This window comes from Spermophilus citellus, assembly GCF_964194105.1.
Source record: "Spermophilus citellus genome assembly, chromosome: 9".
Classification (NCBI taxonomy): domain Eukaryota; kingdom Metazoa; phylum Chordata; class Mammalia; order Rodentia; family Sciuridae; genus Spermophilus; species Spermophilus citellus.
This window is the reverse complement of record NC_138191.1, coordinates 6,917,436-7,042,848: the sequence shown is the minus strand read 5'-3', so window position 1 is coordinate 7,042,848 and position 125,413 is coordinate 6,917,436. Positions and strand designations below refer to the sequence as shown.

Below are 125,413 nucleotides of genomic sequence, written 5' to 3'. Positions count from 1 at the left end.
GGGCGGGGGCAGCAGCCAGGGCAGCAAAGCAGAAACTAGGTTCTGTGAAAGCACCCCTTTCCCTTGGCTCCTAGAGGAAGCCCTCTTTGTTTTTAAGGCAGATACAGAGTTTCCTGGAAGCAGGGAAAGGATGGAGGAGAAATTAGGATTGAGATAGAGGCATTTTTTTTTTTTTGCTTGTTTTTCCTTCAGTATAAAACCACTGTAGAAAATAACTTCTCTTAGAAAAACAAAACAACAAAATACAGAAGAAAAAATACCAAAGGGGGTATTTTTCTTTGGCTTCAAGCCTGCTCCCATGAGGTGCAGGGCAGGGGGTGGGCATAAGGTGAGGAGGAAGCAGGTGGCCTCGGCCCCCACCCCTGCCTGGTGGGTCCCAGATTACATGATGCTGCAGTTCTGGGCGTTCTAAGAGGAAAGAGAGTAGACAGGTGTGAGCGCGGCTGCTGGACACGCCCTTCCCAGGTGTGGCCTCCCCCAAACCTCACACTCTAGCCCTGCCCCTGCCCTCGCGTCTGGGGCTCAGACAGGAGGGGCAGGATGCAGGAAGGGGGCGTCTAGGACTTGGGCTACAGGGCGGAGGCTCCCGCTCCCCCGGGCTGCGGGAGAGAAGGCTGTCCACCCCCCAGAGATTCCGCTCGTCCTAACCCTCAGTGGCCAGGGTCCTGCCTATGGGGAAATGGAGGCGAAGGGATGACTCACCTGGGTCCGGGGGCTGGAGTTGCCCAGGAGGTAGGAGCGGGTGACCAGGCTGTCCCCGAAGCTGCCACCCCCACTGCCCCCCACACTGCGGTAGCTGCGAGTGACTGTGACACTGGAGGCGGAAGAGCCAGAGGAGATGGATCCGCCCACCTGGGCTCCCGAGCCGCTGGCAGATGCCTTGTCGGCCGGCTGCCCGCACGTCCCGCACAGCACAGTACGGGAGCGCAGGTTGTACTCGGCGGGGTCCCCCGAGCTGCTGCAGTGGGAGCCCTGAGGAGGGAGACAAGGCTCAGGCGGGACGGCGAGTCTGGGACTGGCTGCTCGGGCCCAGCACCCAGGCTCCGGGCTCCTACAAGGTCCCAGTCACCAGGCAGGAAGGTGGGTTCTGTGCCCAGGGAGCCGAAGGCCACAGGGACTTGGGAGGTCAGGGACTGGGAAGAGGGATGTGAAAGGGCAGGAGGGTCAGAAAGACCTGGGGACAGAGAGAGAGATGGTTTGGACTCCTCTAAATCTCCTAAAATCAAAAGGAAAAGGGTGAGGGGAAAGCAAGCTCGGAGGGCGGCAGACATGCAGAATCTAGTAGGGAGGGACAAGAATAGGAGGAAACATTTCTGCAGAGAATTGAGGGGAATGAGAGGACATGCATGCAGCAGGGCTGGGAAGGGAGGAGAGGAGAGGCATGCAGCAGGAGTGGGGGAGAGAGGCGGGGCTGGGTGCCCCACCGCTGTCCTCCTGTCCCCTTCCCAGCAGACACATCCAGACCCCTGTCCACTGCTCCCGTGGGAAGACTCCATGGCATCAGAAAGTTCCCGCTCCCTTCCTTACCAGAGTAGGGCGCCCAGACACCTGGGCTCCCTGTTCAAGTAGAGGGAGGAGAGAGAAGAAAAGCCAGGGCAGCAAGTGAAGTTCCAAAAACATTCTTTAATGAAAAGACTTTGGCAAGGGAGGCAGGGAGAGGCTGCCCCAGGCCTGGCTGGGTGGCCCAGTGTGGGTGGGGCCTCAGCGGCGGCTGCCACTCACGTGGTGGTGATGGAGCAGGTCATCTCCATCCTCATCCTCATCGTCCTCAACCATGGTCACTGAGCGCACCAGCTTGCGCATAGCCACCTCCTACAGGGACACAGGACCAGAACCAAGCATCAGGGGTGAGGGCCAGGGAGGGAGCATATCAACCCACGGTGACCTCGGGGAACCTTTCTGTGGCCTGGACTTCATCCATTCCGCTGCTCACTCTGTCCTCTGTGATGCTGGAGCTAAGGAACCAGCTTCTGTCCCAGATGGACACTGCTGAGCCCTCTGGGGAGGGATGTGGCTCTGCCCTTAACAACGCTTGCTGGTAACTTCTACCCAATGTGCTGGGCATGCCCAGTGAGGCAGGCCCAGGGCAGGTCTCAGTGAACACAGGCGAGCTCCAGCCTGGCTCCAGGACTTGGGCAACGGAGACCTGGGAGAGGCTAGATGACTTGGATTCCCTGGCAGCTCAAGAGCCCAGGAAGGCAGCTCCCTCTCCTCGGGCTCTTGCCTCTGGAATCACAGATGAGCCTCAGTGTCCTCATCTGTTTGCCTACTGGGTTCTACAGCAGAGAGAGCTCTGGGATGTGGCCGGAATAGGTCCCCTTGGGGTGGGAACAGCTGGCTCCCATTCTGACCACCTGGGGGGCCGCCTAGGGGCCTATCCAGGGAAGCCGCCTCCAGCAAGGGGCCAGCCGCAGCTACTCACTTCCCCAGTGGAGTTGATGAGAGCCGTGCGCAGGCTGTTCCCACAGCCCCAGGTGTTCTGCGCTTTCCACACCAGGTCGGCAGGGGGGCTATGGGTGGCTCCCGCTCCTGAAGCCCAGATCTGAGGAAAGAGAATTCACTCTAGCACTCCTGTCCCCAGGCCAACCCGTCCCCACCTAAGGCCACACCAGAGTCCCAAGTACCCTACTACTCACCGTCACCACCTGCCCAGCCTTCAGAGTGAACTTTGGTGGGAAGCGGTAAGTCAGCAAGGGATCGTCTCCATTCTGGCGCTTGATCTGCCAGTTGCCCATGGACTGGTCCTGCCGGGAGGGGAGGGGAGGGGAGAGGAAGGAAGGAGAGGCTCAGCTGGGCTCTTGAGTTTATCGTGCTCAAGGGCCCAGGCAGGTGAGTCGTGGTGGTGGTGCCTGAAATCCTGCTACGGGAGGCTGAGGCAGGAGGATGGCTAGAGCCCAGGACTTCAAAACCAGCACGGGCAACATAGTGAGTACCCCGTCTCGAAAATAAGATGAAATAAAACAAAAAAGAGTCCAGGCAGAACTGCTACCACCCACATTCACAGGCTGTTCCCTCCATCCTCTGCCCCTGCCGGTCACTGCCCTTCTCCCCAAGGATAACAGCTGTGCCCTGTGGAAACTTGAGCTGTACCAGGCACACTGGTATTTTTTCTTTCATCTTCCCAACAGCTCAAAGACTTAGTGGTAACTATTTCCCCTATTTTATTTTTTAATGGTATTAGAGATTGAGCCCAGGGGTGTTCTAACATCCCGACCCTTTTCTGTTTGTTTGTTTGGTTGGTTTTTGGTACCAGGAATTGAACCCAGGGGCACTTAGTCGCTGAGCCATATCCCTGGCCCTTTTTATATTTTATTTTGAGACAGGGACTCACTAAGTTGCTTAGGGCCTTGCTAAATTGCTGAGACTGGCTTTGAACTTGTGATCCTCTGGTCTCAGCCTCCAGAGCCACTAGGATTACAGAGGGGCACCACTGCACCTGGCCCTTTTTATTTTTTTTAGATTGGGTCTTGCTAAATTGCTGAGACTGGCCTCAAACTTGTGATCCTCCTGTCTCAGCCTCCTGAGTCTCTGGGATTACAGGTGTGCATCACCATAACCAGCTTCATCCCAATTTTACTGATAAGGAGACTGATTCTCTTCACGGTTAAATAAAGTTCCCAAGGTCTCAGAGCCACCAAGTCCAGGAGCCAAGAGTGGGACCCAGCTGTTACCAAATCCAGGGAGCCTACCTCATTGGATTTGTTGCGCAGCCGCACAAACTTGCCCTCCTCGTCCACCTCCTCCACAGCCACCCGTCCGCTGGTGCGAGCGTGCTGGGAGAAGCTGCTGCGGCTCTCAGCAGTGGACTCCAGCTTGCGCTTTTTGGTGGCGCTCCCAACACCCTGCGTCTGGGATGAGTGGGAGGAGGCACGGCCACGGGACCGCTGCGAGGTGGGGCTGGGGGACAGGCGTAGCCTAGTGAAAGGAGACAAGGAAGAGGACTAGAGGTCAGGGCGAGCGGAAAGCCTTCCAGAAGGTACTTGCTGGCACCGCCTGACTCGACTCAACCCACCTCTCCTCCTCGCCCTCCAGGAGCTTGCGGTAGGCGTGGATCTCCATGTCCAGGGCCAGCTTGATGTCCAGCAGCTCCTGATACTCGTCCAGCTGCTGCTGCATCCTCGCCCGCATTTCAGCCATCTCCCGTTCCTTCTCTGCCAGCAGCCGCCGGCTCGTGTCCCGCTCCCGGGCCAGCGAGTCCTCCAGGTCCCGGAGCTTCGCCTCCTTGGCTGCCAGCTGGGGTGGAGGAAGCAGGGATCTGGTGACCCTCCAAGGGCTTCAAGTATGGAGAGGGAGGGACGTGAGGTACCAAGGGCCCTGTTCAGAACTCATTGCAGGTTCTAATGTGGTGACCAGGAAGTCCTTCCCAACATCTAACTTCGATCTCTTGCTCTGAGGCCAGAGCCCATTTCCTCCCGTCACAAATGGCACAGCCATTGTTATTCTACCAAATAATACAGATGATTTTCATGGCTGATCTGTGAGTCAGGGAGGACAAGAAGGGGCTCCATTTTCAAATGGGAAATGAATTTTCTAAGAAGTGGAGGCAAGGGAAGAGAAAGAACCAGAACAGCAGACAGGCCGTGGGACTCCAAATCCCAGACCCTGCCTCCCAGTCTGTGGTCCTGGGGGCCTGTTCTGTCACCATACCCAGCTTCACCCCGATTTCACAGATGAGGAAACTGATGTTCTTCAGGGATTCTCCCTACATCTGCGCAGCCCAGTGGTCCCTGGCAGAAGGAATGAGCGGGGCATCACCTGCTTCTGCAACTGGCTGAGCTGGGCTGAGAGGCTGTCGATGCGGATGCGCGACTGCTGCAGCTCCTCGTGGGCGGCCCCCACCAGGTTGCTGTTCCTCTCAGCAGACTGCCTGGCGTTGTCCAGCTGCAGGGAGCACACGGAGTCAGGATTGCAGGGATGGGAAGGACGGAAGGAGGGGCCCAAGGACAGCATCACTGCTGAAGCCCCAGGTCCTGGGCCACCCTGAGCTCCCTGCCACCATCTGCCTGTCCTCCCAGGCATCTCCCAGGGCGGGCAAGGGTGGGCTGTGGGGGCAGAGCAGTGAGGGCACCAGGGAGAGAGGCACCTTGGCAGAATAGGTCTTCTCCAGCTCCTTCTTGTACTGTTCCACCTGGTCCTCATGCTGGGCGCGCAGCTCCTGCAGAGCATCTGCCAGCCGGCTCTCAAATTCACGCTGTTTCCCATTATCAATCTCCACCAACCGGGTCTCATGGCGGCGCTTGGTCTCACGAAGCTCCTAGAAAGGTTGGATCAAGGACACAGAGACTGAAATCAGAACTGGTCCCTTAGAAGTTTAGACCCAGAAGCCCGAGCTCCGCACACAGCCCTAACCCACAAGCCACTGTCAGACCCACTTTAACTCGGGAGCTGGTGTTGGCCATCCCTGACCCCTGTACACTATACAGGGGACTCAGGCAGCTGAGCTCTGCATACAGCTTACCCTCTAGTCCCAGGACGGTGTCTGCCACCACCCAGCCCAGCCCCCTGGCCTACGAAGCACAGTCCCCACCTCACTGTAGATGTTCTTCTGGAAGTCCAGTTCCTCCTTGAGGGTCTGCAGCCTGTTCTCAGCATCCACCCGCCGCAGCATCTCATCCTGAAGTTGCTTTTTGGCCTCACCAAGGGCTGCCTCCAGCTAAGAGGAAGTGGGGAGAGTTCAGAGAGACTGGTCTCAGAGCACAAGAACTGGAAAGAAGCTGAACAGTGGCTCTTCACAGGCCTCCTTTATACATGAGAAAGGGCCTGGGGAAAGTGAGGGTCTTGGATGTCCCTGGAGGTGTCATGCTAAGATCCACAAGGTGTGGTGGTACACACCTGTGATACCAGCAATTTGGGAGGCTGAGGCAGGAGGATCACAAGTTCGAAGTCAACCTCATCAACTTAGTGAGGCCCTCAGAAATTTAGTAAGAAAGACCCCTGTCTCAAGATAAAAAAATAAAGAGGCTGGAGTTGTAGCTCAGTGGTAGAGTGCTTGCCTCACATGTGTGAGGAATTGCGTTCCATCCTCAGTGCCACATAAAAATAAAAAAATAGGGGCTGGGGCTGTAGCTCAGTGGTGGAGCGCTTGCCTTGCAAGTGTGAGGCACTGGGTTCAATCCTCAGCACCACATAAAAATAAATAAGACATTGTGTCCATCTACAACTAAAAAATATTTTTAAATTAATTAATTAATTAATTAAAAGGGCTGGGAATGTGGCTCAGTGGTTAAGCATACCTGGGTCCTAGAGTGGAAAGGGAAAAAAAAGGAGTGGCTCTCATCTGCCACAAAAAGAGCCTCTGAAGAGGTCTGAGCAGGTGACCACCTGGCTGGACACTCGTTTTGGAAAGCTCAGGTTGGCATGGCGGGGGAAGACTGAGGGAGGCTGGGACTGGAGGAGGATCCCATGGAGAAGAGGGTCTAGCCCTGGTTTTGAGTTGACCTGCCGGCTTCTTGCAGTCTCTACAGTCTCTTGTGGCGTACTGTGGAGGGACCTGGGAGGGAGAGTGTCCAGATGGCCCTGCTCTGAGCAGGTGAGACTCTGAACTAGGAATAAGCCACTTCTGCAATTCCGTCCCTAGTTTGTAACATGAAAAATTGGAGAAGAGGTTGGATAGCAGTGTTTTGAAAGTGAAGGCCACCATACATATGAAGAGCATTTTAAACATGTCCCATAGTCAAGAGCTGGCCACAGGAAGGCCAGACTGGGAGGGATCCAGGGCCAGTTCATTGCAAAGCTACATGGAAATGTTTTGTGGATTACTTACTTTTTTTTTTTTTTTTCACCAGGGATCAAACCCAGGGCCACTGAGCCACATCCCCAGCCCTTTTTATTTTTTATTTTGAAATAAGGTCTTGCTAAGTAAATTTCTTAGGGCCTCACTAAATTGCTGAGGCTGGTTTTGAACTTGGGATCCTCCTGCCTCAGCCTCCCGAGCTGCTGGGATTACAGGCGAGCTCCACTGCAATTGGCTTGAGGATTACTTTCAATTCACTGACCCCACTAGCAGCCAAAGGAGGACCAGATATGGTCTGGCCAGGCAAAGTGACACTAGTACAAGTGAACAGCTCTGGGACTGTGTGACAGACCAGGCACCTCCTAGGACCAGGGTAGAAGAATGAGTGTGCATGTGTCAGATGGGGGTCAAAGGAGGTCCCTGGAGCGTGTCCTACCTTGGCCACCTGCCCGCGGAGGTCGTGCAGCTCGCCCTCTAACGTGCGTTTCTCACTGAGAGCAGTGCTCAGCGCAGCCTCCTTGGAGTTCAGCAGAGCTTCCAGGTCCTTGAGCCGGGCCTGGGCGGCCATCAAGTCGCCCTCTTTCTTGGTATTGCTAAAGAAAAGAGGGAAGAGTGGGTTTCAGAGGAATCCAGGTCCGTGGAAAGGGCCGGGTTCCCAAGAGGTCAGCCCATGGGGCTGGCTCTGCAGTCCTCCTAACTGCCAGGAGAGGGCGCCCTTACTTTAGGTTTGTTTACATTGCCAGACTCTGGGGCTGGGCTTCCACCTCCCACAAGGTTCCCCAAAACCCCTTTCCTTCCTCTCCACCCTTCCCATGACTCAGGGCTCAGGAACGTGCCTGGGGCTAAGGGCAAAGCTAGATCCCATGATATGAATGCTTTTCCCTCTCCTTCCATTCCTTCCATAAGAGACAGGGCATCTTTGTCTCCTGCCCCTTCCCACACAGGGCCTTAACTTTCCCCTCCCTGAATAACACCCACTCTCCATTCTGCCTGAGCTTCCCTCCCTAGGAAGAACCGACAACTAGGCTCCTGGCCCTGGGCCTTGTGTACCTAATCCTCAGTTTGAGCCCCAACCTTGTCAGTCCCTTCTCCTAACCCTTTTATACACATGGGACTATGGGAAAGGAAAGTCCAGTTAGAGCTCAGGAGACCTGGGATGAGGACCATGAGGGGAAATTTGGGCCTTTCCTCTCTCAAGACTGATCTGCGCAGAATAGGGGAGGTCCCAGTCTCTACCGGAGCCCCGAGAGAAGGCTGAACCCTACTCATCTACCCACAAGCCTTGGCATCTGGCCCCAGATGCGGCTCCCAGGCCTTCAGTTCCATCTGCACTCCAGCCTTGAGCATCCTGTTCCTCAAACGGGGCAAAGCTCTGGGTAGAACCAACAACCCTGCTCCTGCACCTCCTGGGCCCCTCATTACTTCTGCTAAAGAACTGTAGAAGTACAGAGGTCCTAGGTTCTTTGGAGGCTCTGGGGAACCCAAGAACTTTCCAGATGTGCCGATCCAAGAGCCTGGTCAGCTGCCATATGTAATGCATCTGCTTTCATTTCTAGGATTTCTTTATTTTTTATTTTTCCCTCAAGCACAGGCCCACCAGGGCAGACGGGAGAAAAGAAAACCAGACATGGGCAGTCAGGAAAAACCTACCCAGCAAGGAGAAGTACAGCCCTGCTAACAGACTTTTTCCTGCCACAAAAGCCCTAAACTCCACACAACCCAGCAATTCACTCTGAAGCAGGAGAGAGGGGACTTGCAGAAGCTGTGAAGGGAGGAGACACTTGGGAGATATCAAATAAGGAGTCGCTCCCCTCTAACTGGGCTCCACTGGGTGGGATGGAGATAGAGGGACACCCAGAGGGGCAGGGGAGTTGCCCATGTGCTTGTTCCATCCACCCCTCAGAACAAACTGTTCAATGCAACAGTGTCTGACTCCTGCAAAAAGAGGCCCTTCTAGACCAGAGGATGTCTCCTCTCCTCCCTCTCAGCCTGAAAAGCTAAAAATAAAGTCAAAACCCAGCTCAGGTTTTGGCTGCCATCCGGCCCAGCCCCTGGCTGGGAGCACAGCCCCAACTTTCCATGACTTCAGAACTTTTCCGAAGCTGAGGCAGCTGCAGGGGGAGGAGGGAGGATGAAGAAAAACTCCTGGTAAGTGAAGCAACACAGCAGACCTAGACTCAGCTCCTGGGGCTGCTCCCAGGCTGGCAGGGGCCTCCCAGAAGAGGCCTTTCTACCCCGAAGGCCAGGGCTGCAGCTGGCTCTAGACTCCCAGAATTTAGAGAACCAGCTGGTGGATAGTACACTCCTGTAATAGCAGTGACTCGGGAGGCTGAGGCAGGTGGACTGCAAGTTCAAGGCAACTTAGCAAGACTGTGTCTCAGAAAATAAAAGGGCTGGGGATGCAGCTCAGTGCTAGAGGGCCCCTGGGTTCAATCCCCAGTACCAAAAAAAAAAAAAAAAAAAAAGAATTTAGAGAACCAGCTTAGACTCAGCTCAACTCAGCATTCTGCTTTACAGATAAGGGACAGAAGAAGAAGGTGGATGACCCAGTGTCAAACACTGCAAGCTACTTCAGGGATACTGTTCCAGTCTATCTTGGCCACTGGTTTGGGACTCCTCCTCCTCCATCTCACTGCTTTCCCAAGTCACAAGGCTAGAGAGAATGGAGAAGACTGCCCTCCCCACCACAAAATGCCCCTCGGACAGGGCCAACCTGAACAGGGAGAGGCAAGACACTTTCACACCGAGTCTCAAAGACATCTCTCCCTAGTCCTGGCTCCAAGACCTCCTCAGATGCCAGAGGGGGAGCTCCTGGGGTTCTCCTTGGAAATACCCTTTCCTTGGAAGTACCTGGCAAATACTGGCTGAGGAAAATAGAGGTGCATGGTTCCTGGTTCCTGCCCTCTGGCCTCACAGTCTAACAGACACAGGGTTGCTTTGTTCTTTTTCATATATATATATATATATATATATACACACACACACACACACACACACACACACATACATGTTGTAGATGGACACAATACCTTTATTTATTTTTAAGTGGTGCTGAGGATGGAACCCAGTGCCTCACACATGCTAGGCAAACACTCTACCACTGAGCTACAATCCCAGCCCTCTTTTTCATTTTCTGTGTTCTAAATCTAACCTTTTTACTTCCTTCTGTTGTTCCCAAAGGTGGTGGTGGTGGTAATAATGTACAGTCACAGTCAGGTGTGGTTGGCACATGCCTATAATTCCAGCTACTTGAGAGGCTCAGGCAGGAGGATTGCAACTTTGAGGCCAGCCTGGGCAACTTAGTGAGACTTTGTCTCAAAAATATTGAATAAAAACAACTTTGGATGTAGCTCAGTGGTAGAGCAATCCTAGTACAGCAAAAATAATAATATAGACTCATGTCACACATCACTTAATGATGGGATTATGTTCTGAAAGATGTATCATTAGGCAATTTTGTCATTGTGTGAACATCATAGAATTTACTTACGCAAACTAAGCTACAATGTCACTCGATTATCAATATAATCTTATAGGACAGTGGTAGAACCACCCTTGTTCACGTATGTGGCCAGTGTTTGATAAACACATTATTATGTGTTGCATTATTGTAATAGCAAACACTTATGTAGAGCTTATTATGTACTAAGCACTTCTCTAAATATTACAGTATCACCTCATTTAATCTTCACAGCTACCCTGTGAGACAGACACTCTAGCTATGCAGTTACAGAAACTGAGGCAGACAGATGGGTCCAGGGTCCTGCAGCCTGTACACAGCAATTGCCAAATGGCTGCTGTGCTGATTCGGCAAGTGCTCTAATATATTGGTTTCCAACTAATTTAAGGGAGCCATTTCTCCTTTCCCTCCCGGAGGTTTTGACTAGCACCAGAGAGAGGCGATTAGAACTAAGACACGCCCAGCAGATGGAGGGAAACCACGAGCAAAGAGAGGGAAGCGAGAAAGGGCCTCTGTGGTTTCTTAGTCAGGCTTGGGGAGATCCCATCTGTGGGGAAGAAGCCAGTATCGCCCAAGAGCTCATGACTCAGACCTCAGGAGCTCTGCAGCCAGGGAGCCACATGCACACACCCGAGAGCTGGCTGGGGGGTGGGACCCAACCTCCAACCCAGCCCCCCCCCCCTCCCTAGGCCTGCCTGTCCACCACCAAATACCATTTTCTTCCTAGAAAAGGGCTTTGGATCTAGCAGGGAAAAGGCACATATTCAGTCCCCGGGTGGTGGTGCTGCCAGGCCCCAGTCCATTGGGGGTGGCAGAAAGCAAGCTGGGTGCAGGCTGAGTGCCATCTTCCCTGGGCTGGAGAGGCAAGGAGGAAAGGGTGGAGCAGGTCAGGGGAGCTGGGGGTGGGTGGGAGCCTGGGCTCCTCAGGTGACTCATGCCCAGGCAGACAATACCAGGGCCGGGGTCGGGAAATCCTCTAGTGCTCACAGGGGGCCTGGTGGCAGGCCAGGTAGCAGGCACGGAGGGCCAGCTCTTCCCTCTCACGCCGCCTTGCAGCTTCCCCGAGCCCAGCAGCCTCTGGGGGCAAGGCGGGCTGGGCATCCTGTCCAACTCATCCCACGGTTGGCAGAGACGGGGCAGGGCCGCGAGGGCGGGCGGCGGGGAGGGGACAGCAGGCCGGGGGCTGAGGCCAGGCGGTCCGCGAGGCCCAGGCTGCGGGGCGGCTGCAGGCCGGGCTCTCAGGGCTCTCAGTCGTTGAGGGGAGAGAGCCGCTGCGGCACGGCACCGGGCCAGGCGCTGAGCCGCCCACGGAGTCGGAGTCGCTCTCCTCGGCCAGATATGGCAGGCGGCCGGCAGCGGCCCGTTGGGCCCGGTTGCTGGGGGCGACGCGCTGGGCCGAGGGAGAGGCCAGCTTCCTCCCGGCCAGACGCGGCCGCCCTCACGGGGGCTAAAAATAGTCAGTGGGCGGGAAGGCCCGCAGCGAGGCGGCGGGACAGGCCCGGCGGCTCCTGGGCCCAGGAGCCCACCGTTCGGGGCCTCACCTGCCCTCCGAGTTCCCCATGGCCGGGCTGCGCGGCTTCTGTCTGGGGGTGGGGGTGGGGGTGGGGGGGCGAGAGCCAGGGCTCCGAGCCCCTGGGCCTTTCCTGCCTCCCAGGCCAGGGCGACCCCTGCGGCTGGGCAGGCCGTGAGGGCCCTGGGCTGCCAGGTCTCCCTAATGTTGCCCTCTCCCAGCCTGCATGCCTGTCTCTGTCACCCCTCTCGTCTGCCCTTCTCATTAACAAAACAGTAAATTCTTTTTTTCTTTTTTTTTTTTTTGGGGGGGGTTGCTCTACTACTGAGCTACATCCTCAGCCCTTTTTGTTTTCTTTTTTCTTCCTTTTTATTTTTTTGAGACAGGGTTTCCCTAAGTTGCTGAGGCTGACCTCGAACTTGCAATCTTCCTGCTTCAGCCTCCCAAGTAACTGGGATCCCAGGCCTGGGCTGTACAGCGCCTGGCAATTCCTTTTAATTTTTTTTTTTTTTTTTTTTTAGAGAGAGTGAGAGAGGAGAGAGAGAGAGAGAGAGAGAGAGAGAGAGAGAGAGAGAGAATTTTTAATATTTATTTTTTAGTTTTCGGCAGACACAACATCTTTGTATGTGGTGCTGAGGATCGAACCCGGGCCGCACGGATGCCAGGCGAGCGTGCTACTGCTTGAGCCACATCCCCAGCCCATTTTTAAAATTTTTTACATAGACATATTATAATGTACATTCAATATAGAAAAGTTTATATGTTTGACCCACCCAAATTGGAGTTTGCTCCAGGAACTCTTCTCAGTGTAGTTTGCCCTCTCTCCCAGCCCCCTTCTTCCACACCCATTCCCCGCCACACACACCTCAGCCGAGCTCTGCCTAGCAGAGCCCAGCCCTGCTGATTTCACATGCTGTTTTACCTATGGGGTCTGGGGATTTTTCTGACCTCCCCTGAATGCCCTGAGACTAAATGTTTCATGTGCTCAGGGCTTTTAGAGGGACCTTCTGGAACAATTCCTGTACTTTTACAGATAAGGAAACTAAGGCCTGGAGAGGGTAGGGTCAGATACTAATTATCTGTCCACTGAGTCACCTGAGGAGACTCACAGCAGACAGGGACAGAGCCCAGAAAATGGCATGATGGGTCTGGGGGTGTAGCTCAGCTGTAGAGTACCTGCTTAGCGTGCCCAAGGCCCTGGGCTCCACCCCTAGCACCAAAAAAGAAAAAGAAAGAAAAGAGCAGGCTATGCAGACAGGAACACAGCCTGGGAGGCATGTCAACTTTTGACTCCATTGCTGGGAGACACCCCAGTCAGGGTGACAGAGGCCTAGTGAGTCTGTCACTCCCAACCACCCTCAAACATTACACAAACCCTCAGCCATGTGCAGCCACCAGAGGTAACCAAGGGAACCGCTGCTGTTTTCTTGGTTGGTCTGTGGGTCAGTGACCACTCTCAAGTAAGGGCAGAATGTGGGCAGTCAGCTTCCCCATCTTGGCATTAGATATGCCAGTCCTCTCAGGAAAGGAGATCTTAAAAAGAGGAACTGAGAGGGGGCAGGTGTTCCAGGGACTTAGAGGCTTCTTGAGCCTCTCCCGGACTTTACCTGTGAAATTCTGGATGTCTTTCTTTTCATTCATTCATATATATATGGTAGATGGACACAACACCTTTATTTTATTTAATTCTGTGGTGCTGAGGATCGAACCAGTGCCTCACACATGTTAGGTAAGTGCTCTACCACTGAGCTACAACCCAGCCCTGGATGTGTTCCTTTTCTTTTCTTTCTTTCTTTCTTTTTTTTTAAGTTCTGGATGTCTTAAACCTGGAAAACACATGCATGGCAGGGCCCATGTATGGACCACCCCTGATCTCCCCACACGGCACGTGTGAGCCACAGCTGGTAAGGCTCAGTTTCCACATGCCTCTCTTGGGTGTGACACCAGCCAAATATGCTCAGATCCCCTTCCCGAGCAGCCAGGCTCCCAGTTGTCCTCTCCCAAGACAAAGTTGGTCTTAATTCCAGGCAGAGGGAGGAGCTGGGTCTGGGGGGGCGCTAGTGCTAAGAGCAGGGATAGGAGGCCTGTTGACATGTTCAGACACAACTCCAGCAGAGGCGCTGGGCCTGGCAGGGGGCCAGACCTGAGTCACAGCTGCTGGGTGTATCAACGTGGCATTGTACAGAGGGGGAGAAGCCTGGGGCCAGAGGCCAGAGCTCTGGGGTCCTGGGTAACAGGCAGGGCTGGCTTCCTCAGCAACCAACACTGCAAAGTTCTGTGTCAAACTCCACTTTCCATCTTCCTGGACCAATGCTCCAAAAGCCATTCCTATGTTGTCATAAAAATGCAAGGGTGGGGCCTGGGGATAGACCAAAAGAAATAGACGCAGGGAGGAGGGGAAGGATGGCCTAAGAAAGTCAGAATGTCCCTGTTGTGTCTCCGTTTCCCCTGTGGGGAAGAAGGGAAGCTACTGGTCCTAGGGTGGGGCACTTAGGGGATCCTCACAAAAAATCAACTCAGCAGTTCCTTCTTGGGACTTATTAGCCCCTCTGTCTGGTGGTGCTTGGTTATTAACCCTGAAAGCCCTGGCTGGGTGTAGGAGCCCCACCCAACGTCAGGAGAGGAAGTCTGGGAGGACCTAGATGGTCTGGTCCCGCCACATTCCTACTAAGCCTGGGAAGATGCAGTGCTCTCTCCCAGCCAGCAGGGGGCGGCAGCACCAGAGAAGAAGGGAAGAAGGGCGAGCTTTCCCATCCCCAGAGAGCCTTCTCTCCAATGCCGAGAGGCCAGACCAACCACATTCCCAGCTCTTTACATAAAATTTAAAAAAAAATTTTTTAGTTGTAGTTGGACATGATACTTTTATTTCATTTATTTTTATGTGGTGGTGAGGATCGAACCCAGGGCCTCACATGTGCTAGTTGAGCGCTCTACCACTGAGCAAAAACCCCAGCACTTCCTTTTTATATTTTATTTGGAGACAGACTCCTCTCATTAAGTTGCTTAAGTCCTCACTAAGTTTCTGAGGCTGGCTTTGAACTCAAGATCCTCCTGCCTCAGCCTCCAGAGCTGCTGGGATTACAGGTATGCACCACCACACCCAGGTACAATTACCCTTCTTGCTGAAATTTGAACTTAGTTCAAGGACAAGGCCATCTCTCAGACTTTTCTTGCCTGACTGGATAAGCCTTGGGTCTCCTGTCCACTCTACACTCTGCCCTCTACAGTGACTCAGCTCCCCTGCTGGGCCTGGGATCACAGCCAGAATTATTCCTGGCAGGCGGGATTCCGGCTTCCTCTCCCACAACTAGACAGCAGGGTGGGAAGAGCCCCCTTTCCAAACTCGGTCCCTTTTCTAAAGGCATTAGGAAGGGCCAAAACCTCCTCACAGCCCAGCCTCAGGATGGGGGAGCCAGTTGGGTGAAAGAAGGGAGGAAGGTAGGCAGGTCAAGGTCACCATGCACCTCCCTGGGCTCCAGGCCTGTGCTGTGTAATCCTGGCCAGCTCTGGGTAGCAGTCCTGCCTTCCTAGGGCCTCTTTTCTAGCCTCTACACAAGTCAATCAAAGGGAGTCATTCCAGTGCCGACTGTCCCTGTCTTGCTACATGATACAGCCCTTTCCACTGTCATGATGGAGAGGCACTGAAAACAAATTGTACTTTCCTACTAGTAATAAAAACAAAGAACACGCCAAGAGGGTAATGTCACAATAGTTAACCATTTCTAACACACTCTCTTTGGGACATAGAGAAGAATACTAGTCTTTTTAATTCCACTGCTTATGGGAAAATTTCTACTGAGAATAGCACTGACTATTAATTATATTCACATTGATTATATTTGATTTTTCTATGAGTAACTTGTGTTTTTTTGTTTTTGTTTTTTTTGGTACTGGGGATTGAATTCAGGAGCACTTGACCCCTGAGCCACATCCTCAGGCTGTTTTTATATTTTATTTAGAGCCAGGGTCTTGCTGAGTTGCTTAGCACTTCACCATTACTGAGGCTGGTTTTGAACTTGCAATTCTCCTGCCTCAACCTCCCGAGCCTCTGGGATTACAGACATGAGCCACTGTGCCCAGCTGAAAAGCTTGGTGTTTTAGAGGACTATTTTCTCACTTTGTGGGTCACTGTACTACTTCGGGACCTAAGGGATCTCTGGAGACCTTTTGCTATAATCCCCTCTTTTATAGCTAGGGAAATCCAGAGAGAAGGGATTAGTTCAAGGTCACATGCCAATTTATAGGTAGGGCCAATCCTAGAACTAGGGACACTGAGGGCCAGGGCTGTTTCTACAGCTTTATATTATGTGCCGTTTTGTTGGTGGACCACCTAGCTTCTTACTAAGGGATAGGAGATCCTGAGGTCTCTAAGATATTACAGCTTGGCTTGTGTCACCCCTCTACTGGAGGCCAAGGAGATGATAGGAGGAACTGTCCCTAGACTTGGTTTTGTCTGCCACAGCTGCTAGAACTGGTGAGGGGCTGGGGAGGAAGGAGGCAAGGGGGAAAAGAGCAGAGAGCACAGTTGGTAGGTGAAGACATCTCCTACCAGTTGTCACCCCAGCTGTCCCTGATCCTGAGCTCTGAATCACTGGAGGGATTATGAATGGGGGCAATGGGCACATCCCATGTAGTCTCAAACTCCCAGAGAGGCAGGCATTAGGAGGCCCTATTAAGAAATGATTCTCAGCTGGCGGGCGCGGTAACGCACGCCTGTAACCCTGGTGATTTAGGAGGCTGAGACAGGAGGCTTGCGGGTTCATAGCCACCCTCAGCAAAAGTGAGGTGCTAAGCAACTGTCTCTAAATAAAATACAAAATAGGGCTGAGGATGTGGCTCAGTGGTTGAGTGAGTTCAATCCCCAGTACCAAAAAAAAAAAAAAAAAAGCAATGATTCTCAGCCAGGTGCAGTGGCATACACCTGTAATCCCAGTGGCTCAGGAGGCTGAGGCAGGAGGATTGAGAGTTCAAAGCCAGCCTCAGCAACTTATTGAGGCTCTAAGCAACTCAGTGAGACTCTGTCTCTAAATAAAATTCAATAAAGGGCTGGGGATGTGGCTCAGTGGTTAAATGTCTCTGAGTTCAATTCCCCATACAAAAGAAAAAAGATTTTCCTGTTTCCCTTGGGCTCTTTAAGTACTTTTTAGCCCTTGAACTGTACCTTCTTGCCCTTTCAATCAGAATGTGGGCAAGGCTGAGGGTAGCTGGGAGAGGTAACATCAGGAGGCACAATTACATAAGGGTAAGGGCAATGCATGCTCAAAGACCCCCATCCTCATTAACCTAATGTCTGTGCCCTTCCCATCCAGGTAGACAATTCCCATGACAAGTCCTTAGACAGGCTCAAAACAAAAATCATCAGGCTCCTAGAGCTCTGACTGTCTCATGATCTATGGCCTAGCAGGGTCCTGGGTCCTTCCAGGTACAGACTGAGACAAAGGCTATTGACAAAGTGTTCACATGCCCTGACAGGACTGAAGGACATTAAGGGATCACTGGCCTCAGGGCAGACTCTCCATGCTGCAGGAGTCTCAATCACCATTCCTTACCTTATCCCCCAGATCTCCAACCTGTCCCCCAAGTTAGAGAAGCGAGGTTTAATGGGAAGAGTATTCAACTAGAAGTCAGAAAGCCTGTGTTAAACCCTGACCTATCATCCCTTCCTGGGAATATGGGCACCTCTATGGCCTTTGCTGTGCTTGTCTTGATCAGAACCCGTAAGTACCTCAACCTCCATCTCCCTGCCCGTCCGCATTGGGGCCGCAAGAGGCAGGCAATCCAGGAAATTGTAGAGCACGAGGGCCTCAGGAGGGGAAGAGGTGCTTCTGCTTTGTGGGCCTGGGATCTCCCCATTTCTGACTCAGTCTTCCTCCAACAGTTCCTCATGAGAAGTCAAAGACCCTGCACTGTCGGCAGCCCAAGGCAACAACTCCAGAATCAGCTCTGCATGCTAATTGCTTGTCCATAGTGACTGTCCAGAGTTCTGGATCCAGACACCACCAGAGTCTAAGGAAAGAGGCAGGAAAGGGACACCAGGATGCAGAGGGGTACTGATGCAGACATTCAGGCCCCCATCCCTCCCCTTTAAGACATCTGCTGTCTCCACCCTGTCTCCTGTAAAGTCACCAGGGTGGGAGGGAGGGGAAGAGGGGTACAGCATCTGAGTCATCCACCCAGCTGTCTGGCCTGGGGTGGGGCCCAGTTCTGAGCCTGGACCCCAGGTGGGCTTTTGCTGGGGCTTTCAGTCTTTCTATTTTCTGCAAACTGTCCAAATACCATGGGTTCCAGAAAAAAAGTGAGTGAGTGTGTGTGTGTGTGTGTGTGTGTGTGTGTGTGTTTGGGAAAATATTTTTTTCTTGGTACCTATAACCCAGCACAGCAAGAAGGGGTTCCAAACCTGTGGGGGTACTTGAGGTGCTGAGGTTGAGGTGCTGAGGCTGGGCCAAGGATCACCACAGGGTCTTACAAACCGCTCAGCATCCCAATTCCAAATCTGGCCCTGACCTCTAAGCTCTAATTAAATATTAAACCAGACAACATCTTCTTTCTAGGCTTTGGTGGGAGGAGTTGGGACAACCCCTACCCTCAACTCTTCATTCTGGCCATTTCTCCACACCAATCTGAGCACAGAAGATTAAAAAAAAAAAAAAAGAATAGGAATCCTGGCTCTTCCTACTAAAGATATATAAGTGGACAGACACCCCCAGTCTGAGTCCCCTTTTTCCTCTACCCTACCTCCCACACCCCAGAGATCCAGGTGTGCAAACCCACCTCCCATTTCCGGAAGCCCAACCTCCCTAGTTAGGATCAGTGGGGGAGAAAAGAGTCAGGTGGCTAAATATAACAAGTACACACACCACCCCCACCCCACCCCACGTGGGCGCACACCCGCCTGGTGTCCCAGGCCTGGACAGCTGCACCATGAGACTGGAGTCAGACTGTCGTGGCTATCTGAGCACAAGAGGCTGTAGACTCCAATGGTCCTGTTCCCCAATCAGTGTTTTCCCCAGATCTGCTAAGAATGTCCTTCGTAGGAATCTGAAAGCAGGAGGCAGGGGTTGGTGGTTGAGTGGACTAGAGTAGAACACTAACTCAGTGGGGTTCCTTATCTGTCGTTCTACGTTGTTCATGTTACTAATGGAAAAGACAGGTTATCCCCTTTGGGCAGAAATAAAGGTTAAACTCATCTTTCCACGCAATTTTTATCCATCCCTCAGGAGACTGATGGATCTGCATGGCACCACCTAGAGGGGTTCTGGGAAGGGCATGAGTTTGGAGAAGATCATGCAAAAGGAGAGAAAGAGTGGAAGTCAAAGCCATCCATCAGCCCCCCAGGGATGTCCAAGCACCTTCAATGCTCTTTGGTCTGGATCTTCATATAGGACCCAGGAGACCCAAATTATTGGGGGCTGGAAGAAGAGGGCCTAAGCATCCAGGCTCCCCCAAGGCCCTTTTAGAAAAGAAGGTGGAGTCAAGTTGGGTGTGGTAGGGTGGGGCTGGGATGGGTGAAGTGGGAGTGGCCTGAAGATCCCAACGGCTGGATTTCAAAAGTGTCACTGTATTCCAGCCGTTTAATAAAGCAAAGATCAAAACGTCAGCAGCTGATAGGATGGGCCAGAGCAGACTGTTCCGACTTGACTGGGAAATAAAAGTGGTTCACCCTGAAGACGGAGGGAAAGACAGAGCCCCTAACCCTCGGAGAAGCCAGGCACAGGGCCAAGGGGAGGGTTATCCCAGACCTGGGCATAATACAACTTCCTGTGCCAGGAGCCTCTGCCCTTGGCCTCCCTCCCTCCTTTGCATTCCTGGGCCAGACAGGCCAAAGGCTGTGGGAGCTGCGGGGGAGCTCGTCTCCTGGAGCTGTTCTGGTAGGCCTCAGAGTCCAAGAAAGGTCCCAGACATGCTAGGAGAGCTTCCCAGTGCTAAAAAGAACCCAGGAAAAGGTCATGCCAAATGGCCTCCACTGTGCTGCTTGGGGAAGGGGTCCATTACCGCTGGACAGATGCCGGCTTGGGACCTTTCTCAGTGGAAATCATGTGTTCAGAGTAAGCCTGGGCGAAACTGGCACAGTGCCAGGACTACCAAGAAACTTCTAACAGGACCTACCCATTCCAACCTGGTCTAAGTGCCCAGAATTCCGATACCTGGCAAGGCCAGTTCTGTGCTGGTTAAGCCCCTCCCTCAGGCTCCAAATGGATGTCAAATCCTACCCTAACAGAATGCGGCCCTGTCGCAGGCCCCTGCTTAGCCCCAGTGCCCCCATTATTCCTTACATTCCTACCCTCTCCCAGAGACCCCTTTCCTTTCTGTCCCGGTCTGACAATTCCTCTTGGCACTGCCAGTCGCCCGCTGGGCAGTTCCGGGGAGGGAGGAGACTATATAGCAAAGTTGTCAGCTGCCCAGCGCCCTCCGGCTCCCTTCCTGGTCTCGGCCAAGGGTGCCGGTCCGTCCGCCCTCTGCACTCTGCGCCCGGCAAGCCGCCACCTGGCCTCACTCACCGCGCTTTGAGCTCCTTAAACTCCTCGCGCACTTTGCTCAGCTCCAGCTGTAGGCGGGCGCGCTCCTTGGCCACCGAGTCGAGGGTCTTGCGGGCATCCCCCAGCTCGGCCTCATAGGCGGCCTTGATGCCGGACACCTCGCGGCTGACCACCTCTTCAGACTCGGTGATGCGAAGGCGCAGCCCCGCGTTCTCCGTCTCCAGAGAGCGCACACGGTCGATGTAGACGGCCAGCCGGTCATTGAGCTCCTGCAGGTCCTCCTTCTCCTGCAGCCGGGTGATACGAGTGGGCGACAGCGGAGTAGAACTGGCCTGCGCCCCACTGCGGGTGGCGCGCCGCTGGGACGGGGTCTCCATGGCCGGCAGGGTGGCAGCGCTGCCCTCAGGGCAGGGGTCCCGGAAAGGGCTAGGGGTTCGGACGAAGGACAGAGACTGCTCAGGGGCGGAGCGCGCCGGGTGGCTGGCTCTCCGCTGGCTCCTGGCAGGCGTGAGATCTGGGCCGGGCGCTGTCGGACCTGCGGGTCTGGGTTGGCTGGTGCAGATGCGGCGCTCCAGCGAACACTGAGTCACCGGCGCCCGGGCCGGGGCTCTAATAGGTCCTCCCCACAGGGGGCGGGTCTACCGCTCTTAAAGGGCAATCTACCTACCCACAGAGGCGGGGGTGGGAATGGTGAGGAGGGGCACGAATCGCCGGGCTGTGGCAGACTCGGGCTCCACCCTCTCCAGAGCGCCGGGTCTGCCTGGGGCTCGCCGTCTTGGTTACTGCCTGCTCAGCGATCTCACTTCTAAGCTTACCCCCCACTGCCTCAGGCCTTCAGGGGTAGAGGGCAGAGCCAAGGGACGAGAGTGGGTGGGCAAAGGGCAGCGGTGTCGAGGAGGGGAAGTGGGTGCAAAGCAAGGGAGGGGGCCAGGCAGGGAGAGGGAGGAGAAAGTGGGGGTAGGGCTGAAGCTGGTGCCCGTCGAAGTGACTCACTCATTCTTCCACCACTGGCTCCCCCTTGTCTCCCAGTAGTAATAGTGAGTCACCTCTACCCCCCCTCCACATGTGGGCTGCCCATTCAAAGATGCATCTCAGTATGCCAGAGATGGGTTGGTGGGGGGGAGAGAAATGCCTGGGTTCCTTGGGGGGCAGCGAATTCTGGAACCTCTCAGTTGCTTTATGCCCTCAGTTTTGGGACAGAGGTCTGAGGCCCCCCATTTTTCATATGGTCTGCCCCTATTTATCTGCCTTAAACACTGGGTCTAAGACCCAAGCAAAAAACCTCAGCATCTCCAGCTCCCAGAGAAAACCAAGAATAGGACCCAGAGCCGACTCAGGGCCTCATAGCTGGAGGCTGAGGCAGGAGGGTTGTGAGTTCAAAGTCAGCCTCAGCAACTTAGCAGGGCCCTAAGAAGCTTAGTGAAACACTGTCTCAAAAACATAAGAAGGGCTGGGGGTGTGGCTTAGTGGTTAAGAGCCCCTGGTACCAAAAATAAATAAATTAATTAAATAATAGGACCCAGGAGCTGTCCCCTTCCACCTCCTGCCTATTCCTTTGAACCCAGGCAGTTGGAAAAAGAGGCTTAGTAGGTGCCTCCCCCATCAGGCCCTTTCTGCTGTGACCCCACCCAGCCAACTCCAGCACTGTACTTATTTTTTTCCAGGACTGTACTTATTTTAATGGATAATTTAAAACAGATACCAGAGCTGTGTGTGCATTCATCACGTTGCCAGGACACCAGGTCCCAGATTTTTGTGGTTCCCAGCGGGGCCCGAAAGGGGGAGCAGGACTGGAGGTTGGACAGTTGATACTGGGTCTCCATCTTAGTTCCAGCTAGAAAAAGAGTAGTTAGGGTCAGGAACAGCAAACACCAACAGGCCCTGTTGGCTACAAAGGCCACCACCACACTGATCTCCACATTCCTCTCTGGCTAGGTCAACCAGCTCTGGAGAAGAGTCATGCCAGGCCCTCTCACAAACCAGTACCACTCAGACCCCCAGGTTCCCTGTCCCAGGCTCTGGAGCCTCCATCCTCAGCTCTCACCAAAGACCCCTTTGATCTCTCCTCCTCTAATTCTGGTCCTGGCCACATCAACCAAGGCATCCTCTCTAAGAGGTGATAGCACTGAGGTTCCAGGACCTATCCATCTCTAGTCCCACCCAGTGCTCACCCAGCTTGTTTTCTGGTGAGGAACCTGGGGGATTAGATTATGTTGCTAACCCCCACAGCTCAAGGTATCAGAGCTTTTCAGTACACAAGCAAAGTAGGACTGGACAGGTCCTCAGTTCTGGGTTCTGGACCAGGCCTCCAAATGGACCAGGGATTGCTGAGGGATTAAGGCAAGGACTTTTAAGTATTCAGGAGGGGACCTTGAGAGGTGATGCTTAGGTGGGGGAGTCTGGACAGTGTGGTGAGAGCCCAGAACCAGGGGACCCAAGATGTGGCTCCCTCTCCCAGGAGCTCTCTCTCCCAGGGTGTGGCACCTACCCTCAGCTTCCCAAGCAAAACAAAAAGGCTTGTTCTGTTTCTCCCCTTTCTCTTCCCCCAACCAGAAGAAGAGGTGGGAGGACTGAGGGCAAACCAGTGAAACGTGAGGGACGGGGTTCGCGCTGTTCCCACTGTCTCATCCCCCACCCTGGCACTGAGCTCCCCTCCCAGCCTGGCCTGGCTTCCCCTCCTGGCTGAGGAAGCAAAACCACACTTAACCCTTCCTATCCCTGACTTTCTCATCTTTGGGGAAAAGGTGCAGGAGAAAGGAATAGGATTTTCACCTTGAATTTCACTCTGAACTCTTTCCAAAGGATTTCAACTACCACCACCACCACCAAAGTGGCACCTATCCTAAATCTGAGCCTTAGAAGGGCCCCAAAGGGGGAGCAGGACTGGAGGTTGTAGAGGGGGCTCTTTATCTTGAATATTCTATTCTAACTCTGCATCCCAAATGCCACGAGTCTATTCTCCCTGTGCCAGGGCATGGATCACTACTACCAAAGGAAGCAAGAGAGAGTAGGGGAGGCCAGGTCTAGAGAATCTGGGCCTCCTGGGGCTGGGGTTGGGGGATTGTGACAGGGTGGTAACCAGGTTCCAATCCTGTCTTTCAGTTGATGTGTGACACTAGATCTGCAACTGAATTCTCTGGATCTCAGCTTCCTCATCTGTAATATGGGCACAGTGGCTACCAACCACATGGAGATTGAGCTCTGGGGGGTGCACACCATGCCACGGCATAAAATGCTCTTCTTGCTCTCAAGGAAGCCTCCCACTGGTAGAGGAGACAGAGAGAGAAGCAAAGCCAAAAAGTACAGTGGTTAAAGAGCAGCACAGTGGGTTGGGGTTGTAGCTCAATGGTAGAGTGTTTGCCCAGCCAGAGCAGGACCTTGGTTTTAAACGGAACACTGGGGGTGGGGCAGAGGCGGGGAGGGTGGGGGACAGCATGGAACTCTAAACTGGGTAATGAATCCCAGAAATCTGGAAGCTGGAGCATTTAATGAGTAAAATTAGAATATAGTGGCTGGGGACGTGGCACAGTGGTAGAGTTCTTGTCTAATATGTGAGAGGCCCTGGGTTCCATACCTACTATTGCAAAAAGAAAAAAAAAAGAAAGAAAGAAAAGAAGAGTAAAAAGGTAGGGGGCTAAGGCCAGGTTCAATGATGCACATCTGCAATCCCACCTATTTTGGAGGCTGAGGCAGGAGGATCATGAGTTCAAGGTCAGCCTGGGAACACAGCAAAATCTCATTTAAAAAAGTTGGGGGCTGGAGATGTGGCTCAAGCGGTAGCGCACTCGCCTGGCATGCGTGCGGCCTGGGTTCCATCCTCAGCACCACATACAAACAAAGATGTTGTGTCTGCCAAAAGAAATAAATAAAATTTTCTCTCTCTCTCTCTCTCTCTCTCTCTCTCTCTCTCTTTAAAAAAAAAAAAAAAAAAAAAAACAACTTGGACTGAGGATATAGTCCAGTGATAGAATACCCGCCTAGTGTTTGCGGAGCCCTGGATTTCATCCCCAGCTCCACAAAACAACAACAACAACAAAAACCTTAAAAACCGTCTCTACACATATGGAGCTGGCATTTCAAGGGAGAAAAGATAGTCACTAACCAAAGTGAGCTATGCATGGTGGCACACCTGTAATTCCCAGCACCTCAGGAGGCTGAGGCAGGAGGATTGTGAGTTCAAAGCCAGCCTCAGCAACTTAGTGAGGCCCTAAGCAGCTCATTGAGAACCTGTTGCCAAATAAAATATGAAAAAGGACTGGGGATGTGGTTCTGTGTTTGATGTTCAACTGACGATACCAAAGAGAGAGAGAGAGAATTATAGGTAAAGGTATAAGGGCTGGGGGGGCTGGGGTTGTGGCTCAGCAGTAGGGCGCTTGCCTAGCATATGTGAGGCGCTGGGTTCAATCCTCAGCACCACATAAAAATTAAAAAATGAAATAAAGGTATACACACATATATCAGAGCACTAATCTCAGGATATATAAAGAACTCAAAAAACTTAATACCAAAAAAACAAACAACCCAATCAATAAATGGGCTAAGGAACTAAATAGACACTTCTCAGAAGAGGATATACAAGTGATCAACAAATGTATAAAAAAGTGTTCAACATCTTTAGTATTTAGAGAAATGCAAATCAAAACTACACTAAGATTTCATCTCACCCCAGTCAAGAATAGAAGCAATAATAGGTGTTGGAGAGGATGTGGAGAAAAAGGTACACTCATACATTGCTGGTAGGACTGCAAATTGGTGCAATCACTTTGGAAAGCAGTGTGGAGATTCTTCACAAAACTTGGAATAGAGCCACCATTTGACCCAGCTATCCCGTCTATATCCAAAGGACTTAAAATTAGCATACTAGAGTGACACAATGTTTATAGCAACTGAATTCACAATAGCTAAACTGTGGAACCAATCAAGACGCCCATAAACAGATGAATGGATAAAGAAACTGTGGTATATATACACAATGGAATATTATTCAGCATTAAAAGAGAATAAAATTATGTCATTCGCAGGTAAATGGATGGAGTTGGAGAATATTGTGCTAAACAAAGTAAGCCAATCCCCAAAAACTAAAGGCCAAATGTTTTCTCTGATTAGTGGGTGCTGATCTCTGATGGTGGGGGGCATGGGAAGAATGGATGAACTTTGGACTGGGAAAAGGGGAGGCTGGGAGGAGCTATGGGGATAGGAAAGATGGTGGAATGAGATGGACATCGTTACCCTAGGTATAGGTATGATTGCGTGAATGATGAGTCTCTCTACCGTGTACAACCAGAGAATTGAAATGTTGTGCTCTATTTGTGTACAATGAATTGAAATGCATTCTGCTGTCATGTACAACTAAGTAGAACAAATAAATAAAGATATTTAAAAAAAATCCCCAAAGCTTAAAACAAAAAAAGACATAAGTGCTATGAGAATAAAAATACAAAGAAGGACAATGCTTTATCGGTGAGTAATTTACACTTTTCTAGTCTTTACAGTTTGGGGTCCACAAAACAACCTTGTGGGTTGGAAGTTGTTTCCCTACTTTACAGGCAAAGCTGACTTTCCCCAAACCAAACAGTAAGGCGGAGCTCAGAATGGACCAGGCAGCCTGGTTCAAGTCCAGGATGCGCTGCACTATCTTCTGCCACTTTGGCTGGACGCGTGGGAGGTGAGCCGTCGCCCGAGGCCGGGAGGAAGTCTGTGCAGAGGTGCCAAAGTGGAAAAGTGCTAAGAGTGCAGTCTGACCTGGAGGAGAGCAGGCAGCCTCCAGAGGTGAGGCTGGAAAGTGTGGGCAGAGATAGGAGGGGAGAAGTGGGCTGCGGAGGTAGAGACCTGGTGCTGGCATGGTGTCTGAGCAGAGGATTCTAGCTGCTTGATAGAGCTTGAGATTCAGGGAGAAGGGAAGCATGAAGACCAGTGGAAACAGAGATGCACCGCCAGCAGGAATGCCACTTGCCTAGGGTCCCAGCTACTCAGGAGGCTGAATCAGCAGGATTGCTTTAGAGTCAGGAAGTTCTAGGCCAGCCTGGTAACACAGCAAGGCCTCATCCAGCCTGCTATCCCAGCCTGTTATCCCAGGCTGAGGCAGGAGGATCCCAAGTTCGAAGCCCACCTGGGCAACTTAGTGAGATCCTCTTTCAAATAAAAAAAAGGTTTGGAGCTGTAACTCAGTGGTACATCGCTCTGGCTTCAACACTCAGTATCACAAAACAAACCCTCAGCCCAGCCTGGTGGATCGTGCCTCTAATCCCAGCAATTTAGGAAGCTGAGAGAGGAGGATCAAAAGTTCGAGGCCAGCCTCAGCAACCTTGCTGGCTCTGAGCAGCTTGGCCCTGACCCATTCATTGAGGCCCTGTCTCAAAATACAAAAAATAAAAAGGGCTGGGGAGGTAGCTCAGTGGTAAAGTGCCTCTGGGTTCAATCCCTATACCAAAGGCACTGACCTTGTCAAGAGACAAGCCAAACTGGGGTGAGGTGGGTTCAGCAGAAGAATGCAACCAGGAGGGAGGTATTCCAGAGGCACAGTAATAATGATTAATGTAGGAAATATTTATGGGATATGTACTATTATGAGGCACTAAGCATATGTATTATCTCTTTGAAGACATAAGATAGGTCTACAAGGTAGACACTATTATTAGCCCTATTTTACAGATGCAGAAACTGAAGCCCAGGGATGTTAATTTATTCATGTGAGGCTGAGTTTCCTTGGCATTACAGACATTTCAGGACCAACAGTTCTTTGTTGGGGGAGAGTTTGTGTATAATACTAGATATTTTGTAGCCTTCCTGACTTCTACCCTCTAAATGCCATTAGCACCTCTGTCCCCAGTTATGATCATCAAAAACATCTTTAGATATTGCCAGATGTCCCCAGGGAATGTCAAAGTCACCCCTAGCTGAGAGAACCACTTATCTAAGGTCAGAGATTATTAACAGAACTAGAATTTCAATACAGTTAGCCGGACCCCAAGGGCCCAGAGGTCACCATCAGGCTATGATACTGGACAGGTGGGTGTCAGAGTGAGGAGTCATTACATAGGATCCTAGCCATTGGGGAGGCAGATCTGTATCCCTTGTATCCCTGTGGGGTGGGAAGGGGGTGATTCTTTGCAGGAGGGTCTAAGGAGGTTGGGGTGATTTGGAGATACAAAGTCATGGCTAGGGAATCCCTTGACAAGTAAGTTATCTTTCTTTTTACTTATTTTTGGTACTGAGGATTGAACCTAGGGATTTTTAAAATTTAGAATTCTTTAAAAAAAATTTTTAATTTATATATGACAGCAGAATGCATTACAATTCATATTATACATATAGAGCACAATTTTTTCATATCTCTGGTTGTATACAATGTACATTCACAGGGGTATTTTACTACTGAGCTGCTTCCCACATCCCCAGTCCCTTTTTTTTTTTTTTTTTTTTTTTGAGACAGGGTCTCCCTAAGTTGCTTAGTTATGATCTCACTAAGTCACTGAGGTGGGCCTCAAACTTGTGATCTTCCTGCTTCAGCCTCCTGAGTCACTGGGGTTACAGGTGTGGCCACCAGGCCTGGCACAAGTGAGTTAGTTCTTGATGGACGGTGGTGCTTGACCTAGTCCTCTTTTGATCACAGGGTCTGGTATTAAACAATGTTGAAGTGCTGAGTCATTTGTGCACAGGTAATAGTTATAACTTTGATAGTGGAAGGCCTCACCCATTCTTTTAAGTGGCTGTCCATGTGCCAGGCAGTGAGGAGGTAGGTCCCATTTAATCTTCACATCCACCTAATAGGTAGGTATTATTATCTGTTCTTTATATGCCAGGAACCCAAAACTTTGAGAGGCTGAGTAATTAGACTGAAGTCACATAGCCTTCTTCCCACTCATACACAGCAAAGAGGAAAGATACAGGCTCTTGCTGATTGGGCGGTTGGGGGTTCTTGGAGGCCATTAGAAGGAGAAAGTGATTGAAAACTGTTTGTAAAGCCAGAGAACCCCTCATTCAAATGAAATTTCACCAAAACCAAAAACAATAGCCTAAATGACAGGGGCGGAGTTTCTATCTGGAAGGTTGAGGGCCTCTCTCTCCCAGGAGGCCCCCAGGGATCTGAGAAATTAGTCCTTCTCTTTTTAGCATCCTTCTAAGGCCAGAGGAGGAAAATTCGTTCAAGGTCACACAGCCAGGCAGGGCCAGATCCTCCAAGTAGGGCTCTGACCTGGTGCCCCGCTACTAAAGGGGACAGGGCAGCAGGGTGGACAATTTTTTTTTTTTTTTTTTTTTTGGTTACTGGGGCTTGAACCCTGGGTCCTTAACCACTGGACCACATTCTATTCCCAGTCCTTTTTTTATATTTTATTTTTAAATTTCTTTTTCGTTGTAGTGAAGCCAGATTTAAAGATAGGTAGTTAGTGTAGTTATGCAAATCGGGCCATGTTGAGAATAGAGTACCCGAAGGCAGAGCAGCACTTGGGGGAAATTGAAATGTTAATGTCCCCAAAGCCCAGAGCCCATTCTAAAGAAATATAAACGGAGCAGCTCCCAGCCAACAGGGAGGGCTAATCAAAAGTCTTCCCGGGCCCTTCCTGCCCAGATTACTCCTCAGGCCCATCTGCCCCTCACCTTTTGGATCTCCCCACCTGCATTCTACCACTGCAAGATGACAGAACCAAGGACCGGAGCGCTGACAGGAATGCGGGAAAGCTGAAAGAAGACCTTAGCCAAAACAGGGGAAGACATTGCCCTTCCACGGATTCCATCTCTTGGGTCCCCTTCTTCCTCCTGGGAGAAGTCTTTTCTGCTGTCCTATAATAAAGCTTCTACTTTCCACTCTACACTGACCTCGGTGTTATACTTCAGCATTGGGAAAGCAAGGACTCATCACCGGTAAACAACGGGGTAACAGTAGGTGGACACAATATTTTGTTTTACTTATTTATTTTATGTGGTGCTGAGGATGGAACCCAGTGCCTCCCTCACGCATGGGAGGCAAGCGCTCAACCACTAAGCTACAACCCCAGCCCCTTCATTTTTTACTTTGAGACAGGATCTGGCTGAGTTGCTTAAGGCCTTGTTAGCTGGACAGATTTTAAGGAGCCAATCCACCCCAAGGCATGGGCATTGCTGCTCCTGTGATGTGGGAGGCGTCTGATGAGCTCACTGCTCCAGCCAGGCCGGAAGGGCCAGCTGGATGAAGAGCAGAGAACCAATCCCTCACACCTCTCACCTGTGCAGGTGTCTCCCAGGTGACAACTCTTTCACAAAGATTGCTACCTTTGCCTTTTCAAATCTCTTTAAGGAGCACTAGCAAATACAATTATCCCCATATTACAGATAAAGAGACCGAGATCTTGGACAAGTTAACTGATTTGCTCAAGGCCACATACCTGACAGGTGACAGAAGTAGGCCCCAGACCCCAGGTTTCTCTCTCTAGCCTAAACCGCAAGGAACCCAGTCTAATAGTAAGTCCCAGGGCCTGTCCAGGAACTCTGTTCCCAACTTCCAAATCACCTTCCCCACACTACTGGGCGGAGATGGCCACCCTACCCGCGCGCCTCCAGCTCCCTAAACTGGCACAACACTCACAATACACAAAACTGCCACAATGCACATCAGACTAGAGCAAACAGAGATCCGACCGCGGGCTGCCCGCCATCCAGCTGTGCCATCTTTTCCCGCATCTCGGCTTCGGCCCCTCACCACCTGCCCCGATTCGGGGTGGAAATGGGCGGGGCGACCGCGGCGTGGGCGGGGCCAGGTGGCCAATCCCTGCAGCTGGCTGTCTGGCTCCGCTCTGGCTCGGCTCCCAGCGGGTTCCACACCCCGGAGGCGGCGCTGAAGGCCGATGCTGACGCAGGCGGCTGCGTGTGGGCGGCCGCATGTGAGTCTGTGTGTATCTGTGTGTGTGGTTGCTGGGGCCTCCCCGGCCTCCTAAATGGGGGTTTCCTCTCCCTGTTGCCAAGGAAGCAAACAGAAGCTCCACAACTCTAGGACTGGAGTTGGAGAAAAGGGTCCCCCTCCCCGCCGCCGTCCCCACGTTTGCAGTAAGGGAGACAGAAAAGGAATCCTTAGCTCGCTCTTTCCTGTCCAGGTGTGGACCAGATGTTTTGAGGGCATGAAAGTAGGATGGACATTTGTTTGGTCTGCTCAGGATAGGGACTTCCTAGGACATGGGACGTTTAATGCTAAAATCGGGATAACTGCTCATCCTACCTAAAGCACATACAGTTTTGAGGGGAGGCCCTCGAAGAATACAACCAAGGACCGGGCATGGTGGTGGTGGTGTACACCTGTAATCCCAGAAAATCGAGAGGATGAGGCAGGGGAATCTCAAGTTTGAGGCCAGCCTAGGCAACTCAGCGACTCTGTCTCAAAATAAGGACTGGCCAGGTAGCTCAGCGGTAGAGTGCTCACCTAACTTTCAAGAGGACCTGGGTTCGATCCCCATGAACCAGGGAAGGATCTTCTGTGGATTTCAACAGACATATGGCTCTAGAGAGTAGCCATATGGTCTTTGTGGCTCAGCAGCCCTGAAGCTTCACCTTCCTTAGCTCAGTGGCAAATCTACCCCTGTCTCCAGCTCCAGTAGCCCACAAGTTCCTGAGTCCAGGTAGAAACCTCTCTACCAGCAACTGGGAGTGCAAAGTTTCAGCAAGGAGGGATTGGAGGTTTCCTGATGGGTGGGATGGGATGGAGCAAGGGGCACTTTGTGGAGAAGCTGGGAAGAGGGGCTGCCAAAAGCAAGGCGATGAGCAGGTTCTCTGCATCAGGAGCCCCCATGGGATGGGGAAGGGCCTGCTGAGTTTGGGCCAGCATTTCAACAGTCACTGCCTTGAAGACAGAACTTTAGCTGGGAGGAGTCAGAGCATTGCACAGCCCAACCCCCTCGGGTCTAGACCAGAATTAGTCTAACTCCCCAGATTCCCCTTCTGCTATTCCTAAGCCAGCCCACAGGCCCGCCCAAAGGGGCACCCCCTTAGCCCTTTTTGTCCATTGGGCAGTCAGAGCATGCACCTCACTTTGGCCCTGACCCCTAAACGGGCTCTTCATCGCAATGACAGGTAATGAGAAAACCACTAAAAGAGGAGAGGGGTGGCAGGGACCTGGTTACAAGGGGCAGGATGCAGGGCTGAAGCTGGCAGGCTCTCCAACCCTGTCCTGTCAGTGCCCAGGAAGAGGTAAGGGGGTATCTGTTTCCCTCTGGCCTTGGTCCCCTCAATCCTACCCCAGAGAAGGTAAAAATGGCGCCGACTTCCTGATAGGGAGGTTTCTGGCCTGAGGATGGAGAATGGCTTCCAGCAAAACATTACTCCCTTCCTCCCCCAGGCTTCACGGAGTAAAGCTAAGGTTTGGAGGTGGGAGGCATATTTCCTGTTGAAGGGAAGGGGTGAGGTCCTGGAGCTCAGTGAGCACCAACAGTGTACTAGGAGCCACAGCCAGGCTGGGCTCCCAGAGGACTGCGGTGGGGCAGAGGCAGAGGATCTGTCTGGCTTAGGGGTGGCCCTTGCTCAAGTTCCTAATGGGTCCAGAGAGGGTGGATGGCCCACAGTGAGTTGAGCACCCAGTGAGTGGGAATGAAGGGGAGGTGAGAGTGGGGAAGGGGGAGGCTGGGGAGGAAGCCTTCTGTGAGGGAGGGGCTGGAACCATATCTGGAGTCCAGACCGCGGGTCCCTGAAGTGGGGAGATGGGCAGAGAGAGGTCGAGGAATTGAGGAGAGGGGCAGCTACCCTGGCTGGTGTCTCTGCTCCAGTGCCAGATCCTGATGGGGCAAATATTTACCCGGTGACAACGGTTGCTAAGCAAGGAGGAAGGAGGAGCAAGGCCGGTAGCTGGAGGCCCTTCCAGGCTCCTCCCATCCCTCACAAAAGACCTAGAGAGGGTGAGCCCTGGCACTGGCTCAGCCCGGCAACCCCGCCCTGCTAGCCCAGCCATACCCGTTCATGCACGCACATCTCAGGGTCTTCTCCCCTCCCAAGCCCAAGCTGGCAAGAGGCCAGAAGGCTGGGCTAGGGGCAATTTAGTCCCGTGCTGCCAGGCCTTCCCCCTACCCTGGGACAGCTCTAGAGACTTGGGCCTTGCAAAATGCCACCTTCCCAATCCACAGTTCAGTGGGGGATGGAAAGGGGTGGGGCCAAGAAGTCAGGATATGATGAGGGAGGGGGCAGTGAAGGACCCGGCCAAGATGTCCCAGGCATGGAGGCTGAGCAGGAGGAAGGGAAGGGGAGGGGAACAAGGCTGGTGGAGCCAGAGAGGGGTCCTGAGAGGCGCTCCCCATTCTGGCCCCTGGGCAGAGGAGGGGGAAGCACAAGAGAGGGGAGGGTGGGGTGTGCTCAAATGGAGCCAGATGTGGCCCATGTGATGTGGGTTGTCTCTGGCATGGGCACAGCAGGGGCAGGATATGCCACTGCAGTTGGAAAGGATTAGTCAGAAACTGGGGGGGCATCCCCCCAGAGGGAGCAGGATAGAGGGACAGCTAGCCTAGGACCCCTTTACCCCGCCCAAAGGAAGCAGATGAAGGGATAATCCAAGGGCTCAGGGCCTGCAAGGAGGGGCTGGCTAGGGCCATGATCTGCCTTCCCATCCGTTTCTCAAGGGGACCACTATCTGCTCATCATCCTCAGGGTTCCCACTCATTTCTCTGGCTGATCCTGGGTTTCTATATGCAAAATGGGGATCCTGACGCCTCTTCCCAGGGCTGCAGGAGGTTGTACCTGACAGCAGATGTGCTAAGGGTGTGGCCCAGGGCCCAGAACACAAGAGGGATGGGCCATGCCATCATGCTCTTTTTCCTCTCCATGTGTTCTCTGCCTTGCCATCTCCTCGGGGTGAGGCCTCTCCTCTTAGAGCTTCTCCCTGGGCGTCCACAAGTTCCACCCTCAGCCATGGGCCCTCTGCAAATTGGAATGCAAAGACAAGAAGGACGTGGGGGCAGAGAAGAGGTTCCTAGAGCCCAGGGCTTCCTGGCACCAATGGAAGTTCTCAAGTGTTGGAGGCTTGGCCAGAATGACCACAGAGATAAAGTCCCCAGTCCTGCTGCAGTCCCCATGGGTCCACCTAGAAGCAGGGGTAGTTGAAAAGAGAAGAGACTAAAGCTCTACCCCAGGAAGGTCCTCCCAGTAACCCTACAATAGCACAAGCCCAGAGGGAGAAGCGAGCCGAGGGGGAAACAGAACACAGGACTCTGTGCTGGGGAAGCAGGTCCAAGCTGGCAACCAAAGGACTGTTGTTTTCCAAACTTCCATTGGAAAGTTTGAAAAATACACATGGAAACGTGACTCACTGCCCCCTCCCCAAGTCCCCCCTTTCCTGGTTTCTGTGATTTTTCTCCCAAGAGTTAATTCAAGTCACATTTTCACACAGAGGGAGGGCAAGGAAATGGCTGAAGGAGGCTGAAGCACTTGGGGAGGAGCTGGAAATGGAGATGTGTGCTGGGGCGGGTGGACAAGGGCGCCATGACTTTCCCACTGCAGAACCGGTGGGGGAGAATTCTGCCTTCAAACACACTGACACTCAAGGGTGGAGGTATGAGACAGTCATGTGACCACCATCCAAATGGAACCATCTTGAAGGTGCAGTAGTAAGACAAGATGAACCCTGTGGTGCTCATAGTCTCCCATCCAGAGGGGCTAAGATCAGGACTGAAAGGTGGGTGCTCTGCTTGCCTTGTCTACAGCTTGTCCATGGCACCCTGCTGTCCTGTGTGCTCCAGGCCCGGGGAGTTACTTCCTGTTCCAAGTTACAACTAAGGCCAGAGACCTCAGAAGTTGGGAGTGGGAAACTCCCCTGAACTCACTCACCTCCAGCGCCCCTCCCAACATGTGTCACCAAGGAGCAGGCACACAGGTATGTGCCTCCCTGTGAGCTGGGGAAGATCCAGGAAAGCCTGCCCCAACAGGGTATCTCTGGGCCAGGAATTTTCAGTCTGTTCCAGAGAGGCTGGGGAGAGGGAGGGCCTGGTACTGGGCTAAGGGTGAGTAGCCTTCCACTCTCAACAATTCTTTTTTATTTAAATTTTTTAATTTTTTAATATTTTATGTTTTAATTGTAGTTGGACACAATACCTATATTTTATTTATTTATTTTTATGTGGTGCTGAGGATTGAACCCAGGGCCTTGCACATGCTAGATGAGCGCTCTACCGCTAAGCCCCAGCCCCAGCCCTCTTGACAATTCTTAGAGGAGGACTCAGGCATTCCAAGTGGGTGTCAAGCTCTACCACTTGCCATCCCTTTTTGATGTCCCAGATGATATTTTTCCTTTTTTGGAGTGCCTCAGATTGCACATGCTAGGCAAGTGCTCCACCACTGAGCCCCAGCCCCAGCCCCAGCCCCAGATGGAATTCTTCATTCTTCCCAACACCATCCTGGCCCCATTCAGCTTCCTCAGACTTATCCACTCTGTCTCCCACAGCCAAGGACCCCCAAGTTCTGTAGCTCTTCCTACAAAGTCTCTCTCCCTCTGAGCTTGCCTCCAGCTCCCTGTTCTGAGCACCTAGCCTCACCTGGGTGCCTGCAGGCACCTCCCACCTGGCAAGGGCCCCCACCCTTGCCTGGATCTCATCCTACCCCCCCCACCCCCAGAGATGATCTTTCCAAAAGAAAAACCATGTCATGTTTCCACAAGACTTCAAATCAAAGTGGATCTCCATTGTATCTGGGATACACTCCAAATCCTATGACCTGGCTTGTAAAGCCTGCAGTGCCAGCCCCATCCCTTGCTCTCTAAATGCCAGTAATTCTGACTTTTGCTTCTTCTAAGCCAACCTTCCTGGACTTAGCATATACCTTGCCCTTTGGCCAACTCCTATCCATTCTCCAGGGTCATCTAAAAGTGCCTGGATCAGGTGTCCCCACTGAGCCTCCAACGTCCCTTGTCCCACAGTAGTGATGCTATGTATATATATATGTCTTCTCCCATGAGGGGACCTCCTTGAGGGTTAATGTTTTGTGAATCTGGTGATCTTCTCTATTTCCAGCACCAACCACAGGCCCTGGTGCATGTTAGGAACTCCGTACGCATTTGTTTTTGTTTTTTGGTACTGGCGATTGAACCCAGGGACACTTAACCACTGAGCCATATCCCTAGCCCTTTTTTTATATTTTATTTAGAGACACGGTCTTGCTAAGTTGCTGAGGCTGGCTTTGAACTCTTGATCCTTCTGTCTCAGCCTCCCAAGCCGCTGGGATTACAGGCATGCACCACCGCGCCTGGCCCTATCAAAACACATTTAGCCCTGTGAATATATATCTTCCTCGTAGCTCCCTCATGAATTGGCCCCTTCAAGGGTCGCAATTTCTCCCTCTACTTCTCCTACGCAATCCATTCTTCATCACCTACTTCTCCCCTCACTGCCTTCATTCACTTGAGCTCCATGTGTGCACTGCATCTAGGCCTCTCTGGGCTCGCAGCCTGGGGCATAGTCACAATAACAATAGTAATGAAGCTACCTATGTGTCAGGGCTTGTTCTAGGCTCTTCCCATCCATTTGATTCCAAGCTGGAGCTAAAAGAAAAAAAAGAGGTTGGCCCCAAAACTTGACTTATCTGATGGTTTGGGATGGATCTTTCCAGGAGCTGGTAATTCTGTAGACAACTCTAAGTAAAGGAGATAGGTATATGCTAGGCCTTCAATAAATGTTTATCAAAGGAAGGAACAATATAATTGCTTACCTTTATAGCAGGTCCTATACCTAGTAAAACATAAACTCCAGGAAGCCCTGGGAGGTGAGCATGGCAAGGTCATTATGTTCATTTTATTGAGGATTCCAAATGAGTGAGAAGGAACTGCTTCCAGCTGCACAGGTGGTAATGGCCTCTGGTCCAAACTGCCACTCCTCTGAAGGATAGGCAGAGGGGTCTGGTGTGGCACAGGGCAGAGAAGAGCTGTGCCAGGCTGGGGGAATCTTTTGAGACCATCCATTCGGTGATTTCAAACCTCATTGGGCATCACAATTTCTTGAGGGAGAGGGCCTTCAAAACTGCCAATGTAAACTGGGCAAGGTGGCACATGCCCATAATCCCAGAGACTTGGGAGGCTGAGGCAGAAAGATCGCAAGTTCAAGGTCAGCCTCAGCAATTTAGTGAGACCCTGTCTCAAAATAAAGAACTGGGGCCGGGTGCAGTGATGCACGCCTGTAATTTCAGCAGCTCTAGAGGCTGAGGCAGGAGGATCAGGAGTTCAAAGCTAGCCTCAGCAACACCGAGGTACTAAGCAACTCAGTTAGACCCTGTCTATAAATAAAATACAAAAAAAAAAAAAAAAAAATTAGGGCTGGGGATGTAGCTCAGTGGTTGAGTGCCCCTGAGTTCAATCCCTCCCCGCCAAAAAAAAAAAAAAACAAAAAACTGGAAATGTAGCTCAGAGGTAAAGTGCCCCTGGGTTGAATTTCCAGTACCAAACAAAACAAAGCCAAAAATAAAAAAACTGCCAAAGGAGGTGCTGCCTTCAGGGCAGAGGTGGCTCAGAGGTAGAGCAAGGATATGTGTCTATTGGTACTGAGAATTGAATCCGTGGGTGCTTTTACTGCTGAGCCACAGCTCCAGTCATTTTACTTTTTTGTTTTGAGACAGAGCCTCACTTAATTGACCAGGCTGGACTCAAAGTTGAGATTGTCCTGCCTCAGCCTCCTGAGTTGCTGGGATTATGGATGTGTGCCACTGCGTCCAACTTAGAGCGCATATTTAACATGCTCTGGGTCCTAGGTTCCATCCCCAGCACCACACATACTTTCACATACACAAAACCTGTCAATGACCAAAGTCTTGGATATTTTGATTCAGTGATTGTTCTGGGCTGAGATGGGAATTTCTCAATAAAAAACAACACTTTTAGGGCTGGGGTTGTGGCTCAGAGGTAGAGCACTCGCCTAGCATGGGTGAGGCACATGCTAGATCCTCAGCACCACATAAAGTTGAAGACATGTGTCCACCTATAACTAAAAAATAAACTTAATAAAAACACTTTAACCTGTCACTTTATAAATGAAGACGCTGAGTTTGGAGAGGGAATTCTAAACCAGCTAATAGTTATTGAGTGTTTACAAAGCCAGCCACTGTTGTGAATAGCCGGCACAACGGGGACCATCATCAGTTCTTTGGCTCAGGTGAGAAAACAAAGCACTCCAGCATCTCACAACCAAGAATTGGAGGGCCTGGGATTCAAACTCTAGAGACCTAGCTTCAAAGCCTACATTCCCCACCTTGACCCCATGGCCGTCCACGCCAAAGTCACAAGGAAGCTAGTGGTGGAGCCAGACCCAGATCCCAGGTCTCATCTGGGCAGAAAAGTCAGAGAGCTTGTCAAAGGGGGTGAACTGAAGTCAGGGAAGCTGCAGTGCAGGAGAAGGCTGTGATGCTCCCCCATCACAGGGTGGAAGGGCTGTCCTGCTAGGAGGCCATCTTCCTCTACTTCCTCCCCCTCCCAAGGGGAGCCCTGACCAGTCCCAGCTGAGCTGTCACCCTCCCTGTGCTAATTGAAGCAACCTCTTAATTCCTGATGACTTGGAAGCAATTAAGCCCAATTAGGGAGCCAGCAGCTAATTAGTGCTCAGCTTCCCACAGCCTCTGGGCACCCCTGGGGTCTGCAGGAACCTGCTGCCCACCTCCCCACCCCCATCCCCAAGAAGGAGGATTACGAAAGTGTGGGGCAGGTTGAAAGTTCATGCTCTTCTTTGACTCTCCCAAAGATCAAAGGTTGAGCATCTCGGTTTACCCCCCACCTGTAGACCATATGGCAGCTCTCTCAGGTCCCACCAGACACGACTTGCCTTCCATGACAACCGACAACATTCATATCACTCCATAGTTCACAAGTATTTGCCTCAGCCTCCCAAGTTGCTGGGATTACAGGCGTGTGCCACCGCACCTGGCTCACCTCCATGATTCCTGATGGAACATGGTTGACAGGTGGGACATGAACTGGGCACCTTCTTTTCACATGCTACACTGTGCCAGCTTGTTCCATTTAATCTGCTTTTTCTCTCTGTGCTCACCTGCCTGTTTCTGTTCCAGAGAACCCAGCACCAAATTCAAGAAGTTCCTTCTGGGATCAGAGCACTTGGAATCTGCAGGCAGGGAATCTAGTTCACTCTTCCATCACTTGCTCTGTGACTTAAAAAAAAAAAAAAAAGATTGCCTTTTTCGGGCCTCAGTTTCCACATCCACAGAGCAACAGGACCAGACTGAAAGATCTCTCTACTCTTTTTAGTTCTTGTTTTCCTTCCAGTGCTGGGGATTGAACCCAGGGCCTTGCCCATGCCAGGCAAGCACTCTGTCACTGAGCCACATTCCCAGTCCTTAGATTTTTAAGGCCCTTCCAACCTCCATCCATTTTGCTACAGGAGAAGAAAGAACGAGGGGTTGGGTTTCCCTCTTGCATGTCATGGAGGCCTAGGGTGTGATGGGGATACCCCGTTGGTACTGAAATTGTGGGGGCCCCACAGCTGAACAAGAATGAGATTATTCTGATAGGGACTAGAAGAAGCTGGGAACCCCCAGGTTCCATTAGGGGTTGGAGTTTGGGGGTAAGCAGATATGACGATTACGAGAATATCACTCACTCACACACGCACACAGATTGACACGTACTCCTGTACTCAGGACCAGGACAGAGAAAGTGAAAAGGGATGGATGTTCGGGCCTATTCTCTTGGTCTCGAAGGCAAATAGAAAGTAGGCTGGATACAGTTTCTTGCCTACATCAGAAAGGCCGTTTGCCAGCCTCCCTCCCTCTCAGTGTTGGGCTCACGCAGGACAGGCAGGCAAGCAAGGCTGGGGGAGATGGAAGGATCCTTTCTCCATGTCCTTAGAGGCCTGAGCTATACCCTATGTTCCTCTTCGTCCTTTTCTGCTTTCTGGGTCTTCCCAAGAGTGCTGAGTCAGACTATCCTGTGTGCTAATCCTGGTTCTGCCATTCATATACCTACCTATGTCACCATGACACTTTTCTTTAAAATAGGGGATGACAGTATTTCCACAAGCATGTTGTGAGCAATGAGAGACGTGCGTACATGTGTGGAACAGAGGGTGGACCCTGTGGGGGCTCAGTTCCTCCATCCTTCAGGTCCCCTCCCAGGCACAGCAGAAGCCCAGGGGCCAGGGTTGGGAGACTGCAGGAGCCACAGGGCATCCGGTCCCCAGCACCAGGGTCCCTCTGCAGCCTTCCCTTTCCTGTGATGAATCACTGCTCATGGGCCCTGGGGACCCAGGAGTCCCCAGCTTGCCACAAACACTACCGTTGTCATGGAAACCAGGCCTCCCCTTCCTCTTTGGCTGATTGATTTCACCGCATGGCCTCCCACACTGTGGTTCCTAGATCTCAGCTTTTGACTCTCGATTGACTTAACTGTCTCTCATTTCAGGTCCCCAGGAGAACACCAGTCTCACCGTCACTCTCATGGTCTGCACTCACAGTCCCTCTGGCGGGCCTCTTTCCTCCACGGTGGCCCCACTCCCTTTCCTTCCAAGTTCCTCTGGGAAACTCATAGGCAAACATCTTTCCAGAGGGGTGAGGGGGTGCCTGCCTGTCATCCCAGCGACTGGGGATTCTTAAACAGGAGGATTGCAAGGCCATCCTAGGCAATTCAGCCAGACCCTTTCTCAAATTAAAAAAATTAAAACGGGCTGCAGGAGTAGCTCAGTGGTGGCGCACTCCTGGGTGCAATCCCCAGCACTGTAAAAGAAGACAAAAAGAAAACATCTCTCCGAGAGGGATGAGGGAGTCACCCCAGCTGCCTGGGGCCTGGACCCTTGCTCGGGCGTCAGGACCCCATCTGTCCAGCATCAGCTAGACCTCACAACGTTGGTGGATGAGATCAGCCAGGGCAAGGGAGGTGGCCCCGGGAAGAGACCGACAGGCGCTGGCGCCACCTGCTGGAGGGGGCCCGCGGACAGCCCCACCTTCTTCCCGATGGGCGTGTCTAGCCCTGAGTAGCAGAAGGCCCTGGCCACGTGTCCTTTCAGGAGAGAAAGTAATCCATATCTTTTGCTCACTCATTCATTCACAAGTATTTACTCAGGGCCGTCTGTGTATCCTCGTGGAACAAGTGATGAACCTTGCCAGGTGTGATGCACACACCTGTAATCCCAGCAACTAGGGAGGCTGAGACAGGAGGATTGTGAGTTCAAGGCCAGCTTCAGAAATTTAGTGAGGCCCTAAGCAGTTTAGTGAGACCCTGTCCCAAAAGAAAACATTAAAAAATAAAAACGAAAAATGGCTGGAGATGTGGCTCAGCATCCCTTGGATTCCATTCCCATACCAAAAATAAATAACTAAAAATAAAATAGGGCTGGGGCTGTTTAGCTGGCAGTAGAGCCAGGTAGTTTCAATCCCTAATTCCTGAAAACACACACACACACACACACACACACACACACACACACAGAGAGAGAGAGAGAGAGAGAGAGAGAGAGAGAAACGTTTTAAAGTGGTGGAAGTTCTCAAAAGGGGAGGCTCAGGGTCAGGGACTGGATGCACCTGACCCAGCTTGCTGTTATGGAAGGGATGATTAAGCTGAATCCTGAATAATAACAACCAACATTTATTAAGCACTTTCTGTGTACTAGACGCTGCTATGTCAGTACTTTAAATACTTTTCCTCACTAATTGTACAACAATCCCATGAGATAATTGCTAGCATTATCTTCATTTTATAGGTAGGGAAAACAGGTTCAGAGGTGCTAAGGAATCTGCAGGCGGTCACAGCTAGTAGGCAGGCTCCTTGTCCAACTACAGGCTCCTGCTTGAAAAGTCAGGTGAAGAAAGTTGTAGCCAGGGCTGGAATCGTTGGCTGTGTGGACAAAGGAGGAGAAATGGGTGAAGGGGACCAAAAAGGAACCCCCAGGCAGGCAGCAGAAAACCTAGGGAGGGACTAAATATTTCTTCTTTTTGCAGCACTGGGGATTGAACCCAGGGCCTTAGCACATGCTAGGCAAGTGCTCCACCACTAAGCTACATCCCCAGTAGAAGCAGAAGGAATTCTGAGAGGACAGAGGCACCAAAGGGTCAGAGGTCAGAAGTCAAATAAGATAAAAACTGAGACTGGACATAGCTCCTACTCACTGGGCACTCCAGGCAATGTGGAAAGTTGGGGCACAGAAACATAGGGAGGCCAGAATAGGTAGTCTCTCTGCAAAGGTCTGAATATCAGGACGAGGTCAACCAGTAGGTCATGAGTAGTCTACCAAGAATGCCTGAGAGGGCAGTTAACCATCTGGAAAGGCATGCAAGTGCCTCGAGGACACTTGGGACTGGATATAAGAAATAATTGGAGGTCTGGGGACGTAATGAAAGTGTAACAGCATGACCTCTGACCCCCAGGCTCCTGAGGGAGCTGGGATAGGGACTAGTGCAAGAAGGTGCAGCTAGAAGAGTACCTTGGGAGAGCCTGGTGCAGTGGTACATACCTATATTCCAGCTGCTTGGGAGGCTGGTGCAGGAGGATTGCAAGTTCAAGGCCAGCCTCAGCAATTTATGGAGTCTGTCTCAAAATTAAAAAAAAAAAAAAAAAAAAAAAACTTAAAAAGAGCTGAGGATAGAGCCCTGAGCAGAGCACTCCTGGGTTCAATCTCCAGTACTTTTTTTTTTTTTTTTAAATAGTCCTTAACCACTGAACAACATGCCTCGTCCTTTTTGTATTTTATTTAGAGACAGGGTCTCACTGAGTTGCTTAGGGCCTCGCTAAGTTGCTGAGACTGGCTGTGAACTCGAAATCCTCCTGCCTCAACCTCCAGAGCCACTGGGATTACAGGCATGCATAGCACCTGGCTCACTCCCCAGTACTTAAAAAAAAAAAAATGTGCCTGAGACCATCTTCACCTGCAGTGGCGAGCTGAGAGCAGCTGAACCTGCTAATATAAGCCCAGTGTTCACATTGAAATCAGCCATGGTGAGAGAATTTATACCATAGAGGTTCATATTTGCCACAAATCACAGCTTTCCCCACTCCTCTTTATTAAACATTTACCAGCATAACAATTCTCCTGTGCCAACTTCACAGAAGAGGAAACTGAAACCCAAAGATAAGGAAGGACTTATCAGAATTACATATGGAATTTTTCCCCCTTTGATCCTTTCAATCAATCATTGACTCAACAAATTTGGAGCCAGGAGCAGTAGTGCACACTTACAACCCCAGGACTTGGGAGGTTGAGGCAGGAAGATCTCAAGTTTGAGGCCAGCCTCTGAAACCTAGTGATACCTGTCTCAAAATAGAAAATAAGGACTGGGGATGTAGTCCAGTGGTAGAGCACACACCTAGCATGTGTGACACCCTGGGTTCAAGTTCCAGTACTACTAAAAAGAAAAGAAAAAGGGCTGAGGATCTAGCTTAGTGCTAGAGTATCCCTGGCTTCAATTCCCAGTACCGAAAAAAACCACTAATAATAATAATTACTATTATCATATCACGTGCCGAGTGCCTCCTCTGTGTTAGGCTTTGGAAAGAAACATCCACTGTCCTGCTGGAAGCTCTTTCAGTCTGGTGTAGCACGCAGAACATAGAAATTGGCTTTGAACACTGAGGGCTAATTACCAGCACGGGCAAATACCGGGTGCTGTATAGCCTTGTGGGGGTGCACATCCATCAGCTTGGCCAGGAAGGCTCCTCAGAGGACATGACACAGGTCTGGAGGGTGCATTCAAGACAGAGGGAAAGCAAGTGAAAGGCCTAAGAGCCGAGGGCCTGGCAGAAGCCTGCAAGCCATGCATTCCTTGTGCAAGTCTCATTTTGCCAGCAGTGACCGGGAGGAGGGGTTTACAGTCTAGATATACTTGCTGGTCCACCAGCCAAAAGCTACGTCAGTGAGTTAGCACAGTGATCGCATTCCTGAGCCCCAGTCTAGGTGTGGAAATTGAGGAATCCAGTGACAGTATAGGCCAAGCCTCTTGCAGACAGCACCCCCTGGGGGCCAGATGGGGGAGCTGTGAGAGGTTAGGTGACAAAGGGAGGGAAGACATGGAGCAGGGTGTGCGAATGAAATAGGGTAGAAAAGCAGAGCGAGAAGTTGAATATTGGGCAGCATATGTGGTGGGGAGGAAAGTATAGATGAACAGGCACAACTTCCAAAGAGCAAACATGTATTGAGCATCTACTGTGTGCCAGGCACTGGAACACAGGAGTAGACTAGATCCAGTTCTTGTCCTCAACGGAGCTTCTGATGTATTGGAGTAATAAACATAAGCAGGACGGGTGCAGTGGTGCATGCCTGTAATCCCTGCAGCTCAGGAGACTTAGGCAGGAGGATTGCAAGTTCAGAGCCAGTCCCAGCAACTTGGTGAGGCCCTGTCACTCAGCGAGACCCTGTCTCTAATTAAAATACATTAAAGGGTGGGGGGGGGGGGCAGAGGATGTGGCTCAGTGGTTAAGCACCCCTCAGTTCAATCCCTGCTACCAAATAAATAGTTACAATATAGTTCTCAGGAATGGTAAAAAAAAGACACATAAAAGTAATTCAGGGGGAATTTCTGGGGGGAAAAATGACATTGAAATGGAAGATGAAGAAGCATTATCCTACCCAGGTGAAAGGCGGAGTAACGGGAGGGAGGTTTAGGGTCAGCTGGATAGGAGGACAAGGGCCAGATCATGAAGAACATAACTACAGGAAGGAACCTGAATCTAACGGCAAAGGAAAGCTAATCCAGGGTTTCAAGCAGGAGGGTTTCATGAGTAGATTTTATTTGTTTATTAGAATATACTGGGGATTGAACTCAGGGTTACTCGACCACTGAGCCACATCCCCATCCCTATTTTCTATTTTATTTAGAGACAGGGTCTCTCTGAGTTGCTTAGTGCCTCACCATAGCTGAGGCTGGCTTTGAACTCACCATCCTCCTGTCTCAGTCTCCGGAGCCACTGGGATTACAGGCGTGTACCACTACGCCAGGCTCCCAATCCTTTATATTTTGAGATAGGTTATAACTAACTTGCCCAGGCTAGTCTCAAACTTGGGATCCTCCTGCATCAATCTTTAGAACTACTGGGATTACAGACATAGGTCACCAAACCCAGTTAGATTTCTTCCATTTATTTATTTACTTGGATACTAGAAATTAATTTTTTTGTGGTGCTGAGGACCAAACCCAGGGCCTTACGCGTTCGAGGCAAATGCTCTACCACTGAGCCCCAGCCCCAGCCCTTTTTGTTTTTTATTATTTATTTATTTAGAACTCAGGCATTTTGATTTTATTTTTGTTGTTGTTGTTTATTTTGAGACCAGGTCTCACTGCATTGGTGTGGGACTCTCTAGGTTGAGGAGGTTGGCCTTGAACTTGCAATCATCCTGTTTCAGCCTCCCGAGTTATTACAGGCCTGCACCCTCACACCCAGACAGCTAGATTTCTTTTAAATGATCTCTCTGACTGCTGTGTGGAGAGTGGACTGAAGCAGGCAGGGGCAAGGCAAGGACAGAGGCAGGGAGACCAGTTACAGGCAATTTCAGACATGGTGACAATGGCTCACATCGGGAGGGTATCAGGAGCAGAGCGTAACAGGAAGTTAATGGACATGGGATTTTTATTTCTTCTTTTGTTTGGTACTCAGAATTGAACTCAGGGCCTTGCACATGCTAGACAATTGCTTTACCACTAAGCCACATCCCCAGTTCTTTTTTTTTTTATACTTTTATTTTATTTATTCATTTTTATGTGGTGCTGAGGATGGAACCCAGTGTCTCACATGTGCTAGGCAAGTGCTCTGCCACTGAGCTACAGCCCCAGCCCCCAGGCCCAGTTCTTGGGAAATGTTATTGAGGTTTGTTAGAGAGAACTTGTTGCTAGAACGGATGGGAGGAAATTAGGTGAAAGAGAGGACTCTGAGAAGGCTCCAGATTTCTGGCTTGAGCAACCAGGTGGATGGTGATGTCATTTACCAGAAGCTGGCGGAGGAGCTAGTTCAGACTGGTGGAAACAAGAGCCAGAAATTGGGCTTGCAGTTCCCAAACCAGCACCTGTTTCCCTGCGGGGGTTGCTGGGAGGAGGCACGGAGAATTCAGGGCAGAGGAAAGGGAGTACAAGGAAGAAGAAGGGCAGAAAAAGGGAAGAATAGTAACAATACTAGCCTATGCCAGGCACTGTGCTACATGCTTTATATACGTTCAGTGAAATTCTCACAACATGATCATCTTTCCTAAATCAGCTACCTCAAACCCTTCCACCTTCAGATCCTGCTTTTTTTTTTTTTTTACTTAAAAAAAAAATTATTTACTGGGCTGGGGATCTACCTCAGTTGGTAGAGTGTTTGCCTTGCATGCCCAAGGCCCTGGGTTCAATTCCCAGCACCACCACCACAACAAAAATTATTTATTTATTCAGCGGTATTAATGATTTAACCCAGGGGCCTCTACCACTGAGTTAGACCCCAGCCCTTTTTATTTGAAGACAGGGTCTCATTAAATTGCCAGGTTGGCTTTGAACTTGCAGTCCTCCTGCCTCAGCCTCCAGAATCACTGGGATAACAGGTGTGCACCACTGCTATACTGGGGATTGAACCGAGGGCCCTTTGCTTGTTAGGTGAGTGCTCTGCCATGAGCTAAGTTGCCAGCCCCATTTTATTTTTCTTTGTAGCAACTATCACTGCCAGAAAGGACATTGTCTATTTGTTTACCATTCCCTCCCCTCCCCCCATAGAATATCGGCTCCATGAGAGGAGGGATTTTATATGTCTTGTTCTCTGATATATCTCTGACGCCAAAGCAGTGCCCAACATAGCAGATGTTCACTATATATTGACTGACTGGTGAAAATCTTTAAATTCTTGTTAGGTAGGGTTTTTTTTTGTTGTTGTTGTTATTGTTTGTTTTGATACCAGGGATTAAACCCAGGGGCACTTAACCACTGAGCCACATCCCCAGTCCTTTTTTAACTTAGAGGCAGGGTCTAGCTAAGTTGCTGAGGCTGGCTTTGAACTCGCAATCCTCCTACCTTAGCCTTCCGAGCCACTGGGATTACAGGCGTGTGCCACTGTGCTGGGCATTAGGTAGTATCATTTCCCTTCAGACCCAAGTTGGTTGGACTTGGATGCCTGTTTCCTTAATTTTTTCCCCTCAACAGTGACTCCCAGGGGGTTAGGGGGGAGCTAGACAATAAGCCAGTCTAAACAGCTGGAGGGGACTCAGGATGACCCAAGGAGTTGATCGGACCCACCAAGATGCCCACCACCTGGGTGTTCATTCTAAATCAGGAATAGACTGATAGCTTGATTGCCCTATCCATATTGGATGTCCATCAGAAGCTGGAGAGGGCCAAGTGGAAGCCTGAGATGATATCTGAGGAGTGTAGGGTAGAGCATGGAGCCCTAGCTCAGCAGGGGAAGAGCACTTGTGCCCTAGGGTCAGAACCCAGCCAGGGGCCCCCTCCTGGTAACTGGCCTGCAGTGCCATCTGGTGGCCAAGGCTCAAAAACACGTTTTTTGAACCTGTCCACTCCAGGGTCTACAAAAAGCTAGCCACCTACCTAACCAGCAAGACTCCTTGGCCACCTCTGCCACCAAGCTCCAGATATCCCTCCAGTTCTCTCCCTTAGAATAAACCTCATCCATCCTTCAGAGGCAACATTGGATACTTCATCCAGGAAGCCTCTCCAATCTGCTCCAGCTCCACAGTGGATTCCTTCACAGCCTCCAAGCACTCACTGGGTATCACTGTCTCTGGGGTCCCAGGCTCTGACATCAGAAAGCTCTGGCTTAGACCACTGAAGTCTCGACTTACCGGCTGTATGACCTGGGCAAGTCACTTGACCTCTCTGAGACTCAGGTCTCTCATGTTAAGCAGAGAGACAGCAACTCCAGCTTCAAGGAGTTATGAAGATTAAAGCTATGAAGTCTGAAAAGACTAAGCAAAGATCCTGCACCAAACAGACATCCAGGAAATAGCAAGTCCTTTCCCATCCTCTGTCTTCCTCTTCCCTTTCCTGAAAAGGAAGTATGATGGAACCGAAGGCAGAAGGGAGTCACAGGACCTGAGTTCTCTAGGCCTTCATCTCTTCTGTAAAATGAGGCCATTAGATAATGAATGAACTATTCATTTACCCACTTCCTCACTCAACTTCTATCCCCACCACCCATATAGGGGATGGACCCCAAGGGGGTGCTGTACTACTAAGCTACATCCTCAGCCCTTCCAATTTTTTCTTTTCTTCTTTTCTTTTCTTTTCTTTTTTTTTTTTTAAATTTTGACACAGGATTTGCTAAATTGCTTAGGCTGGCCTCGAATTTGCAATCCTTCTCCTTCAGCCTCCTGAGTTGCTGGGATTACGGGCGTATGCCATCATGCCCAGAACTCATTCAATTTCTATCCCAGCTGGGCATTCTATGCAGAATATCCTGTTCTATACATCATATCCATCAATTCATCTGTGCCAGACTTTTTATTTTATTTTATTTTGTATCAGGGATTGAACTCAGGGGCACTCCACCACTGAGGCACATCCCCAGCCCTATTTTTTTGTATTTTATTTAGAGACAGGGTCTCTCTGAGTTGCTTAGTGCCTTGATGGTGCTGAGGCTGGCTTTGAAATTGCAGTCCTCCTGTCTCAGCCTTCAAACTGCTGGGATTATAGTGTGCGATACCACACCAGGCTCAGACTGGGCTTTGTCCTTCAGAATCCCCTTCTAATACCTAGCACACAGTGCCTGAAACAGAGAGAGCGGGAAAAACTGCCCTCCACAACCCACCAAAGTCATGTTTACCGCCTATGTGCTCGCGCACACACACGCGCGCACACACACACACACACACATGCACAGAGCAGCCAGGAGAGTACCCAGCCCTGTCTGGCTCCAGGTGTCCCTCCCCCTCCCTCTTCCCAGCCAGAAACCAGAGCTGGCGCCACTGGGTGAGGAATCTAGGGACCAACTGTCACAGGCTCCAGTATCACCTGCCTCCTGGACGCCTGAGTCCAGCCCTGAGTCCCACAGGGATCCTGTCAGCCAGCTGTCCTGGGGGGCCCAGGCTCTACCCCAGCCCCTTGGAGCAGCTCTCCCTGGGGAAATCAGACAGTGCAGGGGACCTGGGGGGTAATGCTGGGATAGTCCCAGAGGAGGAGCAGACATGTTTGTCTGTCCAGGTCTAAAGTGCAGGCTGGGCCGACCAAGCTCTTGGAGATGAGATGAACCCTCCCTAGGATTAGGGAGGGACAAGTGTTAGGTGTAGGTCCCCAGCCCTTGGTACTTAGTGTGTAGACAGCAATAACAGGTGCTCAGAGGACAGAAGGGACAGGACTCCACAGACAAGCACGGCCTGGGTTTCCACAGCTCTCCTGTCCTCTAGCCTCCTACAAACCTCTCTTCACCGCGTCACCTTTCCTGCCCTGCGGCCAGGCCTGTGTGTGTGTGTGTGTGTGTGTGTGTGTGTGTGTGTATGAGAGAAAGAGATAAAGAGAGAAGAAAGAAAAGAGAGAAGAGAGAGGCAGACAGACAGAGTTCGCCTGCATGCCAGTGCATAATGGGAATTATTTTTGGAATTATCCGCTGTTTGGCTGGTCTCATTTTATTTCAGAAAGTTGACCTAGAACTGACTTCAAGTGACACATCATGGGTCAGACTCTTCTCCAGCACCTAGCACATCCTATAGGAGCTTTTTTTTTTTTTTCGGGGGGGGGGGAAGGAAAGTGGAAATCCCACAGGCAGATGGAGCCAGGCGGATGGAGCATGCCTGTAATCCCAGTGACTTGGGAGGCTGAGGCAGGAGGATCGCAAGTTCCAAGCCAGCCTCAGCAACTTAGCGAGGCCCCAAGCAACTCAGTGAGACCCTGTCTCTAATAAAATATAAAAAAGGGCTGGGGATGTGGTGAGGTGGTTAAGTGCCCCTGTGTTCAATCCTTAGTACTACCAAAAAAAGAAAAGTGACTGGCTAAATGAATGAATAAAAATTAACTAGTGAAAACCACAATCTATCTAAAGTCAACCGCAAGGACAGAATAAGAAAGGCCAGGAAACTGACACTGACTGAACACCTGAGAGGAGCCAGGTATTGGGCTAGGGACTTGGCATATGATTTTCATCTTAGAGGTGAGGAAATTGAGGCTCAGAGGTACAGGACTCCCCAAGGTGGCAGAACTAACTAACAAACAGCATGTTTGGCTCCAGAGCCCTGTCCCTTCCTCTTACACTTTGAAATTTTAAAAATGCAGTTATACTTGGGGCTGGGGCTGGGGCTGGGGCTGATCGATAGAGCGCTCGCCTAGCATGCATGAGGCCCTGGGTTCAATCCTCAGCACCACATATAAATAAGTAAATAAAATAAAGGTATTGTGTCCAACTACAACTAAAAATAAATAAATAAAATATTGTGTCCACCTACAATTAAAAACTAAATTTAAAAAAAATGCAGTTATACTTAATGCATCCTTACTGCTGGGTGTGGTGGTGCATACCTGCACTCCCAGCAACACAGGAGGCCTTAAAGCAATTTAGCAAGACACTGTCTCCAATTAAAGAAAGGGGGCTGGGGCTGTAGTTCTTGATAAAGCACTTGCCTCCAATGTGTGAGGCACTGGGTTCGATCCTCAGAGTTCATCTATTTTATTTTTTCTTTTTTTAAAGAAATGCCACAATAATTTAAATACATACATACATACACATATACTCACTGAACCTCTGCTGTGGACAGGGTAGGTGCTCAGTGCTGGGGCACCCAGGGTAGGGGATACAATAGTTAAGATGAAAAGGCTAGCTGGGCACTGTGGTACATGCCTATAATCCTAGCAACTAGGGAGACTGAGCCAAGAAGATCGAAAGTTTGAGGCCAGCCTCAGCAACTTAGTGGGGCCCTAAGCAACTTAGTGAGATCCTGTCTCAAAATAAAAAATAAAAAGGGCTGGGGATGTAGCTCAGTGGTACAGTGCCCCTAAGTTCAGTCCTCGGTACAGGTGTATGGGTGTGAAGGTAAGAGGGCTTAGGGTGTAGTTTAGTGGCAGAGCACCCATCTAGCATGCTTAAGACTTCTGATCCCATCCCCAATACTAGGGAAGGAAAAAAAAAAAGAGGAGAGATAGTTTGGTCCTCCAAGGTCCTCAAGGAGAGAGACATGCCACCTATATACCTTTCTGTCATAAGGCAAAGAGTAGGGGTATTTTTAAAGTAAGGCCTTCTGCTCTCATTGCCATAACCTTAGATTGAGCAGGCAGGGGTGGGGGGAGAAGAGCCCCTGGATAGCAAGGTGGCTTGGGTGTAGCCTGGCTGGCAGGACTGTCAGTGGAGGGGGAACTGAACAAAGGAGCCCATTGGCTTCAGGAAGCAAATGAGAAGCTTGGGAAAAACCTACCCTGCTGGTAGTCTTGGCAGCTCTGGCGACTGAGGCAGGGGGATTGCAAGTTCAAAGCCAGCCTCAGCAACTTATTGAGGCCCTGAGCAACTCAGTGAGACCCTGTCTCTAAAAGAAAATATAAAAAAGGGACTGGGGGTGTGGCTTAGTGGTTAAGGGCCCCTGGGTTCAATCCCTGGTACAAAAAAAAAAAAAAAAAAAAGGCAATAAAACAAAACCCACCCCAAACCTGCCTCCTCTAGGTGCCCACCCTCAGGTCCCTCTGTGTTAGGCAGTCCCCCACATGACCTGGAGGCACATGCTACACACACCTCGTACACCATGCCACACATCTAAGTATGCGTGCACGCCCACCAGCATGTCCTGCCCTCCGGGTGCCAGGTTCACACAGGCTCCTCTCCTGCCTTGGAGGATATTTGCCTGCAGTCGCAGTGTAAGCCCCAGGGTGGACATTTACACACTCAAAGGGATGATTTTTGCTTGTTGGATCAGTGATGTGGGCCCAGCAGGGACTCGCCTTGCCCACCTCGCCCTTCGGCCTGTCCCTTCCCCACTTAGTAGTCATGCCCACTCACACATACTTGTTTCTGCCCTTTGTTTTCCACCCTCCAAATCCCCATGGCTTCTTTGGTCATTAACCTCCTGCTTTAATTGGCTTATTGGGGAGGAAAGCAGAGGTAGGGCAAATTCAGGGTGGGTGTCTGGGGGGAATCTCATTTCAACAGGGACAGGAAAGCGTAAGCCATCTGGTAACCCTACAAAAACACCTGACACACAATAAGTCCTATGCAACTATCTGCTCTTTCCACTAATGTGAAAAAGGGTCACCTAGTCTTCAGTATAAACTTCCCCAGATGAGAGCCCTGTAGTCTCCAGTACCAAGGATCCTCCAATCCAGGTTTTTGGGGACAAGTGTCTGAAACAGTCCACTCTCCAGGGCCCTCTCTTTCCCATTCTTCCTCTTCTACTCCTGCTTGATGGCAATAGCACCCAACCCCACAATAAGATTTGTTGTCATCTTCTGTTAAACCCTCCATCCAGGGAACACCCTGCCCCAACTCTGGAGAATTCTGGGGTTCTGGGTCCAGGCTTCTCCTTCCTTGGATCTGCCCAGCAAAGGAGAAAGAGCCCTGCAGTGTGGCAACCCCTCAGCACCTCCAGGGATCCCACCCTTTCCTTGGTGTGCAAAGTCAGTGTTTCCAAGAATCAATTGAGGGAACTGAGTTTAAATTTGCTTAGCCTTTAGGGCCTCAAAGTGCACGGGTCTATGAGGTCATGTCACCCATTTCCCTGCCTCCAAGAAAACTAGTTCAGATTTCAGTACCCAAGGCACTCTAGAAAAGGACACCTTATCACTGTGGCTCACCCACTCATTCTTTTCTTTTTTTAGTTATATATAACATTATGATACATTTTGACATAATCACAAAAGCGTGGAATATAATTAGCTCTAATTCAGTCTGCAGCATTTTACCCCCTCCCCTTTCTATCTGCCCCTGCTCCTGCTCCTCTCCCTCTACTGATCTTTCTGTGATTTATTTATTTATTTTAAAATCAGTGTATTGTGGATATATTTGTTGTTGTCACCCACCCATTCTTATAAAACTTTTGGAAAGTCTAATCTCAAGCCCTCAAGCTGCAGTGTCATTCATTCTCTTGGGAAAGACCCAGAGATAAAAAACGGTAACAAAAAAAAAAAAAAAAAAAAAAAAGCCGAAGGCATGGGGTAAAAGGGAGAAGACAGTACTGCGTTGCACCTCAACTTCCCCCAAATGCCTCCTGAAGGTGTCCAACTGTCTGATTCAAGCCTTTCAAAACTTATTTTCAACTCTCACCAAATTCCCAGCTTCAGAGGGGCTAAACTAACGGGTGTTCAGCTGGACAGAGGCGAGCGAAGCAGAGTGGACTGAAGCTTGGTGTTGAGAAGCAGATCACCCCCAGACCGGGTTCCCAGCGCAGGCCCGAAGGAAGCCTGGGTTCCCGGCAGACCCCGTCTTTGCTCCCTCGGTCGGCTACACCCGAAGTTCAAGGCCTCACCAGGACTTTGGCCGCCTCGCGGCTCTCCGGCCCCTTCTCCCTCGTCTTCCTCCCGCGTCACTCCAGCTTCCCCGCCCATTCCACGGCTCGGAAGGACGCGGACTAACTCACCTCCCAGCCGGCGCCTCTGAGATCTCCGGGACAGGGGGGCCGAGGGGGCGGGAGGGGACAGTCTGCTGCTTAAGGATGGGGAGCCCCATTCTCGGCCAAGGGCCCACGCCCAGCCCGCACCCCCTCCGGGCCCACGGAGCGCCGAGGCCGGTCCTCCCCCCATCGCGGCTGCGGGCTTTGTCTGCCGCGCCGAGAACCTCTCCCCGCGGCCGGGCCGACTCGACTCCGGCGGCGGGGAGGGGAGCGCGAGGGAGCGGGCGGGGAGGGGAGGAGGGGAGAGGGGAGCCGCAGTGACCGAGCGGGGACCGCTCCCGCCCCGGCCCCTTCATTACCATAAGAAAGAGGGCCCGGACGGGCCGGACCGGGAGGGAGCCGCGCGCGAGGGGGCGAGGAGCGACCGTCCTTTTCACACCCGTCTGTTTCTGCACACTGTCCCCTCTCCCCGTGTCCGCCCCCAGGAAAAATTAGGGACCTCGACTTCCACCCCACCCCTAGCTTTGCCTGGGAGCGGTGGGTAGAGAGCCAAAGGCACATCCCTACCCGCCTCGGGTCAAGGAATTCGTCCCCGCGCCCCGAGGGCGGGAAACTACAACTCCCGGCATGCCCCGGGCGCCCCCGGCGCGCCCCCCTCCCGTCAGTTCCATGCTGCTCCATCCAGTTCATTTAAAACAAAAGAGTTTGAGCGCTGGAAGGGGCTGGGCTCTACTGGGGGCCACGGCGCGCAGCTCCAGGACTGGGGCTTGGTGCGGGAGCCTAAGGGGGGCGTCTGGACGGCGGAGACTAGAGACTCCCGGGTCCGAGGCGGGAGGGGTGGGGGCCGAGATCCCGCAGCCCCCCGCCCCCCGTCACCCCCGGAGAGGAGCGGAGATCGGCTTTCTTGGTTTTGCTTCTCTTTACCCCCACCCCCACCCCGGGGGCTGGGGCGAGGGGAGTCGGGTTACAGGGTGTTTGGGGAGGGGGGCTCAGGGGGAGGGGCTATCTTTCTATCTCGCTTTCTTCCCCCCTCCCCAGTTCTTTGTTCCCCCCTCCCCACACACCCCCTCCTCTCCTCTCCCCTCCCCTCCTCTCTCCTCTTTTCCCTTCCACCACCTCTCTCTCTCCCTCTCTCTCTCTCTCCCCCAGCTTTTGTTTCGCCATGCCTAGTCTAGTGGTATCTGGAATAATGGAAAGAAATGGGGGCTTTGGAGAACTAGGATGTTTCGGGGGAAGCGCTAAGGACCGAGGGCTGCTGGAAGACGAGCGCGCCCTTCAGCTGGCTCTTGATCAACTCTGCCTCCTGGGTTTGGGGGAGCCCCCCGCCCCCACGGCGGGCGAGGACGGGGGAGGTGGGGGGGGCGGCGCCCCCGCGCAGCCGGCCGCCCCCCCGCAGCCGGCCCCGCCGCCGCCGCCCGCGGCGCCCCCGGCCGCCCCGACAGCGGCCCCCGCGGCGCAGACGCCCCAGCCCCCCGCCGCCCCCAAAGGGGCGAGCGACGCCAAGCTCTGCGCTCTCTACAAAGAGGCCGAGCTGCGCCTGAAGGGCAGTAGCAACACCACGGAGTGTGTACCCGTGCCCACCTCTGAGCACGTGGCCGAGATCGTGGGCAGACAAGGTAAGCGGGCACCGGGACCACGGAGTGGGCTGGAGTGGGGGGCACCCCATTCCCCGCGCGGAAAGTTCATTTCTTCCTCTCTTGCCCGCCCCTGCCCTGTCCCTTCCCCACAAAGGGGGACCCGCCCCCTACCCTGATTTCCAAGTGCCACAAAGTTCCCTGCTACCCTTAGTCGGGACGGTTCTCCAGACCCTTCCTTCCCCAGGGCTCTGCCCTTAGACAAAGAAATATCCTCGAACTGGGAAGAGGGAAAGGGGAGGGGGACCGGCCTCCCAATCCAGGGAGGCTGTCCGGAGGGGGTGTCCGCTCTTAGCTAGAAAAACTGATGGAATGTGCAAAGAGTTGTGCAGGAGCCCCTAGTTCAGTATCTGCTTGTAGGTTGGGGAGGGGGCACTCCTGGGACCCCCAGCTGCCTGGAGTTGAGGACTTTGGGGGAGACCTGGCCCGGGAAGCCAGCCTGAGTATCTGTCTCTTTGTTGGGCTGAGTGTAGGAATGGAAGGGGGTGTGGCTCACCGAGGGTCCGGGTCTGGGGGAGAGGTGGAATGGGGGGCCGCTGGGAGGAGGGGTTCCTGTGGTTACCCACACACCAAAGTTGGAGGATCCTCGGTGTTTTGGAAGGGGTGTCTCCAAGGAAGTGCTAGTCCTGGTGTGGACCGCTGCTTCCTCTCTGGCTTTTGTTCTGGGCTGGCCACGGCCTGGGGCCAGAGGCCTGGAGAGGGGTCTCTGAGTGAGAAAGTGGGACAGGGCCGGAGGGGAAATGCCGGGGTAAGGGTGAGGAGCCTTCACCTGGAAATTTGGCGAGGGGTGTGTGTCTGGGTGTGTTGGCAGGGGGTGTAGTATTAATCCAGCGTAGAATGTCTGATACCGCACCCTCCTCAGCCCAGCATCCCTGGGCGGGTGGGTGGGTGGGGGTGTTGGTAAGGGTCCAAATTGAGCAGACGGGATCTTGGGGACCCTTCCCTCTCCCAGTTTCCCAAAGGGGGGGCGGGATTTGGAAATTGCGAAGGGGCTGGGCTGGGGAGGTGTGGGGTGGGGGAGGAGCGGGGGAGGAGCTGTCCCACAGTGGGGAACAATAGAGGAGCTGCATTCCGGCCGGGAGTGAGGGAGGAGGCCGGCTTCTGGCGGCGGAGGAGGGGAAGCAGGCCGGGGTCCCCCGACTCCACATCCCACCTCATCCACTGGGAGTCTGGGGGCTGGGGAATTTAGAGAGCAGAATGGAGGAGGGGAGGGTGCCACTCCCCTGCATGGCCCTGAACCCCTCTGGGGCTCCTGATCTCCTGAGATTTCTGATTTAGAAAGTTGGATTTCCTCTTCTTAGAAACTGGGGATCCTGATCCTAGAACTGGGTGGGGACACTAATATCTTTTCTTGGGTGTGGGGGTGGTCTTGGGAGGACCCGGAATTTAATGGAGTCATTCTTTACTCTTCTGCCTCTGCATCATAAAAGTAGGGGGATTTCTCCTATTCAGAGAAGATATGCCTCCCCCTCCCCTCATTCCTTAAGTACATGGAAGTCCTCCCTCTTGTCTGACCTCCCTCCTCCTGCTGCAATGTTAATGCTCTCTATTTGACCTCTAGGAAGGTGAGGCCCAGTGGGTTTTTCCTTCAAGAGATACTTGTTCAGAACTGCAGAACCCAGGATGAGGCCCACCCCAGTTCTGTCCCTCCAGGCCTCTAGATTTTCTCCTTAGCCGTATACCCTGGCCTCCCCTCACTCCAGCCCCAACTCTGAAATATACCTAGCTCCCACTTAAGTTACAGACCCCAAACTTAGAGCCTGAACCCAGGTGCCCATCAGATGGCATGTTAGTAGGAGTGGCAGGAGAGGGGACTTTAAAGCTCCGCAACCCTCCAAGCCTCACAAATAGAACAATCATTTACTGATATTAAAGCAGCACAGATGTGGGCTTGACAACAGGTAGGACTTAACTGCCAAAGGCTGAGGAAGAAGCCATCTGGAGTGGAGGAAGGAGATTTAAAAAAAAAAAAGAAAGAAAGAAACAAAGAAAGAAAGAGCTCCCTTTGGCTTGTGGTTGGAGGGTTGGGGCAGTCAGAAAAGTGGACCACTTGGATTTGGATAGGTGGTGTGTTGGGAAGAGAGAAAGGGGAGAGTGAATTGTTGGTGGAGATGGGTGTGAGCACAGCTGTGTGTGAATGGGGCCAAAGTTATTTGTGTGCTCAGGAATGTGCAGTTTGTGTGCTGGCTGGGGAGGATGGGAATGGAAACACCAGGACCCTGTGTGCAAGTGAAAGGGGCATATGAAAGTGTGTCTTGTGCTCACCCCACAGGTATTGCTGAGATAAAGGCACTCCGCACCACTGCTCTTAGTGCATGTGTGCAAACTCACAGGCATGTGCCATGTGTGCTTCGAGGAAGAGTGTGGTCCTCTGAGACTGGGGGCAGGCAGGGCATGTGGAGGAGGAGGAGAGGGTTTGTGGAGCCAGCCTGGAGGTCTCTAGCCTTTCCCCACGGTGCTGCACCCCAGCCTCCCTCACTTTTCTCTCTCCCCTTCTCCCTCTTTGTCTCTTTGTCTTGTATTTCTTTTTTCTCTTCCTGCCTCTCCCTCCAGCCTCCCAGCTTTGACCCACTCCTCTTTCAAAGCAGAGGTATGGATCCAGAATACCCTTTTCCACCACCCTACTCAGCCCCTAGCCCATCTCAGCTCTCCCCCCACCCCCACCTAGGGACAAGGGGACAGGAGTGACATGGGTTGCGTGCTGCTCCTCCACACGGGGTTTTCTTTATCACCCTACTCCTCCATTCTCCCTTGAAATTCTGATTCTCAGACCCGCCCCGGGGTCCCCCTCTGCACCAGTTGCTGCAAATGCGTTATGATTTGGGGACCCTCAGAGAGAGACTACTGGGTAGAAGACATGGGGGGGGAGGTCACAGAGCAGATGGAGGTCAGTGTTCCTGAGTCAGCTGCAGGACACTTGTGATGAATGGAGGCTAAGTGAGGGGTAGATTGTGAGGTTACTGAATGCATTGGGGTTCAGTGTAAAGATTGGGGTTGGTGACAGAGGGGGTGATAGTAAGTGATTTGGAAGTTGGTCAGTAGCCAGAAAAATTGAGGGGACAGCAAATGTTTGGGGAGGAGTTTTTGAATGGATATAGGGGAGCAGTTTGTCTGGGAGGGTGATTTTGGGGGGTATATTCGGAAGGTCCCGGATGGAACTTGAGTGGAAGTTGGTGCGTTTTGAAGTCTGTGGTTAACAGAGACACTGGGTAGATCTGAGATCCCGCGAGTGGATTGTTCAAGTTGGGTGGGCTGTGTGTGCGGTGGTGAAGTCTTCACTCAGCGGACTGAAGGGTTTGAGGAAGGTTGGGCATCTGGGAAGGAACCCGGAGCTATCTAGTCCTAGCACGAACCTCCTTGTCCTGTAAGTTTATTTCTCTTCCCCTTCCCTACTGTATCCCAGGCTGCAAGATTAAGGCTTTGAGGGCCAAGACCAACACCTACATCAAGACACCGGTTCGGGGCGAGGAGCCCGTGTTCATGGTGACAGGGCGGCGAGAGGACGTGGCCACAGCCCGTCGGGAGATCATCTCAGCAGCTGAGCACTTCTCTATGATCCGCGCCTCCCGCAACAAGTCAGGCGCAGCCTTCGGTGTGGCCCCTGCACTGCCGGGTCAGGTGACCATCCGTGTGCGAGTGCCCTACCGAGTAGTGGGCCTGGTGGTGGGCCCCAAGGGGGCAACCATCAAGCGCATCCAGCAGCAGACCAACACGTACATTATCACGCCGAGCCGGGACCGGGATCCGGTGTTCGAGATCACTGGTGCCCCCGGGAACGTGGAGCGTGCGCGCGAAGAGATCGAGACGCACATCGCCGTGCGCACGGGCAAGATCCTCGAGTACAACAATGAGAACGACTTCCTGGCCGGGAGCCCCGACGCCGCACTCGACAGCCGCTACTCGGACGCCTGGCGGGTCCACCCACCAGGCTGCAAGCCGCTCTCCACCTTCAGGCAGAACAGTCTGGGCTGCATTGGCGAGTGTGGAGTGGACTCTGGCTTTGAGGCCCCGCGGCTGGGCGAGCAAGGCGGGGACTTTGGCTACGGCGGATACCTGTTTCCGGGCTACGGCGTGGGCAAGCAGGACATGTACTATGGTGTGGCCGAGACTAGCCCCCCGCTGTGGGCGGGCCAGGAGAACGCCACGCCCACCTCAGTGCTCTTCTCCTCCGCCTCCTCCTCCTCCTCCTCTTCCGCCAAGGCCCGGGCTGGGCCGCCAGGCGCACACCGATCTCCTGCCACCTCTGCAGGACCCGAGCTGGCCGGACTCCCCAGGCGCCCGCCAGGAGAACCGCTCCAGGGCTTCTCTAAACTCGGGGGAGGCGGCCTGCGGAGCCCCGGTGGCGGGCGAGATTGCATGGTGTGCTTTGAGAGCGAAGTGACTGCCGCCCTCGTGCCCTGCGGACACAACCTGTTCTGCATGGAGTGTGCAGTACGCATCTGCGAGAGGACGGACCCAGAGTGTCCCGTCTGCCACATCACAGCCACGCAAGCCATCCGAATATTCTCTTAAGTCCCCTGCCCCGTGTGTCCTAGGCCCACTCCCCAGGGGCCGGCCCTGGACCTCTTTTCCACTAGGGCCTTTTGGAAATCAATGAGTTTTGCAGGGCTAGGTGCTTACAGATATTCGCTCGTTGGGGAGGGGGGTGGAAGGGAGGCCATGGTGGCTGGAGGGTGGGCCACTTTCAGAGCCTCTGGTCACCCTGCCTTGGAAAGATTGGGAGGGGGGCCAGACCGAAAATTTTACTAGAGTTACAACTCTGATACCTCAACACACCCTTAAATCTGGAAGCAGCTAAGAGAAACTTTTGTTTTGCCAGAGGTGGCCACTAAGGCGTCCTGACCCCCTCTGCCCACCTCCCCAACTATGTGTTACTGCCCTATCCTCTGTGGAGGGGGTGGGGAAAGGGAGAGGGAGAATTACCATCTGTATCTAGAGGTGCTCTTTGCAGTTCTTGGCCCTCTCTGGTCCTGACCTCCGACCTCCTAACGTGACCCTTTAGCAACCCCCCCACCCCCACCCATATCCTGTTTGGGAAACTTGTTCCCAGACTTTCCTATAGTATAGGGGAACTGCTGCCCAGCAGAAGTCTGCAGAGATCTTCTGTGGGGCGGGTGGGATGGGGAGCAGCCTGTCAATCAATAAAGGGCTCAGAATTCATCCTCGCAAGGCTGGGCTAGAGGAGTCTGGAGAGCAGCGCCCCTCTCCACCCCTCCAGTTCTTCCCTGTCTTCCTTCCTTTGGTTCTTCTTTGCTTTTTCCTTTTTTCTAGCTCTTTTTCCTTCCCCTGGGCGGCTGTCACTTCCAGCCCTGTCTTTCTCTTCTCCCTTCTCCCCTTTCGCTCCTGTTCCTTCCAGCCCAGCTTTGGGGACACCGTCTGTCTGGGGAAAAGTGGGGGAAGAACCTTTTGATGAACCCTCAGTTCCTCTCCAGGCATTGGGAGGCCCTCTCTCCACTCCTCCAAAGAAACATCTCCAACCCTTGATGGAATGTATCTCCCGTTCTCAGTGACACTTTGAGAGGGGGACTAATACCGGGGTACATAAAGGGTCAAACACCCACCTTCTTCACCTATGGGCATTATATTAAGGGAGCAGTTCCCACGCTGGGTTTTCTGGCTGTGGGAAAGGGGAGCAGAAGCAGGAAAGGGCCCGGGTAGGAGAGATGTGGTGGGGTGACCCCCTCTCCTGCAGTGCTCCGTTCCCTGGTTCCTCTCTGGACCTGACTGAACCTTTAGTGAATCCTTATTAGTGTGCAAATCATGAAATGTCTGTCCTACCCACTGTGGTTGAGGAGAGAGGCCAGGTCTTAGGAGAGGGGGTCAGGCCTGGGCAAAGCAGGATGGAGGTGCTTCAGGGCCTGTTCCGAGAATCATGTATTGTGACAGTCCTGGCACCCCCTTTGCTGCCTCCCTACTGCTCACTTGGGGCTGCCACCAGCCTCCCACCCTCCTGGTTCCGCTGGCCGGGCCAGGAGAGGATGGGGATGGGAGCCCCAGAGGGCCCAGGAGATCTTGTATATAATGGGGTGGGACTGTTGTGCGTGATCTCTGAGCACTTAAAGCTCAGGAGTCCCATTCTTTCAGAATGGAGAAGGGGTGCAGGGACGGAGGCACAGAGGGAGTCCCCTCCTCTCCTTTCTCCTGTTGTGAATTAATTCACCTCTCCTCAGCCTTCCCCTCCAAACCACCAGCCTGGGAGGGGAGAGGAAGGAGGTCACAGCCCAGAAAACTGGCCTGTGGCAACTTCCCTCCTTCCCGCCAATGTGAGCCATCCTGAGATGTCTGTACAATAGAAACCAAACCAAATGGGCACCCTCGGTCACCGAGGGGCGGGGGGAGGGGGGTGGGAAGAAGGGATGTCTGTCTGTGGATCCCCCTCCCCCTCTCCACTCCTTACCCACAAAGGCAAAAGACTGTTACACTAGGGGCTCAGCAATCCAATCCCACCCTTACTGAGTGAGCCAGACCTAGGAACAAAACACACAGCAACAAAACAGGAGAGAAAGCGAGAGTAGGAGAGGGAGCGAGATGGGCGACAACACAGGAGAGGAAACAAAAATAGCAAAAAAAAAAAAAAAAGCAGTTCTTTATAATTTAATATTCTATTTTAATAAAGGCGTTTATTACCATATAAATGTAGCAAAGAACCTGGGCTAATATGAAAAAAAAGACTTTTTATTAGGTAATTTATTATATGAAAAGGATATTTTATTTTATGATAAAGTGATCCTTAAAAAAATAAAAAAACTTTAGAAGGTTTAGAATATATGTAGGGAGAGAAGAAGAAAAAATACATTTGTATTCAGAGTTAAATCTTAAAAAAAAAAAGTGTTTTTAATATATGTTCGGGTTTACGTTCCTTTTTTCCCCCACTTTTTTTTGGGGAGGAATGTCATTTGCTTTTCTTGGGGGAGCATCCTGGGATGGAGGGTGGAGAGAAGGACTGGGGGAACCTGGTCCCTTCTGGGGCCCTACAAGTAGATTGGATTTCACTCCGTGGGCTCCCCCTCCCCTCTCCCCCTTCCCCCTCAGGGGAGCCGGCAGAGCCAAACAAAGAAAGGGATTAACTAGAAAGGAAGAAGCTGTGGGACTAAGGACTGAGGATCCTGGGGTGTCCCCCCCTTCCCCTGCCCTGTCCCAGGGGCTACTGCGGAGGGGAGATCCAGAACTGAGGCCTAGTAGGCCTACAGGAACCCTCAGAGAGGTGTGAGATTTAATAGAAATAGATTTTTTGTTTTTAACCAAAAAGAGAGAGAGAGAAGAAAAAAGAAAGAAACCGAGGGGTTTAAAAGAAAAGAATACTACAAAATAATAATAATAATTCAAATTTATTTCATATAATCCTAGAGAAAGAAAGAAAGAATTACTAGTTACTTAGTAGACGATATTCAGATAGTTTAAAGTTTAGTAGCATCGAGGACCCCTGGGTCCAGTAGAATGTATAAAAGTCGTATCAAAAAGAATAGAGGAGGGAAATGGCTGAGTCCACCCTGGTCGCCCCATCTTCAGGAATCAGGGTTGGAGCAGGTTGCTAGTTAAGATTGGGAGCTTCCAGTCTGCTGGGGTTGATTCTGAGAATCCGTGGATTTTTTAATTGTAGGACAGATAGATGAGGGGCTCCTTCCCAGGGTCTTTGAAAGGGTGCACACTGACCACCTCAGCCAGGTGGGGGGCTGGGCTGGGGGCAGCAGAGGAGGCTGAGCACGTTGACCTACACACCCTGTACCTGGGGGCCTGGCCATCTCTATTGGGCAGCCCTTGCGGCAAAGTGGTCCATCCTCCCTGGGGACTCTCAGGGAGGATGGAGACTGCTTGCTTCAACTCTCCCAAGTCAGCTTCTCCCAGGCCTGAGGAAGTCCTTACTAAAGTATAACCTCAATTCACTTTACTACAGATAAGAGCCAGGTAAACCATCCCACAGACAAGTCAGTCGAGCACACTTTCCACCATCCCAGGGCTTCAAGAGCCCTGAGGGGATCAGTCCCCCATCCCCGTTCCCTTTCAGCATTTAATGTTGCTTTTGACCTCTGAAAGTAGTGATCTCAATAATTATTCTCCTTTAAGTCTGTATGGTGCTTTATAGGTTTGCAAGTTTATCTCATAAAAGCTAGATTTCAAGAAGGACTTTCTACCCAGTGAGGTGGAATGGAGACGACTATCCTCCAAGGCCTGGGAGAATAGGCCCCCCAACAATACAGAGACAGGTAGGGGCACAGGGGCTTTGGGTGACCCCAGCTCTTAACTCCTTCTACTCCAGCCCTCCTCTATCCATAGGGGTCATCCACTGTGCCCTGGCACAGGGGCACGTGGCCTTCCCCACAGAAAACTGGGAGGCTAGCTTTGCATGTGAGGAATCAACATTTAAGCACTTGCCTCCTACCAAACCCAGCAGTCGACCCGATCAGGCCCTTTCCTCCCATCCCAGAGGGTGGAGAAGCCCTTGGCTCTCCCTTTGGCATGAGGTGCCTGTTCCTTTACACCAGTGACTCTGCCATGCCACTCCCTGACCCCAGCCCCCAACATCTCCCTCTCCCCGATTTACTCTTCTTGCCCCACCTAGGGACAGATTTCCCCCCTGCTCTTTTTGTCCTCCAACCCTCGCTAGTCTGGGATGGTAGTGTCTGGGATGGGGAGGGCCTGCTTCCCCTTCCCCGCTCGAGGGTGCGGGTGGGGTAGGGTGGGTGGGTGGAGACCGCCCTGGGGCAGAGAGGATGGTCTCTCCACTGTAGAAAGTAGAGTAGGATTGTGGTCAGACTTAATTTGAGGCATCTAGTGAAGACACATCCACCAAGGAAAAACAATTTCAAAAGCAAAATAAAAGTGGGAAATAAAACGGACCCATGAATAATCAAGTCAAAGTGATGTTGCACAAAATGCAGAGAAACCAAGAAGGGGGAGGGTTAATGTATTAAATGTGCTATTAAGAACTTAATTTTATTAAAAGTATTATTACTTAAGGCTTTGTCTTCCTCTGCATTTCACTCTGCATCGACCTGGGGTGAGAGCCAGGGACTGGTGGTGGGGATGTCGATCCTGGGGGGTTCTCTCTGCTTTAGCTCTGGGTGCCCCTAACGCCCCTTGTGGGAAGTGGTGCCAGGGTTCCCTGCCACTGGCTGCCCTCTCCGTTCTCCAAAACTCTCTCTTTTTTTTTTTTTTTTTAAAGAGAGAGTGAGAGAGAGAGAATTTTTAATATTTATTTTTTAGTTCTCGGCGGACACAACATCTTTGTTGGTATGTGGTGCTGAGGATCGAACCTGGGCCGCACGCATGCCAGGCGAGCGCGCTACCGCTTGAGCCACATCCCCAGCCCTCTCCAAAACTCTCAATCCCTGTCTCTTCCTTCCACATTTACTCCCTTCTTTTCCTTGGAGATGTGTCCGCACCTCCTACCCTGCCCTGCAGAACTGGAGAGGTTGAAGCAAGGGGAAGAGCCCTTGCCTGGACTCCTCTCCCAGGCTCCATGAAGAAGATGCAGAGGGCTGAGCAACCCAGAGCCTCCCCTACTCACCCTGCTAGATTCAATCCATCCCTCTGGGGAGAGGGAGGAGACTGGATGGAGGACTCCAGCCTTCAACCTCCCAGCCTTAAAAGCCCCTTTCCAGCACACATCCAGGGCCAGCCCTGCCTCCCCTTCTCTCCTGTATCTCCCTCAGCCTCCTCCTCTTGCCCCTGGCATTGGCGTGACCTCAGTTCTTGGCACCAGGACCCTGGGCACCAGATGGTGCCCGCCGATGGTTTCCTTTGTCTCGCCTTCCAGATACCCCTCCCCTCCAGGCTGTCCTCCCTCCCCACCTGCCCTGGAGGTTGGCAGAGGGAAGGGCAGCACCTCCCTCTCCCTTGGCACTGTCCCCAGACCACAGAACTCCAGAGGCAGCTGGCCCTGGGGGACAGTCAGGATGGTGGGGAAGACTGGAGAAGGAGGAGGAGGAGAGGGGATCTGGGATTCAGAGGAGGGGCCAAAGTTGGGTAGGAGGCACAGACAAGTGCAAGAGGAGGAACCATAGGAAGCAGTAAGACGGCCAGGCATTGATACAAAACAGCTTTATTTGAGGGTCCTAGCCTATGTGGGGGTAGATAGTTCATAAAGATATGCACGGAGGGGCATGAGGACCCCAGGGCTCTGGGGGGCTGTGAACAGGGAACCAAAGGGCAGAGAAAGTCCTGCAATGGGGGTGGGGTGGGGAGCTTCAGGAAGCATGGGGGTGGCGGGCAGGGTTGGTCATGGCCAAGGTCAGAGGCTGATGCAACAGGCCCTCTTCTGCCCAGGGCCAGGCTCCTGCCCAGCCTGGGCACTGCCCAGGGTGATGGCATTGGTCCGGGTGCTATTCTGCCTCTGCTTGGACACCTTGGCAAAGATCTCTGAGAGGATGGAGAGCAGTGATCAGGCCCGAAAGTTTGGCGGTGCACACCCACACACCCACCTGCACGCACACACTCTGCGTGTCCATTCTGAGAACCAGGGGCTGGCCACACATGCAGTTCTGCCAGAAGGACGTGGAGTTGGGGTACACAGGTCCCTTCTACTTACCTGAATGGAAAAGGAACTGCTCACTTTCCCCTGGGAAGTGTGGCTTTATGTTTCCTTCCCTCAGCTGCAGGCTGAGTGAGAGGCCCCGGGGTGGGGGGTGGCAGGGGCCCAGGGGCCTGTGCAGTGGTGCTACAGCTCTGGAGGGGGAGCCCACAGTGGGCTTAACGGAGTGTCTGCATTTCTACCACTGCCCTTTGAATCCCCAGGGATGGAAGGAGGGTGCCAAATGGAGGCAGGCTCTAACCTTTGAGGACAGTCTCAAAGGCCAGTTCGACATTGGTGGAGTCCAGGGCTGAGGTCTCCAGGAATAGCAGCCCATTGTTTTCTGCCAGGAATGGAAACACTCGATTAACTGTCGGATCAAAGGCAGTAATAACAATAATAGCAGCAACAACAACTTAATGTGTTATGTGCTAAATCCTTGGTATATAGTAACTCATTTAATCCTTCAAACAACCGCTGAGACAGGTAGTTATGAAACTGAATCAGAGAGAATGAAGGAACTTACATCCATGTCTCACATCTAGTAACAACAAGAGGAGATGGGAGGCTGGGCCACGGGGGCGGGGACCCTGAAGCACTATTTTGTGCTGCTGTTAAGCCTAGAAAAGCCCTGGGGGAAGGGTGACTGGAGATGACCAAGGGGAGCCCACCAGCATCTTTGAGCATTGCAGGGAAGGGCTGTCCTAAAATTAACTATGAATGATTGCTGAGGAAGACCATCTCAGGGCAAGTGGAGGGACATGATGGCAGACGCGGGGTCCCAGAGGGAAGTACTGGGAGACACTGAGCAAGACTAGATGGAAGTCGGGCATGATGGCGCTGGGCTGGCCTGTAATCCCAGCAGTTGGGAGGCTGAGGCAGGAGGATCGCAAGTTCAAAGCCAGCCTCAGCAAAAGCAAGGTGCTAAGCAACTCAGTGAGACCCTGTCTCTAAATAAAATACAAAATAGCGCTGGGGATGTGGCTCAGTGGTTAAAAAACTGTGGGTTCAATCCTTGTACAAAAAAAAAAAAAAACAGTGGATGAAGATAGAGAACCAGGGGCCCAGATGGAGGAAACCCACACTGGGGGCCCCGGGGTGAGAGTGGGGACTAGAAAAGATGGAGCTGGTGGGGTGTGGGCAAACCGGAGGAGTCAGACTGGGTGGGGGTGGGCTCTCACCAGCGAACATTCGGGCCTCATCAGTGGGCACTTCCCGGGCCTGGCTGAGGTCACTTTTGTTCCCCACAAGCATGACAACAATAGTGGCCTCAGCATGGTCATAGAGCTCCTTCAGCCAGCGCTCCACGACAGCATAGGTCTGGTGCTTGGTCAGGTCGAACACCAGCAGGGCCCCCACTGCTCCACGATAGTACCTGGGTGGGAGTGGGAGGACAGACAGGAACAGGACAGACAGGGGTGTTGGCCCCAGCCTCAGAACAGACTCCGGAGCCAAAAGGCCTGAGAGCAGAATGCCAGATACTGAGAAACACAGAAACTGGGGTTCAGGGATCCAGACCCCAAGGGAGCAGCCATGTGCTCCAGGGATGCTGGTCTCGGGCTCTGGAGCTTCACCTCTGTGCTTCAGAACCTGACTGGCCCCTCAAAGGCCTGCCACTCCTCGGGTCCTTTGTCCTGATTTTAGTCAGTACTCTGCACCAACGCACCTCCGGGCTCTGGCCAAGTGTGCCTCCTGGATGCCCCACTTCGGAGATCTTTGTCACAGGGCTCCTCGACCTACAGTGCACTCTTCTCTCTGATGGCCATTTCTCAAAGACAGGTCCCTGACCTGGCCACTCAGGGCATCTCTGCCAGCGTCCAGCCTCCCACTGGAGCCGGAATAGCCATCTTCAGCCTCGGTTTGTATAATTTTTCTCTGTTTATTGATTAATCAACTAAGCTCACAAGATGTCAAGTGACCAAGAGTGATGAGTGTGTGAGTGTGACCATAACCCTCCCCGACAGCTGCTATCCCCCACCACACACTCCTGGAGCACCTTTTACACATTTGGGTCTGATACTGACTAAAAGACACTTTGAATGGGTGTCAGGAACCCTAACTTCCCGTTGTCCTCTGAGATGTTATAAATTACTCCAATTTAGCATTTGTGGTCAGATGAATATGGCCAGATGGAGTGCTGACGTCAGGGGGCGCTGTTGATCCACAGAGCCTGCCCCATCCCTGCTCCACCTGATTTCATTTCCCCTTGCCTGTATTTAAACCAGGATTAATTATAGCACCTTTCTTCAGGGGTACTTGAAGGGTTACATAAAATGCCAAGTATAAATAAAGTTCTTTGAACTTTCCTGGGCACATGGCAAAGGCTTAGTAAATTGTGGCAAGGACTTTTTTTTCCCTTTCCTTTAGCACAAGGGATTGAACCCAGGGGCACTTTACCACCAAACCACAGCCCCAGCCCTTTCTATGTTTTATTTGGAAACAGGGTCTCCCTTAATTGCTGAGGCTAGCCTCGAACTTGTGATCCTCACACTGTTGCCCATCTCCTATGATCTCCTCTGGGAGCACACTGCCGAGCCTCCTGCGCCTCCCCCTGCTCCTCCACTTTTCAGGGGTGTCCCTGACTTCCCCCAGGGCTCCAGCAAGCAACCCACCATCCCCCCAGGCCCCGGGCTCACGCCGAGGTGATGGCTCGGTATCGCTCCAGGCCAGCTGTGTCCCAGATCTGAGCCTTGACAGCTGCGGTGCCCAACATGACCGTGCGCGTGGAGAACTCCACCCCGATGGTGGTCCTGCTGTCGTGATTGAACTCATTGCGCGTGAATCGGGACAGCAGGTTGGTCTTCCCCACGCCTGACTCGCCGATCAGCACCACTGGAAGAGCGGGGAAATAAGGGCTGAGCACCCAGCAGAGGGGCCCTGAGTCCACCTGAGCCGGGAGGGTCTGTCCAGCAGAAAGGCAGAACTGAGCTCCCCAAACTGAGGAGGGAGCCCGTTCTCCTGGCAAAGACTTGGGTCAGCAAGTCGCATAATGCATCTGTCGTGGAGGGCAGAGGGGTCAGAAGTTTAAATCAAACAAAGGTGCTGCGAGGGTTGCAGGCCTGCTCCTGCTCCGTAGAGCCCTGGCTGACGGTCAGCCTGCATTGCTGGGAGGAGTGAAATCTGTGGACTCTTCTGGGTGACATGTGAAAAGGTGACTGAGGTGGGTAAATATGAACAGGGATGGGGCAGCACATATCTCTGGCTGGAAAGTACAAGAACGTTGGGCATGTCTCTGTGCATTAGCTGAGCAGACACGTGGGGAGGGAGGGTCAGTGTGTATTATTTGCATAGCCAACAAAGATATGAACAGAAGTATGTGTGAGGGGGACAATTTAATAGGTGGACAATTTAATATGTGGGACAATTTAATATGTGGGCAAGGGTAAGGTAGGGAGTTATGTGTGCCCATGACTGTGCATAAGAAGTCAGGGTGGTGCACCCCTGTAATCCCAGTGACTCAGGAGGCTGAGGCAGAAGGATTTCATATCCAAGGCCAGCTGATGCAAATTAGCAAGACCCTGTTTTAAAGGGAAAAGCAAAAAGGCTGGGGATACAGTTCAGTGGTAGAGTGCTCTTGGGTTCAATCCCCAGTACATAAATAAATAAATAAAGAATTCAGTTGACCCTAAAGAGATCCTGCACTGTATGCTTAAAAGCAGGGAACTAATCTGGGCACAGTGACACAAGCCTGTAATCCCAGTAGCTCAGGAGGCTGAGGTAGGAGGATCACAAGTTCAAAGCCAGCCTCAGCAAAAGCAAGGCACTAAGCAACTCAGTGAGACTCTGTCTCTAAATAAAATACAAAATAGGGCTGGGGATGTGGCTCAGGGGTCGAGTGTCCCTGAGATCAATCCCCAGTACAAAAAAAAAAAAAAAAAAAAAAGCAAGGGAATGAGGACTGGGTGTTGGACTAGCTCTGTGTCCTTCAGGAAGCTATTTAACCTCTCTGAACCTTATTTTCATATGAAAAATGGGGGGTGAATAGCAATAGTATTTACCTTATGGGCTGTTGGAAGAAGCAGATTAGATATTGCCCAGAATATAGCAAATGTACAAAACAGCCAGGTGCGGTGGCACACAGCTGTAATTCCAGAGACAGGAGGATTTTGAGTTCAAAGCCAGCCTCAGCTGGCAACTTAGTGAGGCCCTAAGCAACTGAGTAAGACCCTGTCTCTAAATTAAATACAATAAAGGGCTGGGGATGTGGTTCAGTGGTTAAGTGCCCCCGAGTTTAATCCTGGTACCAAAATAACAACCAACCCCCCATGTACAAAACTACTGATATGTTTGGTTGTTGCTGACCTTCCAGTGCTTCTGCCTTGGGTTTTCAGGGAAAAGGACCACTAGAGGGGCCACAGAGACCTTTTAGGTTGATGAGCAGTACAGGAGCTGCAGCAGGGTATGAGGGGCTGATGTAAGCACAGCCCACACATTGCATGACACTGACCTGAGCCCCCAGCATTGGAGGAGGCCACCCAGGTGGTTCTGGAAAGGCAGCCTGGTACCCAACCACTGGGAGTCACATATCTTGAACTCTGGTCTCTGCTCAGGCTCCAAGGGGCTATGTGAACTTGAACAAATGGCTCTCCTGGGCCTCAGTTTCCTTGTTTATACACTTATAAAGGCCTCTTCCAGCATTAAAAAATCCTTATTTGGGGGCTGGGGATGTGGCTCAAGCGGTAGCGCGCTCGCCTGGCATGCGTGCGGCCCGGGTTCGATCCTCAGCACCACATACAAACAAAGATGTTGTGTCCACCGAGAACTAAAAAATAAATATTAAAAATTCTCTCTCTCTCCTCTCTCACTCTCTCTTAAAAAAAAATACTTTGTAAAAAAATTAAAAAAAAAAATCCTTATTTGTACAGGGCAAGAAAGAGCCAGTAGCTCTTTCTTGGTATGTGTGGATAAGAGGTGTGTGTCTGTGTGTGTGTTCCTATCTCTTCCTACTGGAAACCTCATCTCAATTTCATCCCTCCCAGTGGGTGGGTTTCAGGCTCTGTCCTAAGACCCTAAAGTTGCTCAAGATGAGGGTTTCAGAGACAGACTTAGGTTTGAGTTCTACTGACTTTGTGAACTTTTTTCCCCATTATTTTTTATTGGTGCATTATAGTTATATATCATAGTAAGATTTGTTATCTTTGTGAACTTTTGTAAGTTACTTATTCTGCTTCTAAACCTCAGTTTCCTCATCTGTAAAATGAAGTTACTAGCCGGGCACGGTGGCACATGCCTGTAATCCCAGCAGCTTGGAAGACTGAGGCAGGAGGATCACGAGTTTATTAAAGCCAGCCTCAGCAAAAAGCGAGGTGCTAAGCAACTCAGTAAGACCCTGACTCTAATAAAATACAAAATTAGCGCTGGGGATGTGGCTCAGTGGTCGAGTGCTCCTGAGTTCAATCCCTGGAACCCCCCCCCCCAAAAAAAAAAGGTGTTACTAGTAGTTAACGTTTATTGAGTGCTTACTAAGTGTCAGGCACCAGCCTAAAAGCTTTACACATATTAACTTATTTAATCCTCAGATAACAATGCCCTGAGGTAAGTGCCATTATTATTATCCCCCACCTACCCCACCACAGGGAGTGCAGGCAGTGGACAGCCTCCAGCTGTCACCTTCATCAGAGGCTGACTCTGATGCGGACAGCAACCTCCCTGGAAGTCATATCTTTCCTTGACAGTCCCTTCTTGATGGGGGGCTGAGCAAGGTGAGGTCATCACAGAGCCCCGCAGCCTTGGCCCAGGCTTTGAGGAGTTGTTGGTGTGGTTGACTTCTCCCTCTTCCCAAGCCTGTCTCCTCCCTCTTGCTCTCCCAGGTGTGAGTCCGTCCCTGATCAACACGGGGCCGCCCCGACCTTAGAGTCAGCTTCTGGTGAGCCCTCCTACACTAACCTGTAAGTGGCAGGACCGAGACCTCATGCTGTGCTTCCTCTCAGAATGAAGGATAACTTTGGGGGTCGTTATGGTGATTAATGAGTTAGTGGCTGGTACCTAGTCAGGGAACCCAGACTCCTGTCAACCCTTACTCTGTTTCTCCTTCCTGGGAAGGACGCCAGAAGTACAGGTTCCCCAACCTGAAGAAGGGTGGGGCTGCGGCCGGGGAAGGCAATGGGGTGAGGTGGGGTGGGGTGCCTAGAAAGGGATCAGAGCTTTACCAGGCCACCCTGCCCTAGAGGAGGTATGGAGGTGGCTCTGGGGAATCACAGTGGAACCAAACACAGGGGCCAAGGTAAAGAAGGAAGGATATGTGCGTATTTCCAGAGACAGCCAAGTTGAATTCAGTGCCTAATATTCAGGTCCAGGAATCTGCCAAGGGATAGTAGCTCAGGTCTCAGTGCCAGGAGTCCCCTGGATTTTATCAGACCCAGCTCCAAATTCATTATACTTCCTCAGTGTGTTTCCTGTATATTTACAGACTAGCCCAATAAAGACAGATCTCTTTCTCTCCTTTTCCATACATCTGCCCAGAAAAAAAAAAAACGACTTTATTCCTGTCAAATGTTTGTTTCTCCCTCTATCCAGAAAGAAAGTCCTTTTTGAAGTCTGACTTGCATCTCTTGTGCTGCAATGTCTGACTATTCCCAGGGATCCGGGCTTCTATTAAGAACGAGGCCAAGAGGGCAGTATAAAGGCCTGATGAGCATCGTTATTTACAACAGTGGGGCGTACTTGGCAACTCCAGAACCTTCGCTCCCTGTCACTAGACCCTCCTTCACTTCCTGCACCTTCCTTTCTGAGCTGGGGGGAATCAGGAGATGTGGGGAGTCCTAGGAAGAGAAGCAAAGCAGGAGGGGGTCCCCTCTGACTCTATTCATTCATTCCTGGTCTTCTCAAGCTTCCTCTCTCTCCAAGGACCCCAACTTACCTTTGAAAACAAAGTTATAATCTTCCTCAGTCCCATTCCCCATCTCGGCTCTGCATGGAAGGTGCAGATGTCTTCGGTGGCAGAGGTCACAGTGTGTGCGTCAGCTCAATGCCCCGAACGCTCAGCTCTCAAGAGACCTGGACCCGCTTCTCTTCTCATTGGGGGCAGGATGGTTTCTACAGCCAAAGGGACTGAGGACCGACTCAAAGCCAGCCAGGTCCAGGAGGCTGGGTTCTGGCAGGTGGGGTGCTGGGTGGAAACCGAGAAGACGGAAGCTGAGAACAGGAAGAGCGGGCGCTGGAGACCTGGGGCCCAGGTGGGTGGAGAGAGGGTGACGTCAGACAGGTTGGACAGGTTGGGTGTCTGCCCTCAGCCTGGGCTCCCACAAGGGGAGAGACAACTCTAAGGGGTAACAGTAGGGAAGCTGGGGACAGGGTCTTTGGACAGAGGCTGCTGAGAGCTAAGTGTGCGCTGCTTGGCTCCTGCCCCAGCCATGGGAGAGGTGGGGCAGCCATCAGTGGAAGAGAGACAGCTCCTTGGGAAGCAGAAATCCACTTGGTGGCCTACTTTTCCTTCAGAGGCCCTGGTAGGAGTCTGCTGGAGGACCAGAGAAGGGTTGTTGCAATAAAGGGGCAGGGGCTGGTGGACTGCCAGCCACCCAGGTGTAGAGCCCAGCTGTGGGAGCTGCATCTTGGCCAGACTTCTGCCCCTCCCTCACAGCCAGGGCCTGGGATGGGCAGTATTTCTCACCCAGGGTGGAGCTGGACTCTATTTTTTTTGGTACTGGGGATAGAACCCAGGGCATTTAACCCCTGAATGACATCCCCTGCCATTTAAAAATTATATATTTTATTTAGAGACAGGTCTTGCTGAGTTGTTTAGGGCCTCTCTAAGTTGCTAAGGCTGACTTTGAACTTTCGATCCTCCTGCCTCAGCCTCCCAAGCGGCTGGGATTACAGGTGTGCACCACGGCACCCAGCTGGGACTTTGAATTTTCTACTTGCCTGGTCCCTTCCTCTGGCACTGGGGCAAGGGACTCACCAGCACAGACCTGCTCTAAGGACACTGAGGAGGGAAGAGGTAAGGCAGAAAGAGCAGACGGGGTGAGTATGGAGGCAGGATCTGGAGATCAGAGCCTCTGGGCAGCCTTCTAGGATTCTACTCCTTGTCTGGGATCCGAGGTCTCACAACAAAGGCATTTTGTCTGCAAAGAGCTTCAAGATCTGGAAGGACCAGGCATGATGTTGCACACCAGTAACTTCCAGTGACTTAGGAGGCTGAGATAGGAGAATCGCAAGTTTGAGACCAGCTTCAGCAACTTAGTGAGAACCTGTCTCAATTATATACATAAATTATACGGGTGTGTGTGTGTGTGTGTGTGTGTGTGTGTGTGTGTGTGTGTGTTTTCCTGGAAAGGGTCTGGGTTAGCCTTTGAACACCTGGGAGAAGAGGAAAGGAATGGCGCCCCCTTTTGGGCAGTCAGAGGGACCCTTTCAAAACCTCAATCAAGGATACTAAACTCCCAGGGCCTTCCATGTATTCTTTTTCCAAACCTAACCAGTTCTTTGCTCATCTGAGCTCACTCCTAAGGTTTTGCCACTAGGTGGGTAAGATTCTGCTCTGAGCGGCAGAGGTTAGGTAAGGTCACCACTGGATAGGCAAAGGAAGCTTGCACCAGCCAAGAACCATCAGGTTATGGGATGTCACAGTGAAGGAAGGATGGGTGGAAATCCACTCTTTTTTTTTTTTTTTTAAAGAGAGAGTGAGAGAGGAGAGAGAGAATTTTTAATATTTATTTTTCAGTTCTCGGCGGACACAACATCTTTGTTGGTATGTGGTGCTGAGGATCGAACCCGGGTCGCACACATGCCAGGCGAGCGCGCTACCGCTTGAGCCACATCCCCAGCCCCAGGAAATCCACTCTTGTAGAACATGAGGAATCCTCTAGGCCATCCCTGATTCCTTCCATCCAAGAAAGTAGCCAAGAAACAAGTCAGGAGTTAACATTTATTCTGGAAAATACAAAAGCCCACCCTTCCCCCACAGTTCAGGAGGTTTGCCCAGGAGGCCTTGCCCCTCTGACTGGTCATCTCTCTTTTCTGACCCCAGCCTCCATCAATGCCCATTATGATGCCGCTACTTGGGTGAGGGGCTCCTCCAGGTATTGCACCAAGGCCTGAGCCTGCAAGAGGGTGAGCACACATCAGTCTCCACCCAGAGGGATCCCAACCCAGTCTGATCCCCAAGACATACTGAGCAACCACCTGCTCTTGGGAGTTCACCCACAGCAGACATGGACTAAGGAGACAGAACTCCAGAAAGGGAATGTGGATCGGAGTAGACCAGGCGACAGAGCACAAAGGCCGGGCCCAGAGCGGTGAAGAGATGGGCACAGACATACCTTGGCCTTCAGCATCCCAAAGCCCACTGTCTCCTTGGCATACATGCACAGCAGAAGGTTGGCCACACGGGTGATGGCTACACGGCCCTCCTGTGGGGATCATATGATGGGATGGGATGTTCTGCTTGGCACTTGGAGTCCCCCTTCCCCAACAGTTCCTCAGGCTCTAGAGACTGCATGCCCTAGCACAGCAAGAGGTTCAACTGACAAGCATTGGTCATAGTCCTGGATGTGAGGTTATTTACCCTAGGGAACAGTCTCCCAGAAACCTGACTTCTCTTTCTGAATCCCCAGTCAGCAGGGGCATTAATATATACATTAAAGATTTTTTTCTTAGAGTCTTTTGGATTTTGTTTTTGTTTGTTAATTTTTTGGTACCAGAGATTGAATGCAGGGGCACTTAACCACTGATCCATATCCCCAGCCCTTTTTTATTTTTTATTGTGAGACAATCTCAATAAGTTTCTTAGGGCCTCACTGAGTTGCTGAGACTGGCTTTGAACTTATGATTCTCCTGCCTTACTCTCTATAGCTCCTGGGATTACAGGCATGCAACACTGCACCTGGCTGATTAAAGAGTTTTACATCTTGTAACAATTATCCAACAGGTGATGTTATTGTTTGTCTGTCTGCTTGCTTTCTTTCTGTACTGGGGATGGGGATAGAACCCAGGCTGGTTTGATCAGCATTAAAAAAAAAAAAAAAGAAAGGAAAAAAAAAAAAGGAGCAGCAGCAGCATCTGGGCAAGGTGGTGCACACCTGCAATCCCTCAGCTCTGGAGGCTGAGGCAGGAGGATGGTGAGTTTGAGACCAGCCTCAGCAATTTAGCAAGGCCCTAAGCAACTCAGTGAGATCTTGTCTTAAAACAAAAAAATATATAAAGGGCTGGGGATGTGGTTCAGTGGTTAAGCATCCCTAAGTTCCATCCTTGGTACTAAAAAAAGAAAAGAAAAAAAAAAACCAACTCATGTAGTAAGGGAAGTACTGTTTCAAGAAACTTCCTTTTTAGTGGATGCATATATGTAATAAGCTCTGATTTAAAATGCATTTCGTATGGCTGGGGTTATAGTCAAAATATTTGGAAATCATTGCCAATAGCACCAACTCCACACTATGCAATAGTAGAAGTCATTTGTTAAACCAAAATGGCATTGGTTGGGCATGGGATGGGGAACAGTAGGTAGTGGAGTAGAGATCCTTCCTGGGGAGTTCACCGTTAGGGCCTGTTCAGGTTGGTTCTGCACACCTTCCCTAGGTATTCCCCTGATGGGAACCAGGCACTGCACCCCTGCCTCTCCGGCTCCATCTACTACTCTCCCCCGTTCTCATGCCACTCCGGCCATACCAGCCTTGTTGAGCCTTGACCAGGCATCATTTTGCCCCAGTCTTTGTACTTGCTGTTCTGATAGAAACTCACTGTTCTTCCTCCAGATAGCTAAACAGCTTGCCCTGACCCCCCTCCCCCCGCACCTTCCTTCAGATCTCAGATCTTTTCAGGTCTCTTATTCAGGCCTCTGATACACACCACCCTCACCCCATTTTTCTCATTTTAGTTTTTTTTTCCTTCTCTCTCTCTCTCTCTCTCTCTCTCTCTCTCTATATATATATATATATATATATATATATATATGAAACCAGAGGTGCTTAGCCACTGAGCCATATCTCCTAGCCTCCCTGTCCCCACCCCCCTTTTTTAAAATTTTGAGATAGGTTCTTGCTAAGTTGTTTAGGGCCTTACTAAGTTGCTGAGGCTGCTTTTGAACTTGCAATCCTTCTGCCTCAGCCTCCTCAGTTGCTGGAATTACAGGCATGCAACATGGTGCCCAGCCTAATGTGTTTTACTTATTTTTAAAATATAAGACTGTAAGGGTTGGGGATGTGGCTCAAGCAGTGGCGCGCTCGCCTGGCATGCGTGCGGCCGGGGTTCGATCCTCAGCACCACATACCAACAAAGATGTTGTGTCCGCCGAGAACTAAAAAATAAATATTAAAAAAAAATTCTCTCTCTCTCTCCTCTCTCACTCTCTCTTTAAAAAAAAAAAAAAAAGACTGTAAGCTTCATGAGGCTGGGGTTTTGCCTGTTCCATTTGCTAGTTTTTCACTAGTTCTAAGAACATTGCAGGAACCTGATGACTGAACAGATTCAGAGATGAATGAGATAGTTCCTGTCCCAAAGAAGTTCACATTTCCTCTTTTTGCACTTCATTTCCTTTCTTTGTAAACTGAAGGGGTCTAGAGACTCTGCTGTGGTTCAAGAAGCAGATGACAACACTTGGATCACACTCCGTTTAAATCTAACCATTCTTTCATTTGATTTTTCACAACACCTGGGGAAGTGGGGAGGGGCATAAGAAATTACTGTTCAGTCCTTATAGAGGAGGTAAGGCAGCTCATAGAGGTTAAGTGATTCACCCAAGGATCCATAACTGACAAGTGATTGGCTGGGACCAAAACGCAAGACAGACCAGAGGTCTCGGGCTCCTTCCTTACCACCACTAGACTCCCAGAGTCCTGCCTATTACAAATGCTGCTGCTGACCAAATCTTAGTAATAATCTTCCGGAGATCTCCCTACCCTTCCAACCATCCAGATCTCCCTCTTGAGATCCCCTTAGGGAACAGAGTAAGTCTGACTCCCCTCTTCATACCATGCAGTCCATGAGGATGAATTTGAGATTGTCTTCATTAAATGCCTGGTTCCCATTCCGGTCGTAGGCGGCCCAGATGTTACTCGCGATGGCTGCGGTAACCCGGGCGTCCGTGTCCCCGTAGCCCGAGTAGGCCAGCAGGGATCCCTCGTTATTCAGGAGCCTGGCGAGGGGCGGGGAGGGATACAGACACGCTCAGGGGAAGAAGCAAAACGCCTGGGTTCCTAACCCTCCTCCCTTCTAGGAAGTCAGGGTCTGGGCCGAGTGTGTCTTGGACCGTGCCCTGCACGCCGGGTACCCGTTCCCAAAGGGGCTCTCATGCTGGTTCCCGCAGCGACTGTCCGCCTCTGCCCCCGCCTCCCTTCGTGGAGATCCTTCCCTAACCCTCCCGCAGCAGCCGCGCACGGCCCCGCTCCAGCACTCGCCGTCGGGTCCTCGAAGCGCACTCACAGGGTGCTCTGGACGCCTCCAGTGTTGGCTTGGCTTAGCACCTGAGTCAAAGCCTTGGGACGCAGCATGCCTGCAGCTCCTAACCCTGGGCTCCTGCACCCAAGCCCCCAAGCTGCCCGCCGCTAACCTCTGCCTACCGCTTCCCGTACACCTAGGGCCCCGCTCCGCCTCTCCCTGGGACTTGTAGTCTCCCCGCCAGCCTAGCGCCCCTCGGACTGAACCCCGCCCCGCGCGGGGAACGCTGGGAATCGTAGTGCCTTGTGGCCTCGCGAGGCACTCTGGGAAGTGTAGTTCGCTTTCCAGTCACACCACGTGGCTGTGGCGGGGGCGGTGAAGAGCGGGAGTAAAAGGACAGTGACACTTTTAACCCCTTCGGGGACAGGAAATCATGTCGGCTCGCCAACGCACGGTCCAATAGTCACTTAAAAACCTCGCACTCGTTAGGCACACCGGTGGTCACTTTTCAAAGCGTGGCGTTGTGTACGATTCCGGGAGAAGGGGCGAGCGGCGCAATCATCTCGGGGCCGCGGAGGCTTGGGAAGGCCACATAGGCAAAATCCCGGTCTCCGAAAGTGCACTCAGTAGACCGCTGAGGCCCCGGGGAGCAGTGTCCGTCCCAGGGAGGTCTTAAGTGGACGTCCAGCGGTGGGGGAAGTTAACCTCCGGGTCGGGAGAGGCCCCAGGCCTGGGAGAGCCTCGAGCTTCCCGAGAAAGACCAAGTTATCTCTGGGGACGGAGATACGGCGGCGACACAGAAAGTCCTTTGTCCGGAGCGGGAGTTACCCGCCGAGGCGGGGGCGGCCTCGGCCGGGGCCGCGGCGCTCTTCCGGAGGGCTAGGCCGACCGGGTCTCCGGGCGGGAGCTCGACCCCGGCCCTCGGCCGCTGAGGGCTCGCCGCGCGCCAACCCGCGAGCCGCTGGGGCCACAGCGCGGCGCGGCCCGGTCCAGCGGCGCGACCCGGGGCTCGGCCCTGGGCGGACCCGCTGCAGTGGCCCCCCCAGTCCGCCCGGGGCGCTGTGGCGGCGGCTGGTCCGGAGGGGGCGGCGGAGCCTCGGGGAGGGGAGGGGAGGAGAGGAGGGGGTGTCGGAGGCGCCGGAGCCGAGCCGGGCCGGCGGGGCGGGCGGGGAGGAGGAGGAGCCGGACGGGCTGGCGGGCGGCCGGGTGGCGGCGGCGGCGGCATGGCGGAGCCGAGCGGGGCCGAGACGAGGCCCCCGATTCGGGTCACCGTCAAGACCCCCAAGGACAAGGAGGAAATTGTGATCTGCGACCGAGCCTCGGTCAAGGAGGTAGTGCGGCCGAGTGGGGTGGGCGCTCGGAGGAGGGGTCCACAGGGGTGGGGGGCCCGAGAGACGGCCTGGCGTCCGGGACTGCCCCCGACTGCAGGGCCGGGGCCCGCGGGGACTCGGGCGGCGGGACCGAAGGGCGGGTAGGGGGCGCCCTCCGAGGGCAGGTCGCGGGAGCGTGGCGCGTGTTGGGGGACGGGTTTGGCTTGTGGTGGCCAGGGCTGGGGGCGTGGTGGAGAGCGGGGAGGGGACACCGTCACCCGCACCGGGCCGGAGAGCCTGGGCTCTGGCGGGGTGCACGCCCGCGTTTCTGGTCGGGGTTCGAGTCGCCGAAGCAGAGTGGGGCCCGGGCCGGGGGATGAGCCAAAGGAAACCGGCGGGAGGCCGTCGGAGCGCCGGGCGCCTGCTGTGCGCCTCGGGGAGCGCCCAGTGTCCACTGAGCGCCAGGGCAGGGGGGCTTTCCCGCGGCCCCAAGCCTTCGCACTCTCTCGAGTCGAGGCAGGTATTGGTTCTTGGCCCTTCTGGGATGCTCGGAGTGCAGTAGGTGCTCAATAAAATCTTGCTGAATGAGTGAGGAGGGACTGTTACTGTATTCTCCCCGGCTTGTGGCAGCCCCAGAATTTCACCTAGGCGGGGCTTAAGATAGGCCATCTGGTTGGAAGAGAGGGATCTGGAAGCTGCTTTTGCTCAGCAAGTGCACTGTTTTTACTTAGAATGTGTGTTTTGTTTTGTTTTGGAGGAGCTGATAGAATTTGGAGAGTCTTAACTCATACTGCTACCCCCCATATAAAATTGCTAAATACTATAATTTAAATAGTATTCTCTGTAAGACTGAATTTGAAAACAGCCCTGAGGGGGGAGTGTTTCTGGTCAAAAGCCTGGACTTTGATGTCCAGATCTGAGTTCCCATCTCCCCAGGACAAGTTGACCTAACCTCTCAGATCCTCGGTTTTCTCTATTTTAAAAAAGGAGATAATAACTAATACATTAGACGGCTAACCAGTGAAGGGTTAGTGCCCAATAACTGGGGTCCCTTGGTTGTAGTTGTTATGAGAAAGCTGGGAATTAAGAGAGGAGAGAAGGATGAAGCAAGACAGATCCAAGGTTGGGGAAGGAGTTAGCATGGGGAGAGTGCCCATGCGGTACCCTCACTGAGAACCGGATGGAGGGGCTGAAGCTCCGTTCTTAGATATCAGCAAGGGCTTTCTAGGGTAGGAGACTCTGGCATGGAGTTGAGAAAAAGTGCCTCTTGCTTATCCATCTCCTTGATTCAAGGAGCTGCAGCTGGAGGGATGGGGTTGAGACTGTAGAAAGAACTTCCCTTGAGTAGCAGTCAGAGTAGAAGCAGAGTCTCTGGTGGGCGAAGCCCATGCAGCCTCCATATTGATATTTGCCTCTTGATAACAGTTCAAAGAGGAAATCTCCCGGAGGTTTAAGGCTCAGCAGGATCAGCTGGTCCTGATCTTCGCAGGCAAGATCCTCAAGGATGGGGACACCCTGAACCAGCATGGGATCAAGGATGGGCTCACTGTCCATTTGGTGATCAAGACCCCTCAGAAGTAAGTTGAGGAGAAGAGCAGACCTCGCTGTGGACTGGGACTCCCATCCCTATTTCCCTATGGTTTCCTCGACTGTACCTGGAGGACCCAGGCCAGGCAGGGGGGGTCTGGGCAAGGGACCTGACTTAGCACCTAGAACGCCCTGAAATCATGATGCTAGTGACCTCCTCCCTCTCCCTGGCTTACTGGCGCCCAGCGCCCTCCCAGTCTGAGGTGGGGGTGATGGTGTTTAGAGGCGGCCTCGGCTTGCAGTGGCCGTGCGGCACAGGGAGATCCAGATGTCACTGTGCTGCCTTCCCTCTTCTGTGCCCACTCCAACGGGGAGTCTCCTTTCTCTGTCCTCAGGGCCCAAGATCCAGCTGCTGTCACTGCTTCGTCCCCCTCCACTCCAGACCCTGCCTCAGCACCCTCCACCACGCCCGCTTCACCTGCCACCCCTGCCCATCCCTCTACCTCTGGCAGTGCCACTTCGGATGCTGGCAGTGGAAGCCGGAGGAGCAGTGGTGGGGGTCCCTCACCAGGGGCAGGGGAGGGACCCCCCAGTGCTACTGCATCTATTCTCTGTAAGCCCTTGGGGAGGAGAACACAATCCTGGGTTGTGCTGGAGTGTGGGGAGCCAAGGAGGGGGAGACAGCCCTTGCTCTTAGTGGGATGGGGAGGGGAGCCCTGGACACAGCGTTCCAGACCCTGGTGCTTGAGCCAAGCTGAGGAGGAAGCCAGTCTGTGAGGGCTTCCTGGAGGAGGGGAACAGAGCTCAAGTGCTAGGAGGGAAAGGAGAGATGGAGATGGAGCCGTGGGGGCCCCTGAGTGAGGAGATTGGAAAAGATGGCTCCAACAGTAGGCTGATGGGAGGACTTGATTTACTCATTGAGCGGTGCCCTGCTGGTGGACCGAAGTGCTCTCAGCCCTCCCCCGGCTAACATCTCTCTGCCCAAAGCAGACCAGGGCGGGGACTGTGGAAGTCACTGGAAGAGGGAGATGTGAGCAGCCCCCGGGCCCACCCATCCTGGAGACCCAATTCCGTGGCTGTGCTAGGAGGGGGAAGGGCTCCTGGGGTAAACTGTGACCCTACCCCCTCCTCACAGCTGGCTTTGGGGGCATCCTGGGCCTGGGCAGCCTGGGCCTGGGCTCTGCCAACTTCATGGAGCTGCAGCAGCAGATGCAGAGGCAGCTGATGTCCAACCCTGAGATGCTGTCGCAGATCATGGAGAACCCCCTGGTCCAGGACATGATGTCTAACCCTGACCTGATGCGCCACATGATCATGGCCAACCCCCAGATGCAGCAGTTGATGGAGCGGAACCCCGAGATCAGCCACATGCTCAACAACCCCGAGCTCATGCGGCAGGTGGGTAGGGCAGAAGGCTGGAGGGTGGAGAGGCACTTGGCGCCAGCCTCTCCGACATCCATTTGTTCATTCACTCACTTAGCAGCCACGTTTTGGACATTTGAGGTACAGGGATAAAAAGATTCATGCCTAGCTTTCTAGGAACTCCTGGTGTCCAAGGGAAGGGGACAAGTGAATGGGCAATTATAGAACAGTGTGGTCGTTGCTGTCCTAAGCGCAGTCACCGGTGTCCTAAGGATAATCACAGCATAAGAAAGGGCTTCTGACCCTATCCTGGGGCTTGGAGAAGGCCTGGTGGAGGAGGTGTCACCTAGCTGAGACCCAAAGGAAGAAGGTGGGTAAACCAGGGGAAGAAAGAAAAAAAACCTCAAGGTCAAGGGACAGTAAAGCAAAGCCCTGGAAATAAGAGACAGTAGGAAGTTGGAGAGCATTATTATGGCTGAGTAGGCCTGGGGAAGAGGCCCAGCAGAGGCTGTTTGAGTGTTGGTGTTTGGGGACTTCATCTCATGGTCCAGTCCACCAGGGGACGAGAGCAGATGGTCCTCCCAACGGAGTTGTGGACACCAGTACAGGACTCACCAAAAGACAGCTTCTGCTAGGAGAGTTGTTCCTTGTCTAAAACTGTGCCTATATGTAGTGGTCACTCAGTAAGTACTGATTGGGTATTTGGACTATGGGACAAGTGGGAGTTCTGTGAAAGCAGTCTGGAAAGCAGTCTTAGAAGAGGCAGGTGTGGAACAGATGTTGGAACAACGAGAGGGAAGGTGTTCCAAGTTGGATGGGAATAAGAAGTAGCTTGCTCTTGTCATAAATCCCCTGGTGTGGATTCAGGCCATGGGTACCAGAACAGAAACCCCCCATCTTCAGTGTGGCTTAAGGCTCAGTCAGGCCGAAGACTCGGGTGGTGGTCAGGGGGTGTTTGGAACACTGTCCCAGCGGAGTCCTTCCCTGTCCAACTTGTAGTTGTTTACTAGGAACCACAGTGTGATCCTGACCAGACACACCAACCTGGCCCCAGCTGTCTCCCCCGCTAACTGGTTGTGTGTCCTGGTGCTGGAGACCATGATGTCTCTGAGCTTGTTTCCTCACCTGCCAGTGAGGGGCAGGCACACCCAGCCTGCAGGGTTATTGTGGGCCGCTTAGCCCAGCGCCTGTATGCAGTAGGTGTAGAGCAGATGTTCCTGTTCTCTCTGCCTCCTCTCCTTTCTCATATCCCTTCTTTTTTTTTTTTTTTTAAAGAGAGTGAGAGAGAGAGAGAGAGAGAGAGAGAGAGAGAGAGAGAGAGAGAGAGAGAGAGAATTTTTAATATTTATTTTAGTTCTCGGCGGACACAACTTCTTTGTTGGTATGTGGTGCTGAGGATCGAACCCGGGCCGCACGCATGCCAGGCGAGCGCGCTACCGCTTGAGCCACACCCCCAGCCCTCTCATATCCCTTCTTACTCACTTTCCTCCTGCTTCCTACCCTTCCTTGAGCCCCTGAACCTGAGAGAGGGAAACTGCTGTCTCACCCCACCTGAGAGCCTTGTCCTCCATTAGAAGAAGCCACAGGGTGCTGGGGGGGGTGGGCAGATGACAATAGAGGTAGGCGGTCTGCTCCTGCAGCTTTGGGCTGTGCACTTATGCATTCCTCAAGCAGAGCCCCTCCTCAGGGTGTGTGTGTGAGTGAGGATTGAACCCAGGAGTGCTCTACCAAGCTACGTGCCCAGGTTTTTAATTTTGAGACATGGTCTCACTAAGTTGCCCAATCTGGCCTCAAAGTTGCGATGAAGTAGCTGGGGTTACAGGTGTGTGCCACCGCACCCAGCTTGGTGCTCCCCTGGTTCCAGGGCCCATGGCATCTCTCTCCCTTCACCAGACAATGGAGCTTGCTCGGAATCCTGCAATGATGCAAGAGATGATGCGGAACCAGGACCGGGCCCTGAGTAACCTCGAGAGCATCCCTGGGGGTTACAATGCCCTGCGCCGCATGTACACCGACATCCAGGAGCCCATGTTCAGTGCTGCCCGGGAACAGGTGGGGCCAGGGGCTGGGCTAGGGGAGGGTCTGTCTGGTTTAGGATTCTCTGCCCCCTGCTGAGGCCAGCCTGGGCTGTTGCCTACCCCTCCATCCTTCTGCAGTTCCCTGAGGGGTGGGCCTTGGCTAGGAGGCATTCTGCAGCAGTGCAAACCAGAGGAGTCCAGTTTGTCATGGGCTGAGGGTAGCACACAGCAGACATCCATAGAGAACTCGGTGAGGTGGTGTGTTTGAGGGACTTGACATTGTTTTGACAAACTTCTTGTATCAGGGGTTCAGAATTGTGGGGCAGACCTGGGTGGGGTCACGTCAGCCCTAGTACAGTGTGTCTCAAGTGTGGTCCGTGGCTTACCTGCATCAGCCTCACCTGGGGAGCTTGTTAATAATGAGATTCCTGCTCCCCAGCTCTGAGCAACATTTGCAATTAATCAACCTCCTACATCATGGCCTGGGATTATACATTTTTAAAAATGCTTTATGAATTTATTCCAAATATACAAAAAGTATGATAAAAATTTAGCATTCTCTTGTATCCAGGTTGCCATATATATATATATATATATATATATATATATATATTTTTTTTTTTTTTAGTTGTAAATGGGTATAATACCTTTGTTTGTTTATGTGGTGCTGAGGATCAAACCCAATGCCTCATGCATGAGAGACAAGCACTCTACCACTGAGCCACAATGCCATCCTGCCACATATAATTTTAATTCCTTTCTTGGTTCTTTTTTTTTTTTTTTCTGGGATTGAACACAGGGGCACTTTACCACTGAGCTGCAGTCCCAGGGCCCCCCTCCCCCTTTTTCTTTTGAGACAGGTTCTCACTACATTGCTTAAGGTCTTGCTAAGTTGCTGAGGCTGGCCTCAAACTTGCCATCCTCCTGTCTCAGCCTCGAAATTTAATTTTATGTCATACATATTATATATCTGTATGTTTCAAAATTCAGAAGTTACACAAAATAAAAAGTATTCAAAAAGTATGGGAAGTCATGCAAGCCAAAAAAGGTATACAAAAGGGATCCTCTTGGGCTGGGGTTGGGGCTCAGTCAAATAAGTCATTCTAGGTCGAGTCGTAGACTTCACTGGGATTCTCTGTCTCCTCAGCAGAAGGAACTGCTGTCCTGAGGGCAGGGTTTATCATTGTATTCCTTTATTGCTTTTGCATATATCCAGGAACATCTCTAGTATCCTTTCCCATACTAAACCTTGTGGAAGTGGTATCAGCTGTTCCTGTCACTCTAACTTGCTCCTTCTGAAACGTTTTATTGAAGATTAAGAGAACTACAGAAGAGTGACATACCCTCAAGTGTACAGCTTGATGAATTTCACAATTAACTAACACCCTGGTGTGAGGGCGGGAACCCACCTGATTTGTTCCTGTGGAAAGGAAAGGGTCCATGTCCTGGGAGGCCCTGCTTTCCCAACAGATGAGCCCTTCTTGAAGTTTCTTCCCTCCACCAAGTCTCCAAGCTGAGTTTTCTTTTGCTGGCTCTTCTGTTCCCCTATCCTGTCCCTCTCTCCCTACAACCATCCCTAATTGTCTTAATCAGCCTTGGTATCTGGTAGAGTGAAATCCCCACCATATTCTTCAGGACCATCTTGGTTATTCTTGGCATCGCTCTTTCAGATTTTTAAAATTGCTTGAGGGATCAACTGTGAATCTATTTTTATTTTATTTATTTAGGTACTGGTGATTGAACCCAGGGGTACTTAACCACTGAGCCACATCTCCAGCCCTTTTTTATTTTTTATTTTGAGACAGGATCTCACTAAGTTGCTTAGGGCCTCACTAAATTGCTGAGGCTGGCCTCCAACTTGTGATCCTCCTGCCTCAGTGTGCACTACCATGCCTGGCTAAAATAAATAACATTCTTTTGAAAAATAAGTGTTTTCCAAGGCAAATAAAACTTTACAGGAAAGTTGGCCTTGTTTCACATTTTTGCAGATCTCTTTAATGCCTGGCTTTCTATACAAAACAGTTGGCTTCTCAGATCTTACTTGTTCCACTGAATGTCACCTTACGAAGCCTCTGGAAAACTACACTATATCCTCATGAGACAATAAGAGTGAAAAAGGCAAATTAATATCTTAGAATCATAAAAATCATTTTAAACCTTGCAGGATTCTGGGACCACACTTTGAGAACTAGGATATTCGAGGGATCTTTTGAGTATTAGAATAAATAGTAGGTGTTCAATAAATAGCAGCTGCTATCACTGTGGGTTGTTAGGAAGAGAGTCTGTCAGGTGTACCAGGAAGAACAAAGCAGAGCTGAGAACTAGGTAGAGTAAGGTGCTAGGCAGATTACCAGAACAGGAAATCTGAAGCAGGGACAAAGATTGAAATTATGGTATGTGAACCCTGGCCTGCAAGCCCTGTTATCTGAACAGGCATCTGGTAAGGCGAAGGAACCACTGCTCAGAGAGGAGCCCTTGATCATCTGTGTTCCCATGGCCACTTAGAATAACAGGAAAAGTGACTGTGTGGAGAGGGGCTGGGGCTGCTCAGAATACTCCTGCTTCCTTGCTTCAGGACCACCCGGAGCTCAGAGAGGGACTGCTGAGCTCTGTGACCCTGAGGAAGGCTAAGCAGTGCAGAAGGGTGTGGAACACCCGCAGCAAGTACAGCCCTGGACTCCTGAGCTCTGTCCCTCTGTCCGAGTGCTGAGAGGGCACTCCTGGTTCCCTGAGGTGCAGACCTGGGCCACCCTCGGGAACACAGTGGGGGCCCTGGTACTGAGGCATGAGAGGGATCAAGACCTGTTGGGCTGAAGACCCAGAGTAGGAGGTTCCTTTTGGGGTTCCACAAAAGAGGGGAAGGGGAAAACCTAGAAGAGGGCATGCGCAGCTAGAGGTGTACTCCACTAGAGGGCGCCACCGTGGTGGGCCTGAATGGACAGAGAATGCCTCTTAAGGACCTGGAGAGTTGGGGAGAAGGTTCTGGGATTTAGCATCAGACTAAGAGGGCTGGGAGAAGGGGAGCTGGGGGTAGGTCAAGGTTGAATGAGAGGGCCAGGTCTAAGAGCCGCTCCCATCAAGTCAGCAGTTTTATTGAGCACCTACTAATATGGATTGAAGCTACAAAGGTAAATCTTTGCCCCCTAAAAGTTACAGGAAAACAAATATCTTATTACAGAGTGGGAAAGGTGTGTGTAAAGTGCTTCAGGTCACAAAGAGAGAGAGAGACCAACTTAGAGCCACCAGGAGAGGAGGGAAGTTTCCAGTTATCTAAGGGATCAGTTCTGTGGTCATTAGCATCAGCCAGCTCCCACCCCCAGGGCAAGGGTGGAGCTGTAGGTCATTGGACAAACAGCTGGGACCTGGAGTCCAAGTTCTTGATCTCCCTCCCTTTTCTGGGGGAGGGGAGTCTATTAGGAGAAAGAAGAGAAAGGGCATAGCCCTTGTCCCTAACTTGTTTCAGTCCTTAACCCAAAACCTTTCCCTCCTCCCAGTTTGGCAACAATCCCTTCTCTTCCCTGGCCGGGAACTCCGACAGCTCATCCTCCCAACCTCTGCGGACTGAGAATCGAGAGCCCCTCCCTAACCCCTGGAGCCCCTCGCCCCCCGCCTCCCAGGCCCCCGGGTCCGGTGGGGAGGGCACCGGAGGATCGGGGACCAGCCAGGTGCACCCGACAGTCTCCAACCCTTTTGGGATCAATGCGGCTAGCCTGGGGTCAGGTATGTCCTAGGGTGGAAGTTTAGTGGGGTCACCAGGGCAGTCTCCTGCCCCCAGGACTAAGTGGGATTCACACTGTTCCAGGATGTTGAAAATAGGTGGGATTGTATTAAGGCTACTGAGGGGGCTTAGCAGCCTAGAGTAGTGGCCCCACTGTTCCGAGGGTGAGAGTTTGATTTTGGCCATGTCCTGATATCCCTGGGAGTGACCTGAACAATGGCTCATGAATAAACCAGGTCCCGTTTCCCAGGCTCCATGAGCACCTTTGGTTCCATCCAGTGTAAATGGGCCAGAGTGGGAGGCGAGAGTGGGTGGGGTAGGCAGGGGTGGAGGAGAATCAGGGCAGACTTGGGGACAGGCAGATGTGTAACTGACGGAGGTAGATGTGCAGGGCTGCCCTACACAGACGGACAAAAGTGATGCACTGTGCAACCCTACAGAATGCCCAATTTATCTGGACTCTGACTGTACACATGGCCCTGGGGATGTCTTTGGTGGATACCCTGATTTCTCTGTTCACTGGGGGATATCTAGAATGGGAAAGTCCTTTCCCCTCCATGTGCTTCAGTGACCTTATCTATAAAATAAGGACTGGAATTTGGTCCATGGTTTTCAAATTGTGTTCCTGAGTTCTGGGGAGTCGGGACCATCTCCAGGATGAGGAAGAACCAAATAGGAGAGGCTCTCGGCCTCCTGTCCCAGCTCCAACCAGACCACTGACATATGTGGTTTCTGAGTGAGATTTGGCTTGAGGAAAGGGTCTCTGCTACTAAGACAAGTTTGAAAAACACTGGTCTAGGTGACATTTAATCCTTTCCAACTCAGACATTATCTGAGCTTGTGGCAGGAACAGTCCAGAAAGGGCATGAATTAGACCCAGTTTCTAGCTGGCTTGTTCTTAGAAAAGTGGATGGAGAAGTCCAGGCCAGAGAAGGACAGACTTTCCTCAGGCTCAGAGGCCTGGAGCCTTGCCACAGTACTTGGGTGCCCTTGAGCATTGCCTTTCTGAGTTTCATGACCATTCAGTGTCCAAAGTAAGGTAGACTGAAGTGAAGCATGTGGTTCCCATCTGGACCCCTTCTCTCCTGTTTTATTTCACCTTCCTCGTCCTAGGGATGTTCAACAGCCCAGAAATGCAGGCGCTCCTCCAGCAGATCTCTGAGAACCCCCAGCTGATGCAGAATGTGATTTCAGCCCCCTACATGCGCAGCATGATGCAGACACTTGCCCAGAACCCTGACTTTGCTGCTCAGGTATCAAACTGGCTCAGGGGAGTGTTGCTGGGGAGGGCTCCTTGAGTGAGAGCAGTTTCTTTTGGTCTAAACACTCTGGTTCGCCGGGCGTGGTGGCGCACACTTGCTATCCCAGCAGCTCAGGAGGCTGAGACAGGAGGATCTGAAGGTCAAAGCCAGCCTCAGCAACTTAGTGAGACTCTAAGCAATTCAGTAAGATGCTAAGCAACTCAGCGAGACCCTGTCTCTGAATAAAATATAAAAGGGGCTGAGGATATGGCTCAGTGGTTAAGTGCTCCTGGGTTCAATCCACGGTACAAAAAAAATCAAAAGCAAACTCTTAACAAAAATCACTGGGGCTCAGTGGTAGAGCGCTTACCTCACACCCATGAGGCACTGGGTTCGATCCCCAGCACCACATAAAATAAATAAATAAATAAACAAAATAAAGGTATTGTGTCCATCTACAAGTAAAAATACCCCCCCCCCAAAAAAAAAAACACTGTTGTTCTGGGCACAGTGGCAAAAACCTGCTGTTCTAGGGACTCAGGAGGCTGAGGTAGGAGGATAGCAAGTTCAAGAGTAGCCTCAGCAACTTGGCGAAACCTTTTCTCAAAATGAAAAATAAGAGGCTGGGGATGTGGCTCAGTGGTAGAGCGCGTGTTGGGAAGTTGAGGCCCTGGGTTTAACCCCTGCACAATCAAACAAAACACTGGGACTGCCAGACTGCTTGAGTTCTGCCACATCTCTTCGTGAGCTAACAGTTATTTAACCTCCCAGTTTCCTCATCTGCAAAATGATATTAGACTACTTCCTGCCTCACTAGGTTAAAGGATTAGAAAAGTTAACACGTCAAGTGCTTAGAACATAGTGTGCCACAAAGTAAGCCCCGTGTACTTGGAAGTGTTAGCTGGTGTCACCACCATCTGACCAGACTGAGCAGCCTGACATCTGACTCTTCATTTCTCAGAGCATGGTTCCATCTCCTTGCTGTCCCACGTGGGCCTTTAGGATATCTGAGGTCCTTGGGAGCCCTGGCCAGATTCCCTATAGTGGTGGGGGTTGTGGGGGTGGCTGAGGCTGTGGGCAGTTCTCCGGGTGGGAAGTTCCAGGCCTCTCTTCTACCTTCACTCTGGCAGATGATGGTGAATGTGCCCCTCTTTGCCGGGAACCCCCAACTGCAGGAGCAGCTCCGGCTGCAGCTCCCCGTCTTCCTGCAGCAGGTGAGTACGGGGCCTAGAGGGGCAGAACTGGGCTCTGGACTTAGGCTGCCTGCTCTTCCCACCACTCCCGCTGCCTGTCTCTTTCCCAGATGCAGAATCCGGAGTCCCTGTCTATCCTCACCAATCCCCAGGCCATGCAGGCCTTGCTGCAGATCCAGCAGGGACTGCAGACCTTACAGACTGAGGCCCCCGGGCTGGTACCCAGGTGAGGGCCAGTGCCCCCTTCCTCCCCTCTCTGCCCTCTCTGGCAGCCTTTGTGTCCCCGAGGATCTGCTGTCCCATCGCCCCCCCGGCTGTTTTTCCTTCTGGATCTCATATCCCCACCTCTCTTGAATGCCGGCTCCTACCCTTGGCCTTTCCTGCCTGCAGCCTTGGCTCTTTTGGGATGTCCCGGGCCACAGCGCCCTCAACGGGCAGCAGCTCTGGGTCTACGGCCGAGGGCCCCATGTCTTCGCCAGCCACGCCCGCCACGACTCCTCCCACCGGGGCTTCCAGTGCCCAGCAGCAGCTCATGCAGCAGATGATCCAGCTTTTGGCTGGGAGTGGAAACTCACAGGTACCAGGGGCAGCAGGGCTGGTACTGGGCTCACCACTTCCCCCGGGCAGCGTCAAGGGTAGCAGTAGACCAGAGGCAGCAGGGCCGGCTTTGCAGTCGGCCAGAGCTGGCTGGCCTGCCATTCACCAGGCGCCGGCAGTCTACCAGCCACCCCTCAGTTCAGTTCCTACAGCTGTAAGGTGGAGGTGAATAGTGATAGTCCTCTGGTGTGCTCGGTACTGCTCCAGATGCTCTGTATAAGAGTTCATTACCTCATTCTTTTTTTTTTTTAGATATTGATGGACCTTTATTTTATTTATTTGTCTATATTCGGTGCAGAGGATTGAACCCAGTGCCTCACACATGCTAGGCCCTAGCCCCAGCCCCATTACCTTATTCTTAGGAGAAAGTTATTGTTAGTATTATCTCTGTATTACAAATGGGGAAACTGAGGCCCAGAGAGGTTCAGTGGATTCCTCATTTTCATAGCTAGTAAGTAAGGGAGCCAGGCATTCTGGTTCCAGAATTTACGCTTTCCACCCTCACCACTGGGAATTGAACCAGGGGTGCTCAACCATTGAGCTACTTCCCCAGCCCTTTAATTAATTTATTTATTTCTAATACCTTTGTTTTATTTATTTATTTTTATGTGGTGCTGAGGATCAAAGCCAGTGCCTCACACGTGAGAGGCAAGTGTTCTACCACTGAGCTACAGCCCAGCCCTTATTTTTAATTTTGAAACAGGGTCTTGCTGTTCTGAGGCTGTGGCTCAGCTGGTAGAGTGCTTGGCTAGGATGTGTGAAGCACTGGGTTCAATTCTCAGCACTGCATATAAATAAATAAAGTGAAGATCCATTGACAACCAAAAATAAATAAATAAATAAATAATAAGAAGAAAAGAAACCAGGCCTTGCTAAGTTTCCCAGGCTGGCCTTGAACTTGCAATCCCCTTGCCTCAGCTTCCAAATTGCTGAGATTACAGGCATATGCTGTGCCCGGCCAGAAGTATACCTTTTATTTATTTGTTTACTTTTTGTGGTGCTGGGGATTGAACCCAGGGCTTTGTGCATGTGAGGCAAGCACTCTACCTCTTTTTTTTTTTTAATTAGTTGTTGATGGATCTTTATTTATTTATGTGTGGTGCTGAGGATGGAACCCAGTGCCTCATACATGCTAGGCAAGTGCTCCACCACTGAGCCCCAGCCCCAGCCCCTGTTCATCCTCTTTTGGGGAGGGGAGGGTTAGAAATGAACCATGGCCTTGCATAGCCTAAGCACACATTCGACAACTGAGCAACCTTCCCAGTCCCTCAGGTATTTGTTTGGTAATTAAAACAGCTTCCACCTCCGAGACTTTGGTTTGTTTGTTTTTTTTTTTAATAAATTTTTATTTATTTTTTAGTTGTAGTTGGACACAAAACCTCCATTTCACTTGTTTATTTTTTTTTTTAATGTGGTGCTGAGGACTGAACCCAGGGTTTTGCACATGTGAGGCAAGCGTTCTACCGCTGAGCCACAACTCCAGCCCCCACCTCGGAGACTTTGGAAGGAGGAATCTGGAAGGATTGCAGAGTCCTGGGCCACAAAGTCAAGGCCAGGGCTTGGAGTAGGGGAAGAGATACAGATGCCCTGGATTGTCTCTAACCTCTGTGACCCACAGGGAAAAGCTGCTCAACAAAAATGTGTGTGAAGCCAGTGGTGGTCGTGCACACGTGTAATCCCAGCAACCTCAGAGGCTGAGGCAGAAGGATCGCAAGTTCGAGGCTAGCCTCAGCAGCTTAGTGGGGCTGTTAGCATTCTTAGCAAGACCCTGTCTCAAAATTTAAAAATAAGGGCTGGGCGTATAGCTCAATAGTAAAGCACTTGCCTAGCATGTGCATGGCCCTGGGTTCAATCCTTAGTATTACAATAAAAAGAGACCCAGACAGGTAGGGCTGGAGATGTGCCTCAGTGAGTGGTTGAGCACCCCTGGATTCAATCCCTGGCACTAAAAAAAAAAAAAAAAGTGTGAAGCTACTCAGCCCCTCAGGAGACTGAGGCAGAGTATAACAAGTTCAAGGCCAACGTCAGCAACCCAGCAAGACCCTGTCTAAAATTAAAAAGGGCTGGGAATGTAGCTCAGTGGTGCCCGTGTTCAGTCCCTCCTACAGCTTCATACATACAGACATACAGTTTTTTCCTGGGACCCTTCTCTGGCCTCTTAATGTGGCTGTGTGTGCGATGACCGTCAGGAAGGAGCATGTTTGGCCTGCCTTTTATTTGGCCACAGAGCATTTGGCTTTTGGAGCACTTGTTAATATCTCCAGAGTATTTATGGGAAATAGGAATATAAAGTGACCCAGGCCTATCAGGCACTTTGAGGTTTCAAGTAAGATCCCTGCCTTTTTATCATAGTTCTTCAGTGACTCGGGAGCTCTTCCCGGTGGCCTTCCTGTGCAGCCCCCTCCTCCCCACCCCACTGACTGAGGACATCAGGGACCTGTTGGTGTTGTAAGCCCTTCAGCTTCAGCTACTCCTCTGGGGTGGGTTCTGTGCCCACTTCATAAGGCTTGTCCCCTCCAGGTGCAGACGCCAGAAGTGAGATTTCAGCAACAACTGGAGCAGCTCAACTCCATGGGTTTCATCAATCGTGAGGCCAATCTGCAGGCCCTGATTGCCACTGGAGGGGACATCAACGCAGCTATCGAGAGACTCCTGGGCTCCCAGCTCTCCTAATCCTTCGGCCCATGCCTCCTGCCTCTCCCCTGACCCAGTACCGACCTTTGGTTCCTCTGTCAGCCCCTAACCTCTACAGCTTATCCCTCTGTCTTCTTCTTTGACTCTCCAAACAGTAGGGTGACCTTAGAGGCATGGGCCCAATGCCACCACTCTGTCTGAGAATTTTGATCTCACTGCTGTCTCTAACAGAGTCTTCTCTCCTGGTCCTCCTTGAGCAGAGGTGATTAAACAGTTTTCACAGTTCTGTTGGTCGACCCCAACCTCCTTGCCCACACCACCTTTTGCAATCTTCAGACTTCTCAGTGGGGACTGCAAAGTTGCAGGAGGACCCAACTCTCTGGTTTACTGGAACAGTCTTCCATCCACACCACTAGGCTTTGGCTTCTCTTAGCTTACCTTTGGTAACTGTCCTCTTCCCCACCCTCCCTGGGCCCTCCAGGGCTAGCACCGCACTCTGAAGGTGGGGGCAGGTGAAACACGCTGTGATTTTTCTCCTCAAACCCTACTCTGGGCACTTCACCTAGGACTTTTTCTTGGGCTCTGTTGGGACTTCTCATCCAAAGGGGAACACAAGGCACAGCACTCTGGATGGAAATTAACAGGCCCTGGACCAGAGCAATGAAGACTGTTACAGCAGAGGAGCCATTGAGATTTCCTAGAGGAAGGGGACAGGGAGGCAGCCTGAGCAAAAGGCTTGAGATTGGAACTACAGCTGGGTCTGGGAGTACTAGTAGCTCTTTAGGCAAGAGACTCCAGGCCCAGGCCCGACTGAGGAGAAATAGGTAGACTAATGGGATTTGAACTGAAGAAGGGCTCGATGCTAAGCAGTGTCACACACACGTTCCCACGAACTCAAGACCTCCCTGTCTCTCCTGTCCCCAGTAATTGTGAGTTCCACTCAAAGGGTATGGAGGGGATTGGAGTCTGTTGAGCAGGGGTAGTGTGTGTGCATGTGTGCCCACATGTGAGGTGGGCCAGTCGGGTTCTTTGTGGATTTCTAGTTTAGTGCTGCCTCTCAGAGGGACAAGCGAGTAAGAGGGCTGGTCTAGAGCAGAATGGGAACACCCAGGAGGGCTTAGGCCTCTGGATGCTGGATCACGGAAAGGCAGTGTGGGGATCCTTGTGAAGCTGCTGGGTGTGACTGGTACCCTTACCACCCACCACTGTTTTGGAGACTAGCACAGGGGGTTTCTCCCTCCAGAGCCCCTGGTCTTTCCATTTTTTACTGTTTTCCCTCCAGGCCAGAAAGTTTATTTGAGGAGGGAGAGGGGATGGTGGCAATGATGCCTTTAATCTGGAACTGGACATTGCTGTACTGGAGCATGGAGGAGGCTCTTACCACCTCCTCCCTCAGCTGTGTGGCCCCGCTGCTTGGAGAACACGGAGGCAAGAGGAACAGAATTTTGCTCCAAGTGGGAAAGGGTCCCAAAAGTCCAGAGAAGATGTCTGCCCTTTTCCTCCCTACCTCCCCCAACTCCCACACTGGCCTTTGTAAATAAATGGTGTGATGTTTGTTGTGAAAGTGTGTTGGTGTGTTTTCTGCTGCAGGCTGGCTAGACAACATCCTGGTTCTACCAGGAAAAAGGTGGACTCTAGAGGGGTTTGAAGTTGGGTTCAGTTACCACAGCTGTTAAGGAGCATTGACGGTTAAGAGAGAACTGGCCAGGCCCAGTGGCGCACACCTGTAATCCCAGCAGCTCCGGAGGCTGAGACGGGAGGATCGTGAGTTCAAAGCCAGCCTCAGCAATGGCAAGGCATTAAGCAACTCAGTGAGACCTTGTCTCTAATAAAATACAAAATTGGGCTGGGGATGTGGCTTCGTGGTTGAGTGCCCTTGAGTTCAATCCTTGGTACCCCCAAAATAAATAAATAAATATCTGATCAGCCGGGTGCAGTGGCACCTGCCTGTAATCCCAGCAGCTCAGGAGACTGAGGCAGGAGGAACGAAAGTTCAAAGCCAGCCTCAGCAACTTAGCAAGGCCCTAAGCAGCTCAGCAAGACCCTGTCTCTAAATAAAATATAAAAAAAAGCTGGGATATGCTCAGCGATTGAGTGCCCCTGTGTTCAATCACTGATACCAAAAAAGAAAAAAAAATTAAACTGATCATGGAGGTATCAAAGACCTGGTTTAAGAATGAGGAAGATTGCATTCATCCATTCCCATCCCTAGCTCATATGACATCTGAGATCTGCCCCTTCTGGGAGGAAACTGAGGCATTGGGCAGACGGCTGGGCTACTTCCCCTATCCTCCTGATCTGTTTAAAGGACAGTCCTCCCTTAGCTCAGGCAAGAGAAACAAACCCTGTATCTGGATCTTCATGCAAGTGAAGTTTAGTAGTTATGAATCTTGAGCTCTGAGACTAAACCTGGTTCTACCGCTACTCATGCAACTCCAGGAAGTCTTCAGACCTAGAAGTTTCATCTTTGGTAGAGAAGTTACACTCTAGAGTTCTGTGATAAGGGAATGAACTGTGCATGGGAGGTCCCAATTTTGAGAATGGTAGACCAGATGCTTCAGACCGATACTCTAAACAGAAATCCAAAAAGCTGAGTGAAACAAGAAAAACCAAGGGGTTAATAAGCTTGGCTTGGAGCCCAGAGGGTAAAGAAAGCCCTACAGACTGTCTTTGACCTAGACGTGTTAACTAATTGGGAAAAGGTTGTTGAGAGGCTGAGCTGTATATTTGAGGGCCTTTGAAGGACCAGGAGCTAAAGAATTAAAAAGTTGGGGTCTGGCTGGGTGCAATGGCACATGCCTGCAATCCCAGCTACTCAGGAGGCTGAAGCAGGAGGATGTGAAGTTCAAGGTTGGCCTGGGTTACTTAGTGAGACCCCCCCAGCAACTTAGTGAGACCCTGTCTCAAAAATTAAAAAGCCCTGGGGTGTAGCTAAGTGGTTGAATGCCCCTGGGTTCTGTCTCTAGTACTGCAGGGAACAGAAAACCCAAATAGAAAATTGAGCTAATAAAATACAATAAGTGAAATTAAGACCTCAACAGGTGGATTTAATTGCAGATTCAATATAGCCAAGCAGTCAATTATGAAAAACAGGTCAGAAGAACTACGACAATGAAACCTGGAGTAATTAGAGGATGAAAATACAGAAGACATAAATTGAGCTAACTCTGTGTGTGTGTGTGTGTGTGTGTGTGTGTGTGTGTGTGTGTGTAGAGCTGGGGATCAAACACAGAAGTGCTGGGGATTAAAATAGTAGGAGCTTGCCCCTCTCTCACTGAGCTACACACCCAGCCCCTGGGCTAACAGAATTTTAATTGGAGTCTTAGAAGATGAGAGAAAAGAGGAAGAAGCAATCTTTTATTTTTAATATTTATTTTTTTTAAAGAGAGAGTGAGAGAGGAGAGAGACAGAGAGAGAGAGAGAGAGAGAGAGAGAGAGAGAGAGAATTTTTAATATTTATTTTTTAGTTCTCGGCGGACACATCTTTGTTGGTATGTGGTGCTGAGGATCGAACCCGGGCCGCACGCATGCCAGGCGAGCGCGCTACTGCTTGAGCCACACCTCCAGCCCCAATTTTTAATATTTATTTTTTAATTGTAGTTGAACACAATCTTTTTATTTTATTTATTTATATGTGGTGCTGAGGACTGAACCCAGGGCTTTGCATGTGCTAGGCAAGCGCCCTATTGCTGAGCCACAATCTCAGCCCCCAGAAGAAGCAATCTTTAGAGAAGCAATATCTGATACTTACCTAGAATTAAGCAAAACCATCAATTTATATATTCATGAAACCCAATGAATAAACCTACCTTCTGAAAGTACGCAAAAGAAAAAATATTTTAAAGCAACTAGAGAATAAAGACTTTTTAACCCTCAAAGGAGCAACAGACTGTCACTCATATCTCAACAGCAAAGGGGAGAACAGAATGGCGTTTTTCCTGTGGCCAAGGACTATAACTGCCCGTCTAGGATATTATGTCCAGTGAAAATGTCTTTCAGCTGGGTGCTATGACACATGCCCCTAATCCCAGCGACTCAAGAGGCTGAGGCAGGAGGATCACAAGTTCAAAGCCAGCCTCAGCAATTTAGGGAGGCCCTGAGCTCTTAGTGAGACCCTAAAAAATATAAAGGGTGGGGATGTTCCTCAGAGGTAGAGCACCCCTGAATTCAATCCCCAGGACCACAAAAACAAAACAATCATCATTTAGGGCTGGGGTCGTGGCTCAGGGGCATGTGTGCAGCATTGGGTTCAATTCTCAGCACCACATAGAAATAAATAAAATAAAAGCCCATTGACAATATATGTGTGTGTGTGTGTGTGTGTTTGTGTGTGTGTGTGTATATATATATATATATATATATATATATATATATATATATATATATAAAATTAAACTGATCATGGAGGTATCAAAGACCTGGTTTAAGAATGAGGAAGATTGCATTCATCCATTCCCATCCCTAGCTCATATGACATCTGAGATCTGCCCCTTCTGGGAGGAAACTGAGGCATTGGGCAGACGGCTGGGCTACTTCCCCTATCCTCCTGATCTGTTGGAGGACAGTCCTCCCTTAGCTCAGGCAAGAGAAACAAACCCTGGATCTGGATCTTCATGCAAGTGAAGTTTAGTAGTTATGAATCTTGAGCTCTAAGACTCAAGATTATATATATATATATATATATATATATATTTTTTTTTTTCATTTATATATATAAATATTCATTTAAAATAAAATGACCAGGCTGGGCATGGTAGTGCATATCTGTAATCTCAGCAGCTTGGGAGGCTGAGGCAGAAGGATGGTGTATTCAGTCAGACTCAGCAATTTGGTGAGGCCCTAAGCAACTCAGTGAGATCCTGTCACAGAGTGAAAAACAAAATAGGGGGTTGAGGTTGTGGCTCAGCAGTGGATTGCCTGCCTGGCATGGTGAGGCACTGGGTTCGACCCTCAGCACCGCATATAAATAAATAAATAAAATAAAAGATCTATTTACAACTAAAAAACATTAAAAAAAAGAATTGGAGTCATCAGTGTGAATTCCTGTTTAGGTTAATACATAGAAATATTCATAGATATGTATATAGACATATAGATATTCATAGATATGTATATAGACATATATCTCCTTGTTCAGTCAGTTGAAAAGGCATAGAAGTAATGATACCTGATAGCAATGATTATGAATACTCAGATCATCTGGGTTTGTAATATCATTCCCCCCCCCAAAAAAAAAAGAACTAGGCACCCCTCCTTGGAGACATATGGCTAAATGGCTGATTCTAGGACTGGGACAGGAAATGCACAAGATGAGCCTGAAGCATCTTTATCTACTGTCCCCCAGCATCCTATGAATTGAACCCAGGGGTACTCTACCACAGAAAAACATTCCCAGCCATTATGATTTTTAATTTTTTTAATTTTTTAATCTATATTTTAATTTTTGATACTGAGAATTGAATCAGGGTCATTTTACCACTGAGTCACAATCCTGGCCTTTTTTTTTTTTTTTTTTTTTTTTTGAGACAGGGTCTTCCAAAATTGCTTAGTGCCTCACTAAATTGCCGAGGCTGACCTCAACCTTGCAACCCTCCAATCTCAGCCTTCTGAGTTGCTGGAGTTACAGACATGCATCATTTTGCCTGGCTCTTATTTTTTATCTTGAGACAGGTACTCGCTAAGTTGCCTAGTCTAGCCTCAAACAGTTGATCCTCCTCCTCAGTCTCCCCAGCCCGTGGGATTACAGGCATGCACCAGAGTGTCTGGCTTGGTTATTTGTTTTTTAAAAGTATTTTATTAGGGGGCTGGGATTGTGGCTCAGTGGCAGAACACTTGCCTCGAATGTGTGAGGCACTGGGTTCCATCCCCAGCACCACATAAAAATAAATAATAAAGGTATTGTGTCCAACTACAACTAAAAAACAATTATTTTTTTTAAAAGTAGTTTATTAGGCCAGATGTGGTGGTCCACACCTATAATCCCAGCTGCTGCGGAAACTGAGGCAGGGGGATCGAAAGTTCAAAGTCAGCCTTAGCAACTTAGCAAGACCCTAAGTGATTTAGCAAGACCCTAAGTGATTTAGCGACACACTGTCTCAAAATAAAAATTAAAAAAGGCTGGGGATGTGGCTCAGTGGTTAAGCACCCCTCAGTTCAATTCCTGGTTCAAAAAAAAAAAACCTAACCAGGGCTGGTGATGTAGTAAAAGTGCTTGCCTAGCATGCATGAGGCTCTGGGTTTGATCCCTAGCATTACAAATAAATAAATAGCCAAAAAAATCACCTGACCTATAAACTCTGGTGGAATTCAATTAAAGCAGTATGTAAAGGGAAATCAATAGTTTTAAATGCATATATTAGAAAATAAGACAGGTTGAAAAGTAATGAGTTAAGCAATCCTCCAAAGAAGTTTACAAAGAGAGAGAACGTACACCAGTAAAATAAGCTCAAGGAACGTGGAAGGATGGGAAATGAAAGAGAAAAGCAAGAGTCAATGAAACGAAGATTTCCAAAAAGCAAAAAAGGGAAGCCGGGTGCTATGGCGCCCCCCTGTAATCCCAGAGGCTCTACAGAGGCAGGAGAATTCAAAGCCAGCCTCGGCCAAAGCCAGGCACTGAGCAACTCAGGGAGACTCCGTCTCTAAATAAAATCAAAATAGGGCCAGGGACATGGCTCAGTGGTCGAGTGCCCCTGAGTACAGTCCCTGGTACCAAAAAAAAAAAAAAAAAAAAAAAAAAAAAAAGGCGGGGGGGATACACAAAAGAATGAATACTGCATGGTTTCATGCATATAAAATTCTAAAACAGACAAAATCAAGCTACTTTTTTTGATGTGTCTATTTAGGTAAAAACTAGTCTACGCTTTTCAGGATGATTGTCTAAAAATAAAAATGAAAAAGAGAAAAAAGGACAAAAGGAACAAAGTGGAAGTGATTGCCATAAAAGGTCACAGAGTTGCTACCTCGATGGGGAGATAGTTATTGGAAATTAGAAAGGGGCACACAGGGCTGGGGCTGGGCTCAGAGGAAGGGCGCTCACCTGGCATGAGTGAGGCCCTGGGTTCGATCCTCAGCACCACAAAAAATAAAATATATTGTGTCCACCTATAACTAAAAAATAAATATTAAAAAAAGAAGAAAGGAGCATTCAGTGGTGTTGAAAATGTTCTCTTCCCTGATTTGAATTGTGGCTGCCATAATTCCTTAAGTTGAACAATTATTTATTATTTTGAAATGATTTTCGGCTTACAGAAAAGTTGCAAAAATATACAGTTCTGCTACACTCGTCACACATTTCTTCTTTCATAACCAAAATACCATTATCCAAACTAATTACCACAGTGCAATAACATTAAGTAACTATAGACTTTATTAGGATTTTTTTTACCACTTTGTTCATTAACTACCATTTCTATTCCGGGATTCAGTCCAATAGATCATAGTGATTTAATTGTCATAATCCCTTAGGCTCCATTAATATGTCTTTCCTTGTTTTGGAGTCCTGGCAGTTTTGAACAGTATTGATCAGTTATTTTGTACAGTGACCCTCAATTGGGGTTTATTTGATTTTTTTCTTTCTTTTTTCTTTTTTGATGGGTATTGGGGACTAAACCCAGGGATGCTTTACTACGGAATTACATCCTCAGAACTTTTAAAAAATTTTTTGAGACAGTGTCTCCCTTAAGTTGCTCAGAGTCTCACTAAATTGCTGAGGCTGGCCTCCATCTTTGCAATCCTCATGCTTAAGCCTCTCAAATCACTGGGATTACATGTACCACCATACCTGGTTTGTCTGGTGTTTCCTTATATTTAAATGGAGGGGGCTGGGGATGTGGCTCAAGCGGTAGCGCGCTCGCCTGGCGTGCGTGCGGCCCGGGTTCGATCCTCAGCACCACATACCAACAAAGATGTTGTGTCCGCCGAGAACTAAAAAATAAATATTAAAAATTCTCTCTCTCTCTCTCTCTGTCTCTCTCCCCCCTCTCTCACTCTCTCTTTAAAAAATAAATAAATAAATAAATGGAGGTTGTGCACTTTTGCCGTGTTTTTGATGCTTTTGGCCAAAGAAATGATGTACCTTCTTCTTAGTCCATCCTATCAGGAGTATACAGCATTGCTTATATTGGTAATGTTAACCAGATAACTTGGTTAAAAGATTTCTCCCTATAGAGTTATCTGTAACTTCATAATTAATAAATCTCTTGAGAGAGAAACTCTGAGACTTTGCAAATCGACTATTTATCTTTCAACTGTCACCCACTAATTTCACCACTGATTTTGAGTCTTGCTGCAACAACAACAACAAAAAAAATTTTTTTGAGGTACCAGGGATTGAACTCAGGGACTCTCAACCATGAAACACACATCCTCAGCCTTTTTTTTTTTTTTTTTTTGTATTTTATTTATAGACAGGGTCTCACTGTGTTGCTTAGTGCCTCTTCCTTTGCTGAGGCTGGCTTTGAACTCATAATCCTCCTGTCTCAGCCTCCTGAGCCACTGGGATTACAGGCGTGCGCCTCCGTGCCCAGCTTGCTGCACCAATTATGTCAGGTAGTTTAATAGCAACTTCCTGTTCCCTTCATTTCTATTTCTTCTCCTTCTCCTTCTCCTCCTCCTTCTTCTTCAGCACTAGGAATTGAACCCAGGGGGCCCTTTACCACTTAGCCACATCCCCAGCATTTTTTATCTTTTATTTTGAGACAGGGTCTCACTAAGTTGCTTAGGACTTTGTTAAATTGCTGAGGCTGGCCTCAAACTTGCAATCCTCCTACCTCAGTCTCCCACATAGCTGGGATTTCAAGCATGCGCCAACAAATCAGGCTGTTTCCCTCATTCCTTCTGGATTTGTTAGTTGCAGATCTTCTGTAAGAAAGAAACATGGTTTCTCCCCATTTGTGTTTCTTTTCATGCACTTTACTATAATACAACTTTCAATTTGTTTAAGGTTTACAAACATTAAACATACTGGGAAAGACAGCTAGTAATGGTTCAGAAGTTGCCCTCATGGTCCCCTGCCCAGGTTCCCTTTATGGGCCCTGTACCCATGTCCTGGCTGCTGTAGGGTTGACTGTGACAGCTCACAGGCGACCCCTTCACTGGAGAACTGCCCTCTGTCAATAGCAGGGCTGCTTTGCTGGAGAAGCAATGGTCAAACCGCGACCTTGGGCAGCCTCCAGCCCACGGTGGACTGATCTGAGCTTACAAAAGGCCAACCTCGTTCCTCAAAAGTGGGACCAATTCTGTGGCCTGGGATCAGACTGAAGCAGGCTCTCACTGAGACAGTATCCTTGCTTATCTTTCTTGCTTTATCCTGCTTCCCTCTCTCCCCTCCTGAGGGCATCCTCTCCATAAATAAATTACGTCCATAAGAAATGCCTTCTTGCTGGCTGCGACGGTGAGCTCCTTGGGGTGACTCTGGAGGCTGAGGCAGGAGGATGGCAAGTTTGAGTCCAGCCTGGGCATCTTAAGACCCTGTCTCAAAATTAAAAAAAAAAAAAAAAAAAAAAGGGATAAGGATGCAGCTCAGTGGTAGAGCATCCCAGGTTCCAATCCTCAAAATAACCAAAATAAAAAACACATACCTGTTATCCCAGAGGCTCAGGAGGCTGAGACAGGAAAACTAGAGTTCAAAGCCAGCCTCAGCAACATAGCAAGGTCCCAAGCAACTTAGCAAGACCCTGTCTCTAAATAAAATATACAAAAGGGCTGTGGATATGGCTCAGTGGTTAAGCACTCCTGGGTTCAATCCCTGGTACCAAAACTAATTAATTAATTAAAACTAATTAATTTTAAAATTAAAATAAACAACAAACAAACAAAACAAAAACCCCTTCATCTGAATCATGGCTTCTGGGGATCCTGGCCTAAGACAATGATAGATCCTGATGTGTAGGATTCCTTCCAAATTATTAGTGAATATTTGGGGCAGGGCAGGAGTTGGGGAGGTGATGAAGGTAGAGGCCCATTTCTCTTTTACTCACACTGAGGAAGGAAAGGGGGATGGTAATAAACTTTGTTGTTGGGGCAAGCACAATCTTAAAAATGGTCCCTAAGTTCATTCTGGCCAAATAGTCTTTCTTCTGCTCTTATTGTTTGCTACAACTAGAAGCTCAAAAACGTTGTTTTAGATCTTTGAGATACTGGAAGAAAATGAGACTGCTGGAGGTGATACCCACAGAATCAGTCCTTGAGGCCTCCCCATTGACTCACCTCAAGGCTTTTACTCTTCAGGCTGCTTGTCATTTTCTTGGAGTCCCAGGCATCTTAATGAGACCCTGACTCGAGATGAGAAATCAAAAGGAATCGAGCACGGTGGTGCACACCTAGCTGCTTAGGAGGCTAAGGCACGAGGATCACAAATTTGAGGCCAGCCTCAGCAACTTTGTGAGACCCTGTCTCAAAATGAAAAGGGATGGGGATGTAGCTCAATGGTGGAGCACTTGCCTATAGTGTTTGAGGTCCCAGGTTCCGTCCCCGGCACCATAATAAATAAACATAAAGACTTCTCACACTTTCTCAGGGTCTCACACATCTACATACTAGCTCCACGTCGGAGACAATTCATTGAAAGTTAAGAAGTTGGGTGTGCTGGTGGACACCTGTAGTCCCAGAGGCTCCAGAGGCTGAGACAGGAGGATCACAAGTTCAAAGCCAACCTCAGCAATTTAGCAAGGCCCTAAGCAACTCAGTGAGACCCTGTCTCTAAATAAAATATAAAAAGGCTGAGGATGAGGCTCAGTGGGTGAACACCCCTGGATTCAATCCCTTGTACAAAAAAAAAAAAAAAAGAAGAAGAAGAAGAAGAAGAAGAAGAAGAAGTTAGAAAGAAAGAAATGTTGAAACTGGGTATGGGGTTTCATGCCTGTAATCTCAGTAGTTTGGGAGGCTGAGACAGGAGGATCACAAGTTCACAGCCAACCTGGGTAACTTAGTGAGAACGTGTCTCAAAATAAAAAATTAAAATCTCTGGGGATGCAGCTCAGTGGTAAAGCATCCCTGAGTTCAATCCCCTGCACTAAAAAAAAAAAAAAAAAAAAAAAAAAAAAAAATCTGGAATCATCATTAATCGTACTGCCATTAACAAAAATAAATCTTGCTTTATTTACAAGCTGAAGGACTGCACTTTCCCTTCTGGCTGCTGCCCAAGCCTTCCCTTGGAGCTCCTAGAGGAGCCATGTGGAGCTCTGGGCCGTCACCCATTAGTAGTGCCTTGGATTGAGATGCCCCGCCTTCCCCTGTGGACTTTGGTGTCCTGTGGCAGCAGCGACGTAGATATTGACAAAAAGTAGCCAGACTGCAGCAGAACACCTGGGACCCATCAGTACATGTGCTGGAGGTGCTTTCGCTCAAGGACTCCTTGGCTACGGGTCGGGAGGTCTCTGAGATGGGCCACTGCCTCCGTTTCAGCCTAGGGGTCTGCAAAGTGGGAGGAGGCGCCTCGGCCTCATCCTCCTCATCTTCCTCTTTCCCTCCATTTCTCCTCATCTGGAGGATAGCGATCTTATTTCGCTTTCGCCTCTTGGAGGGGCCAAGGCTGAGGTCTTCTTCCTTGGGAGATGGAGAGCAAGGAATGAAGTGTGGTCTCCACTGACTCATCCCATTACCTAGGGGACTTGGTGACGGAGGGATGGGAATGAGGTAGAGAAGGGCTAAGATCAGAGGGCAAGCCCCCGGAGTGAGGGCAGAATGGGCAGCAGAGGGGATAAGTCTGTCCCTCAGCTGGCCAGATTATGTCATGTGCATGCAATAATGCACAAGTATGTAAGGACTAATCCTACCATGATGTTCGATTGTAATGCACAAACAGAAAAGACTTCTTGGTAAAAGATTGTGTCACTCCAGAAGAGACTTCATTTAAAATTACTAAAGACAAGCTAGGCATGGTAGTACACATCTGTAACCCCAGTTATTCAGGAGGCTGAGACAGCAGGATCACAAGTCCTAGGCCAACCTGGGCAATTTAGACCCTATTTCAAAATAAAACTAAAAAGGTCTGAGGATGTAGCTCAGTGATAGAGCGCTCCTGAGATCAATACCCTGCACACCCCAAAAAAAAAAAAATTACTAAAAGAGAAGTTACAAAGTGGTATCTGCAAAGAATATGCAGGAACATTCTGAATGCAGGAAAGGTTTTTTTTTTTTTTTTTGGTTGTTGTTTTGTTTTGAAAAGATTCAAATGGGATACTCTGGTTAAAAGTCATCCTGGAAGACAAATAATCACTGTCTAATTTTTCTGTTCTAGAAAACCTTCTTGTTCTTAGACGTGTTTATTACCCAGACATACACTTGAGGCTGATATACGTATATTCTCAAGAAACCATATATTCATGTTATACTTATGGCTTCATATGTCAGAGTTTACAAGACTGTATGCTTTTTGTGTGTGTGTGTGGAGCTGAGGATTGAACCCAGGGCCTTATACATGCAAGGCAAGCGCTCTACCAACTGAGCTATAGCCCCAGCCCAGATTGTATACTTTAAATAGTACAGTGTACTGGGTGTCAGAGCTAGATAACAAAAATCATGATTAGCATTTAATCTATCTAAGTGAACAAATGGACAAGAAGTTCAGCCGACCCAGTGGGCCATGCCTCTAATTCCAGCAGCTTGAGAGGCTGAGACAGGAGGATTGCAAGTTCAAAACCAGCAAAAGTGAGGCACTAAGCAACTCAGTGAGACCCTGTGTCTAAAAAAATACAGTGGCTCAGTGGTGGAGTGGCCCTTAGTTCAACCTCCGGTACCCCCCCTAAAAAAAAGCTCACTTGCGGGCTGGGGTTGTGGCTCAGTGGTAGAGCGCTTGCCTAGCACATGCGAGGCCCTTGGGTTCGATCCTCAGCACCACATAAAAACAAGTAAAATAAATGTATTGTGTACAACTAAAAAATAAATATTAAAAAAAAAGCTCATATGCAGTTCTTGAAAGGATACTGTGGAGGGTTAATAAAAAAAATGGAGTCACTAACTGGAAGGCAGTTCTCTGTGTGAAATTTTTGTTTTGTTTTTTCTGTGTTTTGGTGCTGATAATTGAACCCAGGAGCACTCTACCATTGAGCCACATTCCCAGCTCTTTTTATGTTTTATTTTGAGACAGGGTCTCACCAAGTTGCTTAGGGCCTCCCTGAGTTTCTGAGGCTGGCTTTGAACTTGTGATCCTCCTGCCTCAGCCTCCTGAGCCGCTGGGATCACAAGCATGCGCCCCCACACCTAGCTCTATTTTTTTTTTTTTTTTTGAGACAGGGTTTCTCTAAATTGCCCAGGCCAGCTTGGAACTTGCATTCCTTGTACCTCAACCTCCTGAGTGGCTGGGATTACAGATGTGTGTCACCTGCATCTGCTCTGTGTACACATGCTTGAGTTAGACAAAGTAAGCTCAAATTTTAGCATCTATGCCTTCTAATTGTGTGCTTTTGGGAGAGTTACTTAACCTGCCTTGCCTCGGTTTCTTCATCTGAAAAATGGGTAATAGTAGTACCTACTTCCCATGATTGTTCTGAGGTTTAAATGAAATGTAGGTTCTTAAAAATGGCATGTAACCCTGAGTTAAACCCCCAGTAGAGGAGGATTGAGTCCTCCCCCAGAAGGAGGATGTTGAGCAGATCCAGCAAGAAGAGGCTGGACCTGCAACATCTTCCCCTCTACTTCCCACAAGGGAGAACAGAAGTCTCTAGTTAAATTCTGAAAACAGAGTTGGGTGCAGTGGCCCACGCATCTAATCCCAGGGTCTCAGGAGGCTGAGGCAGGAGGATCACAATAAATAAAAATGTCCTGTAGTCTGTACTCGATAAATATAAACTGTGATTTCTGTTATTATTGTTAGTATTTTTTTTTTCCTGGAAGGCATCGAGTTGAGCCATGTTTGGTAAAGATGTGAACTGTAAATAAGTAGAGCTGTTGGGAGCCACTCTGAATGACCCACGTCTTCCATCCTGGAGTGAGAGGCATTGACCGGTCACTACATCCCGTGGTGACCTGGACATTGCCTTGTCCAAGAAGTTGAGGGTGTCTCTTCAGATGTAGCTGTGTCACCCGTGGGGTTGAGCTACACTCAATTCCTTTGTAATCCTACCCCTTTGCCCTGTTTGGGATAGAATGTTCCACAGAAAAGCCCTTTGTGTGACCCCTTCTCTTGCTCTGCCCTTGGGTGTGGCCTTCCTAGATGTCAGTCAATCTGCTGACAGCAGACATCAGGAAGCGAGACTCAGCCCCTGAAACCTGACCTCTTGCCTCATTTGAATGGCTTCTTCCCAATAAAAAGGTCAGCACGTTCCTGCGCGCTCTCTCCTCTCTCTCTATCTCTCTCTCTCTCTTTCTCTCTCTCTCTGCAGACCCTTAAGGTCACAGGAGCCGTCACAGGACCCACAAAGAAAAAGGTCTCTCTGCCTCTTGTGTGGTTATTTTGCGCAGCCCAGACCCTGAGTGTTTTGGTTGTGAGGAACACGACATAGGGCAGGTACAGAAAATTGCCACAGGCCATCTTAATGCGGGGGTGTGTGTGTGTGTGTGTGTGTGTGTGTGTGTGTGTGTGTGTGTCTAAAATACCCAGCTGGTGATACAGGGGAACAAAACCTCAAAGGAGTGTGGACAGGGAATGGGACACTCACATTGGACAGCTCCTGGCTCCCTTGGTAGCCTAACTCATCAGTGAAGCTGCAGATGGTTAAGGACGTAACAAAGTTGTTTAAGGAGGAATGTTCCAATTGTGAAGACCCCCAATCTTCTTGGGTCTCCTGGGGAAGAGAGGACAGGTCAGTTTTTTTTTTTTTTTTTTTGGGGGGGGGGTGCTAGGGATTGAAACCAGGGGCAATTAACCAATGAGCCACAACCCCAGCTCTCCCACCCACCTTTTTTTTTTTTTTTTTTTTTAAATTTAGACACAGGGTCTAGCTGAGTTGCCTAGAGCCTTGCTAAATTGCTGAGGCTGGCTTTGAACTTGTGATCCTCCTGCCTCAGGCTCCAGAGCCGCTGGGATTATAGGCATGTGCCACTGCGCCCAGCAGCACAGGTCAGTTCTGAGAGGAGCAGCCCACAGGAAGCAGAACTTCAGGGTCACCTGGCCCCCATCCCTGGTCGTGCCTGCCCTCTTACACGGAAAGTTGATGAAGAATTGCTTTCTTTCTTCTGCATTTCCTTAAAGCCCTATGATCACTAGGTGCATTGGGACACTGGTGTGTCTCCTTCCTCCCTCACCCCACACAATACTTCAGTCCCACGTCCTCACAAAAGTGGTTGTTATAGCAACAGGAGGGTGGGGCCCCAGGTCCTCACAAAAGTGGTTGTTATAGCAACAGGAGGGTGGGGCCCCAGGCCCACGGGTTCAAAGGAGTGCTTTTCTGAAGGATGCAAGAGGACACAGTCTCTCTCTCTCTCTCTCTCTCTCTCTCTCTCTCTCTCTCTCTCTCACACACACACACACACACACACACACACACAATTTTTTTGGTGCTAGAGATTAAATCCAGAGCCTCAAACATGCTAGGCAAGCATGTATCCCCAGCCCCTAAATAATTTCTTAAACGGTGTATGCAGGGGCATTTATAAGCACCTACTGAATGGTAGGCAATGTTTTGGCAGTAATCTTGCCTTTTCCAAACTCTTCATTTCCAGCCAAATCTGCTTTTCATGGTCAGCCACAGGGCTTTTCTTCTGTCACAACTCAGCTCTGTTCAGGGGCTTTTTATGTAAAAGTCACTCAACAAACACAAGATGTGACCTTTTCCTCCATGTGTTCACAAGCCAATAAGGGGACAGACTTGGAACAAGTCGTCTTCCTACAGGTTTGCTGCAGTGTTAGTGCAGCCTAGGGCAGGAGCCCACCAACCCAGCCAATCATCCCCTGTTATCTGGAAGGGTGGCCTGAGAGCCGGAGTTAAAGGTCTGAAAGAGACAACTTCATTGAAAATGGCTGTGAGATGCCGTGTAAGACCCTTGAGACTGCATGCCTTGATCCCAACAGCTCAAGAGGCTGAGGCAGGAGGATCACAAGTTCAAAGCCAGCCTCAGCAACATAGCAAGGCTCTAAAAGCTGGTGGAGGAGGAAGGCAGGGAGATTTTGGTCCACAGCAGCCTGGTTCACTGCTACTTGCCCCGGGGTCCAGAAGAGTATCTGATGCTCAAGAAGATAATTGGTAAACTTTAATTGGACTTGAACTTGAACTTTAACTAGAGAGGTTAGAGCCAGTTTTCCATCACGTCTGCTCCTTCCCTAGCTCATCTCAGATGGGTAGAGTTAGTCCAAATTAGGGAGGAAGGAGAGAAAGAGGCAAAAACTGGGGCAAGGGGCCAGAATCCAAATAGTTTGATGAATCCAAGAGTAAGAGGAGTCTTGGGCTTGCTCCCAAAGAGTGCAATGCACTTCCCCTACACCACCATGGGTGCTGGGGCCAAAGGGCAGGTAAACGAGGGTGTGCCCAGGGAGAGGTCTGAGTTATTCTTTTTTTTTTTAAATTATTTTTTGGTTGTAGTTGGACACAATACCTTTATTTAATTTATTTTTATGTGGTGCTGAGGACCGAACCCAGGGCTTTGCGCATGCTAGCTAGGCAAGCGCTCTACCACTGAGCCACAACCCCAGCCCCTGAGATACTCTTTTTTTTATATACATATTTATTTTTTAGTTCTCGGCGGACACAACATCTTTGTTGGTATGTGGTGCTGAGGATCGAACCCGGGCCGCACGCATGCCAGGCGAGCGCGCTACCGCTTGAGCCACATCCCCAGCCCCAAAAGCTTTGGGATTTTTTTTTTTTTTTTAATATTTATGTGGTACTGAGGATCGAACCCGGGCCGCACGCACGCCAGGCGAGCGCGCTACTGCTTGAGCCACATCCCCAGCCCCTTAAAAAAATTTTTATAAAAAGACATTTATAACTTTATTTTATTTATGTTTGTATGTGGTGCTGAGGATCAAACCCAGGGCCTCACTTAAGCTAGGCAAGCGCTCTACCACTGAGCCACAGTCCGGCCCAGTTGTTATTTTTTGAGTAGTGTTTAACATGCCATTTCCCTCTAATTAGAACAAATAAATAAATAAATAAAAACAAAATAAAATGTCAATCCCAGGCTTAAAACACACACGCCCACACACACACACACACACACCCCATTCCCTCTCCATTCCCCCTGGGGATTGAACCCAGGGTGCTCACCCACTAAGCCACATCCCCAGCTCTTTATTTTTTATGTTGAGACAAAGTCTCTATAACTTGCCCAGGCCGACCATGAACCTGCACTCCTCCTGCCTCAGCCTCCCAGGTTTCTGGGATTCCAAGCAGCCACCATCACAACCGGCTCGGCTTTGCATTGCAGTCGCCAATGACTATGTTTCACCCCTATGGCTGGGTTCTAAATTCCTTGAGGGCAGACACCATATTCTGTCTTCGTATCTGTCACAGTGACGATCACAGTGCTTGACACATTCTCAAAAAATGAATTAATCAGGTTGATGGTCTAGCTTGGTGGTAAGTTGGTACTTAGCATCTAGGGGTCCTCTCCGTGTTCAATCCCTGGCACCAGAAAAACGATATGCTAAATGTTCCAGGAAATGAACAAGTGACTCATTGGATGGGGAAGAGGCAGCAGAAGGGTCAAGGATAAGCAGGCGAAACAAGGATGGAGTTTGTTGTTGTTGTTGTTGTTGTTGAGGTTCTAGGGATTGAATTCAGGGGCATTCTTCCATAAACATCTCCTGCCCTTTCTTTTCTTTTCTTTTTTTAAAGAGAGAGTGAGAGACAGAGAGAATTTTAATATTTATTTTTTAGTTCTCGGCGGACACAACATCTTTGTTGGTATGTGGTGCTGAGGATCGAACCCGGGGCCGCACGCATGCCAGGCGAGTGCGCTACCGCTGAGCCACATCCCCAGCCCAGCCCTTTCTTTTCTTAACATTTTTTTTTAACTTTGAGACAGGGTCTCACTAAATTGCTTGGGGCTTTTGTAAATTGCTGAGGCTGGCCTCAAACTTGGCAATCCTCCTGCCTGACTGGCTAAAATGTTTCTCTTCTGAAACCAGAGGTGGCTATTTTGTACCTTGTTTCTGGTCAGTGTGCTGGAGATATATCCCTTCTGGGTAAAATTTAAGCGGGATACAAGAACACCCACACTTCATAACTTTCTAATCCTGGAGAAATTGATATATAGAAATTGATATTTCTTTGGAAATAAACAAAAAATCCTCCACTCAACAGGCATTTCTTGGAGGTGAAATAGGAGGTGATGTGGCATTGCTGTGGGATCTGTGGATAAATTATGTACTAGAGAAATAGGAACTAATCCTTAGGAGACATTTTTTTTTTTTAAAGAGAGAGTGAGAGAGATAGAGTGATAGAATTTTTAATATTTATTTTTTAGTTTTCGGCAAACACAACATCCTTGTTTGTATGTGGTGCTGAGGATCGAACCCGGGCCGCACGCAAGCCAGGCAAGCGCTTGAGCCACATCCCCAGCCCTAGGATACATTTGAAAAAAAAACAAAAAGCAAACATTTATTTTTTAAGTGTAGATGGACACAACACAATGCCTTTATTTTTATGTGGTGCTGAGGATCAAACCCGTGCTAGCGAGCCTCTACCGCTGAGCCACAATCCTAGCCCCTAGGATACATTTTTAACACTAGAAACCAGCTGGGTGCAGCGGTGCATGCCTGTAATCCTAGAGACTCAGGAGGCTGAGGCAGGAGGATCACAAGTCTGAAGCCAGCCTCAGCAACATAGCAAGGCCCTGATAAACTTAGTGAGACCTTATCTAAAAATAAAATATAAAAAAATGGGCTGGGGGCTGGGCATGGTGATGCACACCTGTAATCCCAGTGGCTTGGGAGTCTGAGACAGAAGGATTCAAAGGTCAAAGCCAGACTCAGCAACAGGGAGGTGCTAAGCAATTCAGTGAGACCCCCGTCTCTAAATATAATATAAAACTAGGGCTGGGGATGCGGCTCAGTGGTTGAGTGCCCCTGAGTTCAATCCCCAGTAACCCAAAACAAAACAAAAACAAAACTAGAAACTATTAGAAAACAACATTAAATCTTTGTGCTTTTATAAAACGTTAATCCAAGTCAAGGAGCCCTCCTAGAGGGAATGAACATAGAACAAGGTCCTGAAGGATGAGTTGGATTTGGAGAGGGAAAGAGGGACAGTAAGGCATTTCAGGCAAGCCACACACAAAGGTGTGAAGTTAGAGCAGACTGGAAGTTGTGTGTAGAGAAGTCATTACTATTTCTTGGCAAACCTCCTGTGTGCTGAGGCATGACACCAAGCAATGGAAGATGGACAATAAGATGTGGGAGATGGGGAATGGGAAGACATATACTCAAACAAATACAGGCCATGTGCATTATTCCACAACAACGTAAGCTCTCGGAAAGTAGAACCCTTATCTGTCCTGTACATCACTGTATTCTCCACTACCTAGAGCAATGCCAGGCACAAAGTAAGTGGTTAATAAATGCATATTGAATGCAGTAATACTACAAATGGAGACACAGAGTAATATTAATACTGACAGTTACCATTTATTGAGCACATTCGTCTATCTGCCAGGCACTGTACTAAGAGTTTTTTGTTTGTTTTTAGAGACAGGGTCTCACCATGTTGCCAGGTTGGCCTCAAATTCCTGGGCTCAAGTGATCTTTCCACCTTAGGCCCTCAAGTAGCTAGGATGACTCTGCACCCAAGCCAGTTTTATATCTGAGATCTTATATGATCCTCTGACCTTTTGAAAGTACTGTAATTCTCTCATTTCACCAAGGTGTTACGTAAGTAACATTTGCTTCAAGATTACTTTACCCAGTAAGTGACAGAATTGGGACTTGAATTCATGGCTGCCTAACTTCACAGTCCCATTTCCGGAACCTGAGGGTCTACTGTTCAAAAATGTGGTTTGGAGAAGTTTGCTGTGAACTCATTCAAAAGCATAAGACCTAAGATAGGAGGACTACTTAAATAAAACCAGCGTAGAGTAGTGAGCATGAATTAAAGTAGTTATAGTGGGAATGGAGGGGGAAAAAGAACTATTTTTTGACACTTCAAAGGGCTTCTAAATAAAGCTCAGGGCTTGGTGACTTGCTGGATGTAGCATGATGACTAAGTTCCTCACCTGGGAATAGGAAGAACGCTAGTAGGAGCTTTTCTGTAATTCCTAGTTTGACAAATCTCTAGGTTTGCTATTTTCTAAAAGCCCCTAATCAGGTGCTGGTCACATACAGTAGTAAAAACTAGCTTGAAAAGCCACACTCAGGAGGGCAGAATAAAAGCCTGAGGCCGACTGAGGTGATGCATGCCTGTAATCTCATCCACTCGGGAGGCTGAGGCAGGAGGATCACAAGTTTGAGGTCAGTATGGGAAAGTTTGCAAGACCCTGTCTTATAATACAAAATGGGAAGGACTGAAGATGTAGCTCAGTGATAAAGCTCTCCTGAGTTCAATCCCAAATACCGCAAGAAATAAGTAAATCTGAAAAAAGAAGACCGTGGAGAACGCACGGAGCAGCGCTCCTGCAGCGCTCAGATCCTAGAGCCAGGCTGGCGCTACAAAAAGAGAGGCGTGGCTTGCCCAGGAACTACAATTCCCACAAGGCATTGGGTTTCCGGCCAGAGCTTATTTCCGGCCTTTTGGATGCTGACGTTCTCTTCCGGTCGTGGTGGCGCCCGGGCCTTTGGGATGCTCACGGTGAGTCCACAGGCTTAGGGAGTTGGAGCGGGAGGGGTGATAGCCCCGGGTCCGCACAGCCCTCGGCAGCCGGGGGTTCGCGCGGGCAGGCCGCACCGGCGGGAGGACGGGTAACCTTGGCGGAGGGAGTGGGGGCGGACCGGAGGAAGGAGGGGGCAGATCAAACCGAACCCCCAGGGACCCGGGGAAGGATGTGGGGACAAGGACAGCGGGATCCTGGGGATGGACTGGTGGGGAGGGGATCGAGACTTAAGGAGGATCCCTACCGGAGCTGTGGGGGAGGAACGTTGCTGCGCGAAGGCTGCCGCCTGCGGGTCCCCGGGTGAGGGAAAGCGAGAGGCTGCTGCAGACCTGAGGTGGCCACAGGACACCGCAGGAAAACCCTGTTCTGCCCCGTGCTAAGGGCACCCGCCAGCTGATGAGCATCTGGACGCAGGAAGGGTGCCGTTTTCCGGGGCTAATGAGTCTGGACAGTGGTCAGCGCTGGTAGCCTGCGCAGGGCTTTGTGGAGTGGGCAGCTGCTTGGATAGGGGATCAAGAGAGTTTTGATGGACTTATAAGGGAAGGCTGTCAGGAGGATTTTGGTCACATACTACTGGGTTGACTACTTACTTTGCTTTTTTTCTCCAAAGATGAGGCTGCTGGCGTTTGTGGCTCTGTTAGCTGTCACTCAAGCAGAGGAAGGAGCCAGACTTCTGGCCTCCAAGTCCCTGCTGAACCGATATGCGGTGGAGGGGCGAGACCTGACTTTACAGTACAACATCTACAATGTTGGCTCAAGGTAAGGAGGCGCTGGGATTTCCGACTGGGCCCTTTTCTGGATTCTTAGTTCTCAGATGAGCATAAGGAACATCTTGGTGAGTAGTGATTTCTCTTGGGATTTGTTATCTAGTAACATTAGATATTACTGGGCCTACTCTTGGAAGTAGAGGACATTTTTACCTACACTGCAAAACACCATATTCCAGTTTTTAGGTTGGAAGAGTTTCAGAGTAGAGAAGACACAAGAATTGTGAAACCAGGGCTGAGGATGTGGCTCAAGCGGTAGCGCGCTCACCTGGCATGCATGCGGCCCGGGTTCGAACCTCAGCACCACATACCAACAAAGATGTTGTGTCCGCCAACTAAAAAATAAATATTAAAAATTCTCTCTCTCTCCTCTTTCACTCTCTCTTTAAAAAAAAAAAAAGAATTGTGAAACCAGAGAGGAAGATGAAGACATAGAAAATGTACAGGCCTTTGCTACCTCAAAGGTTTAAGTTTCAGCTTCCTTCTTTCACTATTCATGAGCATTTTTATTGCCGTTCTTTCATTTTATTCCCTTTAATTTTTTTTTCCCATATTTGTCCTCTCTTCCAACCCCTCCCACACACACAAAGAAATTGAGACAAGAATGAATTTGGGCCCATTCCCTTCTAGATGCTCAGATATTTTGGTATTTCTGAGTGGTAGAATCTAGTCTTCAACATAAATCCTTCAGTGCCACAGACTCAAATTATTATGTGAATCTCTTTTGAGTTCTGACATTTTAACATAAATTTGATTTTTGATTGAGTAGTTTAATGTTATTAACCTTACCTACTCTTTTTGTTTCCTCTGTTCTCAGTGCTGCATTAGATGTGGAATTATCTGATGATTCCTTCCCTCCAGAAGACTTTGGCATTGTCTCCGGTATGCTCAATGTCAAATGGGACCGGATTGCCCCGTATCCTCTTGGCTCTGGGTGTTGGAGACTGGGGAAGGAGGCCACTGCCTGCAAAGTAGCATGGGTACTTGAAGTAGACTGGGAACATGAGGCAGGAAAGACTAGTGTAAATTGTGTGAGCATGATTTCAAGAAGACCTGAGGGGGGTTCTTGAAGTTTTGGTTGTAAGGCCCTGAAACATACTATATTAGAAAGTTATAGACACAAAGATGTCTGTGGCCAGGCATGGATGTTTAAGACGGTCATCCCAGCCCCAAGATGTTTTTTTAAAAGAAATTCAGTGAATCTGGGCATGGTGGCACACAGCTACAATCCCAGCTACTCAGGAAGATCACAAATTCAGGGTCAGCCTGGGCAACTTAGTAAGATCCTATGTAAACAAAAAATTAAAAAGGCCAGGAATGTAGCTCAGTTGTATAGTGTCTTGGGTTAAATCCCCAGTGCAGAAAGGATAGAGGAAGGGAAGGAGGGAAGAAATTAAATGGGATACTAGCATGGAGAACCTGGGTGACCATTTTGAAGTCTCTAATTCAAGGAGTTTCTTTTTCTGATCTACCAGTTATTTCCTAAGTATCGGATTAGGTACTTGATGTTTTTGTTTATCTCACTCTCCCCCCTCCCCTTCTCCTCTCCTCCTTTCCCCCTCTCCTCCTTCCCTCCCTCCCTCTCTCCCTCCCTCTTTTGTGGTCCTGAGGATTGAATCCAGGGCTTGGTGCATGCTAGGCAAACACTCTTCGCTGAGCTACATCCTAGCCCTATTTTCTCTTGTTAATTAAAGTATATTTAGATTTTTCTCAGGAGGGTAAATGTACTCTTTGTATTTTTTCTCATTTTCTGTTTTTTGTATTTTCAAAAACTTTGTTCACATACAGTCGATGAAAGAGATCTGTGAGCTTACGTGAGTATGATTTTTCATCTGTAATATATTTGCAAGTTTACTTCAAAAACCTTGATATATCATGAGCCCCTTAATTTAGCAAAGACATCATAATACACCACATGCTCGATTTTTTTTTTTAAAGCGGTTTTTTGATTCCTATGGTGTATTGCAGATATGAATTCACATGTTGGCAACTATTTTAGGAATGGTGCGCTTAGGCTACAAGCTGAAAGGTTCTTACCACCTTAGCTTCATTTTCCCTTCCTTAACTCTTGGACCAGTGCTAGCAACGTCTCCCACACCGTGGTCCTGCGTCCTCTCAAGGCTGGTTACTTCAACTTCACCTCAGCCACAATTACTTACCTGGCCCAAGAGGACGGTCCTGTTGTGGTGAGTTGCCCAAGTCCTGGGTTGGATGGGGCTTGGATCTGTCTGCCCTTAAGAATTCCTAGAGAATTTCCACCATAGCCTCTAGGTTGTGAAAGAGATAAGACTGACCAAAAACTCCGTGTTGTCCTAAGAAGTGTGATTCAATTTGTAGAGATATAGAACAGAGTCACTGAAATAGATGGAAAAAGAGCTTCATAACATTCCCTTCCTCTTCATTCCTTCTGCATTCCTTTTACTCTGGAATGTGTCATTTGCTATCTAGTTTTTTGCTGTCCTTGCCTTTCTGGTCATTTTTTGTTTTTGTTTTGTTTGTGGTACTGAGAACCCAGGGCATGCTGGGTAATTTTCATTATCTTCTAAGCCACTGTCAGATGATTGACAGGCTCCACTGTTCCCATCTTGCCCTTGCTTAGAATGTCCTGCCAATTGCTTTGAAGCTAAGATCTCCTGCCTGTCATTGCACACCCTCCAATAGTCTTGTCCTGTCTCTCCAGCCTTCTTTCCCACTCCACCCACACAGATCCCAATCCTCACTAGTTCAAGCTCCTTCCTGCACTCCCTCCCCTCTCAGTGCTTATTCTTTCCTTTGTTCTTATTCTTTGCCTTTGTTCTGTTTGAAATACTCTCTATCCTCCATTTCATTAGCAGAAGTCTTCTCAAGACCCAATTTTGAGCTGTATCTCCTTGTTACTGTCTTCTGCCAAATGTGGCGGCACATGCCTGTAATCCCAGAAATTTGGGAGGCAGAGGAGGGAGGATTGCAAGTTCAAAGTCAACCTCAGCAATTTAGCCAGGCCCTCAGCAACTTAGCAAGACCCCTAAAAAATAAAAAGGGCTGCGAATGTGGCTCAGTGGTAGCATGCCCCTGGGTTTAATTCTTGGTTACCTTACCCCTGCCAAAGTTTTAGTTGCTTACTGTCTTCATTAGTTTTGTTTCTTATATGTAGGTCTTCCCTTCTTTTCATCTCCCAATTTAATTATAAACTCCTGGGGCACAGGAACTCAGTCTTTTGATTGATTCATTAAAGATCAATAGACATTTCTTGAGCCCTTACGATGTGCTAGACTCTGGGAAATACCAAGAAAACTAGGACACCATCCCAGTCCCAAAAATCTTAGATCATAAGTTTGTAAATTTATGAAGGTAAACCATGGTCCTGTCCAGGGAACTAAAAGAAATCTAAAATTCTGTAACAGTGCACTTTCAAATCGTTCATTTTTTCATAAACCACATGGACTCTGTTCTTGTAATCTTAGCTGTTTTCACATCTTGTATCATTTCTGTTTTCAGAACCAACTTCAGGACTCTGGTTCTACCCAATACTTGATGGGTTAATAGATAAAAAAATCTAAGACTCAGCTGCCGTCTTAGAACAAAGTTGTTTGCAATGCGCTTCAAACTCTTGGCCTCCTCTTCAAAGCAAAGGAATGTGGGCCAATCCCAGCCCTCCACTTGTAATGTCCACTTGGAGAGGGCTTTATAATTTTCATAATTCTTTTCATTATTTCATTTGAGCCTTATGTGAGCCCTGTGAGGTATAGAAGAGGAGTTTTGTTTGAGGAGTAAGTAAATGATTGCTGAAGGCGAGTCATTCCACTGCACATCTGGCCTTGCAGAGGGACCAGTGGTGGTGAGCAGTTTCACTCTCCAGAGTCTGAAGCTTTGACAGAAGGATCGAGCTTTCATTCCAGGTGCATACCTGGCCCACCCTTTTAATAAATGCATAGCCGGTGGTGTTTTTCAGGTCTCCTGGCTCCTAATTTACTATTCTTTCCAACACCCAGTACACTTAGGAGAATCATCCGACTCTTCCTGGTTCAAATACTTGTCCTTTTTTTTTTTTTTTTTTTTTTTTGCATTGAACCAGGGCCCCACACATGCAAGGCAAGGGCTCGGCCACTGAGCCACATTTCCTTGTGAGAAGGCCTTCCTCGTCTTCTTGGAGCACTCTTTGGGATACTTTGGGAACTGAAAAATCTGATGTGGGGACTGCTTCCTTCCTTAGATGAGACGACTGGAGATTGCCTTAATGTCTTTCTTTTCTCTTCAGGTTGGCTCCACCAGTGCACCTGGGCAGGGAGGAATCCTGGCTCAGCGGGAGTTTGACAGAAGATTCTCCCCTCATTTTGTAAGCTTTCTAATATTTTCTCATTCTCCTGGGGTGAGAACACTCTTGGTTCTGGAACCTCTTGGCCTCCTTAAAAGACTTCATTGGTCGGCCTACCTGTCTGGTTTTTTGTTGTTGTGTTTGGTTTTGTTTTGTTGGTATCTGATACAGACAGTTATCAAATATCCTGATTTAACCATGCTCAGAGATTTTCATCAATGAGATTGCTATTGCCAGAACCATAGAACTGGCCTTTTTCTCTACTCAACCTTGAGCAGAGCCTGGTCTACATGGAGGATCTTTTTTGTGTGGGGAAGGTACCAGGGATTGAACTCAGCGGCACTTGACCACTGAGCCCTATTTTGTATTTTATTGAGAGACAGGGTCTCACTGAGTGGCTTAGCACCTCGCCATTGCTGAGGCTGGCTTTGAACTCCCTCCTACCTCAGCCTCTCAAGCTGCTGGGATACGGGTGTATGCCTCCGAGCCCAGCTCATTTTTGGAGGTTTAAGAGAGTATCTGACTAGGTTTAAAGAGTCATAGCGTGCTGGCCATGGTGGTGCACACCTGTAATCGGGAGGCTGAGGCAGAAGATCACAGTTTGAGGCCAGCCTCAGCAACTTAGCAAGCCCTGTTTCAAAAATAAATAAAGAACTGGGGATATAGCTCAGAGGTGGAGCACCCCTGGGTTCCATCCCCAGTGCCAAAAAAAAAAAGGGTCATAGAACATTGAGAAAGTCAAGCAGGAACTTGGTGTTTGATCTAGGAGAGAATATTTTGAAGATGTGGCTAAAATACTGAATGAAGGAATTCCTTCATTCAGTGAGTGATTGTAAAGTTCCTAATCACGTGCTTGCTGAGCTTTGCTTTGGGAAGGCATGGCCATCAAGGCATAGTCCCTCCCGGTAAGAGATTGTTACAGGCTCATATAGGCCCCAGCAGGTAGGTGGCGAAGACACCTTGAGACGCTTATGCAGGGCGCCAGGGGAGCACACCGCAGCATCCGGCCTGTTTTCAGGAGCCACAGGGACTCATCCAAGGAGGAGGCTAGGGAGGGCAGGGGTTCTAAACAGAAGGGGTGATCAGATGTCAGACTAGAGGGTGTGACGGGGAATGGTGAGCTGTCTGTCAAAGCTAAAGGGCAGAAGTGAGGTGAGGGGATGGAGGAGGGGGATGAGGGGGGTCAGGAAGGTCAGAGGAAGCCTGACTGCTAGGGGCAAGACCTGGGCACCTCCGTTCTCAAACACTGCCTGGAAGCAGTCTGGAGGCCTTTGGTTTCACAGCTTGAAGATTGGTCTCCAGAAAGCCTTTCTGTGTCAGGAGTGGTCAGAGGAACTTTGTGGCTAAAGTTCTGCTTAGAATCTGGGCCACACACTCCCTTTTCTTGTTGGGCCTACTCCTTCCCTGGGCTCTCCTGAGCACTTATCGGCTTCTAAGCAAGGCCTTGGTTTTCCTCCACAGCTGGACTGGGCAGCCTTCGGGGTTATGACCCTTCCGTCCATTGGCATCCCCCTGCTCTTGTGGTACTCCAGCAAAAGGAAATACGACACCCCCAAAACCAAGAAGAACTGAGTGGGGCTTCCGTGGCCCTCCTCTCCCAAGAAAACAGGTGCTTTCCAGACTCCAGCGGGATCTCAGATGCAATCTCTTCCCCCTTACTCTTGGCCGCCTTCTCCTGGTCCCTGCCCTGCTCTCAACCAGAGTGAAGGACCCGGCCTGGGAGTCTGTGAGGGCCTTGGTGGTTCCACTGTGAAGCCATACAGACAGGATGGCCTTCAGCCCCTGCGTGCGCCTAGAGGCTGTCTGGGGCCCCACTGAGGTGCTGTTGGTATTTCGCTGCAACGTGAACTCTCAGGTCCAGGAGAGGCCTTTCAGAGATGCCTGACACCACCCTGTCCCCTTCCTCCTCTTTCAGAAGAGGGTGAGAGATGAAATGAAAGCCGTGGGACTCTCAGAGGCTATCCAGTCTCTTCTGGGTTAGGGAAGCGCTTACCAAATGGGGTTTTTTAATAAAAACAAATTCCACACACCGACTCGCCTGTTTTCCCGCCAGCCTGGTGAGCAAAGGTTGCTGCGGGAGCTTGGGCCCTGCGTGCCCCATTCCTGGGCAAGCAAGTTAAGTTCTGGTCTCCTTGCCACAGGGTTGTGGTCTCTGCCCCCTGTGAGTCCTCCTTCCCTCTGAGTGTTCCTGTCAGTCACCACCTACTGTCCTGACCCTTCCTTGCCTGTTAGCTCTCCACTGCTGGGGAAGATGGAGGAACAGCTGTTTTCACGCCCTGGAGTCCTGATCTGTATCTATTTAGCATTCATTTATTTTTGGCACCAGGGACTGAACTCAGGAGTACTTTACCACTGAGCTACATCACCAGCCCTTTTTATTTTTTCAGTTGTTGATGGACCTTTATTTATTTTTAAAATTTATTTATATGCAGTGCTGAGATAAACCCAGTGCATCACATATGAGGCAAGTACTTGCCACTGAGCCACAACCCCAACCCTGTTTTTTTATTTTGAAAGTGTCTCTCTAAGTCATGGAGGCTGGCCTTGAACTTGAGATCCTCCTGCCTCAGTCTCCTGAGTTGTTGAGATTATAGGCATGCATGACCACCCACAACCAGTTTGTTGATCATTTTTAAAAAAGCTCTCTCTTGTGCCTGTTTCTAGCCCATTCTCATATTTAAGAACTAGCTTTTTTTTTTTTTTTTTTTTTTTTTGGTACTGGGGATTGAACTCACAGGCACTTTACCACTGAGCCATATCCCGAGTCCTTTTCTTTTTCTTTTTTTTGAGACGGGGTCTTGCTAAGTTACTTACGGCCTCACTAAATTGCTGAACTTTGAACTTGCAATCCTCCTGTCTCAGCCTCCTATGTTGCTGGGAATCACAGGCATATGCCACTGTACCTGGCCAAGAACTAGCTTTTCTTGAGTTTAAATTTATTTTAATGCCTCTGTGCTTTGAACTCAGGCTGGGAAGAAGGGCTGGGTCTCCTGACTTGGGCCCTCAGCATGGCTTATGGAAAGGCAGTGGCTTTGGCTGCAACAGCAGCGAGGAGAAGCCACTGTAAGCTGACTCTGTCCAACCCAGGAATGTCGTGGTCCGCAACAGCCTCCCAGGCAGGAGGGAAGTCCAACAAACACCCGCTTTGTTCCTGCCACCAAGTTTCCCGTTTAGATTCTGCTCCCCCAGGCTCCCCTGCCCAACTGGTTTAACCTTTCCTTTGCCCAGAACTGGGAGCCTCTGGGCCCCTGGAAGATGAAAAGGACATGGAGACAACGGGACGCTCCAAATGGAGTAGCCCTGGGCCAGCTCACATCCCTCTTTCAGGGGCTGCGGCTTGGACACCCCAGGACCAGCCAGGTCAGAGGGCAAGAAGGCTGCGTTTGCTTTTGTTCATTGTGTTCCTGGTGGAAACCCGGAATGCTCAGAAGATTCGGGTAAAAGGGGCAGTGGGTCAGGCTCAGGATGAAAACAGGTGTGGGGAAGGGCAGGCGAGCTGCGTTGCTGTATGTTGGCTTGCTCTCTAGGACTCTGAAATGTCTGTTTCTGGAGGAGGCATTACCCATTCCTCCACTTGCGCTCTCCTCTGGAAACCTGTGGTTCAGCCTATGAGCTAACCTATAGGAGGAGGGGTCCTGTGTTAGGGGATAGATGGATGAACTTCATAATGCTCCAAGGGAATAAGAGATTCTGATCTTGGAGGTACTCCTTTTTCAAAAGCTGGGGAGACTTATCTATCCTACCTTGTGTCCTGGCAATGTTACAGGGAAGACTAGACGGGAATCCAGGAACCCACAGATGACAAAAGAAGCATTGTGAAGACAGTGCGAGTCACAGGCACCTTGAAAAGCAGCCAAAATCAGATACTTCATTTCTTGAGAGTTCCTTGGAGTCAGGATGGAATTTGAACCTCTCTTAAGTAGTGATGTTGGGGAATGTAGGAGTTTCTCCAATCTATGGACGGAAACTTAGCTGGAATAGTTGGCTTTAGGATTGAGCGTTCTTGACTTCTCAAGGTAATCATCTGATGGGAGGACAAGTGGTGGGCTGCACTCCTGTTCACTAATCAAAAACCACTCTAGGGTTGTGCCACTGTGGCACGTGCCTGTCCTGACGTCCCAGCAACTCAGGAGGCTGAGGCCGGAGTATTGAAAGTTGGAGGACAACCTTGGCAACTTAATGAGACCCTGTCTCAAAAAATCAAATGGGCTGAGGAGGTAGCTCAGTGGTAAAGCACTCCTGGGTTCAATCTTTAGTACCAAGAAGGAAAAAAAAAAAAACAGCAAGCCACTCCAGGAAGGTGGTGTGAACTCTGATCCTGAGATTGCACACAGATTTGTGAGAGAGAGGGAAAAGTGCACAGTGATCCTACATCCTTCCTAGAGAATGGGTACTCACACTGAGGCTCCTCCCTCAAAGGCAATACAGATAGTAACCCAGGCTGCCAGCACGTTCCAGGTCCCCTCCACCCTCCGCAGATCAGCCCTTTAGCCCTCCCACATCGTCCACACTTTGAACCGGCATGTACTCGCCCACACACCCAGCCCCCTACCAGGAGGAGCAAGTGCTTTGATTTCCGCCCCCCTCCGGTACTAGGCCTTCAGACTGTACCTGGAGAGAGTGGATGGGAAACGTGTTCCAGAATGAATTTCTACCCACCTGGGAGTAGAGGAGTAATTCAGTGAAAGGATGGAAAGTGGTTCAGGGTTGACCCCTTCAGAGAGCAGCCAGGGGAGGCAGCAATGACCACAGGGTCAGGAGCACTGGATCCCTGCTCCTCACCAACCATCCACTGGCTGTTGTGACCGCAGGTAATCACCACCTGCCTCTCAGAGCCTCTTTCCTCATCTGGACAATCACCAGGTTGTTTAATGAGAGGGTTTCTGAAGACCCTTCACCAAGAAGATAGCATAGGCCTTTCTCCTATTTATTTATTTATTGATACTGGGGTTGAACCTAGGGACACTTACCACTGAGCCACATCTCCAGCCCTTTTCATTTTATATTTTGAGTCAGGGTCTCACTAAGTTGCTTAGGACCTTGGTAAATTGCCGAGACTGGCCTCTAACTTGTCCTCTTGCCTCAGCCTCTTGAGTGTGAGATTAGTCATGTACCACTGTTCCCTGCTCCTGTGTTCTTATGTAGTAAGAAACAAATACTGTCTGGGCGGGTTGGTAGCTCAGTGGTAGAGCACTTACCTAGCCTGTGTGGAGTCCCGGGTCAATGTCCAGCTTCACAAACAAACAAAAAACACAGTAAAGCCGGGCATGGTGGTGCATGCCTATAATCCCAGCTGCTTGGAAGGCTGAGGCAGGAGGATCGTGAGTTCAAAGCCAGACTCAGCAAAAAAGGGAGGCGCTAAGCAATTTAGTGAGACCCTGTCTCTAAATAAGATACAAAATAGGGCTGGGGATGTGGCTCAGGGGTTGAGTGCCCCTGAATTCAATCCCAGGTACCAAAAAACAACAACAACACAGTAACTCTGTCATGATGTGGTTGGGCCAGGCCAGGAAGATACAAGTTCTACATCTGTCATTTCCCTCTTACCTAGAACAAGAATTTTAGAGCAAGGATGAACCATAGATCACCCAACTTCCTCCTGTTATTTAGTAGATGAGGAAAGACAAAGTAAAGTGGTTTATCCAAGGTCACCAGCAAGTGACAGCTGGCATATTTGAGTTGTACAGATCCAGCATTTGTGTTCCACCATTTCTCATTTAACAATCTCGTTTACAGATGAGGGGATGAGCTGATAGGTGACTCTTCAAAGTCCCCATAATGAGTTGGCAGAGCCAGCTGACATCTCCCAACTCCAACAAGCCCTTTCCATTAGACCTGGGGCCCAACACTACCTCGCAAAGTCCCACGTCTGCCCAAGCCGTCCTGTGCTGTGGGGGAAGACGTGAGGGTGAGTCAACCACCCCCGCTGCTATCAGGGAAAGGGGTGGAGAGCTGATCAAATATCCTGCTGCCCGGTATCCACAACAAGCCCTGCAGTGATCGCTTGTATGCTGAGTTGCTTGGTCACCCCTGTTCCTGTTGGCCCTCCTCAGTCGTGGCTGCCCTTGCAATCGCTCCTCCCTGCACTTTCATTTAAAAAAAAAAAAAATTCCTCCTTCACTTCTATAACCTGCCTCTTAAAGGGACCAACAAGCACTTTTGAAGCCAATTTTTTTGCTTGTGTGTTTGCGGGGGAACACAGGGGTGCTCTACCTGTGCTCTATCCCCAGCCTTTTTCCTTTTTATTTTGAGACACGATCTCATTAAGTTGCCCAGACTGATCTTGAACTTGGGATCCCCCTGCCCAGGCCGCCCGCCCCAGTAGCTGAGATTGCAGGTGTGGCCAGTGGGCCCAGCTCTTTTTCTGAAATATGCCCTTTCCCCCTCCCCAGCTTCTCCCTGTCCCTTTTGAAAGGAGGGTGGAAGTTCCCTGAGATGTCAGGCTCCCACATCCTTTCCCCTTCTGGTGACCTCAGCTTGGTTTCCTGCACCTGTTTCCATGGGAGTCTGATTCCTGGGGCCGCCCTTTTTCAGGGAACGCTGGGGACAGGGCATCGAAGGGGTTAAAGTCCTGGGTACAGCACTGTGTAGGGTGTTTGGAGTAGGGCGGGGAAGGGAAGGGCTAGGGGAGGTGAAGAGGCAGCTGGTCTGGACTGGAATGAGTCCCCCCTGTCTCCTATGCAACCTTCTGGACCATGAACAGTTCCCTTAGCAGAAACAAGACCAAGGCGCCCCCATGAAGGCCCCGGACTGAAAGCAGGACTTTCCTATATTGAAGTCACCAACTGAGGACAGGAACAGGTGCCCCGTCTTTGGGATAGCTCCCAGTCCTGGTGAGTTTCCTTCTTCCCTTTCCTGTGTTCTTCCATGATGAATGGGCATTCTCCCGGAAGCAGAGATGTCCAGGAATCCCTTAGTATCCCAGGGAGTGGAGAACAATCGCTCCTCCAACCAACCTCCTGCATTCAGCTCTCATTTTTTATTAGGGGGTAGTGTGTGTGTGTGTGTGTGTGTGTGTGTGTGTGTGTAGGGAAACAGTCACAATAATGGTCAATGGTTAATTAACACAAATTGTGCTGCAAATGA

General features: G+C 50.3%; 6 protein-coding genes and 2 long non-coding RNA genes across 13 annotated transcripts in view; 4 read left to right on the top strand and 4 right to left on the bottom strand.

Annotated features, from left to right (window-relative positions):
* LMNA (lamin A/C) overlaps window positions 1-20,775 on the bottom strand; it is a 21,360-nt gene extending 585 nt beyond the window's left edge. Inside the window, exons 1-12 of one of the 2 annotated variants that reach the window (XM_081304988.1) lie at window positions 20,202-20,775; window positions 7,170-7,326; window positions 5,528-5,653; window positions 5,084-5,254; window positions 4,756-4,881; window positions 4,013-4,233; window positions 3,690-3,915; window positions 2,637-2,744; window positions 2,423-2,542; window positions 1,723-1,812; window positions 703-972; window positions 1-408 (exon numbers count right to left, since the gene is read on the bottom strand). The exon at window positions 1-408 is cut by the window's left edge and continues 585 nt beyond it. In XM_081304988.1, coding sequence (XP_081161114.1) covers window positions 382-408; window positions 703-972; window positions 1,723-1,812; window positions 2,423-2,542; window positions 2,637-2,744; window positions 3,690-3,915; window positions 4,013-4,233; window positions 4,756-4,881; window positions 5,084-5,254; window positions 5,528-5,653; window positions 7,170-7,326; window positions 20,202-20,557 — 1,998 coding nt within the window. In that variant the 5' untranslated portion in view covers window positions 20,558-20,775 and the 3' untranslated portion in view covers window positions 1-381. Of the gene's footprint in view, window positions 409-702; window positions 973-1,722; window positions 1,813-2,422; window positions 2,543-2,636; window positions 2,745-3,689; window positions 3,916-4,012; window positions 4,234-4,755; window positions 4,882-5,083; window positions 5,255-5,527; window positions 5,654-7,169; window positions 7,327-17,428; window positions 17,448-20,201 lie in introns of those variants that run through there. The other variant, XM_081304989.1, reaches the window with a different exon arrangement.
* Window positions 20,776-31,165: 10,390 nt separating this feature from the next.
* On the top strand, window positions 31,166-40,310 carry LOC308655142. The gene is made up of 4 exons (XR_014023397.1): window positions 31,166-31,217; window positions 33,627-33,733; window positions 33,830-33,999; window positions 39,514-40,310. It is a non-coding gene; the product is annotated as an uncharacterized lncRNA (long non-coding RNA).
* A 366-nt stretch (window positions 40,311-40,676) lies between these two features.
* Window positions 40,677-53,258, bottom strand: LOC308655141. The gene is made up of 2 exons (XR_014023396.1): window positions 52,559-53,258; window positions 40,677-40,941 (listed from the first exon to the last, which is right to left on the bottom strand). It is a non-coding gene; the product is annotated as an uncharacterized lncRNA (long non-coding RNA).
* Window positions 53,259-53,261: 3 nt separating this feature from the next.
* Window positions 53,262-62,760, top strand: MEX3A (mex-3 RNA binding family member A). Its single transcript, XM_081304990.1, has 2 exons — window positions 53,262-54,147; window positions 57,569-62,760. Exons 1-2 carry the CDS (start codon window positions 53,694-53,696, stop codon window positions 58,675-58,677), a joined length of 1,563 nt encoding a protein of 520 aa, XP_081161116.1. The 5' UTR covers window positions 53,262-53,693; the 3' UTR covers window positions 58,678-62,760.
* Window positions 62,761-64,211: 1,451 nt separating this feature from the next.
* RAB25 (RAB25, member RAS oncogene family) lies at window positions 64,212-71,674 on the bottom strand. Its single transcript, XM_081305258.1, has 5 exons — window positions 71,535-71,674; window positions 67,312-67,507; window positions 65,857-66,050; window positions 64,938-65,018; window positions 64,212-64,524 (listed from the first exon to the last, which is right to left on the bottom strand). Exons 1-5 carry the CDS (start codon window positions 71,575-71,577, stop codon window positions 64,397-64,399), a joined length of 642 nt encoding a protein of 213 aa, XP_081161384.1. The 5' UTR covers window positions 71,578-71,674; the 3' UTR covers window positions 64,212-64,396.
* On the bottom strand, window positions 71,594-77,237 carry LAMTOR2 (late endosomal/lysosomal adaptor, MAPK and MTOR activator 2). Of its 2 annotated transcripts, none has more exons than XM_081305259.1 (4): window positions 77,033-77,237; window positions 76,583-76,745; window positions 73,936-74,025; window positions 71,594-71,783 (listed from the first exon to the last, which is right to left on the bottom strand). In XM_081305259.1, exons 1-4 carry the CDS (start codon window positions 77,098-77,100, stop codon window positions 71,640-71,642), a joined length of 465 nt encoding a protein of 154 aa, XP_081161385.1. In that variant the 5' UTR covers window positions 77,101-77,237; the 3' UTR covers window positions 71,594-71,639. The 2 variants fall into 2 exon arrangements, with proteins under 2 accessions (XP_081161385.1, XP_081161386.1); XM_081305260.1 differs by lacking the exon at window positions 71,594-71,783 and adding an exon at window positions 73,523-73,716.
* Window positions 77,238-78,077: 840 nt separating this feature from the next.
* Window positions 78,078-94,151, top strand: UBQLN4 (ubiquilin 4). Of its 3 annotated transcripts, XM_081305256.1 has the most exons (12): window positions 78,078-78,318; window positions 79,723-79,874; window positions 80,220-80,437; window positions 80,960-81,222; window positions 83,080-83,238; window positions 86,699-86,924; window positions 88,036-88,175; window positions 89,294-89,377; window positions 89,467-89,582; window positions 89,747-89,933; window positions 92,306-92,401; window positions 92,474-92,518. In XM_081305256.1, the coding sequence occupies exons 1-11, from the start codon at window positions 78,211-78,213 to the stop codon at window positions 92,375-92,377; spliced, it is 1,725 nt and encodes a 574-aa protein (XP_081161382.1). In that variant the 5' UTR covers window positions 78,078-78,210; the 3' UTR covers window positions 92,378-92,401; window positions 92,474-92,518. The 3 variants fall into 3 exon arrangements, with proteins under 3 accessions (XP_081161382.1, XP_081161381.1, XP_081161383.1); XM_081305255.1 differs by lacking the exon at window positions 92,306-92,401 and having other exon boundaries at window positions 92,474-94,151; XM_081305257.1 differs by lacking the exons at window positions 86,699-86,924; window positions 88,036-88,175; window positions 92,306-92,401 and having other exon boundaries at window positions 92,474-94,151.
* An 18,996-nt stretch (window positions 94,152-113,147) lies between these two features.
* SSR2 (signal sequence receptor subunit 2) lies at window positions 113,148-120,356 on the top strand. 2 transcript variants are annotated; one of them, XM_081306716.1, is made up of 6 exons: window positions 113,148-113,244; window positions 113,877-114,025; window positions 114,851-114,949; window positions 116,111-116,219; window positions 118,271-118,348; window positions 119,789-120,356. In XM_081306716.1, the coding sequence occupies exons 1-6, from the start codon at window positions 113,191-113,193 to the stop codon at window positions 119,897-119,899; spliced, it is 600 nt and encodes a 199-aa protein (XP_081162842.1). In that variant the 5' UTR covers window positions 113,148-113,190; the 3' UTR covers window positions 119,900-120,356. The 2 variants fall into 2 exon arrangements, with proteins under 2 accessions (XP_081162842.1, XP_081162843.1); XM_081306717.1 differs by lacking the exon at window positions 113,148-113,244 and adding an exon at window positions 113,267-113,354.
* The last annotated feature ends 5,057 nt before the right edge of the window (window positions 120,357-125,413 follow it).

Bases quoted from the DNA above. Each gene is read 5' to 3' on its own strand.
- MEX3A (XM_081304990.1), top strand. From the start codon at position 53,694: ATGCCTAGTCTAGTGGTATCTGGAATAATGGAAAGAAATGGGGGCTTT. The intron at 54,148-57,568 runs GTAAGCGGGCAC...ACTGTATCCCAG, and splicing joins CGAGATCGTGGGCAGACAAG to GCTGCAAGATTAAGGCTTTG.
- RAB25 (XM_081305258.1), bottom strand. From the start codon at position 71,577: ATGGGGAATGGGACTGAGGAAGATTATAACTTTGTTTTCAAAG. The intron at 66,051-67,311 runs GTGAGCCCGGGG...ACTCCCACCCAG, and splicing joins TACCGAGCCATCACCTCGGC to GTACTATCGTGGAGCAGTGG. The intron at 64,525-64,937 runs GTTAGAGCCTGC...CCATCCTCTCAG, and splicing joins CTTTGAGACTGTCCTCAAAG to AGATCTTTGCCAAGGTGTCC.
- LAMTOR2 (XM_081305259.1), bottom strand. From the start codon at position 77,100: ATGCTGCGTCCCAAGGCTTTGACTCAGGTGCTAAGCCAAGCCAACACT. The intron at 74,026-76,582 runs GTATGAAGAGGG...TGATCCCCACAG, and splicing joins TCATCCTCATGGACTGCATG to GAGGGCCGTGTAGCCATCAC. The intron at 71,784-73,935 runs GTATGTCTGTGC...GTTTCCACCCAG, and splicing joins TTGGGATGCTGAAGGCCAAG to CACCCCACCTGCCAGAACCC.
- UBQLN4 (XM_081305255.1), top strand. From the start codon at position 78,211: ATGGCGGAGCCGAGCGGGGCCGAGACGAGGCCCCCGATTCGGGTCACC. The intron at 89,583-89,746 runs GTGAGGGCCAGT...TCCTGCCTGCAG, and splicing joins GCCCCCGGGCTGGTACCCAG to CCTTGGCTCTTTTGGGATGT. The intron at 89,934-92,473 runs GTACCAGGGGCA...TGTCCCCTCCAG, and splicing joins CTGGGAGTGGAAACTCACAG to GTGCAGACGCCAGAAGTGAG.
- SSR2 (XM_081306716.1), top strand. From the start codon at position 113,191: ATGCTGACGTTCTCTTCCGGTCGTGGTGGCGCCCGGGCCTTTGGGATG. The intron at 114,026-114,850 runs GTAAGGAGGCGC...CTCTGTTCTCAG, and splicing joins ATCTACAATGTTGGCTCAAG to TGCTGCATTAGATGTGGAAT. The intron at 116,220-118,270 runs GTGAGTTGCCCA...TTTTCTCTTCAG, and splicing joins AAGAGGACGGTCCTGTTGTG to GTTGGCTCCACCAGTGCACC.